The sequence below is a fragment of the Ammospiza caudacuta genome, chromosome 1 (genome assembly GCF_027887145.1).
Source record: "Ammospiza caudacuta isolate bAmmCau1 chromosome 1, bAmmCau1.pri, whole genome shotgun sequence".
Lineage (NCBI taxonomy): Eukaryota > Metazoa > Chordata > Aves > Passeriformes > Passerellidae > Ammospiza > Ammospiza caudacuta.
In genome coordinates, this window is record NC_080593.1 from 57,701,122 (window position 1) to 57,821,133 (window position 120,012).

Genomic DNA, 120,012 nt, shown 5'->3' on the forward strand with positions numbered 1-120,012 from the left:
TCCTCCTGTCCTGTTGCCAGTTGCCTGGGAGAAAAAAGGCTGACTCTACCTTGCTACAACCTCCTTTCAGGCAGTTGTAGAGCACAATAAAGGTCCCCCTAAGCCTTTTCTTCACACTAAACAACCCAGCTCCCTCAGCTGCTTCTCCATGGACTGATGCCCTAAACTCTTCACCTTCTTTGTTGCTCTCCTGACACATTCCAGCACCTCAATATCTTTCTTGAATTGAGGTGCTCAGAACTGGACACAGTACACAAGGTACAGCCTCAACAGTTCCAAGTACAGGATGGCAATCACTTCCCTAGTCCTGCTGATCACACTATTGCTAATACAGGTCAGGATACCGTTGGCCTTCTTGGCCATCTGGTCACATTGATAAACGCATTTATAGCCAGCTGTTGACTTATACCCTGTCAGGATCTGTCCTAGTGAACGGATGACCTGATGGTTCGTAGGAGTGATCTCAGAGTGCAAAAACCAACACAGTACAAGGGGGTTTGCAGTGATAATCAAAACAAATGCAGTTTTATTGAAATAACCACAGCAAAAATGCGATAGAGGGATTAAGGGAGAGAAAAAGATAGAGAAAGAGAGAGGAGAGAGAGAGAGGTGGGGGGGATATAGCTACCAACGCAGAGACAAAGTCCTTTGGTCCAGTCCAGTCGAGGGTCTTTCTGTTATGCTGGGGAGATCTCAAAGGCACGGTTCATTTGCACCCCAATTATACTCTTTTTCCTTGGGGAAGGGAGAATAAATTTCACAATTGAAACAAAGGATGGAAAGGAGGGTACACAGAGTCCAAGCTAGGCAGCAGGCAAGAACCATTGTGTTCTTGGTCCAGTGGTCACAAACTGCAGGCAAACATCTCGGCTTGGTCAGCTTGCCTCCCCCACACACCTCCCCTGGGTTGGGGGTTTCAGTCCCAGTCCTTGGAAGGAGGAGAGGGGCCTTTTAGGAGTTTCATGTCTCAGTCCTTGATGGAGAAGCTTCTTGCATCTCAGTCTGTCTGTCACGGTGGTTGTAAAACAGGTGAGGGTCTTCTGTGGGAGATCACCTGAAACTCAGGAGAAGTCCAGCCAGGCCAAGAGGTGGGCCAGCTTCCCAAGCTGCTATTGTTGCAAATGGGGCACAGTGCCCCCTTCTTAGCATACAGCAAACACACCTGTGAAAACAAATAATACTGTGTTTCAGGTCTCAGGGCCTTTGGCATGTGACTTTCTTCTTCAGAGCCAGAGATTCTAGACAGGGGGTGTGTCTTCTCCTCAGTGGTCTCCCAATGACGATCGTGAGGCAGATGAGGGAAAATTCGGACAGACTCTCACACACCCCCACATCCTTTTCTCCTAGGCAGCTTTCCAGCCACTCTTACCCCAGCCTGTAGAGTTCCATGGGGTTACTGTGACCCAAATGCTGAACCTGGTACTTTGCCTTCTTGAACCTCATACGATTGGCATTGGCCCATCAATCCAGCCTGTCCAAATCCCTCTGCAGAGCCTTTCCACTGTCTAGCAGATCATACACTCCTGTCCAACAACTTAGTGTTATCCATGAGTGCACAATTGAGAGTACACTGGATTACCTCATCCAGATCATCAATAAAGATATTAAACAGGGCTGGGCCCAATACTGAGCCTCAGGGAACCCCTCTAGTGTTCACCCACCAACTGGATGTAGCACCACTCACCACATCTCTCTTGGCCCAGCCATCCAGCCAGTTCTTAATCCAGCAAAGACTGCACCTGTCCCAGTCGTGGGCTGCCAGCTTCTCCAGGAGAATTTGTTGGGAGACAGTATCAAAGCCTTTGCTGAAGCCCAGGTAGACACATTCACAACCTTTCTCCCATCCACTAGGTGGGCTGTCTGGTCATAAAAGATGAATTTTGTCAAGCAAGACCTGCCTTTCCTAAACCCATGCTGGCTGGTTCTAAGCCCTTGGTTGCCCTGTGTCGGCAATGGAGAGAGACGGGGAACACTGATTCAGTGATCAGAATGCGATTTATTTGTGAGGTACAAATGCTTAGATACTATTTTAGGGAGACTAGTAATATGTACTGTGATGATTAGGTTACAATCACATACACAAACTTATGCATATAACAATATCTCTTGCTTGCAGAGTTTAATGGGATGTTCTTTTTCTGGTAAAACTGTCTGATTTAATCTTCTTGCAATATAGATATAATTTTCAAAGTTCTGTTTGCTTTTGCCAAGGTGTCCTGTTAACAAATCTCTTATGTTAACCAGGTCCAAAGTCCATTGTCTGTCTTGTGTCCCCAAATATCCAAACATCCCTCCTTTCCTTTAGACTAAAAATACTCTTTTAATGACCTTATTAATTAATCTCTGCATACATTGAAAGGCATCATGATTAATACAATTATTATCAGAATAACCATACACATACCTATCTTAAAAAGAATCTTTTTAGTTAAAAACTCAAGCCACTAAAAGGCTCAGGCTTGATCTTTATAAACTAAAAACATTCCTGATGGCAGGCACATTACTGGATTTAGAAATGGTGCCAGAAGTGTAATTGTACCAAAAGGTTTGATTCTTATACACAAGGTGATAGATAGAAACATTTTCAGACTGATTCCTTCCCATGTATTTAAAATTAACACAAAAATCCAATTTTACAGAACCCAGGAATTCTAATTCTTAGGGTTCCACCAAGGGTGTTTCAGGAGGTTAAGTGATCCAATTTGCTATGATGTGGTTTGTTTTCAAAAAATTTTAGTGTAAACATTAGTGTAAAATTCTGGAGGAGCTATATCCCCCCAAACTTTTTGTGTAAATATTAGTGTAAAGTTATGGAGGAGCTATATTCCTCCTTAATTTTTTGGTTTTGAATAACATGTGTGTTTCTCGTTATGAACATGAAGGTAACATAAAAGCATAACAATATGTAATAAAACAATGAACTTATAGTAAGTAAAAATAAACCAGATAATAGACAAAATTAGTAGCATGTGAAAAAATGGTGATTAAAAACAATACATTATCAATTTCTTAAATATTGTACTGTTACTTACAGTCTGTAGTAATTGGCAAGCTTTATTTTTGTAAGTGAGGGCTTGGAAAACCATTCCCAGGTAAGATTTCCAAGTTCACCTTAAAAGAACGTTTAGCTATTATAGGTCCAAATTTGGTAAGTCAAAATTACTTGAATATAATTTTGGTGCAGAAAAATTTCTCTACTACTTAAGGCCAGGATTTGGCCAGGGTCCAGGCTTTTAACTGGAAGAGTCTTTCTAATAGATTTTAGAAACCTCTTAGTAATAGTAGTTAGAAAAATAATATATGTCTTATAAATAGTTATACAACAGTAAACGAAGCCTTAGTAAGTGAAGTAAGTGAAGGTTTGCAAAGTAGCTGGCTTTCTCATTTATTGTTAGTTAGACAATGGTGCCATAGACAAACAGCGAATAAATAAAGTAATGCTTGTTATAAAAAGTCAGTGTATTCACATAATAAGATTATATTGTTAATCTTATGTGAATTCACTGACTTTAGGTTACTAATATATCACTATATTATATTCACTAATATAATCTCAAAAAGGCACAGTTCACTAACTAATTCACTAACTAATATATCACTATATTATATTCACTAACTTCACAGGTTACTAATATATTAGTAAAAACTATCTTAAGAAATTGAAGTTATATTTTCCTAGACATTTATGCATATATGACATTAAAACAGAACAGTAAAAAAGAAAGCATTAAGTAATTCATAAAATTGTTACTCATTCTTCAGTACTACTTATAAAAAATAAAATAACAAAAATGGTTCTTATTTCTATAACAAAATAGCACTATCTCGTAAATTAAATGAGCAAATTTTAACAAAAATTCATTCAGATTTTATGTCATTCGCTTGTATAGCAAAGGAATTATATCTTATAATTCCAACAGGTATACTTCAACAAAACTTAATCAACTTCACTAAAACTTAACCTTAATAAAATATATCTAAAAGAACATCACTAAGACTAAAGAAAAATCAATCCTACAAGAATTAACTTATTTAAACTCTATTATTACAAAAAGGTTACTGAAAATTTGTTACATAACAGTTAAACAGCAAGGTAAACAAAAACTTTTCTGAAAAATTTACAATAAAATTACTTTGCTACAACTGTGGAGTAAAAGACAAGGAATTGGTAAAGCTGTCAGTTAAGTTTCATGTACTAATTATGGCTAAATCTCAAACAACTACTGCAGCTAAAGTTCAACTTTGTCTTTAATGTGAGCTAAAGAATCTTGAATTTAAAACTTATTTAATTCTTCTTAGTGAAGTATGTAGGTTTGCTATATTACTAATATGTAAAAAAACCCCCACATTTATACAACACCTTTGAATTTTTCTAGTAACAATCCTGTTAAAAATCTGTAATATATGGTAGAGACAATTCATGCTATAGAGGTAGATATATGTGTGTATAAAATATTGTGAAAATCCAATTTATGCCTTTGACCACCCTGGCTGGGAGCAGAGTTCTATTCTCATTGTAACCAGTTCCCGGACAGGTTAAGATAATATCAGGTCTGTTACTGTATGAATGGGACAGTCCTGGATAATCATGGATGATTTCCCTGGCATCTACACCTGGGAGATAGCATCTAGGCCTTCCTGGACCATGATTAATGGAATGTCTCAAGAAACTCACAAGACTCTGCACCTGGGCAGGTGTAGTGAAACCCTCAACTTTAGCCACAGCCCTGTGGAGAATCTGAATGCTGACACAACAGCAAAGAAGCTTCCTGACTCCAGGGACATCTGCCCTATAACCTATCCCTATAGCCATGTAAGGCAATATCTTGTTAACCCTACTATTGGTCACTTATGGTCCTTGTAACCTTCTGCCATTGCTCAGGATTCGAACTGGGCCAAGGCTATAAAAGTAGCATACTGTACCCCTACTAACTCGGAAGAAGAAGTGCTGAGACCCTTCACGTATTCCTCCAATAAAGCCATACTCGTGGAACATCCAGTGTCTTCTCCTTCTCCTCTCTCTACCTTCTGCTGGAGCCTCAAGCCAAGGGAAAGCTACATAGCAAGCAAAGCTGAAATCATAAGAGCTGGCTAATCACTAAGAGCTGAATATTCCCTGCTTGCTAGGGGCTGACCCGAGGCCTTGGTCTGAGAGCGAGCTGGCTTCTGGCACCCAGGCCCCTTGGGGGCTGAGCTCTAGAGATGTGATAGCTTGCCCTAGGATAAGACCAAGCAAGGCTCATTTAGGCATGATTACATCTGTGGTACTCAGGAACTGGTATCACTCTACTACATGTGAATGCAGCTTCTGCCTGGATTCTCAGACACTTGTCTGCATCTCTGGATTCGTCTTTGTCTGTTTCTGCACATGTATGGATGTCGCTCTGCATGTGAAGAGACATATAGAAACGTGTGGTCATCTTTGCCTCAGGCAGAATAAACTGTGTATAAGCTGGCCGCTGGGAACACTTGGGGTGAACATCTGGGGAAACGCTGCCACTCTGTTATCTGGAACCCTAGGTCACCCAGCGCCTGCACCCGTGGCTGACGCTGTCTTGGCTGTGGTGGTTTTTCGAAATTCTATATTTGTTATTGATCTAATAAATCTTTGTTAAATTTTTTCATAAATTTGGCTCTCAATTAGATAATTTCTAACAAATCACAAATCACAATTTATTCAAATTATGTGAAAAATTCATATTTTATGATTGGCTTTTCACAAATATCACAATGAATATTATATGTGTTATGTTAGAAAGTTATGCTGTATTCATTTTCTTAAGTAGTGTGTTAAATATTGTTTTAGGTTATAATATAATGTTAAAATAGAAACTATGCTATGTAAGATTTTTTTTTAAAGAAAGGACTGGCAGCGAGATAGCAGAGGACACCTAAATCTTTCAGAGAAAGAGAATTTATTGCCCCATTATCAGGAGAAATGAACTTCTCGCTTTGCTGAGCCATGAAGACGCCAGTTAGGATCAAGAGGAAGAAGTTGACACTGACCATACAGAATCCTGTGTTTGAATGGAGTTTATGCATCATGTATGAGATGTATGAATATGCAACAAGTTATTGCTTTTAAGGGTTAATCCTCTGTTAACGGGTGTCCTTTTTCGAGCTTATGTTGCCCAGAAAAAGGTACCTGGACATCCGTAACTCTTTGTTCCTATTGTCTCATATTGTCCTAATCCAAATTGTCCAAGTTATTAATACTCTAATTATATTATTATTTTAATAACCATTTTATTACTATTAAACTTTTAAAATTTTAAAAACAAGTGATTGGCGTTTTTCACAATTAGAAGGTAAATCTCAACACTGGCTGGTGCCAGGCAAGGGGGGCCACACCCCCTGCAGCAGCTTTTAAAGATTGCTGGTGGGATAGTGTGAAAAACACATTCACTCTACTGTGAAAATTTTAAAAGTTTATTAAAGTACAGTAGGTGACAAGGGCCATGATCAAAGGTTATTACGGCCGGGTGCATCTTGGCACTGAGCCAAGACCACACTGTTACCTTTGGGGATACCCCTTAAAGACTTTTTCCCTTACATCTGCCTGTTGCATATTCATAGACCTTTATGGATATCCATAAACTAGTTTACATTTTCCAGGAACTATTTTACATGGCCCCTCCTCAGGTCTGCCTTTTTAGAGCATGCGTGTTTCTTGGCTGTGGTTTTAGCTCCTTCTCCTTATCACTTTCAGTTTGGGCCTTGGTCCATGCTTTCTTCAGACAGTGAGTCCTGATAGTTGTTATATATGTAGCAGGTGTCCTCATCCTGTGTTCATTGGATGTTATCCCATCCACGCAGGCATTTTAACACAAGCATAGCTATTTCACTACTATGTCCAAGCTTCATTAACAGCAGAAATACCAACTATATCTTTATAACAAAGTTGCTTTAACATCACACATATAAAATCTGTTAGGAAAATTAATCCACAAACACAAGAGGTTTATGTCCAAAAAAGGAGACAGAGGAGTCCTTTTACTTTATTCAAATAAAGGGAGAGGCCATGGGGCATTCCCCTGGGATCTCTAAAATTTTTGGAGGATGCAACTTACTTTTTATCCTAATTTCCCGGCCACATTTCCCTTCTCTCTTTCCCCATTGGCTGAAGTACTTGAGAGGTATAGACTTCCCGATACGCCTGATACTGAAGATTTCCCATGTATAACTCCCCCTTTTAATTTTTAATTCTTACGGAATCTAGGGGTTTTTCTTCCCCATTGTTTCTTTCATCTTTCAATGACCAATTTCATTTATCAGCAAACCTAAAGATTATTTGTAAAAGGAAATATTTTTCCATTATGAATCAGTGGAATTTTTCCCATTGTTTCTTTTATCTCCCAGTGGTAGTTTTATCTACCAGCAGACCCACAGGTTGTTTGTGAAGACAACACAAATTCCTCTCAAATCCATTTTAATATTTGCGAAAAGCCAATATTAAAATATGTAGCTATAATAATAGATTTAAGTTTGGCTTATGAAGAGTTTGGGATATAAGCATTGAAGTCTAAAACAAAAAGAGATTTAGTTATATAGTACTAAATAACTGTACCAAAAAATTTCACAACAAAATACATTGTTGAAAAAACCCAAGCTAGTGGTAATATAACATATTTGACCAGGGCTAGCTGTCCCTCAGGGCTTTAGATCTGTATTAAGTGTCCCTTTGGTAGCTGCCGCTCCTTCCAATGCTTGCAAGTGCCTGGGGCAGTTTAGCCAGGGACCATTGTGGGGGTGTCCCAATGACTCCTATACAAAATCTGAATGCATAAAGATTCACCACTGCCTTAACACATCCCTCCCCCACAAAACCAGGGGGACAGACAGCACAAGAAGTTTAACTGTTGCTATCCACCATCAGGCCCTGTTATTTGCAGCAAGTGTTGGCTTTGCAGGTTTCCGCACCCATGGAGAGTTAATGGCCAATCACTGGGCCATTGGCATTTTGAGATAACTGTCACACTGGCTCTGGTATCAATGAGTCCTGTTAGGAGTGTCTCTGCCTTTCAGAGTAACTTTGCATTGGCACGCTGGACAATGAGACCTGTGGAAGCAAAAAACTTGCGGGACCCCTGTAGAACCGAAGCCCCCCCTCCCTCTTCTCAGTTATTGGGGATGCAGATAGAGATGCTGCTGGAAAAAATATGAGTTAGGTTGTATTGCTTCTGGCCGGGACTACACAGGGTGGCTGGAGAGTCTATGCCATGAGTCAGAGTCAATAGCTCCAGGGAGAGCAATCAAACAAAGTATGCATACACTGTCCAAGTGGTCTGAAAATTCCTGTGGGAAGCAAATGAACAGATGAATCAAACAAAGCTACTCTGTTGGAGGTTGCCAGGTTCATTCCTGCGCTGCCTGGGGTGGCTGGTCGGTGACGTCTGGCCAGGAGTGCCTGTGGTCCGGTGAAGGCTGCTTGGGGCGGCAGCTGGGCTGAGGCTTAGTCTGCTCTGAGGGATTGGCTGGAGCATCTGTATCTTTGTGTGGTGCCACGCTCCAGCTCTGGTTTCCCGATATTGGATACCCTTCAAAATCCTACTTGGACCGACATTGATTATGGCACCGAGGGCAAATACTGGGAGTTTTGGATCTGGCCTCTCCCTTTTCGAAACAGTCCTTTTTTAAATGCTGAGATTTCCTGCACCGGAAGAAAGTTTGGGGGTCCCCCTCCTTAATGTCTTTTTCTTTAGTTTCATTCACTTATCACAAGGGTCAGGAGGGAATGGATCAGTCTCATCATCTGAATCTATCGGTCCTGGATTGAAGGGCTCCCCCTCCTCCTCACTGCTAGAGCCGCAGTCAGTGATATAAACTGCTAATGACTCAATATTGGCTTCTGATGCTGTGTCAGTTGTGTTAAGTTTGGCTTTTGTATCAGTTGCTGTTGAGGGTCCTTCCCCTGGATCATCCTCAGTCACTGGCCGATTGGTTTTGCTTGTGTGCTTTTTTCCTACAGCAACTGCCAGTGGCTTAGGCTCACTATCTAGTTTAGCTGCTGGCTTCAAGCCTGGGGTGTTGGCTACTTTATCTCTCTGCCCCCTGCCTCTGTCTGCTGCCCCACAGTATCTAACAGAGTGCAATAAGCATAGGCCAGGGCCCAGCTTATTGCAATGAGCCTTTTCTCTTTAGAATCGTCATGGCACTTCTCTTTTAGATATTTCCCCACCTCAGCTGGATTCTGAATTCGTTCCCTTGGAAAATCCCAGTCAACAGGATCAGAAAATTCTTTCAGGGTTTGGCCTATATTTTCCCATTCTCCACACCACTCAGGATTTTTCATTCCTGCATCTGCTTCTGGGTCAGAGGTCTCACCAACTCCTCTGGATATCTCAGCCCTCATTCTAGAGAAGCTGCAGACCATATAGAGGAAGCTTACCAGATTAAATACCAGAAAGATGGTCTCTTTAACATTCAGGGGAAACTGAACATTCTCAAAAAGTGACATAACAGATTCAAAGGAGAAGAAGGAAAGGAAAGGCTGGAAAGCCTTATTCCCGGCTTCTCCTCTAACAAACTGGGTGCAATTACTAATAAATTCCCAAAACATACTACTGGAACTGGGATGCAGGGTAGGACGAAGAAACCATAAACCATAAATATCGCAAACAGACGCCAGTATCTTTGTAAACGCCTTATAAATCATTATCACCGAGGCCAGCACAACACCTATTCCAATTCGTGCCCCTCTACCGTAAAAATTATGTGTTATGGACAATAGTCCTAGTGACCGGAAAGGTATTGAAATCTCAAAAAGGTCTGGAGACCAGAACCACATGAAGGCCTCCATCCCAAGAGACATTACGAATTGAAGCAGCATGGCTACTGACTACTTTAATTCACTACAGAGCAAGCACAACCAATATACAATCAATAAAGCTTTTTTCCACTTTCTTGCCACGCGTTGGGCGCCAATAGATGTATTTGTCCTGGTTTAGAGCAAATTTGGGAGAGAATCCCCAAAGGGGCTCCTCTAGTAAGGCAGATTCAATTGGCCCCTCCCCCACAACCAGTCTGGGAGAAAATACCTCCTTGGAGAAAAGTGGGAAAAAACTGTTTATTATACAACAAACCCTAAACAATACTAAACAGTAAAACCCCTTGCTGCTCCGAAAGAGATGAGAAACTGAGAAAACCCCATCCCCGGGTTGCGGCTCAGCTCACTCAGTCTCTGATCAATCTCTCCTGTGCTGGAAATGTCATAGGCCAGGCCCGACTGGGTGGGCCACAGGTGCAGCTGCCGGTGCTCCCCTGGGTGTTCAGTCCAGAGCAGGTTTCAAGAGGTCCAAAGAAAAAGGGAAAAAATAAAACCAAAAAAACACAGTCCAGGGAACTTCTTTGCCCTCAGCTAGCTAAACTAACTAAAGACAAAAAAAAAAAAGAGCTCAGTCCACAGACAACTCAGTCCAGGAGGAGGAATGTGAAAGAGTGAGAGCAGTGTCTGAAAAAAACCTGCCACTTCTTCTCTCCCCCTCTTAACTCTCTGGAACACTCTTAAAGGTGCAAAACTTATTATTCAACATAAACAGAATGAGATGATTGGGGATAAAAGCATCACATAGTCAACCCAGGACACTATCTATAACTTTATGCAAACTGATTTTCATTCTTACGATTCTTTCTCATGGGAAATTAACAGGCTAGCTGTTAATTCAGCTGAGCAAGGACTGATCTTATAAGGCCTTTCTTTTATAAGGTTTTACCTGTATGCAATACTGGTCTGCTCCCTATTCCTGTGTACCAGCACAGAGGACTAGTTGCCTTGAGGATAACTGATCTTAAAGACGGAAGCAAAGAAGGTATTAAGTACTTCAGCCTTTATCTCATTCTTGGTTACAATGTTTGCCCCCATGTTCAATAAAGGATGGAGATCCTCCTTGGCTCTCCTTTTGTTTTTGATGTATTTGTAAAAAATACTTCATTATCTTTCACAGCTATATTGAATTCTAGCTGAGCTTTCTCCTTTCTAATTTCCTCTCTACATCTAATGACATCCTTGTATTCTGCCTGAGTTGCCTGTCCTTTCTTCCAAAGGTGGTAAACTTTCTTTCCCTGAGTTCCTGTGTTGCAGTGTGTTGCAATTTCCTGTTTTACTTCCCAATCCCTTCCCAGGTGTGGCAATACCCCTCTCCCTTCCCCCTCACCCCCTTGCTGAGTGAGTTCTGTCAATCAGGCTTAACATTCCAGCAAGGCCTCGTGTGGTTGGTCAAGTTCAAAGGATGCTCTTCAGGCCTGAGGGTCATTGGCCTGTATGGGTGTCATCATCCCCTGAGACCCTGCCCCTCCCACCTGGTTGGTGCTCACCTGTCCCTTCCCTCCCCCTCCCCCTGGAGCTTAAAAAGTCACTCAGGCCATGTGCTCGCCATTCTGTTGGAGCTGTTACCTAAAGATTCAGGCGTCTGTGACCATGGAATAAAACTCTGGTTATAAACCCTCCAACAGAATCCATCTCCTTTTTTTTTCACCTCGCCTAAGGACCTTCCCCAGAGGTAAAACTGAGCCTTCTACAAGCCTGGGCTTAGTTTCTAGTGCCTAGCTGCGATTCCCAGCCGGCCAGAGGAGTCTCTGTGTAAAATACCACAGCAGTCACCTCTGGCCAAGAAGCTAAGGGCCAGAACAGCCCAGGCACGTTCCACCTGGAAATATTTGGATCATATTCCAATATTCCTGTGAAAATTCTGTTCAGCCAGGCCTTTTTTTTCCCCACCAACTCTTCTTTTGGCATATAGGGACAGCATTCTCCTGCTCCTATAAGATTTCCTTCTTAAAATGTGTTCAGCCTCCCTAGACTCTTTTGTTGTTAATGATTGTTTCCTAGGTGGCTCTCTGAACCAGTGTCCTGACCAGGCCAAAGTCTGCCCAGTGGAATTCCAAGGTACAGGTTTTGTTTACTCCCTTCATTACTTCACCAAAAATTGAAAACTCATCTCATTTTTGTGGTCACTGTGTTCAAGACAACCTACAACCACCACATTTCCCATGAGCCCTTCTCTATTTGTAAACAGCATGTCCAGAGGTGCACTGGCCCTGACAAGCTTGCTTACCAGCTGTGTCAGGAAGTTCTCTTCCACACAATCCAGGGAATTACCAGAAAGCTTTCTCTGTGCTGTGTTGAGTTTCCAACACATACTTGACAAGTTTGGCAAGAACAAGGTCTAGGGATCATGAATCATCAGCAAGCCTTTTAGAGAATACTTCATCTGCTTCTTCATCCTAGTTGGGTAGTCTGCTACAGACTTCCATCAGGATATCTCCCTTACCCCTGACTCTTACCCATATGCACTCAGCCTTGTCATCATTAGCTTTGCTCTTTACAGTTGATACACTCCCTAATGTACACTTATTCTAAAAAAGGTCTTAAGTTTTAATGCTTCAGACTCTAAATACAAGGCAGAATTAGGCAAGTAAATTTATGAAATTTTTGTATTTGCTTTTCTTTATGTCACATTCCCATTCCTTGACAACAAAAAAATGTTTTAAAACTGTTTTAACTCACTGTACAAAAACTAGTTACTAAACCCATTTCCTTCAAAAATCTAAAATTTTAAAATTTCAAAAATTTTAACAGAGTATGAAATAATAATGCAAATTATATATTTTTGTAAAAATTGTACTTGATTAGGTCAAGAAGGAAATTGTAGGGTATGGAATTCCAGATTCTGCTTCATTATATCTCAAGTGATGAGCACCTCAGAGTTTAGAGAAGATGCATGAGGATGCATGGGAAAGGGCAAACATGACCTAAAAGAGGAGGGTTAAAAATCTGTAATTTAAAAACTCTTGTGAGTTCAACTTAGTCAGGGCTAAGACATGTGCGCCATGAAGTCCAAGTCACAGAGATTTTGGTCTCTTTTGTTGGTGATAAAACAGAAAATTAACTTCTTTAGCTGTGAGTACTGAATGGGGCCATTAAAAAAGAATGAAATTATGCATGCAGGGTTATTGTATTTATTTATCAGAACTGAAATACGCAGCAGCACATAAACATGATTTCTTTACTGTTCCTTACAGAGACAACATAAAATGTCCGTCCTCGTTTTTATGAATGGTGAACAGAAAGGTGTTGATGTTCCCAAAGAATTTCTGCACAAAAAAAGCTTTGGGTGGTCATTCATAGCATTCAAAAGTGTCATCATTTCACCACCAGTAACTGAAGGCAATATTGGTGATAGGTGAAATTAGAGAGACTGAAGAGGAAATGAAGATGCCTAACCATCTTCACAGCTTGTCAACATGACAAAATCATGGTCTCTGGCACTCTCAGCTTTATATCAGAAAAGTTTATTTACTATAACAAGTATGAACGAAATCTAGCATGGTTAGATTACGTATTAGTTCACCAAAAAAGGGTTGTGAAGCATTGGAACAGGATACCCAGGGAAGTGCTTGAGTCACTATGCGGTATTTAAAGGCCATGTAGATCTGCCACTTACAGATACAATTTAGTGGTAGAACTTGGAGGTGCTAAGTTAACAGCTGAACGTGACTACCCTGAGATGGAAATGTGTACTAATGTATTTATAAACAATTTGATAGGTGAAGGTATGGTTTTGAATGTCTTTGAAATGTGTCTTAATGTCTCTACTGACTCTGGGCAGCATATTTGTTACAGAGCCCTGACAGCTTGTCTCCTGAAAGACAGATACATCTGCACAAACTTGAGTTTCTGAACAGGTTCAAGGGGGGAATATGTGGTCATCACTTCGGGAAGGCTGTACCTTCCTAGTACCTCAGCCAATGGGGAAAGGAAGAGGGCAACATGCAGACGGAAGTTTAGGATAAAAGGAGACTGTGCCCTCTGAACCTCAAGAGAGAAAACCCCATGGGTGTGTGCCCCATTGGACTCTCTCCCTTTATTTGAATAAAGTTGCAGGACTCCTCTGTCTCCTTTATGGACACTGGCTTTTCATAGAGTGATTCTCTGTACAATCCTAAAGGTCTTTTTCAACCTAAATGATTCTATGATTCTATTATTTTAATATTACTTTGTGAAGATGTAATTCAGGTATAGTGAAGGTGTTCACTTCACCTGTCTTAGCTGTAATCATATGTAGAGTGACTTCCTATGCAAAACTTTTATGCAGTATTTCAGTGGAATCTCTTGTTTTAGCAGCTCTTGCCAGTTTTTCTTGTCAGTTCTCTAATGGCAGCCTAATGTATAAGATCTCTGAAATACTTTACACCTCTAGCATAGAATCCCGGTCTTTTTGCTAAAAAGAGAACACATCAGGATGGAATTACAAGTGTCAGTTTTTCTTGCTTCCTATCCAAAGTACTCCGGGATGCAATAATGGCAAAAAAGCAATTCTTTTAAGACAGACATGAAGCAGCTGTTTTATTTAGACATTAGCAGACAAGCGTATTATAATTTTCGTACTTAAAATATTACTGCATCATAGGGAAAAAATAGCTCTCAAGGGACCCCTGAAAGTCCATAGTCCAACCTGCTCAAAGTGAATTTAACTACACGCTAGATAATGTTGTACAAGGTCCTGTCCAGGTGGTTTTTTTAACATCTAATGCCCAAAAACTAGGCAAGAAAACAGTGTAGAGCCTATAGAGCAGGTATTTGTTTATTTGATGCCAGGAGTGAAGGGGATACCTCCACCACAAACTCACTTGTCCATTCTTCACAAAGTACAGACTTCTATGCTTTTTTACTTAATGTGCACATTATGCTTTCCTAAACTTCCTATTGCAACACATTTTCTAATTACATTATTACATGCGCCATTTCTGCACAAGGTGGTCATCAGCCTGCTGGTGGTTGTTTTGGATGAAGGCTCAGAAGTCTTCCCTGGGCTTGAAGTTTTCACCTTTGTTTCTGTGCATGCTCTATAAGATTATCTGGTCAAGTAGCTAGTGGTTAGCTTTTTGCAGTTAGCTTGTTCTGCTAAATTTGCTGATTTCTAAAAGGTGAACATACCCGGTAACAAACTAACTACTTTTTTCTGCAGAGTTACAGCTTTTTGCAGAGTTGTTATAGATAAAAATCGATAAAGCAAAATTATTAATAATAACAAAAGATTTTATTTTCATGACCAAAAATACAGTCCTCAATAGCCGCAGTCAAAGAGACAGTGTCGAGCGCAGGATCAGCACTGGGTGAACCTGGATCCCACCTCTATCGCATCGGACCCCCTCTGTTCACAAATGCCATCTTTGTTGGGGCTGGTTTTATACAGCTTTTTCTGCCTGAGGCAGAGGTGCCCCTATTCTTTTGTTACTCCGCATATGCATGAAGTCTCCTTTCGCTGTGCAGGGCTGGACAATGCTGTTTCTGGGAAGTGGCTGGTGTTTGATAGAGTTTTGGGAACCCAGTATTGTGATGTATGTTCCTGACTACTCTGGTTACCTTGATTGAAGATACTTATCACGTGTTGATCGCTCTTGGGTGTCCCCCGATAGTCCCAGGAAAGGCCCATCTCCACACAACGATGTCCTTTTGCTTACTAATTAAGCTTTCTTTCCTTGCTGCCATCTGGAGTTTCACAATTTCGATGTGGCGATCTGTCTCCTGAGTGTCAGTGGTCTTAGGCTTATGGATTTTTGTTACATACACAATTTTATTTACAACTTTATTTATATATATTTCATATAAGCAGGAATTATCTCACATCATATATAACAGAGTTCAAGCATTATCTTGTTACCTAGGCATATAAAACAAGGAAGGGAAGTGGGGGTGTGTAGGAGAGACATTCTGTGCTGTTTTTGTGACCCAGCAAAAGCCTCCTGAAGATGAAGGAAAGCCCCATATCTCTTCTGAGGAAGACACCAAGGTTGTCACCATGGAGACGTGATGAAGGAGAGAAAGTTAAGAGATACAGACTCTAGCTGGCTCAAAGAATGACGTGGCTCCTTGGTCACCCACTGAGAACTTTGTTTCTTTCCTATAACCAATGGGCAGTGAATGTGTATGTTGGATGAATGTAAATATCTTGAAAAAATATAAAAGCAACATGTTGCTGTAATAAATCTCTCTTGCACCCTTCTGATGCAGTTGTGGTACTTTGTACTGTGTCATGCTCTATTACAGGGGTGAATCAGGCAGTGTGATGGCCTGGTTCATTGTTGGCCTGGTGTCGCAACATTGTCTTCTTGTCCTGGTGTCACAACTTCAAAGGTGTAGATGGTACCATCTCTCTGGATGTCTTATTTGAAGACAATTTAAAGAGCAAACTCTCCAAAGTAAGGTACATCCCTTTTTAGTTTTAACTACTTCCCTTTGCACCAATAGAAGAGACAAATGTAAGAAGATATAAGTGAAAAAATAAGTTTACTAGAAAATGAAACAGCAGCAGGCAAAAATAACAGTGATAGTCACTAGATACAAAGTTGTTGAATCTCAGGGACTCCCAGAAACAAAGAGAAACAAAATGGTGGAGTAGCCTCTCCGCCAAGATGGCGCCCTCCAATAACGACTTTGTGGTCTGGGAGACAAGCACAGAAATGGCAGACAAAACCTGCACACCCCCCCCCCCCCCCCATTTCCACCAAATGGCACCCTCTACAGACAACCATGCAGTCTGAGAAACAAAGATGGTGGACAGTCCATGCTCAGGTCAACTTTTCCCTGGAAAAAAAACGGGGAGGTAGGAGCTTATGAAGCGGTTCTGGTGGCAGATGGGGTGGGCTGGCTTTGCCTGGGGCCTCCAACACCATGGTGTCAGCTCCCCAGCCTCCTTTTGGTGACTGTGGCATTGTGTGTCTGTGTGTGTGGTCAGCACACCTTCTCACTGCCTCCTCCAGCTACTTGCTGTACTCAGCCAGTGTTGGTGCTGCTGTCACGAGTTGCTGTTCTAAAGGGGAAGAGGGGAGAGGAGTAGAACTCAGGCATCAAAGAATAGTGGTTCCATTGCTACTTGCAGATGTGCCTAAAGCAACCTCTTCAGAAGCCCAGAGAGAGACAAAAAAGGCTTCTGCCTTGCCCATCCCAGACTGAAAGAAAAAGGCAATAGAGCTTCTGCCTGAGTACTTCCAACTTTACGAAGACCGGGGCACACTCTGACTTCTTGTGTTGGGATGATTTATGATAGTATATTCCCTGACCCTCTGCTTTATGCCCAAAAATGGTTGCTATATCTTTTAAGATGGGTCCTGAGGGAGAGGGAAGCCTTGGGCTTGTTGTTGGGGTTTTTCAAAGCTTCACTTACCAGGTGTCTGGGTGGGGGTTTGGTGCAGTCTGGGCTGTTTTTTTTATTTTTTTGTTGCTTGGATAGCTTGGTTTTTGTTAACGCAGGCAAGAAGTTTTTCTTTTCTTGTTGACCTTCTTGACCTCAGAGAAGCTGCAGCAGCAATCCTTTGGCAATTTTTCGAGGTGTGAGAAATAGCTACTCACTTTTCATAAATTTAGAAAGGTTTATTAAACCATATCAGCAATTCAGCAGAGGATTGAATAGAGAAAATATTATGGCACCAGGAGCGAAAGGATTTTTCCCACCATGTGTTCGCCCACACAATGGAGGTTTCACCTTTTAACTCCTTTGCCCCTCCCAAAGTTCTGTCCGTTGACTCCTTCTTCACTGTCCAGTGATAGAGTTTACTTCCTCGAATCCTGATTGGAGGTCAGGTGTCACCATAGTGACAAGCCAACTCTCCCAAATGTCCCAACCCCAACTGTCCCTTGATAACAATGCAAAGGAGTAACATAACTATAAATCTAAAAAATTTTTCTTAATCTAGATACATTGTAAAAAATGCATATTATATGATTGGCTCTTTGCAAATATTCAAATGAATACTATATGTTTTATGTTGGAAAGTTATGTTATAATAATCTCTTTTAAGTAGTGTGGTAAATATAGTTTTTAGTCTATATCATAATATTGAAATAGAAACTATGTGATACTTTTTTGTCACTGACCCAAGAAATGGAAAAGATAACCAAGACATTCTTCTCATAATCCTCTCTGGATGGAGATATAACAGGATTCCAAGAAAAGAATTATTGCCTCCTTATCAGGAAGGCTCAGACTCCGAGGAACCAAGGTGACTGATTTACAAAATTAAGGGGGGAAGTTGACAATAAACAGAAAAATCCCTAGTTTGAAAGGAATGTTTGAGATATATGTATGAGATATAATCATGTATGAGATATATGAATATGCAACAGGCTATTGCTTTTAAGGGTTAATCCTTTTTTAGCAAGCTATACTTTTTGGGGGCTTAATGCCCTGGAAGCATCCAGACATCTGTATTTCTTTGCTTTTATGGTCCTGTGTTGTCCTAACTCTGATTGTCCAAATTCTTATTGCTCTACTTTTTATTACTATTTTTATAACTATTTTATTACTATTAAACTTTTAAAATTTTAAAGCAAGCGATTGGTGTTTTCCACTTACATGATATTTGTCAGTTAATTGTGAGAGTCAATCATCACATTACTCATCTATCACAGAGGTAAACTGGATAGTTTGTTTAGTCTGAGACCAGAGAAAATGGGACCTGTAAGAGAGGGGTTGGTCAGGATCAGTGAGAGAGAGGGGCCTGCTCTGTTTTTGGCCCTAGACCTTGGGAAAGCCAAGTCAAGGAGAAAACACACACTAAGAGGCTCTAGCCCACCTGCTTCATCTGCTTTGGAGATGAGATTAATGCCAGAGAGTCACTAAATTTTCATCTGTTTTCCTGAACTACATACACCATGAAGCTCCTGTTTGATTTCTTTTCCTGAGAGAAAAGCTGGCACCATCTTCTACCATGTGGCATGAGCCAATACTGTTTACTTGGCATTTTGGGTTTTTGTTCATGTGATAAATATATTACAGTGTTGGCTTTCACAATTGTTAGAGTGAATACTATGTGTTTCATAATGTTGACCTTTGTAAAAAAGCTTAGAGATCTTCCAATCTGAATGTTGTGTTGTGATGCTAATATTGGTTGGGAGTTGTTGTAATGTTAACATTTAACCAATGAAAAGTCCAGGCTTGGTGAATGTATCGAAAAGTAGCAGATGATCACACGAAAGATGACTGCACATGCTCTGAAGGGTAGGGACAGAGGAGGAACTATGTTAAAATGATTGGATATGTATGATAATTTATGATTATGTATTTGGCTGATGCAATACCCATGGTATGTAAGGGGTGTTGCTGTGTTGACTGGTGTGCCTCTGGCTGTGGCTAAGCACCCAGCACGTTCCTTTTTCATCCCCTATTGTCTCTTATTAAATTTCCTTTACATTTTGAGTGAGGAGTGGGCTTTGTTTCTCACAGTTTGGGTGGATGGGGAGGGCAAGGTCTGAGAGTTTAATGTCTAGCATTTAATTTAATATTTTTATTGTGCCTTGTGGGCATTCTGTTTCTTAATAAACTGTTCAGTTTTGGTTTTTTTTTTTTTTTCCACTTTCATCCACTAGTATTCATTTCCTATTTGTCAAGAAAATTAATCCACAATGTCAGCAATTTATGTCCAAAAAGGAGACAGAGGAATCCTGTAACTTTATTTGAATAAAGGGAGAGGCCATGGGGCATATCCTATGGGGTCTCTCAAATTGTTAGAGCCTCCTTTTTATCCTAATATCCAGGCTGCATTTCCCTCTCTCTTTCTTAATTAGCTGAAGTACATGAGAAGTACAGACTTCCTGAATCACATAACAGAGACCCCCTTCTAATGTGCATTCCCCCATACCCCCTCCTTCCTTTTCTTTGTGTCTCTGTTCTTTTTCTATAAGTTCAGGAATTTAACATAGCTCTGGGTGAGCAAAGGTCTATGTAAATTAGTGGAATTCCTATGGAAGGTATAGTTCCTACCATTGCTTCTTTCACCTATCAGTATCTGACTTAATCTACCAGCAGGCCTACAGTTTGTTTGTAAAGACACCTCCCTCTCATTCCTTTCATCTTGGTGGAAAGGGATTCTTGGAACCCTTTTAGAGGAGACAATTCATTCCAGAGTTGTTCCAGATTGCAAGATGTTTTCAATTACCATCTGTAAGGCTGATTATCTTTTGTCAAGTAGGCAGTTTGTCTTATCTCTCTCTTTGAATGACCACAGTCACACCTCCCTCGGGAGGGGACATCTGCTGATAACAGACTATTGAATGTCACTGCATGACTGATAAGAACTACAGCATCCCATTGTGAGATGTGAGCCCAGAGGGAGGAGCCAAGCATTGCTACCCAGATATAATCTAGAGGTTTTTGAGACACCAGCATGGCTTTCTTCAGGGGATTCCCCAGAGGAACAGCAGCTGTCTCTTCTTCCGCTAGATCTTCAGAGGAAGAATACACCCTTCTCTACAGGATCCCCTTGCTCCAACAGAACCACACCTGACACTTCAGGAGGACTGCAGCCACATTTCCAATTGGACTGCTGCCAACACCTGATCCACAGGGTGTCAGGTTGGGTTCTGACTCTGTCAGTGTTGTTCTAGTGTACTGCATTGTTTATTTTGACCTTTTATTTTTTTCCTTCCTGATTAAAGAACTGTTATTTCCCGCTCCCATATTTTTGCCTGAGAGCCCCTTAATTTAAAATTTATAGCAATTCAGAGGGGTGGGGTGGGTTTACATTCTCCATGTCAAGAGAGGCTCCTGCCTTAGCAAACTCCTGTCTTTCCAAACTGAGACAAGAGTGTTTTCTCCTAAATTTGTCTCTAAACTGAGACACCTCTGCAGTCCCATTTCTGGACATCATCTCTTCAAGAGACAGTAAAAATTTTAGGCAGATGACATAGCACAGCTAGATAGTTTTCTATCTAGAGATAGAAAACAATAACATTCTGGGTTATGCAGGACACTGGCCAATCTGCTTAACTGTTCTAAGATTGAAGAATATTTTATCCTCTCCAGTCAGAATTCCTGTTGTTTCTGTTTCAGTCTCTTGCTTCTTGTTGAGCATCTCAGAGAATTGCTTGGCTCATTCTTCTCTATAAAACAATGTAGATAATTGAAGACAGCAATCAGATTTTGTGTTCACTTGGTTGGATAAACCCAGTTAGATCAGCCTCTCCCTGTATATAAGCCCCCTAGTGGACTATTCCTCCTGCTAGTCAAAGTCAACGTGAATCACAGGACTGCCTTTGAATGTCATGTGCTCCGTGCAGTTTTGTGTCATATGCCAACTTGCTCAAGGTCCTAGGGCCCTTCTGTCCCCTTTTCCAGACCATTGGTGATGATGTGAAACAGTGTCAATCTCAGTGTTGACCCTTAAGAAACCCTGTTAACTGGGCTGCCCCTATGATCACTTGCACTTAGTCATAGTGGTGTCATTTACCTTTGGCTATCTGGTATAACCAAACATTCTCTTATTTTACTTCTCTCTCTCCCCCCCTCTTTATACAGATATTTACACACACACACCCATTCTGTAGAATTATGAGTTTCTGTTACATAAATTGACAGTAAAGGAATTTGACAAAGAATATTCTAATTTTTGCTTTTCTATTCAATTTTCATCTGCTTTTTTTGACTTTTGCTCTAGTATAAGAGAAATCCAGACACACCAGTTGAACTCATCTACTGGGTTATCACTGCATAGTATTCAGAGGGCTGAAAATAAATGTATAGTTGTTTCAGGTGAGTGTACTACAGGACACGAAAAGCTTCTGTTTCCTATAGTCTCATGGACATTGTGTAGGAGTGGGTGAGTCAACATCTAGTTCAGAGTACCAAGGATATATTTTTATCTCCCTTCTCAAATTTTCTCCTTCTTTACCGTATTTTATGAGTGTTCTGTGCATATTTCTTCAGTACTGCAATATCTTTTTTTTTAGATCTTACCTTCTTTTTCTCTGATTTGTCAGATATTGGAAAGCAGCTTGTTGCCACTCATAATTGCTAATTTAGAGGTACACTTTCTTTTGATTATGAAAATAACTCTGAGAGGGGCTTTGGTTCTTCATTCTGTTACCATGACATCAAAGATTTTTTATGTGTAATTCCTGAAGTATCATTCTTAGTACCTCTTCTCAGTAGTGGGAGGACATCCAAGTGGTAAATTATCTGGCATGATCCTCCTGTACAGTTTTACTGTGTGCAGTGAATTATTTTATGTTCTTTACATGATAAGGGAAGGAGAGAGTACTGGTTACAATGATCTATTTAAAATCCCTCATGATTAAACTTTAAGATCTTTCTTGGAAAAAAGTTCACTTTTATTGCAGTAAATTCTGTGACAAAACTTTGGTAGAATCTGCTTTTATTCTTTTCCTTGAAATTACAGAAAGTAGGAAGAGTTGACTAGAAATCACAGGAATGTCACTACTCTTTGGTAGATCCACCATATGTCAGCTGTATATGTTACAGATGCAATGGAACAAGTGCCTTGTGTGCTGGTTAGAAGTATAGTTCTGAAAAATAGATACATGATTGTCACCACAGGCACTCAGCCAGGTAATAATTAGTATTGACTTCATGATTGCAGAAGGCTGATCAATTCCTTTATTCTATTCTGTATTATACTATATTTATTAAGAAGCTCATAACCCTTACAAACAATCTGATACAGCTTGGACCTAACTGGTCAATCAATCCAAATAACATCCACTGTCCAATCAAGAAATCACCCTTTGGTAAACAAATCTCTGTAACACATTCCACATGTGCACAACAACAGGTGCAGCAAGTGGAGATAAGAATTATTTCTCATTCTTTTCTCTGACCTTCTCACAGCCTTCCCCAAGAAAATGCCTGGGAAAGTCTGTGCCTGCTCTCTGTAGCCAGAGAGCTGCTGCCATACATGGTAAGCGCAATATGTTGGATTTCACATGGACATTTGAAATGCTTTTTATTCATACTGGGGATCTTAGCGGCACATATGACCACTCATCCAGATTTTCCAGGCAGAACTATGGATGTTCAGAAACTTTGAGGCAAGATATAGTTTACAGCTAAATTCTTCACCAAAAATAGGTTGCCTGCTACAAGAAAATCAGAAGTTGTGACAGACTGAAATGTTACTGTTAATGGCTTAAACATTGTTATGAAAGATTTTTTGCCCATTATGGCAAAACTAACTAAAGGAGTTACCACCATCTAAGTCCACCCCTCCCTGAATATTCTTCTTGACTGAAGGTTTGGACTGTGAGTTAAACCACCTAAAGGGAACTTGAGATAACATAAAGGTGACACTAATATCCAATAATCTCAGGTCTAGGAGGAAGTAACAAGGCTTAGGGAGAAGAATGTATCTACAAAGAAGGCCAAACCCAGCAGCTCTCCTGAAAATCAGCTCTGGCTGGGTTTGGGGTGGGGAGTCCATAGCCCACAAACTCATTTCCCGAGTCTAGGTTTGCATACACTCTACCCCAACCAAGGGGGAAAGGAGGAGAGTTTTGTGTGTGTGGTGTAGTCTGTAGTCAGAGAAAGTTAACACCCATCCTTACACTGACTCAGTTGTAAACTCCCCCACACCCTGGGAAGGCCCCATCCACACAGGACATTCATATGAGAGGTAGCTGAGGAGGTTTCATAAACCATTAAACCCTGAAAGAGTCCCTCAGACTCATTCCTGAGGCTTTGCACCAGAGGACTGCCCACTATGCAAACTGATGCAACAGATGCAGAGTCTGTTGCAAGAGACAATGTCAAACTTGCCCCCTGCTCCCAGGGGAGGTAGCTGGGCATATCCATCTGGCCCAAAGGTATATTAATCCACTAAACTCTGTTTTGCAGGACTCTCACTACCAAGAAGACCAGAAGAGGACCAATGGGGACACCATTGGGATCCAGGGGGTGGTGATATTTTCTACTCAATCTGTCATCTCTGTCACTCTCTTTCTGTCCCCCACTATTCTCTTATTTCTGTCTCTCACACTCTCCCCTCTCCCCCTCATATTCACTGTTAAATAAAATTGATACTACTGACTTCAGCGTATGGTCTCATTTGCACCTTAATTCAAGCAGAGGCATGTCTCTAATAATTTTAATAAGTGGATCATAACAGAAGTCAACTGCCAGGAGTCCTTTTGCATGAAGGCCTTTGGTCCTATGTACCACCATAACTTCCTAATATGCCATGCACATCTCCTGTTCCTTATCTCCCTATGGATGCCACACTAAAATGATACTTTATACCTCCAGACTGGAGATCTGTTACATGGAGTTGGTGGTCGGAGACACAGACAACATATACCCTAGGTCCTCATGCGACAACAGCATGTTTTATTGTCTGCACTCTCCTTAAATAGCAGGTTTTGAATCTCTTGGTCTAGACAGCTCATTGGTCTGACTTTAACACCACCTAGCTCCCCGACTAGTAAGAGGGTGGGCACCCTGCAGCTTAGGGTGGAACGTGATTGGGTGAAGTCCCTGTGTGTATTCAAATCTATCCTATCATCGCTCAGCCAGGGACCTGTTTATGGAACCAAGCTGGGTTTCTTATTTATAGCCAAATTAATTGCCCAGTACAAGCCAGCTTGTACTGTAACAGTGATGTATGCTTAGTTCCTGGTAACACAATGTGCTGTCTCTGGGGGTGCATGTTTCTGCCTCATTTGCTGCTATCCAAACTGTTGAGGAATACATCTGGTCCATGTAGACCAGTTTACTAGCTGCTACCGTGATTGACAGGGGTCTTGCCCAATCATATATCTCCAAAGGCCGCAGGCATCTCACTGGCCAGAACCTCAAGGGGCACAGAGTTCAAACCAATGACACCATCCAGACCAGGTCTTTCAAATGGCCTGTATAAGGGAGTGCTTGGGAAATAAAATCTCTCTGTTGCCTCATGAACTTGGGGGTAAGTGGTCTCTGTCTGCTGCCTGCTGCCCCCCCCCCCCCCCTCCACATGACCTAACAGCAAATTGAGATGCAGATTGAGCTCTGGGTACGAGCCTGAGACAAGAGGCTGTGAAATGCTGACCTTTTGGATAACACACTTCTGTGTTACTGTTCTGTGAATAAATTGCTTTTTGGAACTCAACATCTGAGACTCCATTATGGAAAATCTAGGGTCAAACTGGGAAGGAAACCAGGTCTGACTGCATGTCATGGGGTCTGTCAAGTGGGGCCACCTGCAGCTCATTGGAGCCACTTACTGTAAAGCAGCTTCAGTCCTAGGAGTTAAGATCTCTGCCATTGGGAGTGTGACTACCAGAGAGTTTCATAAAAGTTTCTTAACACAAACCAGACAGCTTTCATCACCTATTCAGGTCCCCTGCTTATTTCTTCCTCCTTGGACAGCAGAACTGCTGCTTGCTGAAGTCTTCAAACCAAGGTGCGAGCTATTTGGAGCCATGTGGGACTGGTCTGGTTTCTCAGCAGTGTGCAGAAGGGAACAGTTGCTGCAGGCCACCTATTTTTGTCTGGGTAACAGGGCTATGTGAGGACTTCAGAACTTGTCTTCCATAAGCATGAAAAACACAGTTAGCACCTAGGACACCAGAAGCAAAGGCAGGATCAGCTTGTGCTATGCACCTCAGAAATCAGAAGTGGGTACAGAATTTCAACATCTGAAAATTCATGTCTGAGACTCTCATCTGGGCCACTGTCTTTTTACTGACACTCAGATTTCTCAAACCAAACTGGTCATTGTGTTACTTACTAGTATCATGTTATTAGTAACATGGTACTACCATTACGGTTTTCAGCTTCAAACTTTTTTGGTAGTTTAAGCGCTCTGTCACTGCTTCCTGGACAGGACTCTAAATGATCTTTAATTCTATGTCACCTCTCAAAGTAGTTTCCCCATTCCTTTGTCCTCTGAGAAGGAGGACCCAGGTTTGTGTATAATATTTATCATTTTATACACTATCTTGGTGTTATCTCTACTGATTCTTTACTCATTTCTTAGAAAAGTTTAATAATTTGATTTGCTTTTTTTTCCCACACTACTGAGCATAGATAAGACATTTTCAGACAACTACCTGTCTTGTAACAGCTCAGGGCTCTTCCTTTTAAACGTGAAGGTGAGATGTCTTTTTCCCACATGCTATGCTTTACAATGAGCTCCCCCAAATTCTATCTTTTTGCCCATATACCCAGTACTCAAAGATTCTTCTGCTTGCAGTTCTTCTCAGCCTGCCATTGCCTACATTTCCCTAAATAACACAGAGTGAGCAGACTCTGACAGTGGCATTTCGAGAACCTTGAGAAATATGTTGCACCGATCAGGTTCCAAAACACTTCCTCATGGGATTCAATTGGTATCTTCCTTTTCCTGTGAAAAAGGACTATTGACTGTCTTATTTGCTATCTTTCATTCAGTTATTTACACTTGCAATTATTTATTTCTTGGCAGTGTAGCTTTTAAGAGCTTTTGATGGCTGACCTTTCAAATTGCCTCCAGAAATCCATGGTCAGTATTACAGGACCTATCTCCCTTAGCCATGATGGGCTACTAAGTATTTCAGTAGGACTGTGAGTTCGTGAGGCAGCTCTTCCCTTTACAAAAGCCCTTATGACTCATCCCTATTACATCATCTTTATGCATATGTTAGCCAATTCTAATCTATTTTACAGTTTCCACTAAATAGCCTGCTATGGATATTAGGACTGTACTTTTCTAGTTGTCTTATGGCATTCTTTTAAAATCAGCTTTCAAGAGTCAGCTGTAGCAGATAAAACCCTGCCTTCTGCTACCAAACCAGTTTTGTACTAGAGGTTTTTCAGGACAGTTTGTAGTTTACTCTTGAATTCTTTTAGAATTGCTGTCTTGAATTCTTTTAGAATTGTTATATACTGTCTGGTCCTTGTGATTTATTATTATTAATTTTGACTATATGTTCCATAACCTATATGTTACATATGGAATCTTTCAAGACACAACTCCCACTGAGTCCCCTCATAAAAAAGAAGTGCTGGCTTGGGAATCTCATCCATCTCTACCATAGTGAACACAGATGTAACAAATTATTTTAGATTTTCTGTTATTTACTTTGTATATGTTTTTACATTTCTTTCAATTTTCCTGGTACTGGAGTCTGTCAGGCCTATAGCCAGGGCCTGAAGTGTGTGTTTGAAAGGGGATTTATTATTAGATTTTATTCCTTATGCAAGCTATTCCTCAAATTCTTTTAGACTGTCTCATGGTATCGTTTACTTTTTATCTGTCACAAGTTTGGATTCTATTTTCAATTTCATGCCCAAATCTAGCTTTTGGAAGGATGTTTCTAAAAACTGTCCCTAGCAACAAGCATTTTTAAAAATGAAAGCACATATTGGTGGATGATTTTTTTTTTTTTTTTGCTTGTCTGTAAGGGCTTTATGTAAGGAAGGAAAGAAAGGAAGGAACCCAAAGAGAGAGGGCATCACAGTGTGCTGCAATTGATGGTGTCTGAAGCACCTTATAACTCCTCCCTAGCCTTCTGGAGGTGTACACAGAACTGTATTAAACTACTGCTCCTGCTTGCAGGGATTGTAACCCCAATGGCATTTGAAATACCTAGGAACAGCAGTTCTTTAAAATCAGTTTAACAACAGTTCTTTAAAAATCAGGAACTCCAGGAAATACTTCACACAAAAGGGTACAATGTGTATGCAGGAGACACATGCTGAACATCTAGACTTGTAGTTTATTGGCTGTAGTCCATTTCATCTTCCTCACCAGAATCTCCACATAATGACAACCTTGCTGTCCTCATGTCAAGGCATGTCCTGAGCAGTCATTGACCCCACCATGGGCTGGTTTTTAGAAATGACTATAGGTTGATGACTAAATGAAAATAGGTTTTTAGAAATGACTATACCATGATGACTGTTCAAAAGCGAATGTGTTGAGATTTGTCCTCCTTGACATGCTGACACAGACCTAGGCTAGGGCTTCTCTTCCTTCTGCTTCCTTGTCTCATCTCCCTCTCTCCCTTGAAAGGCAAGTTTGTTTACTGTCGCCCCTGTTGCATATAGGAGAGATGACTGTAAGAGCCCCGAGTACATCTCTACCATGTCCCTACTCCCAACATCCTGGATGTTTGTCTGGATGAGCTCACACCAACTTCAGAATGCCTACCCTTTGTTCTTTCCCTCAATACTTTAAAACACCTGCTCTATTTCTGCCTAAACTATGTTGCAGGTATGCTTGTACCTAACCTCACTGACTTTTACCCACTGTCTATCTTAAGCTGCCCTGTCACTACAGGCTTGCATGGCAACCTGGCCTGTTGCCTGGTGAACCTACCTTGCTCTTCTTGCTCAGGTATTGAATTTGCTGACTCAGCTCCCAGCTCTATCTTCTACATGGAGCAATCTGTCCCTGCTACATCCTGACGGTCATACTGTTCAGATGAAAAGAAGCAGCCACTGAGCAAAGAAATGAGTGAAAAAATGGCAAAAGGATCGGAAGATAAATATTCAAGCATGACAAAGTAGAAACAAAATACATATTTTAAGAGAGGATGTATGATACAGTGGGGAGAGCCTTTCCACTATCCCTGAAGTGAAAAGAAGAAATTATGAGAAAAAGATAAAAAGGCCATTTTGGCTAAACTAAAGAAGAAAATAAAAGCAGATGCCTGTAGAGAAATGCTGGACAGTTAAGTTAGACTATCAGGAATGGCTGTAATTGACTGAATGCAAATTTAAGACAGGAAAGGGGAAAAAAAAGCAGAACTGTTTAGATAAAAAGGGAAAATGGGGAACAAAGGAAAACCTGTACAGACCTAACCATTAGCAATTGTGCAGCAGAACATACAGGAAAATTTCATTAGTGCTTTCCAGGCAGTGACTGGTTTCTTGGTGACAACAACAACAAAAAAGAATGTACATACTGAAGTGTCGTGGTATTAATGAAAAGCAGTGTGGAAATAAAGTAGTAGTTCTATGTGAATATTATGGTCACATCTTTAAAGTAGTGACAGATAAGTCTATAGGAACTAGAGGACTAATGCAAGCTTCTTGACAGCAGCAGGAAAACCACACACCATCTCGGAAAGGATGTTCCCGATACATACCTTTCTTTGCAGCCTTAGATGATCACCATGTTTACATACAGCAAAGCACTTAATATACATTCAAAATACAGGGGAATCATGTGGCATAAGGCCGTTGCCATACTGGTTTGCAAGCTTCCTTTGCAGCAATGGCATGAATCTGGGGGGCATTTCAGTGGCTAGTGTTTCTGCAATAACCCACAAGTTCTTTAAGGTCTTTGAAGCCATTAACTTTGCCCACAATGAACAGTAGCACTATGCAGCTAGTGGAACTTTTAAACGGAGAATTTCACTAGGAGGGTGGGGTGTGGAGGTTAAAATGCCAGCAGGCTGTGTGAAGCAGTCGTGCTGAGGTGTCATTCTTTGGAGTTGCTGATGTTACAGAACTATGAGCTTTCTGTGCAGTCTCTGTAAAAATCAGCAGCTCTGTAAGGCCTCTGAGCTGTTCAGAATGTACTGTTACCATGGCACTGCAAACCTTTCAGTAAGGTGTGAATCATAAAACGGTTAAACACTGGTGCTGAAACCTGCAGTATGACGAATCATGCAGTTCTACGGAGTGTTTGTAGCTGAAACCTAAGATTTGTCTGCAGCATCAGCTGTAGTATGGGAATCCTTGTGTGAACTTTTTTTATGTCTCTGCTACCTCCTTTAAGATAGCCTGATAACAGATCCCTGCTTTCTATCCTGTGCCTAGAGAAAGCACCTCCTTTACACATGGAGACAGAGGGCCGAGCCGTCCTGTACCCACCCTCCTGCTCCTGGCCGCTCAGCCGGGCTCTGAAATGTTGGAGACAAGCCGATTGCCCACCAAAAGGTCCATTAATTGCCAGAGTTAGTGTTTCTTTCTCGCTATTTGTCTTCCTTTTCTCCTCCTTTGCAGTATCAAACAAGGTTTCGGATTCCTAGCCCTTTCCGGGTACGGGAAAAGCAGCGCTACAGCACACGCAACACCACGTAACCCAACACCCCCCTTGCGCGCGGCTCAGCCCACCCCCGGCTGCGCCCCTCCCACCTCGTGCTTCGTTCTGCTCTCTCTCTCTCTCTCTCACCACTGCGGTGCAGGCTGCGTGCGGAGATAAGGCTCAATCGGTGGCGCATGCGCAAGCTGTGCGCGTGCGCGGCAGCTGGAACGCCGGACTGCGGAGTGAGGCTGGTGCTGGCATGGCGGAGGCGCGGCCCGGTTCAGGTGAGCGTAGCTGCCGCTCTGAGGCAGGGGGACTGAGGAGAGGGACTGCAGGATTGGGTGGGCGCAGTGAAGGGGAGAAACAGTCATCACTCCCCAGCGATACTAGCGGGTAGAAAGTCGCGCCGAAGCCGTCGCCATCGAACGCTGGTTTGTCGAAGGGTGCGGGCTGCGGCACCACCTGTTGCGGCTGGTCCGCCCCTGCCCGGCACGACTTAGCGGTGCTTGTCGCGCCCAAAATGGCCGGACTTGCCTGTGCCGCAGGGCCCGGTAGGAAAAACTTTGCCCGAGGAGGAACGTGCGTGCTCCTAGTACGGGACAAACGAATGTAACGTCTTTGGTAACGCCAGAGAAAATACATAAATAAGAGCTTGGTTACTGGAAAACCTGTCTGCTCGCTGCCCACCCATATCTTTGAAACCCAGTTTTCAGGCTACCCGCATAGAGCAGTGACAATGACAACGGCTCAGGCCCACGAGCTGCTGTAAAGCCGCGTCTTTTTGAGGGGTCTCAGAGGGATCTGTGAGTAGAAGTCTTGGACATGCAGGAGATTACTGGTTAGAGCAGGTGCAACCTGTTCTGAGGAATCTAGGCAGGGGCTCACGGAAGGAGAGCGTCTTAGGGACACGGGACTGGGTGCAACATGCAAGAAAACAGTTTTTCCTTTGTTTTGTCGTGCTTACTTGTATGATGCAGGTTCAGATTAACTTTAGTTTTTTTGGTTATGGTTGCAGAGGAGTGGGGAGGAAACCTTACAAGATCGATATTTCAGCCTTGCATTTAATTATTTGTCCTGTATTTCGGATACTTAACAATAGAAGAACTCTTACTTAATTTTGTCACGATATGTGTCTAGAAATAACACTGTTGCTGAGACTAATCAATGACTTTCAGTTTTTTCATCATGTTGCTTAATTTTACTGTAGTCCAGTACACCTTATCTGGTAATCAATGTCACGTTGAGGTCAATTGATGAGCTGACTAATTTCATTGTTCATAGTTGTTGGATTTCTGTCAAGGGAAATCCTGGACTTTTGTATTTTGGGTTAAGAAGAAAGTATCATTCTCTAATTTTGCAGCATCCTGATGTTAATTCAGATGAAGATTATCTAGAGCCATTGTCCTTAATAGCATCCCCTGTTCTTGGCAGTCTGGTCTGTCTAGCATGATGGAGAAGTTACATGAGTTCAATTTTTGGCGGTATGAGAATGGGTCCACTGCCCTTGTTGGAGGTGAAATGGCTTGGGACATGGTACAGAGAGCAGAGACATAGCTTCAGTAAAGCTGATGCAGTCAAATTTCTTTTTGTCTATGTTTCATTCTGTCAGGCTGTGGGTCAAGTGTGATTGTGAAATCTCTTTGTATAGTATATATGTATTGGAATGGGGAGTCTTAGGTATACTGGGCTAAAAATTGCTTTACTGTAAAGCAGTAGAGTAATCTGCATGGGACACCATTTCTACACTTGCCTTATAATAAGGTATAACAAAATAACAGATATTGTTACTTGGGATTAAGTTCTGGAGTTGGGTCATTTTTTGTGCTCTCAAGAAAAATCTCATAGGTAAGTTTTGAGTTGTACATGTGCAGTATTAGAATGGAAACTGGCTTTTGCACTACAAGTTCATGGATGGAGCAAGTGTCTGATTTTGAAAGCTTAAAATTGAAAGATATTTCTGCTCTCAGAGTAGAACAGGGGTTTGAAGAGTGATAGTTTTTGGCCACTACAGATGTGTTGCTCATCCAGGATATTTTGTCAGTAGTGAAGAATTATTGAGACCCAGGAAATTATTATAAAAGACAAAGAAGAAAAATAAAAGCAGCAAAGCAATATATAATAATTGTTCACACTGATGCATCTTTCTCATTTCAGTCCCTGTTCACGTAGAAGGGACAAATGTATTCTATTTAATAGCTGTTAATGGATTTTTTCCCATCAGTTGCTGTAATTACTGTTTAATGTAGTTTTGGTTTTTTGCCATCATAACAACGGCTGGGTGTTCTACATGTTACAATGCATCATTAAGCTGCAGATAACCAGGGAATTGCTATAAAACATTGGTCACTGTAAGGGAGAAGAAGAAAGTGAAAACTTAAAATGTATTTGTTTTCCATATGCGACATCTATTCTTTAGTAGGTCCTTTTGTTTGGATGATGAAACTACTTATCACAAAATCCTACTTTGAAATTTTCTCGCATGTCATCTTGAAATGGGCTGGCTAAAACTTTAGAGGTCCATTTAAAGTGTGGATACACTGAATTGGACATGAAATGGCAATATCAAAAAAGACAATTACATCACACTGTACGAATATACACAGGTGGCCAGCTAGCTGGAAAATAGCTTTGCAGAAAAGGTGAGATGAGGCCACCCCTTGAGCACTGTGTCCAGCTCTGGGCTCCGTGTGTGCAAGGAGAACGTGTACATACTGGACTGAGTCCAGCAAAGAACCATGAAGACCATTAAGGAATTGGAGCATCCTTTTCATGAGGAGAGATAGAGCTGGATATGTTTAGTCATAAGAAGTCTCAGATATTAGTGCTGTGTACAAATACTGAAAGTGTGGGAATAAAGAATATGGAACCAGATTGTTCTTAGTGGTATTAAATTAAAGGACATGAGGCCACAGTTGTGAAACATACAAAATTCCAGTTGAACACAAGGAAAAGCTTTCTTACTGTGAGAATAACACTGGAACAGGTTGCTGAGAGAGGTCATGGCATCTCAGTCCTTGAAGATACTCAAAATCCAGCTGGTCACAGTTATGGGCAACTGACCCTTTTTGGGTAGGATTTTTGAACTAGATGATCTACAGAAGTCTCAAATGAGCCATTCTGTAATTCTATGGGTAGGCTGGTTTTGCATGTTATTCTTTAGTAATTTCTGGAAAGCATTGTAGTAGGGGAGTATATATCTTATGACATGAGCTAATACAGTTAAAGTAAACAATGAGTTTTGGGCATGCAGATTGTTTTGCCTGGAAATTGGTTGCACTACTTGAGTCAATAGGCCTGAAACAAAAACTCCTGTTTAGGAAGAAATTCAACATTTTATCTGTGTCATCTTGAAAATAATATGTTGTAGGTGAATGTATAAAGTGATCAGGGAAGACAGAAAAGTTAAACTTGGTAGTCTGGTTTAAAGCTCCCAGTGCTATGGGGAGAGCTTCAGATTTCAGGTCTGTATCTTCAGATAATGGACCATTCAGTTTTTGTTTGTTTGTGGGTTTTAAAATTTTTTTGGGGGGGGATTGTTGTTCTGTTTAATACAGGTATTTAAGCGCTGCAGGGAGTGTCTTCTGTGTAACTTGCACTTCGTGTGCAGATGACTGAATCATCTCGTCTGGATATATGTAATGCTGACATGAATAGATTGTCGTGTGCACATTCTACTGTCATCTGTCTTTAGGTGAAAGAATAGGTTATTTGAATTGCTTTAAAAATGAAGGCATCCATCCTGAAAAATCAACTTTGTCTTATAGGTGAGAGATAGTATATAAATAGAACATCTATTAATAGAATATTCTGAGTGGAAAGGGACTCACAAGAGTCATTGAGTTAAATGCTTGATATCCCACAGGGCAACCTAAAAATTAAATAAGATATCCAAACACATTATTGAAACAGTTCTTGAATACTGAAAAGCTTGGGGTCATGACCATTTTCCTATAAAGCTTTTTCCAGTACTTGACCACCCTTTAATTGAAGTTTTACCTGATGCTCTCCAATCTGACTTCTCTGTGACCGAGCTTTAAGCTTTCCTTTGCTTCCTGTCACTGGCTACTGGGGAGAAGAAATCAGCAACTGCCTCTCCACTTCCTCTCATAAGAAAACTGTAGGCAGCAATAAGGTGACCCCTCAGTTGTCGGGAGTTTAGTTCAAGCATGGCTTAAAGAAAAAGGCCACGAAGCCATGCAGCTGAGAGAAAAGTAACAGGTAGCTGTGAAGCAGTTTCAAAGCAGTTTCCAGCCTGACTTCTATAAACAATTAGTCTCTCTCAGGCATCCTTGCATAAACAATAAAGTTCTCAGGCAGTCTTCCCATAACAAAGGTAACATCCTCTCTGGGAAAAGATGGCACCCTGGGAACAGTTATGGAAGTTTTGAGAACCGTTCGTATCACAGTGAGAACACTGATTTTGTTTGATGTAAACAATCAACGGTATTGTAAAACAAAAGGAGTGGTTAGAGTTTTCTCTGTTAGCCTATCGTAAACCTGGATTTTGGAATATGCATGAAGTTAATTAACACTGTTATTAAAAGTGACTGATCGATCAATAAAGTTGGAGTTCGATGCATTATAGGATGGTCGTTCTCCCCCTCACTTCAACAAATTGGTGACACCCGGACGTGATAGCGGACACCACGACGATCGCGGCCATCACGGGGATTGCGAACACCAAAGGATAAGTGAGGAATGGTTCAGGCTCCGAAGCAGCGGGAGCGGCAATAAGCGCGAAATTAAAGCGGAGGAAAAAAGGAAAACCGCCGATACGCGCCGTGCCCTGGCGACCATATTAGATGGGCCAGCTGATACGTGCGGCAGAGAAGTCTTGGAAAACGCTGCTAGGTGAAAGTGCGCACTTAAAAAGAGGTATGGAAAGACAAGCCGCATATGAACTTTTTATTATGTTTTTGCAAAAAAGGCAAATTAAGGGAATAGACTTACGGAAGGAATTGCAAGGTCTTTTGGCTTATGGTCTGGAACGGGGAATCTTTGTGAATCCCCACACAGTTTACGAGTTAACGGAATTGCGTGAATTCGGTGATTTATTGTCAGAGGCTGCTTTAGAGAGTGGTAAAACTGCCAAGAAGCTAAGCAGGCCATGGCGAGTGATGTCTGATGCACTATTTTACTATCTCTCTGAGTGCAAGACAGCGGCAGCAGCTCGTGGCGCTTCCGAGTCTGTGCTACTCCGAACTTGGCACGGGCGCTCCGCCATGGCGAGCAGCCGCGGTGAGCGACCGCTTAAAATGCTGCGCTATAGCGGCGAGAGCGAAGCCGCCGCGGGGGGAGAGCGAAGCCGCCGCGGGGAGAGAGCGAAGCCGCCGCGGGGGGAGCCACGGGTGCAGCGGTGCCTGCAGCGGAGTCAGCCTGCCGGCGAGTAAACAAAGAGCCCAGCGCAGGGGGGGGGGTTTTCGTCCGCTCCGACACACGCACCGCGGGACTGGAGCGCTTTTTGCAGCAGGAGCATTTCTCCCTCCCCCCACAGCCGGCAAAAGCTTCAGTTTAAGACCTAACAGCCTAATGGATGTAACTTTTGTCAACAAAAGGAAAAGATCCCTGTTGAAATTAAGAAACAAGTGATGGTAAACAAGGAAAGTTAAAGGCACTTTAGTTCTTCCTGGCAGAGACTGAAACAGGAATCAGCGTACTGTATGCATGGGTCAAATTTCGGCCGGTTTGGCTCGGCATTAGTTATGCTGTCTTGAAATCACCTGTATTGGCAGAGACTTTAACATCAGAAGCCCGGATGGCTCAGTCAGTGGAACATCAGACTCTAGAATTATATTTTGAAAAGTTTAAAAATGTTAAGATATGTTAGACTGATTGTATGAGTGAGATGTTGTGAGTGTGCTTTTTGATATAGAAATGCTATAGCAAACACGTGAACAAAGTTATTTTAGCTTAATATTTTAGAATCGGGCCTGTAAGTAAGTTATAGTAAATGCTATATTTTATGTCTATAGTAAGTTTTATCTGTTATTAAGTAGTTTAAGTTAAATTAAATGCTAAATAGTATTAAGGTTAAGTTTGTTAAGTTTATTTTCTGTTAAGTTCGAGGTCTGTTAAGGTTAAATCATATTAGGTTTAAGATAAGTTAGATTCTGTTAAGTTTGATCTTACATTATTTACAAATAAGTCTAAAATCAGTTAAATTTTGTTATAGTTTTGTTAGAATTAAGAGATTTTACATGTAAGTTCTGTTGATTTAAAATTCTATTAAGTTTAAGTAAAGATAAGTTTAAGTAATGTTAAGTTCTATTAAGTTTAAATATTTTAAGTTAAGTATTTTAAGTATAAGTGCTATTAAGTTTAAGTGATGTTAGATAGATTTATGCTTTTACAATAGGTGTTTGTTTTATGACTTGTGTTCAAAGTGTTGTTGTAAACATCAGAGAAACCTTGCTAGCTGAAAATACTATTTAGTTATTAGAACTGCCTATTCTTATGTTGCAAAGAGTGTAGCACAGTTAGCCCATAGAATTTTGAAGCCAGTTAAGTTCTATTAATTTAAAAATAAGTCTGCTAAGTTAAGTATTTTAAGTGCTTCAAGTGCATACTACTTTCTCACCACTCCAAATCAACAAAGGACTGAGAATCGCCCAGCTGATGCCATTTCAGCCAAATGACTAAAGGATTACAGACTATAAAACTGATTTTGAACATTTTTGAGAAACCCAGGGAAGAGGTGGATGTGAAAATCTCAAGGACAGAAAGGATCGTTTTCAGACTTGCCATTCACCTCCTCTCCAGGTTCACATAAATGAAAACAGCTAATAGCTTTCTTTTCTTAGTCCAATTACCACCTACCGTGCAATGCCTGATAAGGCCGGACATTGTGGCTCAGCTGAGGGTGGTTTTAACCCTTTGGGATAAAACGCCGTTGCCGGACGACCAGGGAACTGATTGACATTATTGAATTATCATCTTTCCATATAAAAGGACCGGCAAAAGAGAACTGCCTTGAATGTCACAGCCCACATTGTGCTGCTTGGGTTGCACTGTGTTGTGGAGGTTGTGATGAGACCTTTTGGGTGGATCGGTTGTCACTTTTTCGTTTATGGTGTGACACCTGTAATTATAGACATACCTGGGAACATAATTGGGAGTGGGCTCTACGGAATGCAACAGGACTAAACACTGCCTCAGCTTTAGGTTTTTATGAGACACATGAGCAGAAAATCTTGGCTTATTATCGGTGGGAAGTACAGTGTATTTTGAAAAGGGTTAAAGGTTAAAAACTGATAAGAAAAAAAAAAAAAAAAAAAAGGGGGTCAAAGTAAAAACAGAAAAATGAGGTTTACTTTTGTTATATTGCTAGGTGTAGTAGTAGCTGAAGAATTAAGGGTAATACAGTTTAATCAACCTAGAGATAATGTATGAATAACACTTGCTAGACAGATTAATCAGTCGTCGCCTTGTCTCAGCATTGCCAGTATCGTCTCCTCAAGAATTCTGCAGTCTTATTAATAATCGTACTTTATGTATGCACAATATGGTAAATATTAAATTGCCTGCACAGAAAGGGTATACTGCCAGTCAGAGTGATGGCTACCGACAATGTCTGTTAATTCAATCACTTAATACTCCTTTGCATTCTCCACCTGAGGAGTTGGAGCTTTTTGGAAGTGCAAATGCTAGCATGACCAGCACTTCCAACAGTGGATGGTTTAGCTTTGATTATTCTAATCCTCAAAAGATGAATCCATATAAACAAACATGGGCAACTTTGGATTCAGCCCTAAAGCCAAACATAGTGTCTAAACAACTCTACAGCCATTGTAAAGGCTCTAGCATCATGACACCTAAGAAATTACCTACAGGAATATTTCTAATTTGCGGAGATAGAGCCTGGAATGGTATACCTGCTCAACCTCAGGGTGGACCTTGTTATTTAGGCAAGTTATCACTATTTCACCCTAATATATCTGTGCTGATGCAATTAAGTCATCAGGTAAGCAGGCAAAAGCGTAGCTTACATAATTTAGACTGTAGTCAAATAGGAGATCCATGGTTCTGGAGTAAATTTAAACAAGTGATGGTTTCAGCTTTCCTACCCTGGGGTGCTGCAAGCAAAGCATTGACTCTAGCAAAACAAATAGGGTGTTGGGCTAAGGCTGAACTAAATAGAACTTCACAGATATTAGATATGTTATCTTCAGATGTACAAAGTGTTAACCACACTGATTTACAAAATAGAGCTGCTATAGATTTCTTGTTATTGGCTCAAGGCCATGGATGTGAGGAGTTTAAAGGAATGTGTTGCATGAACCTGTCTAATCATTCTGTATCTATTCATGCTAAGTTGAAAGAGCTACGGCTAGGGCTTAACAGCCTTAAGGAAGAAGAAGGATTGGGTATTGATGAGTGCCTTAAAAGTTTAGGATTGGGACCATGGCTAAGAAACCTTGTAAAATATGCTATAGGGATATTAGGTGTACTCTTATTGCTTTTACTTATCTTACCTTGTTTCTGTAGCTGTATCCAAAAGATGGTTAGTAGGATGATAGAGAAAATGTGGCAAACTAACCTCCTTTCTTTTAAAGAAAAAGACGGGGGAAATGTCGGGAGTTTAGTTCAAGCATGGCTTAAAGAAAAAGGCCACGAAGCCATGCAGCTGAGAGAAAAGTAACAGGTAGCTGTGAAGCAGTTTCCAGCCTGACTTCTATAAACAATTAGTCTCTCTCAGGCATCCTTGCATAAACAATAAAGTTCTCAGGCAGTCTTCCCATAACAAAGGTAACATCCTCTCTGGGAAAAGATGGCACCCTGGGAACAGTTATGGAAGTTTTGAGAACCGTTCGTATCACAGTGAGAACACTGATTTTGTTTGATGTAAACAATCAACGGTATTGTAAAACAAAAGGAGTGGTTAGAGTTTTCTCTGTTAGCCTATCGTAAACCTGGATTTTGGAATATGCATGAAGTTAATTAACACTGTTATTAAAAGTGACTGATCGATCAATAAAGTTGGAGTTCGATGCATTATAGGATGGTCGTTCTCCCCCTCACTTCAACACTCAGTCTCCTCCAAACTCAACAAAGCTAGTACTTTCAGCTGCTTATGTAATTTAGTCCTTTTACCATCTCTGTTGTCCTCCTTTGGACGCTTAATATTTTTATACTTTTTTTGCATTGTGGAGCCAAACACATGGTACTAAAGAAATTGTTTTTGCACACAGTGCAAGACAATATTTTTGGCTGAATTTATTCGTATCTAATTAAAAGCAGTCATTTAAAAGATGTCTGAAGTCCATTTAGAAAGAATGGTAATAATCAGTATTGTTTGTTTTATTCCAGTTTTATATTGGATAGAAAACTTCAGAAGGAAGTCAGTTCTTCCTGTCTAGGAAGTAAAGCTGAATTAATTTAAGAAGAAAGAAGTACTAAGTCTGATGCCTAAAGGGCTTCTGTGGACTGTTACATTTTTTTCTGATTAACTTTGTCAATATATTTTTTCTCTTCTGTATTTAATTATCAACTTCATATTAGTTAAAGTACATTATGCAATGGTTCTTAAAAATCTATATGAATATAGCTTCCTGAAACTGTGAAACTGTTCTAAAATATGTCACTTAGGCGTAATGTCTTTAAGTGGCACCTTCAAATGTCATCCTTAATGTATTCATAAAAGAGTACCTAAGCTATTGGCGGTACTGTTCCCAAGTATAAGCTCTGTTTTTGAAGATGAGCTTGTACTTACTGAAATGAGTACTTATTAATTTGCTTCATATTTTTTAATGTGTCCTTATAAAATTATTTTTCTGAAAGATAGTTCACAAGGACTACCTCTTTGCCAGGGCATTCTGGCTCTGTCGACAGTTAATGCCAGAGGGGTTTAATGCTATGGTAGAACAGGCATGAAACCATATCGCTTTCATATGCTTCATTCTAATTCAAACCAAAATTCCTAGAGATGTTAAAATCATAGAATCATAGATTGGCTTGGGCTAGAAGGGACCTTACAAGTCATCTAGTTTCAACCCCCCGGTGATGGGCAGGGACATCTTCCACTAGACCTGCTTATTCAGAGCCCCATCCAGTGTGGCCTTAAACACTTCCAGTGATGGTACTGCTGCTTTGGGCAACCTGTTCCAGTGTCTTACCACTGTCAAAGTAAAGATTTTCTTCTTTATATCTAACCTAAATCTCTCTTCTTCCAGCTTGAAGCCAGACCTCCTTGTCCTGTCCTTACATGCCCTTGTAAAAAGTCTCTGCCCATTTTTCTTGTGGGCTCCCTTCAGGTACTGGAAAGTTGCTGTTCGGTCACCTTGGAGCCTCTTCTCCAGGTTGAACCAATCCAGTTCTCTTAGCCTTTCCTCAGAGGGGATATGCTCCATCCCTCCAGCCATCTTGGTGGCCTCCTCCACACTTGCTTCAGTTCAACAAGTTGATGACCTTCGTGTGCTGGGGGGACCCCATAGCTGGATGCAGCACTCCAGGTGTTGCATTGAAATTGAGTAGAGGGGATGTATCAAGAAGCAGAGTAGAGGGGATGAATCAGCTCATTTGACCTGCTGGCCACACTTCTGATGTGGCCCAGGTTGCAGTTGGTCTTCTGGGTTGTGAGCGCTTGTTGTCATGTCATGTCTGCCTCTCGTTCACCAAGTCTTATCAGCAGGGCTGTTCTTGATCTGTTCATCCCCCAGCTTTTATTGGTACTCAGGGTTGCCCTGACCCAGGTGCAGCACTTTGCCCTTGGTCTTGTTTAACCTCATGAGATTCCTGTGGCCCACTTTTTGAGCTTGTCCAGGTCCTTCAGGATGGCATTCCATTCTCAAGCTGTGTCAATTGCACCACTCAGCTTGATGGCATTTGCAAATTTGCTGAAGGTACAATGTACCTCTTTGACTATATAATTAATGAAGATATTAAACAATAGTGGTTGCAGTGCAGACCCCTGAGGGACATCACTTGTCACTGATGTCCATCAGGACTCTGAGCTGTTGACCACTACTCTCGGGATGTTACTTTCCAGATAATTTTTTATTTGTGTAATAGTAAACTCATCTCTCTGATTGAGAGAGCAGGATGTTAGGAGAGACCATATCAAAGTCTTTACATAAGGTCAGATAAATAATATGTGCAGCCCTTCCCTTGTTCACTTATGCAGTCACTCCATCATAGAAAGCCACTATGTTGGTCCGGTGGGACTTGTCCTTGGTGAAGCTCTGCTTGCTGTCCCAAATCACTTCCCTGTCCTCTATGTGCCTTAGTGTAACTCCTACTAGGATCTGTTCCATGATGTTCTTAGGCACAAAGGTGAGACAATATAGAAGTTTTTTCTAAATTTATTATAATATTCTGTGTTTATTTTATAGAAATACAGGCTGGACTTTAGCTTTGGGGTATCCCTTTTACTATGATTTTTTGTGTATGTATATGTAAGCATGTCAGAGACGATTTCAGCCAGTGTTAGCTACTTATTATTACACTTGTACATTTATTTTGCAGTTTCTTGTCTTGGCAGACAGAAATCAGTTTTAGTAGAATTTACCACTCTGGAATTTTCTTCTTTATGTAGAAGCTGAGAGCAAGAATGGGAATCTTACTGATGTAAAAACTTCCAATGATTTATTAGTATTTTGGAGGTGCTTTTAAGTATCTGAATCCCAGTTTCTAATTTTTTTCTGCAAACCTGTTTTTATTGAACCATAGTTATCTGTCAGACTTTAAATTTTAGAATATACAAAAGAAAGCCTAAAACAACTAATAAAATGGGCTGTTTCAAATCAGGTTTGCATGGAATTCTAGGATTACATTCTGTTTTCAGATCAAAATGTGTAAAATTTAGGTAGTCTATATTGAATCACTGCTGTTAACATTATAGTGTATAATTTACAATTGTACTGCTCTTTATTAGTGATAGGAAAGAAACTGACTTAACACTGGGAAAACTGGAAGTAAGTGTAGCTGTAGAAAATACAATGGATAACATTACATTTGCCATTCTTTACACAGGATACATATGCTGAGAAAAATAGAATGTTTCTAGGGAAGATGCTTTCAGTCCAGAATCTTTCATATGTATAGCCTAATGTTGGTACCTACTAGGGTCTGCAGTCCTAACGATAGAATAGTTCAACTGGAAGGGACCTACAGTGGTCATTGAATCCAGATCTGACCACTTCAGGGCTGACCAAAAGTTGAAGCATATTGAGAGTGTTGTCCAGTTGTCTCTTAGACAATGGCAGACATGAGGTATTAACCACTCTTCTGGAAAGCCTGTTAAGGGTTTTGACCATGCTCTTGGCAAAGACATGTCCCCTCATGTCGAGTCTGAACACCTCCCCACCCCTCCGAGTCTGAACACCTCCCCACCCCTCCTCCTTATTCCCGGGAGATGGGGGGGGGCGTGTCACAGCTTTGAATGTGCTTTCACTGGGTACCAGGAAGAAAAGATCAGTACATGTGTCTCTACATCTTTTTTGCCTGACCTAATTTCAATTTTTCACTGATTCTTAATTCAGTCTTGAGCTGTTTTGAAGACCAGATTTCTGTCTGGTTTTTCCATTTTGTTGTTGCAAAATCAGGTTAGTATTTCAACTTAAAAAAATCCAAACTATTTGTATTTGCCATTTGTATCTAGTTGATTTATAACATATAATACTGTGTAGAGTGGCATATAATAGTATATAATATACTATATTAATAACACAGACTATCTTGTAATGTAACATTGTAATGTTAATATATATGGGTATAGTAAATATAGATAATATTAAATTATATATATTATATAAATAATATATCATTTAGTTTTTGCAAAGACAAAAATCCCCAAAGTAATTTCAAATGCTCTTTAAAAATTAAAGTATGAATTAGGCAATGTGGTTAAAACATCCTGAAATGTAATTTTAAATTATTAATTTTTATTAAGGTTAAAACTTCACTTCCATGAAGTTGTATGTTACAGTTTTTCCTCTGGCCGCCAACTTCACATTGCAGCTATAACCATTCCTAGAGGTTTTGAAAAAACCTTTTTTCATTTGAAAACAAATTTAATTTGTTGGGGAAAAAAAAAAGTATGTTAGTGCCTTGAAATGTTCTGGTTTATTCTTCTTTCCAAAATGTTAATTTTCACGGTCTTAATTGAGAGAAATGGTAGTTCAGGATCCTAGATTGTATTAGCCTTTTGGAGAGTCTTTTGGCCTAAGTCATGGCCTAAGTGTTTGATTATCTCTTTTAATTGTTATGAACCAGGAATAAACTGCACTCTCTGCTACCACGTGAGGTAACCTACCCAACCAGTAAAATGAGATCCATGAGATCTTAGAGATTTTATTAACTATTTTTTTTTACATTACTGTGTAAAATTTAACTAACCTGCCACAGCCAATTAAACTATTCCTGATATTCACCTAATAATTTCTGTTGCAGGCAGACACTACTGGCTCAATGTTACAGGACATTGAGTAACATAGGATTTATCTTTCTTTTATCTAGAGGCATGGAAATTACAGAAGACCGCTGAAGTAGAAGCATGGTTCATGTTGATGGCCTCAGAAAATAGTTTTGCACAGCAGTCCTGTGCCGTTTAATATGTCTGTCTCTAGAACAGTATAATCAGAGTTGATGCAAGTATTTACTACTGCTCCTTTTAATTTATTTTCAAAATTTGTATGATATTCAAATCTCAGATGTAGACATTGTATTTAAAGGAGCCCTTTTTTCAGGTTCTTGTATTTATGTAAACATGCTTGGAAAAACTTTAGATGTTAAACACTGATTGTCACACTTGCATGTCTTGTGCTGCTTCAAAAGTTTTCTTTCACTTTTTATTTTTGTATTCTTAATTCTGGGTTATCACAGTCCTGTAAAGATGACAAGAAGGCTTCTACAAAGCACTGTATGATTCAGTTTGTGTTTCTGGACACTTGTTTCCAATTGTTCTGTTAAGTGTGGGATTGATGGAATTTCTGGACCTTTGCATGTATGGTAATTTGGTTGAAAAGAAGTATGTACTGTTTAAGTTTTATGAATTTGTATTAATTTATGTTTTAGGTACATCGAATTTCAGCCCTGGTGCTGCTGCTTCCATTTCTGGAGAAGGACAACCAACAGATATAAACTGGGTAAATAAAGATAGGAAAGACTCTAACAGTAATCAGAATAGAAGTAATATACCAGTTCCTAGTCCCTATTCTGAAAGAGGTACAGATCATGAAAGCTCTTCCACAAAGCATCATGGCTTTTGTAATCTGGAAAGTCAGTATGGGAATTCTGAAGACTTCCACCAATATTTTGGTACCAGTAAAAGTTTGAAGAATCGCAGCTTGCAAAGCCAGAGATTGCATAGATTAAGAAATGATAGCACATGTGCTAGAAATAAGACAAGACAAAGTACTACTGATACTGACGCAGGTCCAGGAATTTCAGATGCTGCACTAGTACCTGGTAGAAGAGCACCTCCTAGAGGATACAGTGATTTTCTCTCCTCAGAGAGTGACCGGGAAGTATCTAATGCAGATAGCAGAGGCGCAAAGCCGAAGAAAGCACATCTGATACATGTATCTGGGAGAGGTTTTAGGGAAAAGGGAAAGCAGATACATGACCGTGAAAAGCGAATGAGCTCTAAACAGAAAGTAGAGCTGTTTGAAAATTTTCCATCTTTGGATTTGACGCAGTCTGACTCTTCAGAATCGTCCATTGGAAAGGCATTCTGTGATGCCCCTTTTGGAAGTGGGGATGAGCAAAAAGGCTACAATAATGTAAACAAAAGATATCCCCGGAAGCCTGTGTGGAATAAACCCCCAGTAGAAAAGGAGTGTCAGAAAAGACATGATTCTCACCGTAGTAAAAATACAAAAGTAGGTAAGAAGTCTTCTGTTGCATATACTCCAAAAGATAAAAATGAAAGGAAGAAAGAACTCATTGCTCACAAAAATGATGAAAACTTGACCAGTGAAATCAGGCATCAGTTGTCTGAGTCTCTCAGGTTCAGTGGAAGAAAGTTCTTGCTAAAGGGGGATCAAGTACCTTCACTTCATTTCAGCTGGACCCAGTACTGGAAGAAGCAAAGTGATGTACCAAAAAACAAAGAAACTCATACAGGTAAGTTTTTGAGACTGTCCTGGACTCCCATATGAAAGATATGATTTTGAATAATTTAAGCAGTCTTTGCTTCAGCTCCTGCCTTGAGTAGCTGAAGAAGCTTATTATTTCACATTAAATTGGTTTTGGGATCAGAGGGTAGAAGTAAATGTAGAAGCATGGTATTTCAGTAGGAACATATTCTGTAAGTTTACCTAGAAAAGGACAGATTTTGTTTAAAGTTTTTTTCTGTTTTTGCTACACCAAACTGCAAACAATGACCTAGTTGAGTACCATTTTAAAATGTGTATGTTGTGGGAGTAAAATTCTGAGCATTCTAAATAATAGGACTTGAGAAGGATAATGCTGAAACTGACTTTTGCAGAATAGGTATTTTCATGTTTTTTGTAGGAGTAGAAAAATGCCAGACAGAGAAATGGTATTCTTCTCATAACTGAATTTTATGTGTTTTTTTTCTGCACCTTTGATTCCTTAACCTATAAATGAAACAACACCTACTTCTGAGATAACAGTATAGGAGGTAATATTAAAACTGGTCTTTATTGGAGGCCTTCATGTGCAAATATGGAAAACGTCCACAAACCCTCCCCCCTCCGGGTGCATAGGGTTTTATAAGTTTAGTTAATTAACACAATTAACAAAAATCACCAATTAGCAGCATAAGTGGCGATGCTGTTCTCCCCACAGTTCAAGACTGAACCTTGTTGATGAAAATGTGTCTCAAAGAGCTGTTTTTCAAGCTTGGTTTCTAAGGAGAACCAAGGTAGCATAAGGGTCTTGGAATGTGTTTTGGCTTTCAGGCCAGGGGAGAGTACTGGGGAAAACTAGCTATGAGTGCAATAATAGGCTGCAGAGCTCCAAATATGTGTGTGAAAAATACAGGGAATAAAAGAAAAAAGATGAAAAATGTTAGGCATCACCTTAAAAGGTAATTAGAAATAGAGGCAATATCTGGATACTATTTTTGGAAGTTTGAGAATAGAAACATGTGCTGTTGACAGTGTAAACCAGACCCACAGTTTTTGGCTATCTGAGGGAAATTTATGCTGACTCATACCATTAGTGACTGAAAACATTAAATGGAAATCAGCTCAATCTCTTCAGGGCTATGATACTGGTTTCTGTTTCAGCAACAACTTAGGTAGCTTATTCTAACTGTTTTGCATAAGGTTAAGCACTAAGTGTTAAGGGGCTTAAATGTTCAGATGCAATAAGGAGAAATACCAAGAATTATATTTATTAGGTATTTTACAAAGCATCTCAACCTTACCTTCTGTTGCACAGAATGATAGAGATGGGTAGACTAGTTCCAGATATCTTAACTGATATCAAATCTATTGAAGACTTCTCAGCATCTCCTATTTCACAATTGAGAAAATAATAGCATAATCAGGAGGCATAAGATACATCTAGTTGGAAGTTTTCTTCTCTTAGCAGGATCAAGATCTTCCTTGGTCCTCTTTAACCTAAGTAAATTAACTGTCATGCTCCTGGGTTCTATTTGAATCATAAAATTGAAGGTACCTCAGTCTTTTCCCCATCATTATTATTAAATGAAAAACATCACATGCAATAAGCAGAAAGATAAATAATAGTCTTTCCCAGGGAACTTAAGGAGTTTCCCCCTCCAAAATAGTTGTTTATTTGCCTGCTTTATTTGGGAGCTCTTTTGGAAACACTGTCTGCCACTATTTTCAGGGAACTAGGATTGTGGATTTTTAACTATTTCTGGGACAGCTACAGTTTCTGAGTATGATATAGCTTTAGTCTTCTGGAGAAAAGTAGTATGTTTTACAGGAGAATATTCCTTTACGGCAGATAATAATTATGGGTTAGCAAGTAGAAATTACTGTTAGTCCTAAATGTTGTGGAGCTTGATTCAGGAGGGCTAGAAAACAAATTTCAAAATTGTATTGAGGAGGACAGACACTGTTAACACTTGCAAGCCGTGGACTTGCTTGGAATCAGATGTTGTAGAAGCACATTTTGAATTGACAGTAATCTTTTTCTATTATTTTCTTTTCTTATTTCCTTCATTATGAATTTGAACTTCTTGTTGTGATCTGATCTAATCACAGAAGAGCAAAGTGAACTCTGTGAATAAAGCCAAATGTACTTAAGTTCAAATGTTCACAGAAATGAGATTAAAACACAAACAAGGTTAGATGTTAATACCAAAAAATTATATCTTTTATTTAATAGTAAAAGAGACAAAGAGAAAGAAAGAGAAAAGAAAGAAATAAATAGAAAAAGGGGGCTGGGAGGAGAGGGGATGAGGAGAGTGACAGAGACAGATTAAATAGAAACCTATCATCCCTTCATGTGTTTCAATGGTGATGACAGTCCCCTGCTGAAAAGTATAGAAAGTATAGATCAATCATGGGCCAGGTGGGAACGCCCAGGTGCCTCCCCTAAGGGCGACAGGTTTGACATTGTTGCCTGCAGGACTGGGTCTGTTGCATCATGTTGCATCATGTGCAGTGTTCTCTGGTGCAATTCAGGTGGAAACTCCAAGGGGTTTGGGGACCCCTTGGAGTGGGCCTGTGATGGGCCTTGACATCCCATCTGCTGTCCCTCACATGGATGTCTGGTAGATGTGGCTCTCCAAGGGTGGGGGGCCCTGCAGCTGGGCAAGTCTGCATAGCAGCTGGATGGGTGTTCACTGCCTCTGACTGAAGGGTGTGCCACATATCCAAAAGAACTTCCTCACTTCCTCCTCGGTTTGGTGTCAGGGTCTGTGCAAGTCTGGCAGCAGATAAACCTGGGGCTATAGCCTCTACCCTGAAGCTTCTGGACATCCCTGCCATGGATGTATGCTCTTCCAGTCTTAGCCATCATTTCCCAGATGTGTTATCTCTGTCCCGTAGGCAGTTTAACTCACAGTTGAGGGCCTCAGCCCAGAGACCTCATTTAGAGTGCAGTGGGCTTCCATGCAGTTTTTGTTACACAATTTGTTATAATAGGCAAAAGTCCTTCATAAAAATGTTTAAGCCATAAACCATAACATTTCAGTCACTTGATACTTGTACAATCTTAAAATACTTGCACAATCTTAAAATGCTACATTTTTACACTGTTCACTTGTAGTTAATATATTTTTAAATCCTGTGGACATTTTTAAGGTGTATTTGGTAGTCTTATCTTAATGGGTGAGAAGTAATCTGACAGAAACGAAGCACTATGTGGTGCCTTTCTTATGGTTGCACATCAGGCTGTGTTGACTTTAATGTGGGGTTCTTGCTTTATTTTCAAAGTACTTTTTCGTGTTTGTTCATCTGGCTCAAAAGACCCTGTACTTTGACTGTTGTTCCAGTAATTTCACTCCTAAAGCACTCACTTTAAAAAGGGCCTATTCCCATAATCCATGTCCTTCACTATAAATATTTGTTGTGTCATCTCCTGGGAATACTAAAGGATAGGAATTAAATGTAATTTTGGCAGAGATTTCTGTATTCAAGAGCATTCATCTTCTTGGTTTAAAGTGCATGCAAAGATGAATTTCCTATATAAAGTGATGAATAAAATCGCAAACTTCTGCCAATCTTAAAAGTATTAATAGCTTCAGAATTAATAATTAATAATAATTACTAATTTGTCAAAATGGAATTTGCATTGCCACTTTAATAAGAATCTTATATTCCTTCTTCCTGCTCTGAAGCTAAAAAAATGCACAGCAAGTATCAAACTGGAATCTTCCATGAGTAAACTAATGTTTTATCTATAGCCACTGAGCTAAAATAGCCAGAGAGCTAAAATAAGTTTCATTATAATTTAAATGAAATCTTTGAATTTGACTTGAGTTTCATTTCTCAGCTAGCTGTTCTTTTATGCGCAAGTAATATATTTGATTTGCAGGGTCATTGATTGAACAGCTGACCACAGAGAAGTATGAGTGCATGGTATGCTGTGAGGTGGTCCGAATAGTAGCCCCAGTGTGGAGCTGTCAGAATTGTTACCATGTATTCCACCTGAATTGCATCAAGAAATGGGCACGATCACCAGCTTCACAAGCTGAAGGTTGGTATTTTCTCAAATATATGTTTTATATATATTCTATATTATGTATACATATTGTATATATAATGTATGTGATATATTCTCAAATGTATATAACAGCCAAATTAATGTGTTGCTTATGTAGTGAAAGCTATTAAGAAATATTATTTAAGATAACAATGTGACCCACCTCTAAGGCAAGGCAACCAAGTTCATTGTTAAAGGGATCCCTGGGGGTGGATTAAAGCAAAACAGCACTAAATAACTGATCAACAAATTTTATTAGAACTGCTTTGAAACCCTAAGTGAAAAAAGACTTAATGGATTTTAGAAGGGATACTGTAGGCATTCTGAGGCATATGATCACGCTAAGAGAGGAAAACAGGAAAGAGAAAAACAGAGGAAAAGAGAGATCTATTTCTACCCATGGCTCCAGTGACGTGGCAGGGGATCATGGTCCATGGTCGTGATATGCGGTCCAAGTTCATTGGAAATGGAGGCAGGCATACGTATCAGAAATTGGGGGGGTTTATAACCTTGATTCTACTAGTATCTCCAGTACTTCCTCCAAGAAGAATTCTGAGTATGCACAGTCTTCTTTCTGGAAGGTTCTGGAAGTCTGGCAGTGTCAAACAGGGGGCTTGAGTGTATGTGCCTGGAAGAATTTTCTGAACAAACGTTCCAAGCTCAGGATTTTGTGGCTGCATGGTAGTGGCTTGTGGTGGAAAGAAATTGGCATTAAAAAACCCCTCTACCATTCCTTTGTAGTATCCATTCCTTACAGCAGCTTCTCCTTTAGTTCAAAGTTTCTCCTTTAGTTAAACAAACTTAAACAGCTTGTGTAAGGCAAAATTTAGCCATAAGCGGCAAATGGTTCACTACAAGTGGTAAAGCTGTAAACAAGTTTTAAACAAGTTTTTCCCTACAGTTCTGTGTATGCCTTATATAATCCTCTAACTCAATTCTTTCCAGTGTTCTAGCTAAACCTAATTTCCAGATTTGAATGGGTAAGATCATTCAATGAAATCAGTGCATCAGGATGCAAAACTCTTGATGTGTTTTTACACATCAAGAAAAACATCTCGTCTCTTATCTGTGCTTTGCTGAGCAGTGAAGCAGAAGATGCACTTCATGCATTAGGTGTCTGCTTTTACCCAACCACTTTTTAGTTTGTTTCTCAGATAAAATACTCCTGAAATTCATCCCTCATGCCATGCGATGAAAGGGAATTCAGAGAAAACAGAAAGCTTCAGCCTTTGTCATCAGCTTAAACTGTTTCAGATTCCTTGTATTTTACTGCTTTTTGAAACTCTTAAACCAGTATGTTATGCCCTTCGAATTCTTTACAGTAAGCTAAGGCTGAGTTGCAGCCATGCTCAGTTCAATTGAGTGGTGTAGACACACTCTGAAGATGGTAATCCTGAAGTAGCGTTAATTTTTTTCTGTACCCTGCTTGCTCAGCATTTGCAATTCTTTGTGTCATTCTGTATCTCTCTGGGCAGACTGAGGAAATATAGTGTCACCTAGTTCCAAATTTTTGACAGTTGTTTTTCCAGACTGTAAATCTCCTGTTGAAAGGATTGGTTGCAAAGTTCTTTTTGCAGAAGATGCATAGTCAGACTTCTGGGAAGGCCTGGTTGTGAGCTCCAGTTCTCACTTTATTTCAGAGGTGCTTGAGGTATTAGTTTACTCTCTTGGTTTGAAAAGACAGGTGTTTTCTAAGGAAGGCAGGAGCCTCTGTTAAAAAGGAAAATGCAGACCCCTCTGTATTATTTTAATTTTGAAATTCAGAGGCTGTTAGGCAAAGATAGGGGAGTAGGAGTAACAGTTATTATGACGGATTTTTTTTAAAAATCCAGTAATACAAAACAATACTGACAGAGTCAGAACACAACCTGACATCCTGTTGGTCACAGTGTTGGTAGCAGTCCAATTAAATGGTGGCTGCAGCCCTCCTGGAGTGACAAATGTGGTTCTGTTGAAGCAGTGATCCTGTAGAAGAGTGTAGTTTTCCTCTGAAGGTCCAGTGGTGATATAAATGGGCCTGGTCTTCCTCTGGGAATCCAGTGGGAAAAGGCTGGCGTAGATGTTCCAAATATCAGATTACATCCAGGTAGGAATGCTTATCTTCTCCCCCTGGGCAGAGCATCTCACAGTGGGATGATGTAATTTTATCAGTCATGCAGTGAGACTCAATGGCCCATTAACAGAAGATGTTTTCTGGAGAAAGGATTGGTTGTGGAAGAGATAAAGAAAAACTGCCCCACCTGGTTTTAAGTGGTGGCCCAACTAACAGAAAATAACTGCCCCACCTCTAACAGATGGCAATAGAATACACACTCCCAGCCGCAACTTGCATTTCCAGCCTAAGACATTTACCATGAGGTGAGCACAAGGGAGAAATGTGACAATTCTTAGGAGGTTAAAAGCCAAACTTTATTTGCAAACTTTATAAGCCAAACTGAGAGTGATTGTTGAGTGACTCCCCTTTTTTGGAGTTGATTTATCTCCCTGGAACAGCTTACTCCTTATCAAAAGAGTAGCTGCTTGCTTAAGGGGGCTTTTATCTTTCAAGACAGTCACTTTAGATGCTTGAATCCTGAAAGCTTTTAAAATAGAAAGATTTTGGGCCATTTGCTTTTCGTGTAAGGGTTTCTGGACTAAATACGTTACTGCATTCTGCATATGAGAAAACTACAGCTAATCATTAATTGAAGTTAAAGGTTGTGGCCTCAGTAGAACTGATACCATAGCTCCAATAAAGACAACAATAAAGACCAAAGCTCCAATAAAGTATATATATTTTTGACCTGCAGACTTTGCTACCCCATCTTGTTTAGATTTTGTAATCCAGAGTTTATTTGTTTTACCATCGGTTGTTTCAGTATATGTTCTACATTTCAGGCATTGGATAATGAGGAATTCATTGGAATCCTGGCACTTATTACTGTCTGCTATAGGAAAAATGGGACACTGTAATCTACTTAACTCCATAATTTGCTGGGTTTTGGAAGGGGAAAAAAAGTTTTTTGTTTTTTTTTTTTTTTTTTAATTTTTAATTAATTAAAATTAATTTTGATTTTAATTGGTTTTTTAAATTAAAAAAAAATAATTTTAATCGAAGGACACTATTTCCTTTGATTCTGCAAATGTTATAATGAATTCCAGAAAATCTTACCTAATTCAGCAACCAAAGCTTTCACTGGTATGTTTCACTTCTAGCCTATTTGCTGATAAGATGAGTTTTGAATATTCATTTTATGTTTTTGCAGTGTGTCTTGGTTTGAAAGGTGTCTACCAAGGAAGGTGGGAACCTCCCTTGGTTGGAGGGACCCTTGGTAGGGGAGGGTATGACCCTCTTTCCTCTGAGTTATTATAACTTTGAAATTAAGGGGCTTTCAGGCAAAGTACAGGGAAAGGAATAACAGTTCTTGATACTAGTGTTCACAACAAAGCAAACAACAACAGCAGCAGAACAAAAAACCAGAAACCCAGTAACAGCCTTCTCTAGGCTGCAGGCACTTTCCCCGTTGGTGCAGTTACGGTTACAGCCGGCGTGGGAGCCTGTTGGCTCCCAGCCAGGCAGGGCAGGTGCAATGATTCCCTCGCAGCTGCAGGGGGCGCTGTGGCGCGAGTTCAGCTGTGTTTCCCTCACGTGGTAATGGCGGATAGGCTGGATGGTGAAATGGGCTGCAGCCGGAACCTCGGAGTGACAGTTGGGATGGCAGAAGCAAGCACACCCCCTGGGGTGGCAAACAAATGTAACAGAAAACTTAGGGGTTGCTGGACCTGAAGTGGTGGGTTACAGTGTAGCAAAAAAGCCTGAGGCTGCCGCAGAAAGCGGTCGGGGCTGGGCAGGGGCAGCTGGAGTTCTCCATAGCTACTGCCACACACAGCAAGAGAGATTTACCTTCCAGGAAGGGGGAGGGGATCAGGGTCCTGGATTTTCCTCTGAGGCACCTGAATAGATAGTGAGGGTCCTTTCCAATCAGATCAGGTGTTAATAAGTTCCCAGTTCAATGGCTGCTCTAATGAACAGAGGCTCACCCACAGTAAGGAAGAAGCAATGCAGGGCTGGGCACTGTAGTGGCAAGTGAATTCTCCCCACAGTAAGCCGCTCAACTGTCCTCCTCCGATGCCAAGAGTGAGAGAGAGCTACGGGCTAAACCAAACTGCTCACCACCTCCCGACGCCCTCCCCCGGCAGTATCTCTGCCCTTCCCAGGAGAAAGCCCCTTAGGTACGGGAGTAGCCAGCTGCACCCTTCCCCCACCCTGGCGATTTCTTTTGTCTCTTTTAAGTACCAGTTGTTATTTTCTCTTAGCAACAAATGGGACAAAATTCCATAAGAGAAAGAAAAGGAAGGGGAAAAAAAAAGGAAAGATCCTGTCTTCCAACTGGTATTTCAGTGAAAATTGCCCCCCTTATAGGGCCTTGCAGCAGCTCTTAACCTCTGTGATTCATAGTAGAAGGCTGAAAGCGTGTGTGTGCGTGCATAATTTCTCACAATTTTTTGTGATCACAGAATTGGATCAGAGAAATCCTGAATATTTGGATGAAGTAGATAACATCCCTCGTGGGGATCTCATATAGTTTCATCTTCCAGAACAATAGTGACTTGTGTCTGTTACAAGACAAAAGGAGGTATGGATCCTTTGGGGATAAGGCACAATGCTCAGCAAGGGGAAGGAAAGCAAGGCGTTGCCAGGATGGGAGTCCTGGGACACCAACGCTAATTAAGTATTGAGATACTATGCAACAGAACACTTATTGGAAGTGAAAAACAGAAGGAGTGTACAGCTCTCTTTTATAATTTGTGCTTATTAACACATTATATGTATGTTTTGCTCATTCCAAACTCACTGATGTAATGCCTGTCTTATTGTCTGAATTTTGAGATCCAGAGCAGGCCATCAGATTAGCATCAATGTTAAGGTGGGTGCAGTTGCAAAGGAAAGGGAAGTATTCTGAATCACCACCAGTGTAATAAAATGTTCTTACGGCTCTACGTACTTGGATGGGAAGAAGCAATGAACTGTCTTAGGTCTAGATTTCTAGGTTCCAGAAACCAGTTCTAGAACTAGGTTACTGCAAAGTCTTCTCCCACTCTACACTATCTCTCTTCTCAGGCTATATTGAAGATGTCTTCCCTCAGAAACTTCTTTGCCTTCTGTTGTCTTGACAGTCACCTGAAAAATGACAGCTGGTTTGGCCAAGGCAAATGAAAGAATCTCCTGATCATCTGTGGGGAGTCAAGGCATTGCTCTCTTCTTGGTCTGCTTGCTCTGTGGTGTGTTAAGGAACCTTCCCAGTCCTGCCATCCACAAGACCCTCTAGCAGTCATACTGTCAACACCTGTGAAGGGAGGCCAAAGCCCCTTCACAATGGACAGCGGGAGTGAGCCAGTGGGTGCTTCGCTTGAATCCCTGCTGTGCGGAAAATCACGCTGTGAAAAGCCAGTGTCCATAAAGGAGACAGAGGAGTCCTACAACTTTATTCAAATGAAGCGAGGGAGTCCACTACGCCATACCCCCATGGGGGTCTCTTGAGTTTTTGTAGGATGCAGCCTCTTTTTATCCTAAACTCCCAGCTGCATGTTGCTCTCCTTTCCCCATTGAGTTGAGGTGCTAGGAAGGTACAGACTTCCCAAACTGCCTACTAAATATTCCCTCTTGGATGTGTATACTCCCCCCCACCCCCATCACACATTGTATGACCATTAAAACTAACTGTAAGCCCGTCCTAAGTGGAGAAGCTAATTTCTGTAAGTCTATTATTAAGCCTGTGCATTTTCCCCCAAAGTTCAGAAATTCAAGCTGTGCTTGGCTCTGCAACAAACTTGAGTGGCTTGATGTTTGTAATGACCCCTACGCCCATTCTTTCAGTACCTGATTGGTCGTTTCAGATCAAGCAGTTTGTGAAGAAGTTAATACCCATTTCTAGTATCATTATGTTTATAATGACCCCCACACCCATTCTTCCAGATTGAGTCATTTGTGAAGACATTTTTCTCATCTTTATTTCTACAATGTAGACTGTCAGCAGCACTCAGAACTAGACAATGGATTTTTATTCTATCTTAGAGAGATCCTGGTCAGGAGGAGGAGTTTTGCTGGGCATCACTTTGCCATCAAGTGGAAAGATTCTTTCCTGTAAGGCAACAAGCATTTTACTAACATTTCTTGAAGGAATGTGACCTTAAGGTATTGCATAGCTAAGGTCAATCTGACAAAAAATACCTTCACTACACATAAGGTCTTTGTTTATTAAAGGGAAATTGTTGTCGCTTGCCCCTTTCATTCTTCTGCTTCTTTTAAAAACTGATGTTTAAGTGGTGTTTAATTTGTGCCCTTAAATTGATAGAACAAACATTTAAGTAATTTTGTCCCTTCTTTGTAGAGAAGGTAGTTTCACTGGCATCTTCATTTTGACTGTAAGGATTGGAGAAATTTGAGGTATTACAGCTGTCTCTTTCTGTTCTGCCCATCGGCTCCACTTCCAAGTGTACCAGATCCATACCAGTCCAGTGCTGGCCTCTAACACAGCACTTCTAAACTTCTGAGTTTCAGTGATCAGAATAGAAGCTAACAAAAATGTTGGTAAATAGTTGCAAGTAAGGAATCTTTTTATCCCAGAAGGAAGGAGAGAATAGCAATTACTGAAACAATCTCTAGTGAGAGAGAATGAGGTGTCTTATGTGTGGTGTCTTGTCTTGATTCTGCTTAGACAACTGTCCTTGCGGTGTCTTTGGTTGGAGTTCTGCCAAATTCACTTCTGTTCATGAGTAGATTCAAGAAAGTGGAATGTTCTTTCTGTAGGATCATCCTCATTCTCACTTTCCTTAGTAATCAGGATTTTAAAGGAATGCTCACAGGACCACTTCTTACCAATGTGTATGCCAGGAGCCATCCTACTGTTATTCTATATTGCTGTAATGGCACCTGAATCCTGGAACAAAACTTTTATTACTCCTGATTTTGGAGGAGGGCAACCATGCATGTCCCTTGTGGGTAAACATACATTAATGTGCTTTGACCAAAGATAATCAATAACGATGAAGAAGGAACTATATCTTGCCAAGGCTGTTTTTAATAGGTTCCTATTTTTTGGGGACCTTCCCTATACTCTGGAGAAAGTGTTGCTTGTAGAGGACTAGGCATCCAGCTCCAGGGTAGTTGATAGAAGAGGTCTTCTGTTAGCCTCGTGAAGCTTTTGGGGTAGACTTATCTTCACAGCTTTTGAAAACATGACATGTAGTAAGAATGAAAGAGCTTGTTAATGCCGTAATTAAGTATGATGTACTTAATTACTATACTGTAATCTCATAGGGAATCCTGTAGTATATAGTGTGCTGGGTTTAGGAGGAGCCGCATAAGGTGCTTACTGTTTTGTCAGTAAATATGCCTTTTAGTTGCCTACTGCCTGCTTTTGCCTTCTTCCTTACACTTCTCTCTGAGTTGCTTCTTCTAAGTTCCTTTAGTTTCTAGCAGTCAAAAGAAAAAAAAGTCTTGGTCAGGAAATGCAGATTGGTCTTGACCATGAATATGAGAGTATATGCCTTGTGCCACTGTTGTAGAGCTGCTCAGCCTGTAATCATACAGATCTCTACAGCAGTCTTGGTGGTACAGTAATATGAGCCAGGTTAAAGAGGGGTGTGAATAAGCATGAAGTAATGGAAAGAACAGACATGCATTAGGTTTGCATTTTTAGACTGTCTAGGCAGTCTGCAATATGAATAATTTCAATTTGTGAAAATAATTTCCATTGTACATGATGATGAGTAACATAAGTTGTTCAACCCAGTTGAAGGTGAACCAAGGTGTGTCTCTCTTTGCGCTGCGATTGTCTTGTCGTAGGCAGAGTTTCCTGTTTGCAATCCCTTCTGCTTTCATAACATGAAATTATCATGAATCTTGGTCAGATTTCTTAAGTGAAGAATAATTATAAAATCACAGATTTAATAATTTACCAGCACTGAATTGATTCAGTTAAGAGAGACAAAAGTGTTAATCACTTTTTTCTTTTTAATATCTATATATAGGTATAAAAACATTCTCTTGTCTGTGACCTCTTTTGTGTTCGCTAGCGCTCTCAGACTCATATTCTTAATGGCACAATACGTACTGAATTGGGGAAAATTAATGTTGCTTTTCTTCCACTTTACTGTTCTTCCTCTACTGCTAATGCACCCTCCTGAAACACAGAAACAAGATAACTACTATTTATTAAAATAACTTGAAGAAGAATGTAAATGAATATATTAGATTATTCTGGTTTATATAACACTGATTTTATCTGAATGGGGCAACACTAAATTTGTCTCCTACAAAACGCATAAACTTATGAGAGGATAGTGAAAAGGAAAATGCAGGTAGTGATTTGTGTGAGATAATTATGTATTCCTTACCAATTTCCCTCTCTTAACACTTTTTTTCCCCTCACAGCTTTAGATATGGTGAAGTCTATGTTCCAGCCATATATCTTATAACAGGGCGTATGATAATAGAAAAATTGGGAGTTTAAAAACTTGTGTGCTTGAATATGAGGTTGTAACCGGTTGAAATGAAATATTATGGCTGTGTTGATGTCAATACTGTATAAAATGTATTCTTATGAATGTGTTTTCTCACCACTTCTGAGTGAGAAAACACAAGTGGAAAAATTAATTTATTTGCAACTATGTTAAAAAACAAAGTAGAAAAAACTTATTCTAGGCTTGTGGATTAGGTCTTTTATTTACTTCAAGTCCTTTTTTTTGTTTTTTTACCTACAGATGGCAATAGCGGTTGGAGATGTCCAGCTTGTCAGAATGCTTCTGTGCAAGTTCCTAAAACTTACACTTGTTTCTGTGGTGAGTTTCTGACTTGCTTTTGCAAAGAAAATAGTTTTGTCACTTTGATTCCTTTTTCTTAGTATGAATTTGAGTATTGGTGCTTGTTTGCTTACACACCTGAAACACAATTTTTAAAAAATTTTATTGACACTGGAAGGTGGCTGCACAGGGAATCATGCATGTGCTACTTGAGAAATGAAAATAAAATAGTAAGTCCCAAGTGGTAAATATTTTCATATCATTATGTAGAAATAGTGATTTTTATGGAATAATGATAGATTTTGGCTGGTATCTTGTGAACTTTCCTTCCGTAGAAGGAACAGAATAACCTGCATGCTTACGTCTTTGTGGCAAGACCAAAATAATACACAACTCAAGGATGCAACTACCTAAACCTTTAAATTGATTTACCAATTTTGTGATTTATGTTGTTCAGACACACATGGAGCTTAAATAGGAAAAAAATGTTCAGGCTTTTCAGACCTCTGTGTAGATATGTGTTTAATAAAAAAAGTTAATGACATGAGTATAGCACTCATTAAGCCATAAATATAAAACAAAAAGGAGAAATTATGTTACTTAATTGCATAGATATGAATAAGTTTTGTTTAGAATCAGTACTTCTGTGATCTGTATTGTTTTCACATAGCTTTCTTCTCTTTAAATCAGAGTCACTGGAAGCTTTCACCTCACTTTCTAGAAAACAATGTTCTGAATTTGAGACAGAAACTGTGTCAGTAAACTTGTCTAAAGAAGCAAGATTTGCTAAAATAGAGTTTTATCTTTTTATCTAAATGTGTTAGTGAATCAGTTAGAAGCAGTGCAATGCAGTTAAGGCAGAGGCTTTGTACAGCAACGTATGAAACTTTATTAATATAGGGATAATAATTCGGTTATTAGAGATAATAACGCAGGCAGAATGAATTGACCATGAATGAAAATTAGAGTTTTTATGAAGTCTAATTTTAAAAAATCTAACAGACAGGACATCTGTCTGTTAAATAGGGAAGAAATTCTCCTTAGCCTAAAGATGTTTCATGGTTTAGGAGATCTACAGTAAGAACTTTAAATTGTCTGCAGAATTATTACTCCCATAGCAGCATGTAGTAACATAAGAGTTCAGTCTTCTGCAGATAGTTTTACATTAATGATATATAATTTGGATGTCATCAGTCACTTATGTAAACCTGTCTTGTATTTGATACAAAGCACTAACCATATGCTGAGTGTGGTTAAGTGTGATTTTTTTTTCCCACACTTTCACCCATGAGGAAATTCCTGTCTTATTTTTCTTCTGAAGCTTCAGATCTTTCTGGGGACTTTCCTGGGTATTCAATTAGTTTAATTGAAACTCTGGTGAATAAATGCTATCTGTAGTGTTTTTACATATTTTTCTAACTTAATACTGTAGAATATACAGAGGTATATTAAAAAAATTTAAATTCTGTGACTATGTTACCAAAAATACATTTTCTTGTTGGTTTTGATTGTCACAGCTCAAATTTGCAACAGTGGCTTAGTTGTTTCCCTGTTAATTTAATTCCTCTCTTGCAGAAAGCCAAGAGAGTGTTAATGATGGCAATTAACCTTAACCCTGATGACCCTGCACTTGGAGCTGTGAGATTTGATGATAATATCTCAGATTAATGAAAATATTGTTTAGTGCTTATCTGAAATATAGAATACTTTAAGCTAACATGCTTCTTGTTTAAGACTTCATTAATCAAAATTCATTAACTGTTAATACTTTTATTAATGTAGAGTCTGCATCTTTTTATAGAAGTGACTTTCATAATTTGCCCACTTATTTAATTCCCTATTCCCCATCACCATGCCAGGTAGATCATACTTTCTGGAATCAGTATCTTTTACTCTGTTCCTTTTTTTTCCCTTCCCTGCTGCATTGAGACAGCAAGGGAGTTTCACCCTTCAATTATCTTAGCTACTGTGCAGCCTGACCAACTGCAGGGGGCTTTTAGTTTTCATGTACTTTATCAGTTTAATTTAATGTATCAGCTACCTCCATGTCTGCTGATTGAGAGTACAGAAGGAAAGAGTATTCTGGAGCTTGCTATTCCAATGGCACATTCTTTTAAAAAAGCTGAGTATGTATCAGTACAGAATAACATAAACATTTGTGTAATTTTTTTGTCAGAGAAGACTGCTTGCCAGTATTTGAAGTACCGCTTTTTCTCTTTGGTATGATATTTTTCACAAATGCTGTCTGGTATTCAAAGCAATAAACACCTTTTTGTCTTTGACATGGTTTAGGTAAGGTGCACAATCCTGAATGGAATAGAAATGAAATCCCACATAGCTGTGGGGAACTTTGTGGAAAGAAGAGGCAGTGTTTGGACTGTCCACATCTTTGCAACATGTAAGTAAATGTTTATTATATAAAAACTGATATTATTTAGAGAAAATTTCTGAAGACTATATTTGCTTATTTTTTATTCCAGGATATGCTTAGAGATTTAGAACCTACAGAGGTTTATAGTTCAGCTGAAGCCTGAAAGAAATGAAAAGGCTGAAATGCTTTTGTGTTGGTATGTCTAAAGTGAGTTCATATGAGAGCATGAACAGGATGTCTACAATAGTTGTAGCAACATTTCTATTATATTTTAGGAACTGAACCAGCTGTCTGACTTGGTTTCAAGAATTTTCATTGAAGTAAAGAAATAATAGTGTCTGAAAATAACTCTAAACATGTCCAGTGGCCCACCAGATTTTTCAGGTGCTGTTATTCATGTAAAAGTGTTTGAATATCTTAATTTGGGATTAGTGCTACTTGTTTAAACTGAAAGACCACTTCTTTCCTTTGTTTATTTTTCTTCTTTTTTTGGCTTGCAAACTGTTGAGGATAAAAGGGCTTTTGTATTTTTTTATTTGTTGAGACCATCAGATAGTTTAACCAGAATCCCTCGTGGAAAATTTAATCAGTATATGTAACTCAGATTGGTTCTGCTAACATTTTATTAGTGTAATTCAGTGAAGAGAGGCAAAGGAAGTGTCGTGGTTTGGAATGGGAGGAAAATTTTGGGAAGTGAGGCAAAAGCTTTTTGTGTAACTGACAGTGTGTTGAACCACTAAGAAACTGGACAGGCTTCTGTAAAGACACATTAAAGATGGAAGAGACCCAGGAACTTTTTCTTTCCCTTCTGGTCAGGAGCGAGGAAACAGGGCTGGGTGGCCCCTGCCATGGGGCCGGGCTGGCCCTGCTGCGGGGTTGAGCCCCCTTCCCTGGGCCACCTGCCAGCCCTCAACATCGGGTGCTGAGCAGGGAGAGGGCAGTACCGTGGGGCTGGATGGAGCCGGCCTTGCTAACATCTGATTGCCTACTACACCCTCTCCCCCCCACCCCATCGCCAAGAGCCCAGCCGGGCCCCAGAAGCAGCCCCAGGCTGGTGCTGGGACTTTACTCCTGTGGAAGCTGCTCTCAACCATCGGGCAGGGGGAACGAGAAGCCATCCCCCACCCCCAGTGTGCTGCTGCTGGGTTCTAGCCTGGCTGATTCAATTTGATCCGAGCCGAGCAGCTTCCCTAATTACAATTCCCCCTAATTACGACTCCTGCCGTCTTTAGTGCCCAGCCCGATGCCAGTTGGGCTCCAGGTGGGATGTTCACCCTTTCAATGCTTTAATCCTCCCTCGAGTGAGAGAAAGGAACAAGATGCAAGCATGTAAAAGAGCAACATGGGAACATCATAGTCGGTGAGGAAGATTTAAGTCCCAGATGGGAGGGAGGGGAAGATGCCTTGATCTTACAGCTCAAATTCTCTTGTAAGCTATGGAAAAAACCCTCTTTTTCCTTATAACACAGGAAACTATGGGGAGATGAAAGGGTTCACATTTATAGATACCAAGTAAAGGCCTCAGTGCCAAAATAAGCAGATGTTAAAGTAGCTGTAATCCCATGAGGAGTTTGAGCAGAGAAATAGGGAGTAGTCCTGTGCCCTCAGGAGAAGAAAGAGAAGATCTCTGTTCCCAATGATGATGATGTTGTTAGAGAAAAATAATGAGAATTTTTACCTTTGAACAACTCATCTTTAAAACAATACTCATAAGTCAACATGGCCTATTGACAAGCTGTGGGAAGACTTGTGGAAATGGGAAGGACTTCACGATAACAGGATTCCACGGGCTTCTCTTATTTGCGATGAAATGGAGAGCCATGAGAGAACTGTTTTTTTCCTCTTGTGAAGAAGTCTTCATAACCTTAACAAGAGGGACATCTCTCCCTAAGTGAACTAAAGAAAGACTATTTTAGAGGTGGTAAACTAACTAGAAATTTTAGGCTTTCTTTCTTTACATTATCAGTGGGAAAGAAAAGGTTGTGGGGGAAGAAGAAGGGTTCTGAAGGGTTTTTTCTGATTCTTACTACTTTTTCTTCTTTTAATTACTTTTAATAAAATTTTATTTATACCCTTTTAAAGGTTTTGAACCTACTTTACCTTTCTCCTAATCCTATCTCACAGCAGGAAATGAGTGCACCGGTAATTAGCCAGCACTGAAGCCCACCACACTCATCAACACATTGGTTGGGAAATTTTAAAATTAGGAAAATCTTAAATTAACAAATCCAGACCACTACAGGAGGGCATCTCTGTTTTCAGCTTTGGATGTTTTACGTGAGATTTTTTAATATGTTCTTTTTTAATGTATAAATATGCTTGCTTGTCAGAAACATAAATTATATGTTGTTCCTATTGTATCTAGCTTCAGTTTCCATGGAAGTTGGTCCTTAACATCTGTTCATATTTCTGGTTTTGGAAATTTTTGATAGAAGCAGTTTTCTGCTCTTGGTCAGAAACTTCAGCCATTCCAACAGATTGTCGCTCGACACTTTTTCCAAGATTTGCTAAAGCTCAGAACTTTACTCTGAACTTTGTATTTAATGTTTTCTGCTTCAAATATATTTCAACATTTTATTGAATGTCAGAATAATTCTTTAATATTTGTTTCCCATACCTGGACAAGTTAATTAGACATATTTTTGATATTAGACTTAATTTATATTTATGCATTATGTATTTATGCATGGAGATTTATGTTTTATTTCATATAAGTGTCATGGCTGTTTTCTTAATTTACTTTCAGCTTTCAGACTACACTTGAGGTAGCTGATACCCTGAAGAAACACTGATTCTCTTGGAGACCAATGGCACGCCTCCATCTCAAGAGAGGCATATGTTCATGGACATATCTTTTGCCCAGTCAGAAATAAGCAGACTTCTCAACCACTTTGAGAACTCTGTGACTGCAATTTCTTGCCTGACAAACTTTCTTGTAGGGCTTGGAAGCAGATGTCTTCTCTTCTTTCCTGTCCTAGTCTACAGAGATTCAGTCTTTGGCATTCTCTTCTAGAAAGTCTTCTGAAGAGTAGTGACAGTACTGTGACATTGGGGTGCTACAAATTTTTAGTCTCCAAATGTCTGATCTGCATAAAAGCTGTGAAAATTGTGTCCCAATTTGTGACCAGTTGTAGCATATTTAAAAATGTTATTATTCAACTTTGTTTTACATGAATAAAACCATGATGAGATTATCCAGTCCTGGAGGTAAGGCAGCAGTAGGCATGCAGATAATCTATGTTCTTGATACTCTTGAACTTAGGATGGTGAACTAGAGAGGAATGCACTTTCAACATCAGCGTTACCAGTTTTGGATGTTCATCATATTTTGGACACTTCTTTCTCCCATATGGGAATCTTTGGTGTCTGTGAGGACACAGGCCACCATCAACTGCTGTATCAAAAAGCAAGCAGGATCTTTGTTCCCTCTTGCTGTATCAGTGGTGGAGTTAGAGATGCAGGGCTTTAGTATTTGAATGCAAATGATAAGTCTGGATCATGATGTATGTCTGGGCAGAGATTTTCCTCAAGAGAGTGCTGTATTTCATGATTCTTGCTTAAGTTTAGATGATCTCAGAACTTCTTGCAAGCATTTATTTCTTTCCATTGTGGATTTGCTGTGTGCCATTTTCCCCTCCTCCCAGATGTTCCCATAAGGTGATAATGTTTGAACCAGAACTGTTATTCTGTTTGCAAATATCCTAAAAGCTGTTTTGGTTTTGCTTTTCAACACCACACCCCATTTTGGTGAAAATAAGTTAAGGTGATTTACACTGCCAATTGACAGGAGCGATTTAAAGGACACAGACACCAATGGAAAGAATGGTCTAATTATTTTACAATGAATATTAAGATAATACAAAAGTAAAATTATACATTCAGTAAAACATGTACTTTGCTCTAGCAACAAGCAAAAATAAGCAAGGTAGTGTACCTAGTCATTACTTTGTGAGAGAAAGGATAGTGTTTGAGAAAGTTAGATCCGTCATCAATTGCCTAAATACTTCACTGTCACCCAGAGTCCGTAGTTGCTGGGAAGCTCTGTTTCACAGTGAGGACCTGAAGAACCCTTCCCAGCAATTAGCAAAATCCTACATGATGAGTCCACCTGTAGGTGAGGCCTGCAAATTTGCCCTGAAAGTGGGTCCAGCTTTTATAGGTCCAAATTAGCAAGTCAGTGTGACTTGAATGTATTTTTAGCACAGGAACACCTGAATCTGGTGGTGTGCTTGCTGACCAGCCAGGGCCAGGGCTTGGCCAGAGCCCAGGCCTTGGCTGGGAGGGTTTTCCTCTAAAATACCCTACAAGCAAGCCTCTATTCATGTTAGCTGGGAAAATTTCTTAAAATGATACGTTTCTTGCTGGTAACTACAGAAGGTTATGTGAAAGTTTTTAAAGCAGGGGTTTGGTGTTAAACAGTGGGTATAAGCTCTTGGTCATCTCTTTTTAGCTAAATAATACTGATGGTGTCAGTAGTCACACAGTGCTTGGGATCCATCTAGTAAGTCAACTCTGGCTTAGGCCTATTGCTCAGGCCTGAGCACATCAACTGGTTTAGCAATAAATCTTATATTTACTCAGATTTATTGGTAGCCATTTATATACACGGTTATTTGGCAGAGCTGAGGAACCGGTAAACAGCTGTTTGAAAGGGGAATGCTTTGCCAACCTTTTGCTAGTGTTGTGCTGTGGCATGCATAACACTTCTCAAGGTGAGTTCTCTTCACACTTTTAGTTTAAAAACACTGACATTTATTTTACAGTGTTAAGTTCTACATCACAGAAACATCTAGCTTAACCTTCAATAAAATGTTCCTGATAATAAACTTCTTAACAAAGCAAAACTTCTTTTAAGGCTCTGAAGTTCTCCCTGCCAGCAGAAACTATGCAAGGCCTTGAGAGCATTTTAAAAAGGTCTTACAAAGGCAGTTAATGAAGTTTCTCTCTGTCAGAAAATACCCTTTTTCTGATCCAGAGATCGGGCAACTGAGAGGTGTTTTAAAAACTTTTATTCCATTTTCAGTCTCATGAGAAGGGTGAGACAATATAGATGTCATAATTCACGTCATCACATTCAGAAGCCAGCTATTTCCTAATTACAATACAGTGTGTTTCTTGGCCTATCAGCTTTTTGCCGCACCATGCTGTAGGTGCTTTAAAGCCAATCATCTAAAACTACCTCTCATGAGTCCTAGTACAAGGCATCTTTCATAGTTGTATTTCTCCAAAGTATCTAGTCTTACTTGCCAGGCCATCCATTGAAACTTTTTTTTCTAACTCCATTTCTCTTTCAACAATATCTGTCCTGTTTCCATGGCATTTCTAAGTCAACATTTCTTCTCTCAGAGTTTGCATACAGATGCATACTCTGTGGGCCTTCTGTCAGGCCCTGAGAACTCTACAAATCCATTTCCCACATCTCTCTGTTAATTTAAATTTTAGTCACTGGACTTCTTGCATACTTCTTTGCTGCTGTAATCTTCTCTACAGCAGTAGAAGTCCCCTTTTTGTTCTGTTATAGTATGTAATACTTTCACTGTCAGGCAAATGGAAGTTTAATTTTTCCTCTGTCTAGATGTATCTATCTACACAACTTTTCCTGTATGCCAGTTCTCTAGAGCAGCAGCAGTAAACTGCAAAATAATCCTCCGTGGTAATGGTAGATAATGAAGGTTCAGTTAAAAAAACCTCTGCATTCACCAAACAGAAGTTAATACTGAAGTCTTCAACCTTTTTGAGTTCAGTTTGCAACATTGTCAAGTCTCTAAAGGTATCACCCATCTTTATCATCTAAGGAGCATTTTCTGCACTTCTTGTGCATGTCTCTATGCTGAATGAAATCATGAAATCTGAATTTCAATCTTAATTGTTGTTGTATGGATCAAGTGTGTCCTAGAGCTGTAGTCATACTGTAGCTTCTGTCTAAACTAAATTGTACCAGAGACTTTTGCATGTGTATCTGTAGGGATGCATAAGGAATACTTATTTCAAAAGTCAGTAGTTTGATTTCAAAGCATTAGTTTTTGCATTACTAGAATTTTTCTGTTCTTATTAACAAAAGGTCAGAAAACTGTTTCAGAAACATACATTGTCCAAACTTTCAGATGTCTGAAAATTGTCTGATACTGTTCTAACAAAAGGAATCTTGCTGTAAGACTGCGATCTATTAATACTGGTACTTACAACTTTAACATGTTTGTGATCAATGTAAATTGCTGTTGTGTGATACAGTATTATCAGAAAGTGTGCCAGGAGTGGGTTATGGAAGAAATCTTAGCATTGCTTGTATATGAGAGTGTTGAGAGAAATAATACACCAGGTAAAAAACTTAACATGACAAGACGTCCGAAGATGATGTGCCTTCTCACTTTTCCAAGTTACGACTTAGATTCTAATATTTTGAATTCATGTTTACTTTAATCTGATTCTAAGTTCTTAAGTTGGCATCCAGCCTTCAGAATCCTACGTGGGTCTGTGAGAATTGAAGTCAAGACAGTGCAATATACTGTGCAGTCCTTTTACAAGAGGTTTTCTTGTAAGATAGGTTTTCTTGTATGTTGCAGAATGCATGTTAATTCTCATTGTCTGAAGTTCCACAGTGTTGTGTTGTGTTTGTTTTACTCTCCCCTTGCTTGATTTGTTCTCCCTTTGTTTAAAGTTGGAATGTTCTGTTTCCCCCAAATTGTAATGGTTCTGCCCAGGTTCTCCCTCCTCTCCCAGTTAAATGCCAGTCTCTCTGGTCCCCATGGCACCCAATGTATCCAGTTGTACTCCTCCCCGGTTACCCTGACAACTTAATGTATCCTTTCCCCTATTCCTCCCCAGGGCCCTGCCAGTCACTCCCTGCTCACTCCCTTTCTCCAGAACCTTCTCTCCAGGGCTTGGAGTGATTGGCTCAGGGACCGGGACCCCTCCTCTAAGCTGTACCCATTGGACTCCCATGTGTGTCAATCTCTCGTACCCCCCTCCCCCCTGGATTCCCATTGGTCTCTGTATTGGTTCCACCCCTACCACCCACTCCTTTTATAACCACAAGTATCAACCCTCGAATTCCCTCCGTTTGTTGGCTTCCCTGGATATCATTAAAGCCGGACTTTGCCCCAAGCGGAGAGTGCTCTTTATTCCTGTTCATCGCACTGATTCCAGGTCTCGTCCGCACATGGCAGCACCTACAGCCATTAGCGCTGGGTGTCTGCTTGAGGCGCTCTCCCGAAGCCCAGCTGTCGGGACAAGTGCCCCCCCGTGCTGCTAGCGGTTGCTGGCCAGCTAGCCTGGGCGAGTGACATCTAAACCGCCACACCGCTGCACCACAGTACAACTTTAATTAATTCAGTGGTTTTGCTTTCTTCCTGCTTTACTGTGTATCCATCCAGTTTTTCTTTTTTTTCCCCTTTCCTTATGCCTGCTGTGGTGCTTTTCCAACTCTTCACTGTGTCATAAAACTGATTTATCAAAAGACGGAGGGTTATGGTGGTTTTGGTGGTTTGTTTTTTGGATTTGCTTTATGTGATGGGGGATTTCTCATTGTTTATAATTGGCTTATTGTGCAATTGCTTGGCTTTAGTGTTACAGCTAGCATAGGTTGAATGATAGGTTAGGCCTTATTGTCAGCTAGGAGTGGTAGAGGAAGAAAGGAAGCCAGACCACTGTTGATGAGCTGGAGGCATGTCTCAACTATATTGCATATGACTGTATTAACTGGTGTACTAATTAGTACTTCTATAGTTACTGTCCTCGAGGAATTCAATAGTTACCATGTAACAGGGTAGTCTGTGTTTTTGGAGTTTTCTGATATTTCTGAGTTTTTTCTTTTGGCTAAGATTTCTGTGCTGGTCAGTTCCGGCTAGTAATAATTGCTCCAAATGAGAGCTGCTGTTCTTGCAGATGAAGGGAACTGGGAGTTGGCTAAGGAAGAGTGCAGACTGGATAGTTAAGTATAATTTCACAAACCTGGGCTTGCCTATGCCCAACTAAGGTCTTACATGCCGATAGGGAACATCTAGTTTTTCTTGAAGTAGGAGGTAAGGTCTGATATGTAAAGGACTGGAATTGATGACACCTGCAGGAAATTGCCCTTGACAGTAAGAAGAAAACTGAGGCAGACTTACTATGTCTCCCATGTGTTACCTTAGAGGAAGAGGAGGAACACCTCTTACTGGTGGCACTAGAAGTGCTGAGTTCAAAGATAAAACCATCAGCTCAAAAGATGAAATTATTAGAGAAGTTTTTATCTCTGTTGTATTTAAGATCACCAAGGAAATAATTATGTTAATGCTTTGGACATAAGATGATTGTTTTGGGTGTTATCAGTGATGAACACAGTTGAGTTGATGCATGCTTGCTGCTGAAAATCAAATATATCAAATGTGTGAGTAGTAGAATTGATTTGTTAGTAGTACTGTTGACAGTGGCAGGAATACAGTTTTTCTTTCAACATTAGTGGTCTTTGAGACTGATGCAATTGTAATAATAAATTTTTTTTTCTTGTGTTAAGACTGCTTTCACATCCTGCAGGAGGGAGTGTAGGAGTCCTGTATAATGTTTTGATAATGCCCTGGTGTTAGGTCATGGTGGATTGTGTCTCTGCGAGTGTAATAAAGCTCAAGTTAAAGCTCACTTTTTTACTTACTTCTAAGTCTGTGCCACCCAGGACCGTGCCCTTCGTGCCCAGCCTTTGTGACAAAAACATGTGAATGTGGACAAACAAGGTAAGAATGCTTCTACTATGCAGACATAATTTTAGTTATTAAAAACATAAGAACAGTTTAAAACTCTATATACTAATTTTTTTTTCTTATAGTTTATTAAAAATCTGCTGTACAAAGTTTAATCTGAGCTGTGACTTGAATTTATGGTTAAAATGATTTGGAGAATTTTATATTTTGAAAAATCCAGTTACTTTTAATTTTTCAAGAAAGAAAGTAAAAATAACAAAAAATACTTTTCAGTTTATGATACATGTAGCTGAATTGTTTGAGCAGTCTGTAAGTTGATTCGATTTTGAAATCTCATATACTAGTATTTATTAATTTTATTTGCTAGAAGACTCCAAGAATTTAATAGAAAAAATGTTCATGTCTTTTCTATCTGAATGAAACGAGATTTAAATTATTTCATTTCAGAAATAATAATTTCAAAAATAATGTGGTTTTCTCAGAAACTGTACAGAGAAGTCTATAGTGTATTCCAGACGTGGAAGCTATCTTTTCCTTACATGTTTGGTGCATATAGTGTCATTGCCAATAGCAATGTGGTGCTGCCTATACTATGTGTGATCACTCATAATCAGTTGGCCTGAGTCTTTAGAGTCCCTTTTTCTCGTTATGTAGAACTGATTCTGTGTAATAAATTGTTTGCCTGAGTTTGTTTACAGAACCAAAATAGCCATAAACCAATTTCAGTGTTAGATTCTTGCTCTGGAAAAAATATCTTTTGGTTTTTTGCAATTATTGCTCAGAGTTTGAATCTAATACTATACAATATTAATTTTTCAGAAGAAGGTACTGCAATTTCTTTGGCAGTATTTGTAGATAAAAGCACTTTGTCTTCAGCAGAAAAATTGATTACTTGTAGATGACTGAGTTTTATCTTCCATAGTAATATTACCTCCTTTTATTGTTTAGGGTTTTTTGTTTGTTTTTGTTTTTTTTTTTTTCTTTTCAAGATGGCAGATTTTTGCAGATGTCAGATTATTTCACCAGATTGCTGATTTTTGTAATAGTACATTTGATACTTAAAACCTGCTTCAAAATAGCATTTCATAGGTACTGTATAATAAGCATCCAGGGGGTATGGCATGGCATCACCAACTTAAGGATGTTTTAAAATTATTATTTCAAGTACATGTTTTACAGCCATTGTATGAGCCATCCAGAGTTGAAAAAATAGGAGAGTTGATTTTGTCACATTTTTAGACAATTTAATAAAAAACTCAGTTGTTTTCATAGTCATCTGACTCACTGTTAAGGCCCATATCCCTATCTTCATTGTGTTCAATGGATTTAGGGTTAAGTCTTCAGAAAGATGTCTGTATTAGAAATACCTGCTTTTCTGACAGTGCAAACATGAGTTCATGCATTTGTTCAAATTTTAGTGTCACCTTGGGTTGCTTTCCCCCATTTTCCTCAGGAAAAATTCTGTAGACTAACTACTTTTATAGGTGTTCTACTTTAGTGAGGTGGAAGAGGGGAAGCAAGAGGAAAACTAGGGGTGTTATTTCCTAAAGACTTTAATTAGTAAATATGCTGCCTTTTGAAGATTTTGACTTTTTACTGAAAATGTCTTTCCTTTTTTATTTAATACTGTATAGATGTCATGTAGCTGACATGCTATGTTGTCATTTCTCTACAGTCATTCAGTTCGCTGTGGTCAATCAACAAAAATTCATTGTTCTAATGTATGTGGAAATACTTTAAACTGTGGAAAGCACAGCTGTACTCAAGTGTGCCACTCAGGAAAATGTTCACCTTGCCAGTTAACAGTACAGCAAGGTAAGTACTGAAATGCTTTACAGATATCTGCCCTATACAGTAAGAACAAGGGTGTGGAAAAGATCAGTACCAAAAGGCAGGTGCCAATTTTTCCTAAATCAAACAAAATCTATTGCTGGAATCCTGCCGTGATGATTAGGTTGTTGGAGCATGTGCCTTATTAGGACTGGCTGGTGTTACTGGACTTCCTTATCTTGAGAGGGCTGAGTAATGGCCTTTCAGTAGCTAATCATTAATTTAAGAAGACAGGGACAGGTTATGCTTGTGTGAAGGATGAGTGACAATGAGCTTAAATTCCTTGTAACTAGCTGTAAGGGAAACATTTTTTCTTGGGATTTTCAAGACCAACTGAATAAAACACTTGAGTAATGTGGTCTTATCTCAATGCTGACTGTGCTTTAGGTAAGGGCTTGTACTAACTAATCCTTTTTTATCTGAATTATCCTCTGATCCTACTGAATTTTTTACTATAATTATAAGAATTAATTAGATGGTAAATGAAAGAAAAATAGAAGAAGGCATAGGGAAGTGTAACGTGAATGAGGGGTGTGGGTCAGAGACAGAGACTCACACTCTAGAGTTCTTGTGACAAACAGCCTTGAGTTTATTCTCCAGCTTGTTTTATAGGCGCTCCAGTTACACATGTGATTTGTTGAGGTCTTAGCCCCATCCAGCTCTCTGGCCAATGATACATCTGCATTTAGAGCTGAATGACATTGGCTGAGGGTCCCTGTGCAGATTGAATCCAACCTATCCTTGCCCACCCAGGGATTCCAGGGCAACAGGAGAGTACATTTCAACAAGCTTCTCATGATTTCTGTTAAAATTTTGTAAACCAAGACTTGAATGGAAATTAAATTGACTGGGTATGTGTGCCAGTATATAAATAACTTTATAGAACAGTTTATACAGAAAAAATTAAGTTTTCTCATTTTTAAAGGTAATAATTAACTTGTTTTGTATACTGCTTTAATAAATAAACTTTCTGTGCATATAGTACCACTTTATCAAAACAAATAGTGCTGGAATTCCAACTTCTGTTGGACAAAACTCTTACATTGATGAAATAAATCTAAAGAGGAGCAACTTCTTTATCCTTCTGAAAATTGGCTGTAACAATTTTTCACTTTTTACCTTTTTATATTTGCTGGAGGTGTTCTGTCATTGATATTCTCTTGTATTTTCTGTGGAATATTGCTTTCTTTCAGTGTGTTACTGTGGAAGCAACTTTAAAGAAGTATTATGTGGATCAAAGGAAGAATTCTCTGACGGTTTTGGGAGTTTCTCATGTCAGAATATATGTGGCAAGTAAGATCACTATGACTTATGCTTTTAAAAAGAAGGTCATTCTATTCAAAATAACTTACTGTGATACTCTTAGATAATTCCCCTTTTAATTTTTTTCTTGTTTTCTATTTTGTTTCTTTGATGCTTCTTTTTTCCAGAAAATTAAATTGTGGGAGGCACAACTGTAAGCAAGTATGCCATCCTCAGCCTTGCCAGCTCTGTCCACGACTTCCACAAGTTGTGTATCGTTGTCCCTGTGGTCAGACTCCTCTCAGCAAGTTACTGGAACTAGGATGTGTTGAACGTAAAATTTGCACAGATCCTATCCCATCGTGTGGAAAAACATGTGGCAAACCTCTATCTTGTGGTAGCTATGGTAATTAGAAATTTCTGTATCGGAGTATTTGAAGTGTCTCATAGTGTCACCGCAAGTCAGGTGAATAGAACTCCTGAACACCAATACAGCATTAAGAAGTAGGGATTCTCTATTGCGGTACCAGCTGCAGGCAGGGTAAGTTCACCTACAGTCCTGCATTCCGATTCTCTGCAAGCGCATTGCTTATATACTTAAATTACATACGTGTGCTTCGCAATCTGCAGAAATCTCATACATATTATGATTGCTCATTACTATAAAACTCCTCCTGATTTAGTCTTTTTATGGTCTTATTTTGGCTCTGTTTGCATTCCTAAGCCAGATGTACTTACTCCCCCAGTCCCTTTATCTTCCTTGCTCTGGAAGCAGGGCATGCCTGTTTCTTTGTTAAAAGTACACAGATGCAGTCTTTGTTCTTAGATTAACCCTTTTGATATCAATATTTTGCAAACAAAACAAAAAGTGGTCTTTAAATATTTACTTTCAATAAATTAATATTTTATTAGCGATTTTGAGTTTTAACCAAAATGAGTGTAAAAACCACTGTAGAGCCTGCAGTCTGGCTGTGTGTTCATAATAATGTTTTAAAATAAGGAAATACAACTCAGCTGTGCATAAGCTTAGTATCATTGACCAGAGATGCTCCTAATAATTATGATGTTATGTGCTCATAGATTTTTTTATATTCTTAATATTTGTATTTTCATTTTGCTAGAGTTCATTCATACATGTGAAAGCCTTTGCCACGAAGGAGACTGTAGACCATGTTCTCACACATCAAATATTTTTTGTAGGTGTGGCTTCAAAAAAAAGGTGAGTGTGTAACCGCAAAAACAGGTAATCTTTGCTGCTTTTTAAAGCTGTAGAGAAAAAGGAACTGAAGAAGTATAAAGAAGTACTGTGCTCCTTAGCTGCAAAAACTTATGTTGTATACTAACTGATAGATGGTATCTAGCTTACACTGTGAAGTGGTAACATGCTTTTACTATGAAGGCAATTTTTAAAGTATTTTGGCAGAGTTTGAACAGAGTTCTATTAGTGTAAACATTCTTCAAAATTCCATATTATTCTGGAGTATTTTTGTAGCATAAGGAATTATTAGTGGTGCCAAGAGTAAACTGAGAGAGGAAAGGCAGCCTAATTAAAACTTTATAGTAATAGCTTGTAGTCTCCTTGTAGACGTTTTAGTAACAACTACATTGTTACTGATTCCTGTTCATTGTACATTTATATAGTGATCTTCTAGGTCCTCAGTTATTGTTATTTAGTAATTATTATATTTTTAAACCATGCTACTTTCTGTAATCATAGCTGTCCTGGTTTAGGGCAAATTTGTTAAAGAATCTGCAAAGGAGGGCCCCTCCAGAAAGCAAAACCCACACGGCCCCTCCCCCCAACCGATTCGGGAAAAAGTTCCTTGGAGAGAGGTGGAAAGAACCTGTTTATTTCAGGCACAGCACCCCCCAGCACACAAAATGAACAACACCGGATTACACCGCTCTGAGAAAGATGACAAAATCAGAAAGTCTCTTTCGGGGGTGGTTGCTCTGTTCTCAATCCCTCCGGTGCTGGGGCAGCTGCTGCAGCCAAACGGTGCAAACCTTCGGTGTTCCCAGTCCCAGTCCGGAGCAGGTTCGAGATGGTCGAAGAAACAGGAGAGGAGAAACAGTCCGGGAAGGAATTTGGACTGTTTAGCTAAACTAGCTAATAAGCAGAAGCAAAAGCGAGAGCAGAAGCAAGAACAGAAAAGCAAGCAAGCTAAGCAGCAAGCTGAAAAGCAAGAAGCCAAAACAGCCCTATGTACTGCCCGTCTCTGTGTCCCTGATAAGAGAAACCCAAACAAAACTTCCACTCTTCACAGCCGGTCTTAAAGGCACAGAACACATGAATGGGGATACAAGCATCATAACGTCACCCCAGGACAATAGCTTTGAAATTTTTGGCTACTATGACAGAAGCTTGGATGACTTTTTTGACCTGTTATATATCATCTGCAAGTAGAGGTGGTTTCTGAATATATGTAAGTCTGTAGGTGCATGGAAATTACTGAGAGTTTGCTAGCAGTTGGAACTGCTTTCTCCTAGAAGTTTGCTGAAGGGAGTTATGGCGTAGAAGGCTTTAGATTGCATTTTGAATCTTGAAATAAGGTAGTGAGGTTTTGGGTTTAGTTTATGAAGTTTCTCACACACCAGAAAGATTCTTCTATAAAAAGAGTTAACTACAGTGATAATTTTAATCAATTATGAAAAATGTGATACACAGAAATGACAGCTTAGAATATAAAGTTATTGTGAATGCTTCAAATATCAACAATATTATTTTCATCCATCGCATTTTATTTTCATGTTGAGGTCTTTAGGTACACCTTTGTAGATCGTAACTTTAGGCTTCTTCCTTTCTTTTGTCAGACTTGGGTTTTTGGGACGTTTGGTCAAAGCAGAAATTTATGCACTCCTATCAGTACTCTCTGGGAGATCTCTACTGGTTTCCATCACATAGATTTCTGGTTTCTTAGGACAAGCCTGATTCTCTCAGTTTACGGTGACACTTAAAACTGCTGAATTAAGTGGAGAATACAAAACTACATTTTTTAAAAATCGGTATTGAATCTTTAAGGAACAAATACTGTGTTCAAAGATTTGAGGATTTTTTTCCCAGTTTTTATTTCACTTTTGTATACAGATGTTTTATACACATGAAAACTGAGTTGTACTTCTTTTTTCGTGTGACCAAATGTTTTCTAGATAAGTATGTTTCAGTTGTTTCATTTATTTTAATCTAATGGCTGCTTGTTTGTTTCCTAGGAAATCCCATGTGCTCTTCTCAGAAATAAAGGTACAAGATAACGATACATACATAATGTAAAGTTTTTTAAAACTTATTACAGCTCATAGTAGTTTGGAGTTTGATTGACAAGATCGGAAAATAGCTAATCTGTACTGCATCTTATATCCATGCTTCCATGCTAAGTTGGTAATTTCTGCTGCTTGTTCATGGTACTGGTCATGCTGCTATGTTTGGGAGAAGGTTTGAAATATAAACATATTTAGTTTTCTTTAATATTTTACATAAGGAAAGGCTTCTTCACATTTGATCTCAAAGATTATGTCTGTTTTATTTTGAACAGTTTCTTACACCACCTGCCATATTCAATAGGTTACCATCCCCCTCCTACTCTCCCATCATCCTGTATAACTTTTGGTCAACTTGCACAGCTCAGATTCAGTGTAATAGTTTTACTCTGATGCCTATGTTTCTGGGGAAATACAAGCTTTGATTCTACTAGACATTGTATGGTGATGATCTTTGCGTCAGAGTGTTCCCATGTGATGCTTCTTGGTATTCAGGACATAACATCTCAAAATTCCCCTTAGTGAAATCTTTACTTGATTGACCTCTATCTGCTGAGGTCTACAAGATACATAAGGGAGTAATACGCTTATTTTCTAATTTGACCTTTTGTCTATGAAGACTTTGCTCTTATGGAATCCAGAAATGATTCCCTTTTGTTAGCTGTTTATGGTAATAAGGATGTTCTTTGCTAGCAGTAATTTCATGAGCAAATAGCAGTAGTTGTTTTTAGCTGACTAAAACAGCTAAAACCACCCCAGTTTAAGCAGTCTTAAATTGGATGTTTATGGTACTTCAGTGTATCAGAATATCCTGTTTTCTTTGTTCTGTTGTGTGGAGTTTACGGTGTGAAGGTTAAGGAGAAATTAACTAGCTTCATGGATTCTGCTTTCCAAAATCCTTTTGAGTAAGAGTTTCTTTAAAGAAAGGCAAGTGCCCACATGGGGATAATTGTGACGTAGAGCGAGTAGTTCAAAAGTTTGCTTGCTGGCTTACTCTGTGTTAGTCTCTCATAGACCAAGCCCTGCAATAGCCTTAGCGTAGTACTGTAGTTACAGGTTTTATTCTCAGCATATACAAAGATCTAAAAGTTAGGAATTTGGGGGGATTTTCTTTTTAATAGCTGCTATTACATTCATGTGTGACAAGCGATGCAACAAGAAGAGATCATGTGGACGACACAAGTGTAATGAAGTTTGCTGTGTGGTAAGTGTACCTGTGGTTCTATAAAATTGCTTGATGTGATGTGCATTTAATTTTGGTTGTGATGTTAATAGTCTTTTTTTCTTTTGTATCTTTCCATTTTTGTGCGTCTTCATTCTCTATTTGCTTTGTTGGTTATGCTCACAAAGTTTGTGTGTGTGCATTTATTTTGCAAGTTTTCTTTTATAGGTATCATTATAAAAGTAAAGCCAAATTTCAGCCTAAATGCAGTTAAATCAGTGTAAAGGTGTTTTTTGTCAATGCAGTGATTTTCAGGGAAAATGGAGAGGAAAAACATATTACTTAATAGGAGAAGCATAAACCTTGTAGCTGTGTTTGTAACAGAAGTCTTAACAGAATCTGCATTAAAAATTGTGTATTCATACAGTGATAGAAAAGCTGTATAGATTTGGCCTAAGCTATTTTTTGCACTATACAGTTTTGTCTATCTATTATTAGAAGTAGATTGGAACCTCAAAGAGGAAAAAATAACCAATAGGGCTTATAGGTAAATTCTGCTTTTTCTTTTTTGCCATTTCTTAGGACACAGAACATAAGTGCTCTTTGGTTTGTGGTCGTAAACTCAACTGTGGGCTTCATAGATGTGAAGAACCCTGCCATCGTGGCAGTTGTCAAACATGCTGGCAAACAAGTGAGTTATGTGCAAAAATACATAATTGTCTTTTATTCTAGGAATACATTAATATCTTTGTATAGCCCTAGGCAGTTAACGTGATCTATTTCACACTGGTGAAAAAGGAGAAAGGTGATGTAGATTGTAAGGATACTGTTTACAGATTGAAGTGGCTTCGCTGCACTAGTACATGTGTCTCTCCTGTATTATATGTACATGGACATAGTCAAAGACCTCCATTTTATGGCGACCAACTTTTCATGGAATCATCCTGGGAAAGAGAAGGTGCTAGAGCCTCTGAAGCTCACTGTGCTTGAGTAAGCATTGTAGTCTGTCTTAATAGCCTATGAATATGATGCATGTGTTGACTGCATCTCTCATTAGAAAAATAAATATTTCTGTGTGCAAACATTTCTCTTGACAAAGGAAAATAGTAATCTTAATGTCTCAGAGGTCCTGTTAGTAACTTCTGGTCTAGTTGAGTCAGAATGCATGGATTTTTCTGAGCAGTTGTTTTTCTTCAGTGAATTCTGTGAGTTTAATATTAAAGGTCATTAAACTTATCCACATTGCTGCAATGTTTTTGAAGATTATATTTCACTCTCAGATGAAAGGAGACCTAAGGATTGCCTCCATTGTTAAGTGGGATGCCTCCACTGTAAACTGCTCCACTGTTGAATGTGATAAAATCTAGAGGTCAATCTTCCATGCTGATTTTTTTTCTGAATACAGAAAAAGCAGTTATGTACTTCAGGAACATGATTATTATGGTAATTTGGCTTAAACCTCTGTGCCCCTGAAGTTTCCCATTTGAATCTGTCCAGAGGTAAATCAACTAAGCAGTATCTTTAAAGACTTCTTACCTGCTTTCTCTGGACACTGCTTGTTGAGATTACAGAGGCATACGTTATGTGGTCCTATATGATTCTGACCCTGTAGTTGGTGGTCAGTCTTTCTCAGCACTCCCAAGGGCCATTCTTGACTCTGATTCACCTGTCTAGCCAACACTTTGCAGGTGGCTTATATCAGCCATGGTATCAAATGCCATGGTATGGTCAGCTGTAAGTCATTTGCCTACTCAGTAGATTGAATTTCTTGTCCCTGCTTTTATCTCCATTACTGCTTTTGCTAGGAATGGTGAGGACTGACATCAAGGTGCAATACTAGAGTGCATCTACACCTCTGTGTGCTTCCCAGGTACTTTGCTTTCCTGTGCAATTTCCTCAGTGCTGATAAGTGTGGTCCCTTTCTTGTGCTAGGGTTTCTTTATGCATGCACAGTCTACTTCAAGACAGGAATACATCTCTTGGGGACAATAAATAATGTCAGCATTAGAGACAGTGCATTAGGAAAACAGAGTTTTCAGATACTGTATTTCTGCCCTTTGGATCAGACCTTTCTGCACTCTGTCCCCATTACCGTGATTAGTGCAACTAAGGGACTTCTCATTATAAGATTCTTTACTTGTCATTTCTCATCAATAGCAAGCGACCAGTGTAGCTGTCTAACATTGTGGTCCTCCAAAGACCTTGGAAGATTGTTTCAAGGCCTGTAGTGAGGGACAACAAAGCTCTACTCTTTCCCATGCTTCCTTTCCACAGGACATTCCTTTCCATGGACTTTCTGAATCTTTTCTGTTTTTGCTTTCTACTTCTTTCTTCTAACATTTTGTTTGCCCTAGCATTCTTATTTGCTGTAATTTAGTCTCCTTAGACAAAAATTGCAGGTTTTTTTTACTAACTGCTGTACTTTAAAATACATGGGCAAATGAGTAGGATCTGGCCTGAGATTTAACTGATGGGACAGATTTTAAAAAATAACCAGACTTGAGAAATTTCTGAACGTAGCAAAAATCATTGAAAAAGTGAAAGACGTTTCAGATAGGAAATTTCACATCTGTTCTTCACCAAAAAGGGTGAGAGATGTCTGAGCTTCACAAGTAATTGGATGAGTGAGGTATAGGGAACCTTTTTGAGAACAAAATTTCCCAAGGCCAGGTAGTTGTGATGCTGATGTAACCACACTAATAATAGCAGAAGTAGCAGATTTGAGTACAGATGTAGCTGAGTGGCCAGTGGCTGTAGTGGGTTTGCATCCAGGGTTTGGAAGCAAGGGGCTACAGAATTGGCTTCTGTTTGAAGCTGCCAGAAGCTACCCATGTCCAGCAGAGTTAATGCCATCTGGTTCTAGGATCCACAACTGGCCAAGGTCAAGCTGATGAGGAATAACAGTAAAACCTCTGTGAAAATGTATTTAAGAAGTGAAAAAAAAAATCAGTGAACAGATGTAATTGCAGCCAGAGATGAGAGGAGGCAACAATGCAGACACTTAAGATCAGTGAAAAAGGAGGTGGAAGAGGTGCTCAGGTGCTGAAGCAGAGCCACTGTTGGGGAAGACCATGGTGAAGCAGCTGTGGCCCTGCAGCCCATGGAGGTCAACAGGGCTACAGAGATTCACCTGCAGCTCACAGGGGAACTCCACACTGGAGCAAGTGGATGCCTGAAAGAGGCTATGAACTGGTGGGAATCCTGTGCTGGAACAAGCTCTTGGCAGGGACCTGCAGACCTGTGGAGAGCAGAGCTTGCACTAGAGCAGGTTTCCTGGTAGGACCTGTGACTGGTGGAACCCACATTGGACCAGGTTTTGCCTGAAGGGCTGCACCCTTTGGAACAGTGATCTACAATAGAGCAGTTTGTGGAGGACTGTTGCATGCAGGACGGACTCCTGTTGGAGAAGTTCATGCAGAGCTCCCCATGGGAGGGACCCAGCTGTGGAGCAGGGAAGGACTCTTCTCCCTGAGCAGCAATAGGAAAAATATGTGATCAACTGCCCCCCTTCCCCGACCCCTGCACCACTGGGGGGCAGGAGCTGCAGCCTGGGAAAGAGGGAAGGGTAGGGGAGAAGTGTTTTTAAGATTTATTTTACTTCTCATTATCCTCTGATTTTATTAGAAATAAACTCAGTTAGTATGCCCAAGTGGCATTTTGTTTTTCACATTATGGTATTTGGTTAGTGACCTCTCCTGGTCCTTATCTCAAGTCATTATATTTTCTTTCCCCTGCCTGTGGGTGGGAGTGATAGAGCACCTTTGGTGGATGCAGGGCATCCAGCCAGGTTCAAGTCACTTTAATGGGGGAAAAATTATTTTGTTACGTTATTTGGGAGGAATCAAGTGGATGCGTGGACAAATGGAGTGAAGGCAAAATAGACACCATTTGCACAAATGAAGCTGTTGGTCAACTTACTTACCTGATAGAGATCTGTGCACCTCATGTCCATTGTTTATCCTGTCATAGTTAAGATTTAATATCTTTCAGTGTAGTCTCATTCTCTGTTCAGTGTGTGAGAGTTCTTGTGTGCCAGCAGCTGTAGGCTTGTCTGCACGTCATGGGAGCACATTATCTTTATGCTAGCAACTGAGAGACCAGATTGATGTATCCTGTGTGCGAACAGCGGGAGAATGGGATCATAAGTTATAAGGACTCCTTGATCTGGGTGCCAGCACATGCATGGATGAGGGTTTGTGTGCAATTTTCTAACAAGCTTGCTTCAAAGCTGGATTGAGTAGCTAGAAGGAGTAGATCTGCCTCTGGAAATACCCAAGGCTTCAGCCAGTACCTGGGAAAGGAGTCTGTTCAGGCATGGATATTAGGCAGCCTCGGCTAGTTATTTCAGATTCATGAATGTGGTGGTGTGCATGTGAGTTTGGAGTGGATTGTGTGTATGTGTGTGTCTTCACTAATAAGCTTCAGTCCTATAAGCTGAAGAGAAGGAATAGGACTTAGCTATTGGTATTCCTCTTTACTTGAACCTCATCATTTGGTTGGCTTTGTGTTAGTCTGTGTATCTGGTCATGTTGTTGCTATGTATATATTGTGTGTCTCATCTCTCTGGAATGTGTGTTCAGTCCTACCCTAGGCTGGAGCTGCATATTGATCTAGCAGCCGTCAATTTCTGTAGAAGTGGGACAGTAGGAACATTTGGGAGTTCAATGGGTTTTGCTTTGGTAGATTAGGAAGGAAGAATCCTATGATTGCAGAGTTAGAGTTAGAGAACTTGCTGAATTCCAAAGCTCTCTTAACACTCTCCTCTTCAGGTTAAATTGTTGGTTTGTATTTTTGTTGCCCCTTTATTCTCTCTTACTTCCTCCACCATTTTCTGCTGTTTTCCACTACCTCTTTCTTTGCTTATAGACCAGTCATATTCTCTTTTTGTTCTCATATCTCCTCCTGTATGATGTCAAATGTTTTCTTCGTGTTCTGTTTTTCTAAGCATTTATCTGTTGGAACTGTAGTTTGTATTCCAGTCAGTTTGCCAGTTTTTATATAGTCTAAAAGAAGCAGTGAATTGTATTAATTCTTGTGCAGTGCTTTCATTGAGGTGGTGTATGTAAGTACTTCTGTTACTTTGTTTAATACTGAGATTTGGATGTTATAGGAGATTAAAACTTGTTTCCCGAACACAGAAGATAAAAAAATGCACTCAGAATAAAATAGGTACTGCCTGAGACAGAGGACTTCCAAAACATACAAAGCTGAGTTTGAAGTATTTGGACACGTTCATAATGAGCGCTTATGAGGATCCGTGTAATAATAAATACCATAAAGAAGACTTGTTTTCTTTTGGTAATTTTCTTTATAGTACTATATTCAGGGCTTGGCAAAATGACAAAATCTAAACAACGGTCTGAAAAAGTGATGTCAGGAAATTTGGAAGACAAAATTTTGATGATTGGCCTTCTGGAAGGGAATTGAAGAGAAATCTCCCCTTTTTAAATCAAAGGTAGAACAGCAAAGCTTTCAACTTGACATAAGCATTTTGCTTGCTCTGGTTCAAAATATTGATGTGAAAGAACCGCTCCAAAAGCAAAGCATAATTCCTAACCAAGTCTTCATAGTCTAGTTTTCTTGTAGGAGCAACAAAAGCTAATAAATTCACTAATTTCAAATATTAGTGCTTAATATTAAGAAACAAAGCTGGAATAAAACATTTGCATGTTACATCAAGATTTCTCATAGAGGAAACATGCAAATAGATGTAGTCATTAGGATATATTTGACTTTTTTTTCAGGTTTTGACGAGTTGACTTGTTATTGTGGTGAATCTGTGATTTACCCCCCTGTTCCCTGTGGCACTCAGCCACCAGAGTGTAAAAAAACATGCACCAGGCCACATGACTGTGATCATCCAGGTAAGTCAAGATATTCAGTTTTGATTGGGGTTTTTTGGAGTTTTTTTATTGATTTTTTATTGGTTGGTTTTGTTGTGTAGTGGGGTTGTGTGTTTGTTTGTTTGTTTTAATTTGGGGTTCTTTTAATCAAAATGTAGAAAAGTGTACATAAGTCTATTTGAAAATATATATCCAAGCCAACCAGCTAAAAACTTGCAATGAAAACTACTAATGGTACTTCTGGTGTTTTTTCTTATCAGTCACAACACATTAATTGCTGTATTTCAAAGATCAAGTGCTCTATTGAAACAGTAGGATAATCTAAGGAACAGTTAGTTTCTATGTTCCTTGGAAATTAATTGGCTGATCACAAAATAAGTAGTGTGGGTCAGACAGTTTCTGGCAAATTTTGCCTGAGAGTAAAACCCTACTCACAACTTAGAAAATTATCTGCTATTTAATTTAGAGTGTATAGAGATTATTCACATAAACACTTGGCATCATAATTTTTTGTGATGCATAATCCTTCCCATAAATTGTGTAGTTTTGCACTCTCATGTGTAATAGTCTTTACTGTCTTCTTTAATGCATTCAGCTGAAGTATACTGATAAAATTGTTACGACTTTTGTATTTCTGTGGCTGCAGTGTACCATTCATGTCATAGTGAGGAGAAATGCCCCCCCTGTACCTATCTCACTCAGAAATGGTGTATGGGCAAGCATGAAGTAAGTCTGGACAATCAATGGTTTTGAATGATAAACAATTTTTTATGACTGTAGGCTTAGATTTTTGTGTCGTTTTTGAAATGGAATATGTTACTGGAGTTGGAGTTTAATGTGATTAAATTGGAGAAGTATATCTTTATTCTGTATGCATGCAAACCAACTTTATTGGACTATAGTATAAAACAAAACTCATTCTTTGACCTAAGATCTTTTAGTGTGAAGATTCTTATGTGGACAGTGCCATTGAAGGTGTGAACAGTAAAAGCACTATGATATTTCCATTGATAATTTTTACCGTTAGTTGTCATCTTCTTCCTTTCCTCTTTCAGCTGCGAAGTAATATTCCTTGTCATCTCACTGACATTTCCTGTGGACTTCGCTGCAATCAGATGTTAAAATGTGGAATGCACAAATGTAAAAGAATTTGTCATAAAGGAGAATGTCTTATAGATGAAGAATGTAAACAACCATGTATTATTCCAAGGCTATATTGTAATCATCCGTGTATGGCTCCCTGTCATCCTTCTTCACACTGCCCGACAACATCCTGCTGTGCAAAGGTTAGATACCTAAAGGAAATTCACTGCAAAGTCAGAGGTGAATTATATGGTTTAATTATCAGCCAGTAACGGTTGTGACATGTTTGTATATTGATAACCTAACATTTTGTCTGTAAACTTAAAATACTGATTTTTTAAAAATAAAACTATTCATCGCTTTTAGTTAGCCATTATTCCACTACAATAGGCCATCTAAAATGAATAAGTTTATATCCTTCATGGCAGTAAATAGACAAAACTTTAAAAAGCTGCTCACTTATGTGATATGGCAGGTTGATCTTCAGTGTGAGTGTGGAAGAAGGAAGGAAAGTATGATATGCTCCGAAGCATCTAATACATATCAAAGGTTGGTATGGTAATAATGATTTCAATTCTTTACTGGACCTACTGCTTCACAATTTGATTATATTGCAGGTGGTAAGACTTGACTGAACATATTTAGTTCACAAGCTTTTTGACTTTTTTGTACTTTGACATGTGGTAGTTTTCGCGGGTGGGGGTGGTGGTGGTATTTCCCAGAGCTTTTGTACCAGCTATGCAGTATTAGAACTCTGTTTTTTTTTTTTTTCCCTGTTAGTCTGTCAACGCTTGACTCTTCCATATGTGGAACTCTATTCTACCACAGAGCCCAAATGTAGGTGATTGCAGTCCATGTGTGACTTGCTGTCCAAGTTTATAATCTTGTATGATGCAACCTAGTCAGTAGAGATGATGAATGCTGAAGAGTGATTTAAAGTAATTCTGAAATAGCTAAATTTAGGCTGGAGAGCTTTGGCATCTAAATCTTGGGTTTTAATCTTGGGCAAACTGAGCCCTACCCAACTGTATTTATTGCAACAATTTCCAGATCCTGTGTCTAAACTTAATTTTCTCTCTCATAGGAGAGAGAGCAAGGAATGGACAAGGAAAAGAAGAAAAATGGGGCTTTGGAACTTTTGAAATGAATATAGCAAAACAGTAATAATAATGATTTTAAAAGTCTTACTCTTAGGCTGTGATTGAAAGGGAGTAAAAAAGTTAGTCTAAATAGTTGGTATGTGATCAGAATTCTGTTCTGTATCCTACTTGTTAGGCAAACAAAGTCTGAGATTCTTCCTGTCTTTCAGAGAAGGTTTCTTAGTGATGGGTTTATTTGGAACTGGTATTGGAGGGCCTTTTTTTTGTCCTAGCCCGGCCTAGGGTATTGCTGCTTGATTTCTGATGAACACTGTCCCTATTCACATTCTGACAGAAAATAGTTTAGCTTAGGTACTTAGTGCTACCTAATGAAAACAAGGAGAAAAATGTGCTAATTAGAAAAAAAAGTTGTTGTCAATACTAAGTTGAATGCAGGATACAGGTACAGAAGTTTGGTTTTTTTGGTCTTTTCATCACTATGAATACAAATCAGAAGACTGGCTCAACGTTGAAATACCAGTTTAAATTGACAATTGCTTGTCATTAATGATAAGTTCAGAAGATAACATACAAGTCCAGATTCTTGAAATTCTTTCTCTGCTGTTTTATAACTTGGGCACTGCCTAAATATTCATGCAAGGAAAATGGTTCTTTGAAGCCAATGAAAGATCTTGCATGTGTGAGGTGAATGCCTATGTATTTATTTCTCTGATCAGAGCCCAAATCTAGAGGAAGGGAAACTCTTCTGTTTAAAGCAGATGTTTGTATCAGTTAAAATGTGTTCATATGTGCTTGCAAATTATTCTTGACTTGTGATAGTAACGTGCCAGCTAAGTTTGATAACTCCAGCAGTTCCGGTTCCTGAAAGATTATTCTAATTTTGTGGAGATAAGTTGGCCATTTTTCCTACCTATCACCAAACCAAAACAATGATAACAAAAACTGTAAAAAAAAACCCCACAGCAAAGTAAAAGTCAGCAAATTAGGGGAGTATCCAAGTTTTCTGAAAAATTTTAGAGAAGCTTTGGGCTTTGTCAGTGAATGTTGGTGAAAGAATGCCCAAGGAAACAGGAAATACCTGTGCTGCTATATCTGTACATATGGCACAAATGATTCATATAATCTAATGTCCCATTATCTAGACTTTGGCATCAGCTGATTAATATGAAGTGCCTCTAAGTGATTTTTTTTTGTTTTATGTAGTATGATTTTCCTTTTTCCTGATAGGTGATTGGTCTTTGAATGTGATGAAAAACATAGAGATAAACATACAGAAACAAATATATCCTTTTATTTTAATGTAACAGAAAAGCTAGTTCAAGAGGATACAATGTTTCATTTTTAGGAGTTTGTTTGAAAATTTTGTGGGATTTTTCCATAAAAAATTCCTGTATATTTTAGTTATACAAATTTAAGCAAAGGAGACTGGGAAGACTTGTTATTGAAGGGAATTTGGAAGAATCTTTATAAAGAAAATGGTAATGATCTTGGTAGGCATTTTGTCCTCTCCTTGTGGATTGTGTTAACCATATTTTCCAAGCAAATTTCTAAGTACTTCGTAAATTCACTTTACAGATTTTAGTTGCATACAGTCAGGGAAAAATCAGATAAAATGATGGTTAAAGCTATATCGTCAGCTGTAGCTTGTATAATTAGCAAGTGAGGAGAAAGAGTATTTGCCGTGCCTAATTTCAACTTGCATAAGAAGCACGTCCATTTGTTAGTGTTACTCCTAGTTGAGGGAGATGAGAGTAGACTCTTGATTTATGTAACTAGATCAGGTTCCTAAAACTTGGTGGTGTAGAACTAGAGTTCCAATCTAATGAGAAGAAGATCAGTCTGTCTTACTTCTTCCACCTAGATGTTAAATCTGCACCCTTATATACCTTTTCAGAAGTTTATGTGTTGTTTTAAATGAAATTTACCACTCTCTTTTTCAGAATAGCTGCTATATCTATAGCAACTAAGCTAACAGATCTACAGCTTGGGGATTCAGTGGAAATCAGTAGGCTTATTACGAAAAAAGAAATGAAGCAAGCCAGGTAAGGAGATAGATGTAGTAACATATTTGAAGCCTTTGTGTGTACCTGAAGCATAGGTGACATGCAAAATATATTAGTATGGTTATAAAAATGCTAGCTGTAGTACCAGTCTGACTCTACTTTAGCAATATGCTTAGAGTATTTTGCAGTTCTGTGGTGGTTCATGGTTTTTCTTTCATGTAGAATGAGATCTCTGTCATTGTATGGTTGGTTGTTAAATAATTAAGTGTGGGACAATACAACTGTGGTTTCAGAGTTTTTTTTCTACTCTGCCAACACATTGGAGTTCCTCTGGATTTTTTCAGATTTCTAGACAGGGCAATAGACTTCATCTTCTGTTTCAGCAATCCAGTGTTCCTTTTTGGATTATTGATAGGCCATATTTTCTCCTAGTCATTATCTTAACTATTTACAATATTTTTGTATTACCTGTTTTAGAAGTTTTCATGTTTGTATTTCAGTTTGATTGGTGCTTTGGTGTTGTCATCCTGGCTGGCACCACAAACCTGATTTTAATTTTGTGGCATAAGTTTTCCTGGTGTTCCTCAGGACTGAAATATCTTGTCCCTTTACTTATAGTATAATTTCTTTATGAAGTGGTCAACTTTCTCCAGCATCCTTCTGACAGAAACTTGAATTACTGAAGTCTTTGCCTTTGAAGTCCCTAATCTCTGGTTTTAGTTTATATCTGTTATCATGTCTTCTTTCTTTATATTACATTTGATTATTTCAGTGTCAGTCTATTATGTGTGTTAAAATCTAATGTTCTTTTATATTGTGTAAAGTCAAAATAATGACATTTCCCATATAGTTGCTTCATGATTTCCTGTACCAAAGCCAGTGCCAGCATACTTAAGAACTTTGGCTATTATGTTGCAGTCACTAACACATCTTTCTGTGTGGATGCACACTGCCCTTTCCTTGAACAGTTGAAATTACCAGAGATGGCTTTTCTTTGTGCAAGTCTTTCCTAATATCATACCTAAACTGTTGTAGGTAGCCTTTATTTGCAGAATCACTAGGTCGGAAGAGACCTTCAAGATCATCAAGTCCAACCTGTGCCCTAACACCTCAACTAAACCATAGCATCCATTATTTTTTTAAACACATCCAGGGATGGTGACTCCACCACTTCCGTGGGCAGACCATTCCAGAACTTTATCACTCTTTCCATAAGAAACCTTTTCCTGATATCCAACCTATATCTCTGTTGGCACAGGTTAAGACTGTGTCCTCTTGTTCTGTCAGTTGCTGTCTGGAGAAAGAGACCAAACCCCATCTGACTACAACCACCTTTCAGGAGGTTGTAGAGAGTGAGAAGGTCACGTCTGAGTCTCCTTTTCTTCAGGCTAAACAACTCCAGCTCCCTCAGTTGTTCCTCATAGGGCTCGGCTTCCAAGCCCCTCACCAGCCTCGTTGCCTTCCTCTGGATGCACTCAAACATCTCAATGTCCTTCGTAAACTGAGGGGCCCAGAACTTGACACAGTACTCAAGGTGTGGCCTCACCAGTGTCAAGTACAGGGGAAAAATGACCTCCCCGGTCCTGCTGGCCACACTATTCCTGATACAGGCCAGGATGCCATTTTCCTTCTTGGCCACCAGGGCACACTGCTAGCTCATGTTCAGCTGGCTGTTGACCAGTACCCCAAAGTCCCTTTATGCCTGAGCAATGTACAGCCACACCATCCCCAGCCTGTAATGTTGCAGAGGGTTATTGTGGCCAAAATGCAGGACTCTCCTCCTGGACTTACTAAATGTCATCTTATTGGACTCTGCCCATACATCCAACTGTTCCAGATCTTGCTGCAGAGCATTCCTGCCTTCCAGCAGATCAACACATGCTGCCAGCTTAGTTTTGTCTGCAAATTTACCAATGGAAGACTCAGTCCTCTCATCCATGTCATCAGTAAAAATATTGAACAAAACTGGCCCTAGCACAGGCTCTGAGGGACACCACTCCTAACTGGGCCCAGCCATCCAGCTAGTTTTTAACCCAGCAAGAGCGCTCCTGTCCAAGCCCCATGGGCTGCCATCTTCTCCAGGAGTATGCTGTGGGAGACAGTGTCAAAGGCTGTGCTGAAGTTCAGATAGCCAACATCCACAGCCTTTCCTGCATCCACCGGATGGATGGCCTAGTCATAAAAAGAGACCAGGTTAATCAAACATGACTTACCCCTCCTAAACACATGCTGGCTCGGTCTGATAGATGCCGTGGCTGTCCTGTTAGTGCTGTGTGATGACACTCAGTATAAACTGTTTTATCATCTTACTGGGTACTGAGGTCAGGCTAACTGGCCTATAATTGCCAGGATCCTCCTTCCCACCCTTTTTGTAGACGGGCGTCACACTGGCCCACTTCCAGTCATTTGGAACCTCACCAGTGAGCCAGGGCTGCTGGTAAATGATTGAGAGCAGCTTCGCAAGCTCATCTGCCAGCTCCCTTATCACCCTGAGATGGATCCCATCTGGTCCCTTAAATTTATGAACATCCAAGTGGCTCAGCAATTCTATGACTGCCTCCTCCTGGATAATAGGGGGGGTATTCTGCTCCCTGATACCATCTACCAACCCAGAAGGAGACTTGTCCTGAGGACAAGCCATCTTCCCACCAAGGACTGAGGTAAAGAACGTGTTACGTACTTCCACCTTCTCCTCATCTGCAGTTACTAAGTTCCCTCTCTCATCCAATAGAGAGCAAAGGTTGGTCTTACCCTTCCTTTTGCCATTAGTATATTTGTAAAAAACATTTTTTATTATCCTTTACAAAAAAAGTTGTCAAATTAAGTTTGAAGTGAGCTTTGGCCTCCCTAGTTTTCTTTCCTACATGTCCTAGCAACCCCCTTAAATACTTTCTGAGAGCCCTGACCCTCATTCCAAAGATGATACATCCTCTTTTTATTCCTAAGTCCTTTCAAAACCTCGTTATCCATCCAGGCTGAACATTTGCCTTGTCAACTCATATTTTGGCACACAGGAACAGTCTGTTCTTCTGCCTTCTAGATCTCTGTTTTGAAGCACACTCACCTTTCCTGAATTCCTTTCTTTTTAGGGTTGGTTCCCAAGGTACTCTCTAAATAATCTCCTAAATAGGCCAAAGTCTGCCCTCTGGAAGTCCAGTGTAAAAGTCTTATTGAAATCCTCCTGATTCACCAAATAGCAAGAACTCTGTAATTTCATGATCACTGTGCCCCAAGTGGCCTTCAGGCACCACATCTCCCACCAGCCCGTCTCTGTTTGTAAACAATAGGTCTAACACAGTCCCTCCCCTGGTGGGCTTACTCACCAGCTGCGACAAAAAGTTGTCCTCCACGCACTCTAAAAACTTCCTGGACTGCCTCTTTTCTGCTGTATTAAGTTCCCAGCAGATGTCTGGTAGGTTGAAGTCACCTACAAGAACAAAGGCTGGTGATCTTGAAACATTCTCCAGCTGCTCATAGAATAAGTTGTCCACCTCTTCTTCCATTTCGGGTGGATTATAAGACTCCCATTAGGATGTCAGCCTTGTTGGGGTTACCCTTAATTCTTACCCATAGGCATTCAACTTTGTTGTAATTAGTTTCAATACCCATGGGATCAAAAGCCTCCCTAATATAAAGGGCCACGCCTTCGCCTCGTCTCTATTTCCTGTCTCTTCTAAAGTAGCCATCCAGTGCAGCGCTCCAGCCATGTGAGTTGTCCCACCATGTTTCCATGATGGCAACTACATCATAGCTTTCTTGCTGTACCTTGGCTTCCAGTTCTTCTTGTTTGTTACTTGTGCTGCATGCAATAGTATACATGCAGCTCAGCTGGGCTGCTGATTTCACCCCTAACTCAGGCTTACCACCCTTGGGCCTTCCAGACAGCCCAACTGCATCCCCTTCCCCCTTCAAACCTAGTTTAAAGCCCTCTCAATGGCCTCTGCCAGTTCATGAGCTAAAATCCTTCTGCCCTTAACAGGGAGATGGAGCCCATCCAGTTCCAGCAGCCAGGTGCCACAAAAGTTGCCCCATGATCAAAGAACCCAAAATTTTGCAGATGACACCAACCCTTGAGCCACTTGTTGACAATGTGGGCTCTCCTCTTCCTTTCAATGTTTTTCACTGCCACCAAAGGGACTGAGCAGAACACTACCTGTGCTCCTGCCCTATCAGCAACTTGATCCAGTGTCCTAAAGTCCCTTTTAATTTCCCTGACACTCCTCTTTTCATGCCAACCTGGAGTATCAGCAGTAGGTAATAATCAGAGGGCTGAATCAGCCCAGGGAGCCTCTCAGTAATATCCCATATGTGGGCCCCAGGGAGGCAGCAGACCTCCCTGTAGGATGGGTCTGGTTGACATATGGGGCCCTCTGTTCCCGTCAGAAGGAAATCACCCACTACAACTACCCTTCTTATTTTATTAATATCGGAGGTGGTGATCCGTCGGAATGGATCATAGAAGAAGAGTAATTGAGAGGCCGGCTGGGCAGATAATTTTCTTCTACGTTATCTGGCTGACCCTCTAGATCCAGAGCCTCATACCTATTCTGAAGTGGCACCTGGGCAGGTGATAGGGGTTGGGAGGAATTTCTGTTACCTCCCTGAGTAGGGACCCATTTCCACTCCCCTTCAACCACCAGGTGTCCTCCTATTGCCTAACAGTGCGAGTCATGTGAGTCCTCTGACTCTTGGTGGGCCTCCCTCAAGGATGGATCTGCAGAACTCTGCCAATCTATTTCACTTTCAATTTACCAATATAGCATCTAGTTCAGAAGCTTTTTTCCTCAGTTCCTGTACAACCTTGGTGACTGCTGCTCCTGTTCAAGACCTGGAGAAGAGATTGGGTCCTCAAAGATCTTTGATTATTGCTTGTTTGTTTATTTTTAGCTCTTTCTGTACTAATATGATAAAATATTCTCACACATTCTTGTTACTTCTTTAGGCTGTGATAATATGACACCAACATGCTACAGTTTGAAAAGTATGACGGGCAGCAGTGATTCTAATTTTAGTTTTCTTTCATAATTCAGGTTGCAATGTGACGAAGAATGCTTAGCTATTCAGAGGAACAGGTGGGAAATTAACTTGCTTCCTTTTTTTTTTAACAGAAGTAGTCTAGTTTTGGAAAGGTAATGCTATGTAGAGAAGAAATCTTTTTCTTCATGACCTAGAGAACAGATAAATGTGGAGATGATTCCTGTTATAAAGATCTATATTGAATGATTAGAAATCTTGCTAGAATATTCTAGCTCTAAATGAGTAGTTTCAAATGTACAGACCTTATATTTTGCAAGCTATTAATTAGTATTAGTAACCTGTAACTTAATTCTTCTAGAACACATGGAAGGTTGGGGGGGTTTATATGGATTTTTTTTTTTGTTTGCTTATGTTTTGTTACATTTTGGGGTTTTTTTCTCCTACCCTCAAATTCAGGTGTCTTGCTGAAGCTCTTGAAATAGATGATAATTCTGATCCTTTTAAAATCCGTTCTTCTGGACCAAAGTACAGTGACCTTTTAAAAGAAGATGCAAGGTATGTGTTTTAATGATGGCAGGTGTCATAAATCAACAGTGTTGAGAGCAAGATGGAAAGTGCAGAACAGTTCTATTTACTCTTCTAAAAATAGCTGCCTTGGCATTAGAAGACAGTTAAAGCAAAGAAGTTGATATGCACTTCTCAGGACCTCCCAAATGAGAACCTGAAAAGTAAAAAGTGCCTGACAGGTTACTTTTTTTGGTAATCAGACCAGATTTTAAATGGTAACATGATTTTACACCTTTCTCACTATGAATCAGTACCTGTACTTTTCACATCTCTACTGCTTTTACTCAGAACCAACTTCTACTTAAGTGCTCCATTTCAAAACAAAGACAAAAGTGATGACTAAATAATGAAATTATTATTATAATTATAACATTTAGATTATCATAGCCTACTGTTCTTTCTACCAGGTCCCATTTCTTTTTTTGCCTTACTGCTTTTATTTTAAAAATAAAGAAATGGAATTATTAAAATGTTGGATGCAGAGCAAAGCCTATGCCAGTGTGACTGCACAGAGGGTTGCTAGACTGAAACATCCTAAAATGAGGCAATGGGGAATCAAGGTAATATCAAAACCACCACACCAATAAATACTTTGTAATCTGGAATGACAAGAAGGTATCAGACACATTTTTTAAAAGATGTTGAGATGATGTGTCATCTGAGAGTTTTTACTCTTGTGTTTGTAGGCGTGACATTAGGTTTTACCACGTCTAAATTTGTAGAACAGCTTAGTATGTTTTCAGTATGTTTTCTTCTTCCTCCAGTATTCTAATGCTGCATAAATTTCATTGTTTTGTAAGGATGTTTGCTACTTGAAAATCCTTTTTTTAATTTGCTGATACTTTGAAATAAGTGAAAATTTTACATAAGCAACCATTCAGAATTTAAGAGTAAGTTACATCTTCTTTACTTCCAACTGATGAACCTACTGCAAAATAGGACCTGAATGTTTTCACTGTGGGGTTGCTGTTTTATTAGTATTTGCATTTAAAAGTGCTATTTTATAAGGACTATTCTCTTAGTTGTGTGTAGAATATGTTTCGCTTCATCTTCTTCAGAAAACACAGCACACATTTTCAGTACAATAAGAAGGGGAAAGTTTTGCATTGTGTGTATAGTCTTCTGTGGTTTTTTAGAGTACAATTCTGTCTCGTCTTTCTACCAGCCACTACCCATAGTGCAAATGTTCATCTTTCATGTACAGAACTGACCAAGATCATGCACTGTACTGCAGATGGTCAAACAGATACCTTGAAAAGTAGCCTTAATGCTTTCACACTCCTCATTCTTTCTGTGATTTTACTTGTGTTTCTTTTGTAGCCTCTTTACACTGGTAATTTACAATAAACAAATACACCAAGGTTATTCTTACTGAGTCATAGCTAAAGTAAAAGTTTTTGTTAATCTTCCAGTCCATTACTTTGTACATTGAATTAGTGGATTTCATTTATGTAGTATTACAGATAAATGAGTTTCTACTTAAAGTAACATAGCTCTCTTTACAAGAGCAACAATTCGTGAATCTTTGGCTTTATGAATTTTTTTCCTTGACTGCTCCTGATCATCTTTTGTCTCAGTAGTGTAGCAGAAGATTTATCTTTCAAGATGGCAGGATCCAGATATTGTATCTTTTACAGTATGTTTTTCAGGTGGCTCAGTATTCTGAATAATTTCTGACAGATTAAATTATTCTTGCTTGAGTGCATCACTCCAGTAATGCAGGAGTTCAGGGATTGTGGCTTTCTACAGAGGGTAAGTTACATGCAGGATTTTAGAATGATTGAGAAACATGAGAACTGTCTCCCTGTGCATTCAGAGTCATTGCCTCAAGAAGGTAGCAGCTACCAAAGTCATTAGTAGAATCTCATATTATCTTCTTTAGGCAATTAGTTGATCTGTGTAGCTGATCCATTGTCAAGAGCTGAAAGAAATGTATACCTAAAAATGAAGAAAACTTGAGAAAGCTGTAAGAATTCCTGATTTTGAGGTGTAATCTTTAATTACAGAATCCTAAAGCTCCCAAAATGCAATACAACTCCAGGTAACAGGAAGAAGATGAGCAAGCGTAAGCCTACCAAGATAATATGTCTCCTTTGTAGGACAGTGGTAGGAGAAGGGGGCACCAGGAATAGCATGGTAATGCTAATCTTGCTGATGTGTTTGTCAGGATCTGATAAGGAGTCAAGTCTCTCCACCATATAGCTTTACATGAGAAGATACTCTGCTGCCGAGGGGAATCCATCTTGTAGCGTGGAGATGGCTACCAACTGAGCACAGATCAGAGGGTACAGTTCCACTGGCTGGACACCTCAGCACAAGTATCACTGTCCAGTTGGACATTGATGATGTTGAGGCTGCTATTTGATGAATTAAAACTACTGGAGAAGGAGAGATGCCACTGAGCTGACTCTCTATTTCACACCATAGGTGTCTGTAGATCCCTTTCTTTTTAACTCTACCCAATTCAAATCCTTTTTCCAATTCTCTCAGTGTTATTCTTCTGTCTAATGAAGACCAAGGAGTTCTTGTAGCTACATTCAGTGCCTCTTTATTCTTGCTAAACCTTGAAGATTTGTTTACTAGTGATGGGCTAAATCCATCGTATCTGATCAAGTGCTGTTGGTAGCTGAGCTATTCAGTGTTGACATTTCGCACATTTGTTTGAGACCATTTTTATGGTCTTGATGATACATTGACTTCAGTGCCCAGAACTTTGGTAGGTCATCTACCAAAGATAGTTGTACTTGCTTTGGTAGGCACTTCTTAACTGGACAAATTCTGACATCATTCACAAAGTAGTACTGTGTTGGTATGGGATAGTGCCTGGGTTTTGAAGAATTACTTACTACTAACCAGCTTTGAGATATGAAATCTTCATGCAGTCTTTTTTCCCCATGGAGATGGTGGCCTAACAAATAGCAACCTTACTTTTAAAGTTAGTTTACCTACTTATTTAAGAACAGAGCACAAAGTTCACCTTGACATGAAAGACTCAAAGAACTGTGATGATGGTAGTTACCAAAAAATACTTCAAACAAATCCTTAGTATCTCACATCAAGAATGTTTTATTTGCTTGCTAATAGCTTTATGCTACTTCTTGAATTCTTCATAATTTGTTTTGCTAGGGGAACTGAAGACCAAAATCAGTGAACTTTGTCTTGGAAAAGAATTCCACTTTGTTTACCCTATCCCCATTTTTGTGTCTCATCATATCTTGTAATTAAGTAAATTAATGACACGTAATTTAAAAACACCAAAATAGCAACTTCAAAATCTACATTGTTCATTTGAAAATGTAGGATTGTATTGTCAGACAGTAGAACCATGTCATAGAATTTTATTATTGGTTGCAGTTGTTGAAGAGGAAATAATTATTTTTGTAATAGTGATGACACACTAACAGTCTTTTGATGTGAATGAAGCTTTTGCTTGAGTCATTTGTGTTCTTGTTTTTTTCATTTTGTTCTTGTTGAAAAATACTACAAAATATGAAGGTATTTTATCTTTGTACACTCTCTTGCCTTGTTAATCTAGAATGCTGTTCTTGCAGGAAGGATATAAAATTTGTCAGTGACATTGAGAAGGAAATGAGAATGCTTGTGGAAGCTGTGAATAAGGTCAGTGTTCATATACGAGTTTGATATTACTGAACTTTATTAATACTCATAGTTATGAGTTGACACTAGATCTGTTTGGGCTCCATATATATAGTGCACAGTTTATTGCAAAAAGAACAAAATTTTTGGGAGACCTAGTAGTTCAGGATTACTTTGGTGCCAAACCTTTCTTAAGGATTCAAGCAGTGCTAGGCTTTAATGCATCAATGGATTATCATCAATTTTTGGATCTCCATTAATAAAATATTGTTAAAGATGATGTTTAAACATTCCGACTTTGAGAAGGAAAGCCTTGGTACTTCTGATCTCTGTAGTGGAACATGCTCACAGATTTTTTGATATCTTCCTATATTTGCCAGTGCATGAGGTTGTCCTCTTTCTTCTATAAGAAAACCTGGATTCAGCCACAGTGTTTGAGAGACTCCAGTATACTTAGAGAGGTTGATACCACAGACACAATCATATGTTTTTCAGTGATACCACATTCTGCTATGTCAGGGTAGCTTGCTGCTACTCCGTGAAAGACCCAGGATATGTGATTCAAAGGACCATGTAAACTATACTAGCCTCAGTTGCCCTTAGCTCAAGAAGGAGCTAATTTTCTGTAGAAAGCATAGTTTTGAGTTCCCTAGGCCCTAAGGACAGTTACTTAACTTTACTCCTTCAAAAAATTATGGATGATGTTTCTTAAACAGTCTTGGTGCTTATCCATCTGTCTAAGATTCTTGCCCATTGTTTCTGTCATTAGAATGAAAGATGAAAATGAGTCAGTCTGTGTCTAGTTATCAAAGGGGCCCCGTGGGGTCATCCAGTCCAAGCTCTGAGCTCAAGCAAGGTCATCCTAGAAAGAACATTGCATGGGATTGCATCTAGACAGACCTCCAGTGAGAGAGACTCCACAGTCTCTCTGGACAATTTGTTTCAGTCTTCAGTCACCTGCACAGTAAAGTTCTTTCTTATGTTCATGTGGAACTTCCTCTGTTCATGTGGAATGCCTCTTTTCCTGTTGGTTGGCGCTATTAAGGGGCTGCCTATTAAGCAGCCAACTATTATGCTGCCCGGCTCCATCCTCCCGACACTCTATCTTCAGATACTTATTGACAAAAGAAATAATATTAAACAAAATCCTATTTGTTATCTCTTCTTGAGGCACAATAGGCCCAACTTTTTCGGCCTATGTTTGTGAGATGCTCCAGTCCCCTGTCATCTTTGTAGCCCTCTGCTGGACTTGCTCCAGGAGCTCCACTCTTGTCTTGTACTGAGGAGCCCAGTACTGGACACAGAATTTCAGGTGAGGCCTCATGAGGGCTGAGTAGAGGAGCAGGATCACCTCTCATGACCTCCTGGTCACACTCTTCCTAGTGTACCATGTCATTAGCCTTGTGCCACAAGGGCACAATGCTGTCTCATGACAGCTTGTTGCTTACCAGCACCTCCAGATCCTTGTCTGAAGATCTGCTTTCCAGCAGGTCAGCCTATACTGGTGCATGAAGTTCCTCTGTACTTGCCCTTTAAAGAATTTCAGAAGGTTCCTCTCTGCCCATTCCTCCCGCCTGCTGAGATCCTTTTGAAGGGCTGCACAATGCTCTGGGGTGTTGGCCACTCCTCCCAGCTTTGGGTCATCAGTGAACTTGCTGAGGAGAAATCTGCCCCTTCATCCAAGTCACTGATGAATAAGTTAAAACAATATTAGAGCCAGTACTGACCACTGGGGAGCACTGCTAGTTACAGCTTGACTCTCTGCCACCGATCACAATCCTCTGAGATCTGCTGTTCTCAGTACACCTCACTGTCCAGTCATCCAGGTTGTACTTTGTGAGTTAACCCATGAGGTGGCAGAGGACACAGTGTCAAAAATCTTCCTGAAGTCCAGGTAGACAATATTCAGTGCTCACTCCTTAACCGTCCAGGGGATAGATAGTTATTTTCGTTGTTTTCTTGTACAGTCAGATTGGTTAAGCTTGCTTTTCCTTTGCTGATCCATACTGACTAATCCTGATCACCTTCCTGTCATCCCACGATGACCTTGAGGATGAATCATTCCCATCACCTCTCCAGAAATTGATGTGAGACTCTGTGTTGGTTTTGCATGGCCTGGTTTTTGGTAGTGGTGGGGTGGGGGTCACAGAGGTAGCTTCTGTGAAAACCTCCACCGTGTCCGGCAGAGCCAATCCCTCACGGCTCTGAAGATGGACATGCCACTGGCCAAGGCTGGGCCAATTAGAAATGATGGTAATCTCTAATTACCTCTGCAATAATATATTTAAGAAGAAATCAAAACAAAGGTGGTGTCACAGTTTTGATTCCAGCTAGAGAAGAGGAGGAGGTGAAAGCTTGTGAGGAAAACAACATGGAGACACCAAGGTCAGTGGAGAAGGATGGGCAGGAGGTCCTCCAGGTGCCAGAGCTGTTAAGGTCATGGGCTCATAGGGCCCTGCTTCTTTGTTTGTTCTTTTACTGTTGATATAATAATCAGTGCTGAATCAAGCATTATCAGTCTTTGTTAAGCGATAAAAAATAGAACATTGGGGTTTATTAAATAAAAGAGCCTACTGATGACATGAGGAACTTGCAGATAAATAGCTTCTTTGGTAGAGGGACGTGATTGATAAATTTGACATCTTTGTAACTATCTGCACTATTTGCATTATGAATCCAATCTACAAAATAAAATGGGATCTGATGTGAACTTTTATTTTTAAAAATAAAAATTCTGATAAAAATAATTTTGTGTTGTTTCTTGAAATTTAAGTAGAATGACTGTAACCAGGATTTTTATTTCAAACTTAAAATATACCCCTATGTGGGCATGTGTAAACTTTGAGGTGATGGAAACAACAGAGAACATACACTTTAATTTTGGGAATTAAATTAATAATTTTAGATGAGCTTTCTATCAATACAGAGGTCTTACCAATTGATTTTGTCATAACAGCAAAATTTTAGAGGTAGAAACACTTTTTTCATTGGTTTTTTTTTCCCCTGGCTCTCCTGAAGGAAAACTTCACCTTTTTTTTTGTTTCTTTCTTAACCTTTTCTGTTGAATTCAGGGCAAGCACACAAAGAAGAGTCATTGTTACCCACCAATGAACAGAGACCACCGCAGAATCATCCATGAATTAGCTCAGGTTTATGGCATTGAAAGTGTGAGCTATGACAACGAACCAAAGCGCAATGTTGTTATCACTGCAGTGAAGTATGTAATTCATTGTTGCTTTCAAATCCTTACAGTATAGTTTAAATAACTGGATGGTTTTTTTATCACTTAACAGATGGAGTTTATTTACAGTGCAACTTGCAAAATGCAGTAATTTCCAGTAGAATAATTTTTAAAGCAGTTTTTGAATTGATAGTTTAATGGGCTTATTTACTCAAGTAAATCTTCAGAGAAGAAAACACCATTAAAAATAAAAAAGCTAAGAAAATATTCTGCAAGATTGTTTTCCATTCATCTTTCCAGTAACTTTTGGTCATCAGCTAGATTTGAAAGAGGTATCAAAAATAATGTATGAAATAAAATTTTATGAAAACTAATTTCTGGGTTGAGAAATCATACTTAAATTTGCACCATCTTTGAAAAAATCTGGTTGTTGTAACATATTTCTCCATCTGTATGAACCTATCACAGAGTATACTCTCTCTTTAGCTAATGGACAAAGAGGGAACAGGAATTACTGCAAATAGAAGAGGTTTTGTAGCAAAAATGAAATGTTTTGGAGAGCACTCACAGAAGGCAGTTCATTGTAGAAAAGAAAATTAAGGGAGTACAGCTAAGAAAAAACCAAAGTGATTGCACTAAAGACATAGTATGGGAAGACTTCTTGTATCAGAGCTTCATTGATTGTGCTCCTTGTTCAGCAGCATATTTAGTTTAGTGCTGTCAAATTGTGACTATTTAACAACCAGTTGTTTTTAACTGTAAAGACTGACTGCAGTTGTAAGAAGTCTCTCATCTTCCATGCTATTAGAGTGCCATGAGCTATTCCTGAACTTGTTCATCATTTGGTAGCTTAGCTACAATCTTGATTTCTTCTGAGAGAGATGGAACATTACTTTGATCTTACAATGTAAAATACTTTGTGTTTCAAGTAAAGGAAAATGAGCAAAGAGTTCATATTTTAAAAATGTCTATTTAAAAAAGAAATAGGAGGGCAGAGGAGAAATTAGTGAAGATGATAAAAGGAGCAGGGCAGATGATTATGCTTTAAAAGCAAAGGGATGTTTTGCAACTTGAGAGTGGGAGGCCTTCCTCTGTATGGTTTTAGGACAAATTGCGCACTTTTTCTTCTCTTGGGTTTCCCAGGGAGTAGTCTACTGTGCAGAATGCAAATGCTTCTATTTTATTATTGCCACTCTTAAAAGACACTTGAGTGGTGTGCTGAAACTATTCTTCAGCTGCATAGCAGTATTTCTTAATTTAATGGATTATTCCAAAGCTTCTTTTAATTTTCTTTTTATTTGTCACTTCTTCAAAATATAAAAAACGTTGTAGCCTCACATGAAAATAGCTCATATTCTAGAATGATATTTTTGAGTACTTCACAATGGCTTCTTCAACTCCCAGAGCTAGTAGTCACCAGAAAGTCAAAATGGTTTTGTTTCATTCTATCTCAGCAATGCCTTTGTATTTCTATCATGGGCTCTTTCATGTATAAATAAATGAAAATCATTCAGGCAAAAAGACCATTCCTTCTTTTCACACTCCAGTATTTTGACATTCAAATTTAGTATGCCTACACAAGTCCGTTAGAAGGGTGAGAAAGTCTCCTTGGTTCTAAGAAAGCTTCCTCCAACCAGGTTGTTTCCTATTCCAGAGATCTAAGGGCAAACTTTGCCCTCAGCCTCTGCCTCCATCACCCACAGTAAAAAGTTGGTCATATTAGCTGCATTAGAATCACTCGTGTGCAGCATTGCCCATATAACCACAGAGAAGATCATTCCCAGTTTTGATTGACTGTTGAGCTTAGTCTGAATGACAGTTCTGGGTGTCATTTGAAGTGTAAGACCCGTAGTGGATCCTTTCAAGTGCCTTTCTCTGTGCTTGCCTGTTGGGCATCTTTGCAGTCACCATCTTTTGAACAGTTGCCATACAAGGTTCGAAGTCATATCTAGACTGTTGTGATGAGAAGGGTAAAACTTTCTTTTTGAAGTACACGCTTGTGTTTCACTGTACCTGTCAGTGTTTTTTTTAAAGTTTTTTACTTGGACGAGTAAAAATTTCCTTCTTTTCCAAATAACTCTGGATTCCAGAGCCTGTTAAAGGGATGCCTGCTTATTTTTATGTAGTGGCCAGTGTTTAAGCAGCTTGTCTGGACTTGAGAAATCCTAGAAGTGGTTTTGAGGGCAGTTATTCTTGTAAGACCGATCTTTTTCCTTTTACTTCCAGGAAGAACATTAGGCTCAGTTTTTCCTCATGAACAAGGGGACTTATTAAGAAAGCCACATGCTGTCATAGTTTCATTGACACGTCCTGTGTTATTTTTTTCCTCCCAGGATTTTACTTCCATTCAGTAAGGTCAGTCTGAAAATGGTTTTGAAGTGGATACCTAGATGTACACTATACAAAATCAACAGAATCAAAGACCTAAAGAAATTAAACCCCCTGTTACTACATGGAACATCCTTATTAGATCATGGCAGTTGCATCGCAGAAAGAAAATGCTGCACATCCCAGTACATTTAAGTACAAATACTGCTATAAGGTCACCAGCCAAGGTGGTTTTGACAGCAGTCCTGCTTCAGAAGAAAGCTGCATCTTTTTCTAACTGTTTTTTTCCTTAAATGTTGTTGTAAGTTGTTTGCCCTGAGAATAGTATGTGTTGCTTCTGGAAAGCTTTTAACACAGAATATATGTATCAGGAGATTGTTAAAGAGTGTTTTGCTTCATTATTCCACCTCAACTGCTACCAGTTTTTGGAGACATTTTTCAGAAAAATCTGCTCTGTCTGAAAGATGGTGGTACATTTTTGCAAGGCTACGTGGAATAAGTCTGAACAGATTGGTGGACAAAGAATTTTATAGTAGTTCATACCAAAACAGTTCAATGCTGACCCATACTGTAGTTACAAAAATTGAGCTTGAAGTCTTGAAGTAGACAAATTGAGTCATGATTCCCACATTTCAGTTTTATACAACAGGCCATCCTGTCAGGACTAGCGCTGCCTTAAAATCAACAGATGGCTTATGTTCATGCTTTTCCCGTACTGCCATTAAAAAGGTGTCATCTCAACTTTGTTGCTTGAGGCAGGCACTTGGTTTTTCTTTTCCTTACTTTGGGAATAAGTTAATGAAATGAAGAATGGCAACTTTCATATCAAAATGTCCAAAATACTGACAGAGCCTTCTGTTTTCATATCAACAGTTCTTTCACAGCTGATGATAGATAACCATGGGTTAGGTAGGGTCTGCTTTCTTTCTTATTTCTGGTAATTAATTAATCAAAGGGGTTTTTTTCCCATTGTGTATCTGTATCTGTTTAGTTGAATTGTTGAATTCAGTTGTTTGGGGTTTTTCCACATGGGCTAAATTTGAGTGACTGTTTCATCTTTTTTTTCCTTTAACCAATCAGTGTGCCACCAATGTATACAGAAGGTGGTGTTAATTTTGCTGAAGTGTAAGTTTATAGATTTTCGTCTCTAATCCCCTGTGGGTTTTTGGTATGTTTTTTTGTTGTTGGGGTTTTGGGTTTTTGGTTGGGTTTGTTTTGTTTGTTTGGTTTGGTGTTTGGTTTTGGTTTTGGTTTTTTTTTTGATGGATGATAAATTTGTCAAAGCTAAAACATGTCTAGGCCTTAATGTGACCAAAGTGACCAAAGCAAATTTGGTTCCAGGGTCATCTCTGATTGTTCACAAGGCTTTGATCCCTCCTGATTTTTAAAAGTTTGCTGTATTAACTCTCTACATCCTGGGAACATTTAACTTTAGAGCAGAACTTACTTTCTTGAAATGCAGGAACATTCTCTTTTTTCAGTAAGATTTTTTTTTTAGCTAATTAGTAGAAATTGCTGCCACATGTATTCTTCCAGGTGTTCCGTTCCCAGCATTTCAGAGCTGTCAGTTATTTTCTTTTTTACTATACAAGTGAGATAGTCTGATATTCTAGAGTAAGGACAGACAACTTACTTTAATTGTTGAAGGCCTTTCTAGGCTTTCTTCTTTTTTTGCTTAATTACCTCCAGGCAATTTACTTTCCATGTTTTTGCATATCACAGTTGATAAAAATGAAAGACAGCAGAATACCTTCCCATCTAGCACTGTTGTCTTTTTCCACTTAGAACTCTAGAGTTGAGTTGTAACTGAAATAGCAGTGTGAGCATTTGACTTTATAAAGCAGGCTTAGCACTAAGGGAGAAAAGGACTTTTTAACTGTTTTATACAGGAGAGGAAAATCACCTGATTTCAACTAATAGGACTGTAATATACTTGTTAGAGTGTACCTGTAAACGTAATATAATCTTGAAACAATTATGGCCAGTGACAAGTAACTTTTTTTCCAAATAATGAAAATTTCAGCTGTTGGGGAGATGGGAATGCTTTTTTAATTGGTCACCTATGTTTGTAAGATCTTGTAATTTATTGGAATAGAATGTCAGTACTCAGTTTAAAACAATACTGAAAGGGGCTCAGGAATCACCACTTAATATTTTAGTGGACTTAACCTTGAAAATGTTGTGGAGTTTTTCATCTGTGTTGCCACAATATCACAAAAATTTGCCCTTAAATGCAGACTGATATAAACAATATACTATTAAATAAAAAAGATGAAGATAATGGAAATAAGACAAATACATAATTTTTGTAAACTCTGAAATAGAATTGGCATTCATCTGCGTACTGATGTGAGATTTCAACTGCTCAGGGAAATGGGGAAAAAGTATGAATTATCAAGTATGTGACAAAGCATGGAACTCAACATGTGCAAATTTCTGGAATTAAAACAATATGTAACCTATTGCTTTGCAGCATTGTTCCTATTCAGTGTGTAATTTTGAAAGATACAAGATGCATATGATGGTATTCATTGAGTAGGAAGTTAATGTAATTACAAACACAGAGAATCTTATTATCTGGAGGAGTATATTTAAAAATGGACGAATAAAGTAAATAAGGAGGAAACATCCTTATTTAGTGCTTGACACAGAATTATGTAGGTTGGGAAAAGATCATTGTGTCCAGTAGTAGTATCAAGCCTACCTACCATTAAACCAAGTCCGTAAACATACCTACACATCTTTTAAATACCTCCATGGATGGTGACTCATCCACTTCCCTGGGCAGCCTATTCCAATGCTTGGCAACTGTCTCAGTGAAGAACGTTTTTCTAATACCCAATAAAAACCTTTCAGGAATGCAGTTTAGTTTAGTGTACAAGAAGTAGTTTGGTCTGAAAATGTCAGTAGTGTGGGTTTAGAATAAAGTGCAGGAAGGGTAAAAAATTGACCTTGATGAAGTTTAAGAATTTTCATTTATTCAGGCTTATCTGCCCCCAGATAAGATGAAGAAGAAACTGGTAATGGGAAAGATGTTAACAGTGGAAGCTCTTTCAGTCTTGCAGTTAAATCATCCAAGTGAAATAAGACAAACTCAACTCTTGAAAAGTGGCTTGTTAATTCAGAGGAAATTTTAAGAGATCTTCACAACCTATTAAAGATAGTATATTTGGTAATGATTTGGGTTTTTTTTTTTTTTCAGTTAGATGCCTTTTGAAAAGATCTTGCTTGGACTTTTTTATTTTTTCCTGGGTGTTGGAAGTTGTTTCCAGATTAATTTTTTTTTATATATATCCTTCTTCTTTCTCCCGCCTTTAGGCAGAGTTTGCCAGCTGAAGTTGAGTGTGATTCACAGCCTAAAATATATCAGTATACACACTGAAGTACATTGTCCTCCTATACTGGAGAACATACTGCTCTGTAACCATAGCCGTGGGATGACCCTTACACTGCAGATGGGACAGGCACAAGTGTGGTGGCAATCACATAATAGATTGTAATTAGCATGGAGGACAGAAGAAGCTGATTTTCTAATTTGCCCACTCTAATGCATAGTGGTTTTTTTCTGATCTGATTCGCCTGGAACTGCTTACAAGGAAGAGGCAGTGTTGTTTGAGGGAGTGCCTTTTAGCAGAGTGCTGTGATCAATGACTTCTACATTATTTACTGCCAGCATTTGAGAAGGTGATCCAAAATTTTAGATATAGTTGTAAAGATTCTTTGAACTGTGTTCTTGTGGTGCTGAGTTAAGCTATTAAGTTGTTCCTTCTGATTTATATCTTGTTCTTTGAAAGAACAGATATGTTGCCCTAGAGTATAAGTATCCAGTTTTGCTATTTTAACAGTTGATCATTTAGTGCACTTCATAGTGGAAAGGAGTTGTGGACCTCACATGTGGAAAAGAAGTCTGGATACCAAAGCTCAAATCTAGTAAGCTGCTTCTGCATCTTTTATAGACAGCAGTGAAGAGACATTTAGAATACTGGATAGATTTTTGGTAATGAAAATGTATTTTTTGAGATGTTGGTCTCCATGGCTGGAAAATTAAATATTTGAATAGACAATTTAAGAATACAAATGTGAGCTCTGATACCAAAATTGCTACTTACAAATATTACTCATTCCCAACTTCTTAATGAGTATGATTTCCTATTGAACTAAATACTCTTTCTTTTATTTCTTTAGAGGGAAATCCATTTGTCCAAGCAATACCTTAACTTCTGTGCTAGATAAAGAAATGCAGAGCAGACCTGCACCTCCTTTTCTTCGTTACAAGCAAACAGATAAGTAAGGAATTTGGATTTAAAACCTTATTCTTCAGTTTTGTGCTGAGTTCCCCATGGAACATATTCCTGAGCTTCAACTTCTTATGCTCTGTTTCTGCTTTTTTCCCTTTTTTCTGCTTTGGAGCTTGCAGTATGCATTAAAATGTTCTTTCCACAGACGTAACCATGAAATGAAGTGATAAGAAAATGTGAGATTGGCTGTGTGTTATAGGGGTAGTAGCATAACAAATATTATTTGGGTTTAAAATTATTTTAAAATAAATATTAGATAGTTGGGAAGAGAGTGCTCATTTGGAGGTTTGGGATTCTGTTTTTTTCTTTTACCTTTATCCAGTGTCTTACTGGCATAAAATGATTTATTTGGACTGGTACTAAATGTATTTTTCTTGTGTATATATGACTGCACAGTTGATTAAAGGTGACCTACAATTTTTGTCAAATAGTAAGAATTACTGAATATAGGGTATATAAGGCATCTTGGTGAATAGTCTTAAAAGGACAGTCTTTATGTTGTATGACCTGCCAGCTTCAGATACTTGTAGTTATCTCATAGTTACAATTTTTTTTTTAATGGGTGGCTTTTTATTTGTTCGGGTTTTACCTTTTAGAAGTGTTTTCCTCCCAAATTTTTTGCAGATGAGCATCTGAAGTTATGTTCAAGTACCTTTTGCAGAAAGGGACTGCTTAACGTTGCAGTAACTACTTTTGGTAGGTGCTGCTGGAATACAAAGTAGGCTGTTCTGAAAAAATTTAAATTCTTTCAGAGCTAAGCATCTAGAGCAAAACATATTTTTAGAAGAATTGCTTAAGGTGTAACTCAGTGTCAGTTTTTAATAGGTTGATACTGTCTGTTTCTACTTCTGTGGGATTCCTGTCTTCAGTGACCATAATTAATGCTAAGGAGTTATGTAGCAAAATTAAATAGAGGGTCTTAGCCATTCATTTTTCATTACTAGAAGTAAAGTTTCTTTAGAAATTCTTAATTCTACAAAATCTTTTGGAAGATCTCGTACTGTCTTACTGAAAAAAAATCTTTACAGTGTTTGGATTTGCTATGACTGTATATTTTGTGTTACTCTTGCTTTTGAAAGCAAGCAGGTTTGATCATCAGCTCACTTTGGCAGTATTTATTTTGCTGTTTCCTTTAAAAAGGCATTTTGAACATTTAGTCTTCAGTACAGTATCATTTTAGTAATAAATATTACTGGTAAATTACATTTTCTGGTAAAACCCCAAAAGGCATTTAATCCATTCAGACACATGTTGATGTACATTAATTTAATCAGTCATATGTTTTTGTAAAAATTCAGTAAACAAAGGCTTTCTGGAGCATTAAGATACTTTGATTAAAACTTAGTTTAAAACTACATGCTATTGACCAATGCAGTGTGTATGTGCACACTGAGATATTATGGGAGTTTGTGATTCAGTTTACCTTGTATCTTTTTTTTCCATGCATGTAACGTCTAATATTCTTGTAATTTCAGGACTAGTGGAAACAGTGGTTTATCCAAACCATTAAAGGAAGAGCCAGTAATTGACTACTTTGATGTCCAGGACTGAAGTGATTGATACAGAATCATTCAGATGAATAAGAATCACATAGATTATGATACAGAAGCTTAGAGGTGGAAATAATAAGTCATTGTGTGAGGTGCTTTTTGATTATCTGTCAAATGACTGGTTGTTCAGCATATTCATAATTTAACATCTAAAGTTAGCTAGATATGCTAGATTAAAAAGTTAAGCATTTCAACAGTTTATGTAACTGCATAATACCTAGTAGTAGTATGAGTTTTTTAAATCTGGGTTTGGTGCAGTTTTGTATCTAATGTGCAGCCAGAATAATTTAGATTTTCATTGATGACTTTGAAGCAAGAGAACTGATGCAGATATATTTTTGGAATATTAAGAACAACAATAAATCTCAAGTATTTATTTTGATGTATCACACACAACTCAAAAGGGACTAGAAATAATCTGTGATAAAAACACTGATTGGGATATTCTTAAAGTATATTAATGTTTTATTAATTCACTTTTGTGTTATTTGTGTTAAATTTGAGAATTTGAGTTAGTCTTCTACATAGAAAGAAATACAAAATTAAAGTATAAATACATACATAAATGCCTATTTAGAACACAGAATTGCTTTGGAATCTGAAGAATCAGTATTTGGGGAAGGTAGGGAATTAAAACTTACTCTAATGTCAAATTTGATGTGTTTAAAAAGAAAAACAAGCAAAAACAAAGAAAAAAACCCAAACTAAACAACAACAAAACCAACCCCACAACATGAGATTACTAATACTACTACTTTTTTATTCAAGACCTTGAACAAAATCAAACTTCATATATTATTTTGGTGTTCTGTGCATGATTTTGTTGTGGTTTATATTTTTTTCTGTACTGTGCAAGTATAAGATGAATGTGTGAAGTTTGGTTTTAGTATGTTATGAATTTGTAAAATTTATAAGTCCAACTGCCTAAGCTATTTGGCAATGGAAAATCTTTTTTTTATGGGAAATGCCATTAACAAAATGGGATGACAGTTTAAACACTGAAAGATGCCTGAGTGTTCTCATGATGGTGGATTGTTTCCAGATCTTGATTTAAGATAGGTGAGTAGCTCTCTGGGAGAGGAGATTGTAGGTCTGATCAGAAGAGGTGGTACAGCTCTGAATTGGAGTCATATCTGTTCTCCTGAGGAGAAGGTCTTTTGTATTAATAGCTTTAGGAACTCTGACGCTGATGCACTCTGATTCTTATTCCTTGTGGCTGCTACGTGTAATACTTGAGGTGAGTCCCCTATACAGCATAGGAGGCTGATGATAAAAAGGGGCTCACTACGTTGTAGTGTGAAATTTGTTGCCAAAAAATTGAAAGCATTTACTCATGCTTAGATTCACGTAGAGTTATCATATGACCCTGAGCCTTAACTATGAAGCCATTCCATGGCTACATTTCAATTGAACAGCTCATGAAACATGGAAGAACAAGTAGAAAACTCACAAACCATACCTGTCCCCCCAGATGTTTTAAAAATAAAATGCTTCCTGTTATTGTATATTTTTGTAGGAGTTTATTATTTCACATTTTTAAAAATGCAGGCTTAAATGGCACTAAACATTTGAAGTGTTTCAAGTAAAACAGGTACCTTTAAGAGTGTTCAAGCTTTACATTTGTATGTAGTGATTTAAATTTATTTTACTTTTTTTATATACTTTATGAGCAGAAATGAAAATTAAATCATTATGTCTTGCATTGCCCTTAATTTCTTAAACAAATTATTGTTTGATTCTACAAGGTATGTTGCTAAATTCAGCTGAAGAAATAAGTTACTTCCAGGAATGTATTTCTTCAATCCCTTCCGTGTGAGGACTGTATCTGTACCAGTGCTTCCAGACAAGCGCTGTCTCAGTGTGGCCAAACAAGGGCTATTCCTGGTTTTGAAACTCAGAGCTATGTTAATATAGCACTGACTTAAAGCTAGCAAGACCTCTATTAAGAATGTGTGTAGTTAAGCCACAAAGGTAGGTTTGAGACAGGAGCTGGCCACACATGTCCAATGAACTGAGTCAGATGCATGTATACTGGAGCACACACAATTGGTTTAATGTAGGTAGACCTAACATTACAAAAAATCAAAGTGGTTTAGTTGATAATAAATAGAATAAAGCTGAAGCCTACTAACTATTCACAGATTCACATGAATATAGCCAAAACCATCACATTTGTGCCTCTGATTTGAAATTTAAAACCTAAAAGGTTTTTGTGGTATTATTTTCAGCTCTGTTTAGTGGAATTTTTATCAGATTATGGCATAACATAAAAGCTCAACAGCTTTGGTGAGACACACTTCAGCAGTCAATTTGCCACTGCTTGTAATAAGAAAATGGAAGTAATCTCAGTTTCTCAAGCTAAGATTAATAATTATTACTGAATGTGTTCATACTGAGAAGTCATACTTCTTATCATTTGCTTCTTAACTATGTGAATGTTAAAACATTTTTATAGAACTATATGTCCCACATATAATCATGGCTGTGGGATCCATACCTGTAGTAATGAAGCAGTTCACAAGTACTGAATCTTTTTATTTTTAATTCATCTTAGTAACTTGGTTAAAAATATGGTACCATATGTTTCCCCACGAAAGTGATTTTCCCTTGGAGCTCAGCTACATAGCCTTACGAAGGAATTCAGCAAAGGTTAACAGTGGCGCTGTTTCTGTTTTGTTTTGCTTTTGCTGCAATGTATCAGTGACTTTCATATGGAATATGGAATAGTAATAAAGGCTGGAAATTTGATATATGTGATAATTTAGCTTCATATTGCACGTGTGCCTTGTGGAAATACTTTTCAAGTAGCTATTTTTTAAATCTGAGCTGGCATTTACACCTTTTATGTAATAGAAGAATAAGTAGATAAAAGAAATTTTTGCATCAGTGAAGGCAGTGGCAAAAATCATGGTGATATCACTGTAACTTACAACTTCAGCTTCAGTATGCTAGCAATTTTCCACAACCCTAAGAATAATATTGTCTCCTGTAAATATATTTGGACAAACTACTTCTCAGTAAGCATCTTTTGAAATAAGTTATGTGATACCAGGTGGAATTCCTGCAACTTCATGAAGTGCTTTTAAAATTGTATTTAAAATAGGCAGATAGTTTGGCATTTGGGCTCTGCTGTTACCTGTCTGTGTAGCTTAAAATATTTAAAGTGCTCCGAATATTCAGTATTTGAGTTTAACATAAAATTGTATAGGATACATGAGTAAACTTCAAGATCACTTGTTTCTATGGCAGCTTTTACATTATCTGTCTCAAAATGAGCTAAGTAAAGTTTTTCTACAACACTTGTCATTTGTTGAAAGATCTATATTTAACTGAATTTTGTCAAGTTACTGATGTAAAATTGTTTTCTTTACAAACTCAAAATAAATCTAAACTTAAAATTCAGTGCTTTGGAATTGTTTGCAAACTTCATCTTGGTATTCAAGAGTTGGAAGACTGAGACATCACAGAGAAACAAGTGTAAAGATTTAAATGGACATTTGGGAAGTTCCTTTTCCTCAAATTTTTAAATAAAGTATGTGGTTTCCTGGATTTGAAATGATTTTTAAATTAATGCTGTGTGGAGAATGAAGCAAGTAAAGAGGGCTCCCCAGAAAATGGAGAGTATGCTGCCTTCTTGGAATTCAGAGGTACAGGAGAGACGATTCTGGATAGAAATGTGCATTTTGGTTATATGAAAAACCTTTTATTATGTCAGCCTAAATGCTACTTGGCAGTAAAATATATTATTGTAACTTACGGTCCCTTCATTGTTGTTTGTTCACCATTAAGTGGTAATGGTGACTGTAAGGCAGGTGGGAGGAGGGGAAGTGAGGATAATGTAGCATTAAAGTTCTGTGGGCATTAGATATAAGAAACTCAGGATGATATATGGGAGGTGGAGGGATGATATAAGAACTCTGCCATCATAGTTTAGTATGTGACAGAAAGATTCAAAAAGCAAGCAGTCTGAAAGTCAGAAGTTTGAAGTGATTTGAAATAATTTGGCTCCTCCCTAAACTTCTAACCCAGGTCATGCATTTTCAGCAAAAGCCTGACCTGATATTTCAGATGAAGTGCAAGATGGCTCATAGAAATTCAGGGAAGTAATCTGAGATTTAAGAGTCTTGAAAGACAGACTAAAACCTTTTAGCTTGCTACTTCAACTGCCTTTAAGTTTGGACTTTAATTTTAGGATATTTTTGGAGGATGAGGATGGCATGTTGCAGGTGTACAAGCATTGGAAAACATGTTAACTGGAAATCTTTGCCTGAAAAAAGTGCCTGCACTTCAGTTTGGTTTGTCATGGACTAGAGGGAGACCAAATACATTTTCCTTGTCAATGTGTGCAAATGGCAGCAGAAGAGACAATTGGTTTTGCTTTCTGTTCACTTTTCCATGTTTGGAAAAGGTTTAGATAGATACTATTGTTCAAATATTGTGTTTCAAGTATTGTAGCCTTTGTAGATACTGAATCCCCAGCAGAAGCCTTCATATTTATCAAATGCTGTTCTCATCCTTTACTCAAATGCTGAATTCCTAAGATGTTTGATGTGCAAATTTTTATGTCTATATATTTACTACTCAACCATAAACCAGATTATTAGTGCAATGAGAAAGAGCTTATGTGGAGAGGCTGTACTTTGGACGCTCCTGAGCTTTAGACCAGGTTTCTTAGTGTTTGTGATCTCAAGATTTTTGAAAAAGCAGTGCAGTGTCTTCAGCAGATGGAGAGACCATGTTGATACTGTTCTATGAGAAGCAAGGTCCCAGAAGGATTCTAGGAATATTTTGTTATTATCCATTGATAATAATGCTGTTTCAAGCATAGTATTTTTATTTTGTTTCTAAGTCAAGGTGTCTAATTTAGAATTTCTGTGGGAAATACATGTCTCTTTCAAAACAGAAAGTTATTTTTATCACGGAAAGAATCTTTTTAAGAGCACAGATCAAGGTATATCACCTTTCTGATATTTCAGACAACCCTTTTACCAGTTTTTGTGCCATTATGAGCTATGGCTGCCTTCTTTGGAGTTCTTTTCAGTGAAAGGAATAGGGGCAAAATACGTCTGTTGTGTAGAGCTATGCTTGCCCTTCTCAACTTTACTTTTTGTGAAATGTTCAGGAACTGCCCCCTTGTAAATGGTTTGGTTTTCTGATGGATCTAATGTGTGCTTACTCCAGCATCCAATCATCTTACTACATTCACATTTAAAGTGTAGAAAATGTATTCTAGTCAGAGAACTAGAGGGCTTAATTTGTAAGGAGATGTAGGAAACTAAACTAAAAGCATCAGCACAAAGAAAAATCTGTCTTAATAGAACATTTTTTATATGCTAATCAAAAGGCTGTCTTTCAAAATGTGTCTGTAGGGTAAGTTAGCGTTTTACTAGGGAGTGTTACTTATAAATCTAAGTTATAGGAAATAGAAGCTATGGTGAAAACTGTTGGATGTTGGATAGTCACTTATCTAACAGTACAGTCAGGAAAGTACATTCTGTCCATTCAAGGTACCTAGACAGCTTACCTGTTTTTTAACAAGCAATTCAAGGAATTTCCAGAATTTACTCTTATCACAGTAAGTTAGACACCTCTTACAAAGAAATGATGTTTCAGGAAGTACTAATTAAAATCTTCAGTCAGTTCAGTAACTCGTGGTGAGTATTGACTCAGGTTGGTGTTTAAATTCAGTATGCTGGCATCAAATAAATAGGTGTCAAATTTTATAGTTAAGCGTGATTGCTTAGGAAGGACAGTTCAGCAGCTTCAATTAGTCTTTTACAATTTTAATTATATTCTGTTGAAGTAGGCAATGATTAAACAGGTATTGGGTTGAAATATCAAATCATTAATTTTTATGTATATTGTATTTTTGATAACTTTATTAGGCATTTAAGGAGTGTATGTCTTGGCTGTCAGCTGATTACCGTTACTTACTAAGTGAGTAATGTACTTACTAAGAACTGATAAAGCCCCATATATAGTTAACTTTTTAGTCCATGGTTTTCCTGCTTCTTCCAGCCCTGTCTATGAGAAATTATCTTAATCTTCAGCCTAAATGTGTACAAAGCCATGGACCTAAAATAGAATAACCTAATGCAATTGTACAGGCTGGAGCTCATTGTCTTGATAGCAGCTTTATGTAAAAAGAACTGGATGCCTGGGCATCCTGGTGGACAGCGAGTTAACTGTGAGTTAGCAGTGCATCCTTGTGGCAAAATCAGTCATACACTCTGCCCTGGATTGTAAGCACAAACACAGCAGGTCATAGGAAGTCATTACTCTTCTCTATTCAGCACTTGTGAGATGATTTGTGTAATACTGGGTCCAGCTGCAGGCTCCACAGTACAAGAAAGACCTTGACTGAAACAACTCAAGCAGAAGACCACCGAGTTGGTCAGGAGGCAGGAATACATGATGTGACATAATGGAGAAGTCGAAGGCACTGGATTTGTTCAGCCTCAGAAAGAAGAATACTGAAATCCTTACTTCTGTCCACAAATACCTAACAAAATGTATAGAAAAGACAGAGCCAGAGTGTACTGTAAAAGGATGATGGGAAATAAAAGTTGAAACATGAGACATTACTATTTGATACACATTTTCCCGAGGAAGGTGGTAAAATACAATATGAGTTTAGTCAGATATGTTACAGAATTGTCTTCTGGGAAGACATTAAGAACTCAACTGTATGAGATCCTGAATAGCCTTCTTTAACTGGACATGCTTGGAGCAAGAAATTGGGCTACGTCACCTCCCTGAGGTCTCTTCCAACCAATACGATACAGCAATTCATGGCCAACCTAAAGAAGCTATGCTTTTGACTCAGTTTTGTCCCTGAGCTACATTTTGTCTTTTTCAAAAAGATTATGATTGGTTAATTGATAGAAGAGGTAATTGTGCAATCACATTGAAGTGTTCAATGCTCATAGCTTGTTGATGGTTGTTTTGTGCCAAATTTGATAGCTCCTAATCTTTTGCAGTTGTTTATTCTGATACAGCTTTTGTACTCTTCTAATGTTTCCCATTCAGGGCTTTTTACACATTTATGGGTAAAATATCTTCTTGTAGAACAGGAATGAAGGGAAATCAAATTTTCATGTTTTCCTATGACCTATAAGCTGTGTATGCAATGTTGTAACTCAGTTATGATAAGGCTGTAATTTTTCAGTTGCTACAGTGTTTGCAGATTTTCACTCTTATAGTTAAATTCGAATATTAATTTTGGGGATAAAAATAAGAGCAGCAAATGTTAATATTTATTCATTCTAAGTGAATGAAAAAATTATTTTCATTCACTTATTTATTCATGACATTTCTTTGGATCAAAGAATGTATAAAATTGAAATAATTTAGAAACACATTGGCTTGAAGAGAGCTCTAATACTCTGAGATCAATGAGGCATTCTTTAAGTGTTAGCTGATATTTGATTCCTTAATAAGGACATACTTTTAATGGCCAGACAGTTTCTGTCATCAAAAGCTAGCTGAAGCAAAGTCAGTTTATTTTGTGAAATGGACATCTTACCATCTATATCAAGAAGATAGAAAAAGGGCTTGTTTTCAGAAGCAAAATTATGTGTAATTATTGTAGTGATAGATGTTTTCCTCTTCACATGAATGTAAACTAAAAACTGCTACCCTGTAAAATATTTTTCAAAACATTATCCAGGTCTATAAATTAAAAATATATATATGTGAAAGAAATGACTGTCAATAAAAACTAATTTAAAACTATGCACATTTAGAGGTAAGACTTTCCCTTTTTTCTACTAATATCACAGCTGAAGAGTGCAGTTTTGGAACTACTCCAAAGCACAGTGGCTGTAATCAGGTACTGGTTCCTCTTTGGATGTTCAGGTCAAATTCAGTCCACCAGTAATGTCAGTAATATTCTTTACCTGCTCTAGGTATTAAGACTCTCTGATTGTCACTGTGTGGGAAGTTTGGCCATTGCAGGTGCAGACTGGGAGTATAGACCTGTATGAATCTGTGACAGGAGTAGTTTTAGGAAAACAGATTGGGCAAGAGAGAGAAAAAGACATGGACTCAGAACATAACTGGTGGTTTTAATTTCAGAGTTCCTGGAAGATCTTACTATACCTAGCAGTCTTTTTGTCATACAGATTTCCAAAACTATGGAGAACACTGGAAGAGTATGGGTATGATTGATTTCTTGATGCTTGACAATAAGAAGATAGTAAGGAAGGCAGCATACATCTCTACCTCTGTAGATGAAGGTGAAAAATGCATATTTTATGATTGGTTTTTCACAAATATTAAAATGAATATTGTATGTGTTATGTTAAAAAGTTATACTGTATTAATCCTTTTCAGTAGTGTATTAAATATAGTTTTAGGCTATAACATAATATTAAAATAAAAGCTTTGTGATGTAAGATACTTTTTTTAACTAGCTCGAGAAATTCTTCACACGGCGATAACAGCAACAAGACACCTAAATGTCCAAGAGAAGAATTATTGCCCCTTTATCGGAAAAGACAAGCTTTCTTCCACCTCCTTCTTGTCTTTAAGGCACCAGCAGTATTAAGGAGGAGAAGTTGACAATAACCAGAGAAAACCCTTTGTTTGAAAAGAATTTTTGAATCATGTATGAGATATATGAATATGCAACAGGCTATTGCTTTTAAGAGTTAATCCTTTGTTAGCGAGCCATGCTTCAAAGAGGAAAGCATCCAAACATACGTAATTCTTTGCTTTTATTGTCCTTTATTGTCCTAACTCTGATTGTCCAAGTTCTTATTGCTCCAATTCGTATTACTGTCTTTATAACCATTTTATTACTATTAAACTTCTAAAATTTTAAAAGAAGTAATTGGTGTTTTTCACATGAATGACATGAAACTGGTGTGGAGTCATATGCATGGTATTGTTGATCTTGGCTCTATAATTTAGACCCAGAAAAGAGTCTAAATTATAAGATGGCCAGGACAAAAGCAGTTTGGGCTGATATAATGAGTAAGAAAGCAGGAGGAGTAGCATATGTTCTCACGAACAAAGGTATTGTCATTCCAGCAGCCCAGGAGTTCATGAGGTATTCAGAGAAGATAGTGACATGGAATGCAGAAAATGTTGCTCTGGCAATTTCTGCTAAAAGGACAGAAAATCAGGCTTTGCTCTGTTTCTGGGAGGATATTGTCTCATAGTGATGAGAAAAGAGCAGGACAAAATGAGGAAAGGGATGCATAGTCAGTAGTATTCCTGAGCATTTTGCAGGCAGGACAGCAACCAACAATATATTTCAAAAACAAATTAAGCTGGCCCAGGCATTTGGGAAGTATGGGCAGACATTCTGGTGGCACACTGAGGAACAAAATAGCTTGAAATAAGAATGGGAGATTAGGCAAGCATGAGCTAATGACTGAAGACTTTGATAAATGGAGAAATATAGGTGAGTTATGCTTGAAGCATGCTTACGAAGTTCATGATTGCACCAAAGGTGAAGAGGTTTTGCATGGTAGACATGGAAGAGGGGAGAGATTGGGATGATATATTTCTCCAGACTCTTTACGTGATGTTTGTTACACTTCAATGAGGCACCATTGGTGAAACCTCCCTCCCTTGCCAAACGTGAGGTGGACGCTCAACCAGAGTCTGGCCTGCTTTGAAGTGTAAGCTAAATCACAGAGGTGTGGATGGGAATATACTACACTAACAATTTTGGGGATTTTAGAAGTTCATTTCACAGTGGACTCTGTGTTCTGACAGATTAGCCCAGAAGAATGCACAAAGAACTTCTTGGGTCAAGTACCAGAAGACTTTCTGGTTTTAAGGTGGACAGTGTGTTAGCTAACAGCATGGAGTTACAACCTATCAAGAAACAGATAAATCATTTAGAGGGAAAATTTTGTTTATTCTTAAGACTAATGAGTCATAGAGGACCAGTGAATTCTGTTTGATTATCACTTGTCCTCTCACTGTAGATATAAATTCCATGCTATTCTTGGAGAGCAGCCAGAGATGACAGAATGGATCCTCTGTTATCTCTGTGAGATACTGTTCCTTTCACTAAACATTCATATGTTCCTGTGGTTATAAAATATCACTTACAAAAGATAGTAACTTAATATTTTCACTACTATTGATAAACCCCATGTGATTTTAATCTATTGAGATTTCAGTTCTAAGGCCAGACACAGTGGTTGCTCAACAGCTTGTTCAGTTTTCAATGCAGATGAGTCCAATGCTAGAATTAACAAATTCAAAAGACTGCTCATGTTTTGGATTGTCCTCATGGCTTTTTATTTGCTGTGCAGCATGGTAGAATTGTGCCTGGACTTCTGGTATTTACAAGACAACAGAAAAGAAGACAAATAGTACTGTTTGAATACACAGTGAAAGGAACCCCAGGACAAATTCCTCACTCTTATTACTGGAATGAGAGAACAGACATTTGCACTCAATTACAATCCTATTAAATTCTTTAGTTTTGCTGCCATGGGTAGCAACCCTAGTAACCATGCAGTATAGGCTACAACAGTGGTCTGGGCCATCTTGAGGCTGAAAAGCCAGACTGTCACACAAGGAGACCTGTATGTTTTCCAGAAATCCTTATGGGACCTGAAGGGCTTCTCATAAAACGCCACATGAGCTGAGGTCATGAACTGAATTTCAAGTTTCAGTCTGAGAATGTTAGTTGTGGGGAAGCATCTTTTACACACAGCTGTCACGGACATTCTTTCATAAAAATCCTTTCTTTTAGGATTTTTCCTCTTCTGGGAAGCTGAGGCCCCAGAAAAAAAATATAAACAATTATTATGTGCTGCTGTGGAATGTAACAGGTGCATCTGTGATTGGTCTTCTGTGAGTGTTTGGATTTGCTGACCACTCACGGGAGAGTTTGTCCTTGCTTTCTGCCTGGACACAGAAATTTGTTATTAGATTCCTATTCTATTCTTAGCTTAGCAGCTTCTGAACTTTTCTTTTTATTCCTTTTAGTATAGTCATAATGTATTATATATCATGAAATAATAAATCCAGCCTTCTGATCATGAAGCAAGATTCTCGTCTATCACTCTCACCCTGAAAGACCCTTGCAAAGCCATGTGACACACAGCTGTGTGGGAGATGACAGCTTGTCATCTAATAATAGTTGTGTTGGAAGCTTGTGATTTTGTTTGATGTTTCAAATGAAAAGGCTAAGAAGACTAAGAATGAAATAAAGACTGTACTGTTAGACCATGATTACTAATTATCACAGCATAATGACTGTGGAAACAGCAAGACCAAGGCTCTGGGTTGCAGTCTACAGACACATGGTCTGGAGACTACAGTTACAGCTGGAAACCCAAGGGTGCCAAAAAAAAATAGTGAGGTTTTTGCAGAGCTGAAGATCATGGTTGTTACTGGGTATGGAGGAGTAGCAGGCAAGGTAGAAGGCATAAAAATGCTGATGTTGCAAATACTCTTGGCCCAGCAAAACATACAACATTGTTACAACAAAGACTTCTCATTAGTTAAGGCTAAAAGAACCTGCATCTTTAAAGAGAGAGTTTATGGCAACTGTAAGTCCCAGAAGTGTAAACTGCATTTCTGAGTCTGCTGGGCAGTGGACGTGTGTCCTTCTAGGAAAGAAGTTCCTGGAAGGAACACCCTGGATATAGTGCTCACTAGAACAGGGGGCTATACCCACAAGTTTACAATGACTCTATGTCTGCCAGGAGACGCCACTGGCAGCATACATTATTTCTGAGGGGGTATTTAAAAGCTCCATGTTACTTTTATATCCAAATGTACCAGAAGAGGTAGAGCAGGAGGCATCTGTGGTGGATATGCAGCAATGTGAATGGCACATCCAGGTGTTTGGAGCTAGGCAATATGTAGAAGAATACAGATTTGTCCATTTAGGCTATAATTTAGGTATCATTACTGAAATTACATGAAATATTTCAACCACTCATGCCAACTGTTCAAACCTGGTGCTTATGTTCAGCTTCATCTTGAAGCTCTCAACACGTACCATCCTCCATATTCTTCCACTACTAATTTAAGCAGTATGAAAGCAGAGAGAGTTTTAGACTGCATCAGTACCTCTCCTACAGAGTAAATGAGTTGTGGTTTTGATCAGATTTTCCTCTCGGCTATCATTACTATAAAGGAAGTTGAAAGTATAGGACGCAGGACTGTTGTTCATCTGCTGCTTTAACCATAGACAAAAAGAGATACTTTTTAATTGAGCTAAATGATGGTAACAATAACCTTTGTTTTGCTGAGAGTCTCACAGGACTTAGAGAAGTGATGGATCTGATGTATGTAAATTTGTGCAAAAGAACTGCCTCACAAACTGGGGTGATCTGTGCATAGGAAGGTCATATTGATTGATACCTCCTTGCCCGAAGAGCCACTGCATGTTAATTCATAGTGGGAGAAAGTGTTGGGGTATTTTTAAGCCAAACAATCACCATGAATCTCCCAAGACCTCCTTCCTCCTTTCTCATGATGAAAATTATCACAGGATTAGGGATGTCAGAAAGTTACTTAGGGCAGGAAATTTTTGTGCTGTACTTGTATTACAGGTGATAACTGTCTATAAAGACATATTGCCAGCTGTGCTTATCACATGAACCTGCAGCTAATGTAAATGTGAAAGTAATTTGCCCAAGCTGCAGACCGATGTCTGGGAATGTTTGCAGAAGCACAAGGCCCTGGCTGGCTGTTAAAAAGCAAACTTAATTTGCTATGATTTTTTCATGAGAAATGAAAAGTTTGCAAGGAAAACATCAAATATAAAAATGCTAAAAAAGTTAAACATATTATGGATTGATTTGTAACCTAAACAAAAGCCATACTTCATTCCCCTGTCAAAATAGACAGAGAAATGTTTTTAATTACATAAAGTGTGTGCAGAAAACTGAGTCTTCCAACTCTTATTTAGTACCATTTACATCATACTCAAGTCCCACACTATTCCATACAGCCTTATTAACCACTTTCCCCTTCCCATTCTTTGATATAATACAGAGAGATTATTCCCTTAGTCTATAGACCACCCCTGCAAAATGTCTATAAAATATGTTTAAAATGTCTGTTGAATTCATTTAGTCCGTTACTTTGGGCTCTATTTCTTGCTTCTTGTTACTGGGCATCAAAGCTAACTCAGGTCAAGTCACTGCTTCCTGTAAAGCTTCTCCTCCATTGCCTCAGGTGGTTTCTGCTGTAATTCCTGTACCACACAATTCAAATCATAGTTTACAACAATGTAAAGGTATATCCCTTACAATCTCCATCCCTAGTCATTTTGGGCCAGGTTATAGTGTTTTTAACATTCCATGAACTCCTCTCCTTGTCCCCAGCCTGGCTAACAACAAAGGGTTCCCACTAGAGTCTGCTGTTAGTGTAGTC

The 120,012-nt window shown here is 38.9% G+C and overlaps 1 protein-coding gene across 1 annotated transcript; it reads left to right on the forward strand.

The window, feature by feature from the left end:
* Positions 1–34,838: 34,838 nt before the first annotated feature.
* On the forward strand, positions 34,839–110,300 carry NFX1 (nuclear transcription factor, X-box binding 1). The gene is made up of 24 exons (XM_058802460.1): positions 34,839–34,959; positions 43,732–44,781; positions 48,637–48,798; positions 57,550–57,627; positions 59,881–59,986; positions 68,596–68,667; positions 70,310–70,449; positions 71,658–71,757; positions 71,895–72,112; positions 72,828–72,925; positions 74,917–74,947; positions 76,086–76,168; positions 76,709–76,817; positions 81,871–81,990; positions 82,616–82,695; positions 83,025–83,255; positions 83,528–83,601; positions 86,093–86,194; positions 91,186–91,227; positions 91,589–91,687; positions 95,251–95,317; positions 98,368–98,513; positions 104,991–105,092; positions 106,579–110,300. The coding sequence occupies exons 1-24, from the start codon at positions 34,839–34,841 to the stop codon at positions 106,652–106,654; spliced, it is 3,507 nt and encodes a 1,168-aa protein (XP_058658443.1). The 3' UTR covers positions 106,655–110,300.
* Positions 110,301–120,012: the final 9,712 nt, after the last annotated feature.

Coding starts and splice junctions, on each gene's coding strand:
- NFX1 (XM_058802460.1), top strand. CDS start 34,839: ATGTCTGATGCACTATTTTACTATCTCTCTGAGTGCAAGACAGCGGCA. Junction 70,450..71,657: donor CCAGTTAACAGTACAGCAAG/GTAAGTACTGAA, acceptor GCTTTCTTTCAG/TGTGTTACTGTGGAAGCAAC. Junction 81,991..82,615: donor ACATGACTGTGATCATCCAG/GTAAGTCAAGAT, acceptor CTGTGGCTGCAG/TGTACCATTCATGTCATAGT.